This window comes from Rutidosis leptorrhynchoides, chromosome 6 (genome assembly GCF_046630445.1).
Source record: "Rutidosis leptorrhynchoides isolate AG116_Rl617_1_P2 chromosome 6, CSIRO_AGI_Rlap_v1, whole genome shotgun sequence".
Classification (NCBI taxonomy): domain Eukaryota; kingdom Viridiplantae; phylum Streptophyta; class Magnoliopsida; order Asterales; family Asteraceae; genus Rutidosis; species Rutidosis leptorrhynchoides.
In genome coordinates this window covers 410,604,881-410,749,059 of record NC_092338.1, presented here as the reverse complement: position 1 = coordinate 410,749,059, position 144,179 = coordinate 410,604,881, and the positions used below count along the sequence as shown (strand labels likewise).

Here is a 144,179-nt window from a genome sequence, read left to right as displayed (position 1 = left end):
CTTCAACTTCTCTTATTTTAAATAGTGTGCAGATTCTATTAAAGGTATGGAGATGTTCATTTGGATCTTCCTTCGACGCACCACTAAATTGGCATTGATTAGTCACCATATGTAGAATTTGTCCTTTGATTTCATAATCTGGCGCATTAATGTCTGGATGAGTAATTGCGTGACCTTGGCCAGTGCGTTTAGCTCTCATTCGGTCTTCCATACTTAAAGGTTCCAGATTCTCCATGATTGAATTTGTTGAATCTGAATCACTAGAGGATTCTGATTTAATGGTTCGTTCCTCAACAATCTCTGTTTGAATGATTGGTGGTTCCGGAGGAAAAATTAATGGTTCAGGATCTATGAATCGTCCCTGAATATTCTCCGGATTCTCAATTGTGAGGTTGGGTTCAAAAAATAGATTATCGGAAATTTGAATTGGAGTACTTGGTCGACTAGATGACGATTCTAAAGAAAAATCAACGGCGATAATATTAGCTAGATGTCTTGATCGAGTTACAGGTGGTGAACGTACAAAAGGTGGTGAACGTTTTGCTCGGTGCATTCACTGAATATCCTATTAGTTTTTAAAAGGAAAGAAAAATTATATAAGTTATCCAATTAATAGACTTTTATGATTTTGCCCACGTTTCGAATAGCCAAAAGATGCAGCAGAGGGGCAGGATTCGTTTGGTCTCAATATAATTGAGTAATGTTTGGCTCCAATAACCCGGTCCACGTACAAATCCAACTATTACTACGAACCAGAAAATTTTGATGTCTATCAATTTAACCACTTAAAATAAATTTTCGTAATTTTAAGAAGTTTTAGATAAGAAATAGAGAAAATTCTAAGTCCTAAAAACTAGAATGGCGAGAAATAAGAAAGAAAAAGAGCGCGTCGATACTAAAATTGGAGAAATAAGAAAGAAAAAGAACGACTTATAAAACTTTAAAACACTCGACTAACCCAACCTTATTATTATCACTAACTTAAAATTAAAATTGCAAATTGAGATTACTAATTGGAGTGATAATTGATACATATGTAAAAGGCGTCGAAAAATAAAAATAAGAAAGTAGCGCGTTGAAACTTAAAAAAGAACTAAAAACTAAGAATTAAAAGTTGCGTCTAAAAATATTAAAGCTTACAAGTAAAACTATATCTCAAATGGCAATATCTTAAAAAGGTACTAAAATTTAAAAATGGCGTCGCAAAATTCTAGAGTACCTAAATCTTAGTCTAAAGAAAAAGCACTTAAGGGATTTTACGGCAAAGCCTAAAAATCTAGAAGTGAAAATAAGCTACGGCAAAATACTAGAACTTACAACTAGCTACGAACAAATAAAAATACAAATATTACGATTAAATGATAAAAAGATACAAAAATAAAAATAAGCTAAAATTTGATAAAATTATTTTTTTTTATAAAAATATTATTTATTTATAAAAGTATTAATTTATATATATATATATATATATATATATATATTTAATAATGCTAATTAATATTTAAAATACAAATTAATTTAAAAACTAAAACTAAATATTAATATTAAATATAAACCTAATTAAGTTTTAATAATAATAATTAAATTATACTCCGTAATAAATGCCAAATTAGGGTTCTGCTCGTGTCAGGGTGGCTCCGCGAGTTGAAGTACACCTGACAACAAACTCCGCGAGTCGCGGGGTATGAAATTTCAGATTAGGTGGCTTCGTTTGACAGGTTTCGTTTTTAATATTTATATATATATATATATATATATATATATATATATATATATATATATATATATATATATATATATATATATATATATATATATATTTTATTTTTCTATTTTAATAATTATATAAAATATTTATATTAAATAAATAAAACTTATATTTAAAAACTAAAATAGAAATAAAAATACTATATAATTTTATAAATAAAAATCTTAAAAATAAATTTATATATATATTTTTTTCCGGTTTTTAATTTTTTATATTTTTTTAATATTTAAAAAGTATATATTTTACAAAAACTAATTAAAACTTAATAAAAAAAAATTTTTTATGTGTGTGGCGTTTCGCTTCGGCGTTCCCCGGCAGCGGCGCCAAAATACTTGATGTTATGCGAGGTGTATATGAAATAGCTTATATTTTACTAGGAAAAACTATTAAAATACGATACAATTTTACACAAGATATTTATTTATTTAAAGAATGGATATACCTAAACCTTGCTACAACACTTATAGGCAGTGTACCTAATCGTACAGTAGTGTAGTTTTTAGTAAGTCCGGTTCGTTTCACAGGGAATCTTTAAACAAAGCGTAACGCTATATTAGTTTTAATTTATAAAAATACAAATAAGTAATATTATTATTATAAAGGGGGGTTTTTACCGTTTAATGACCGGTTTGTCGATTTTGAAACTTTAGTCGCAGTTAAAACCTAATGTAAATATTAAAAATAAATATAACTTAATTTAAAGCGTAAAATAAATAACGATAATGAAATTGCGATAAATAAAAGTACGATAAAATAAACTTGCGATAATTAAAAAGTATGATAATTAAAAATGCAATTAAATACAATAACAATAAATAAAAGTGCGATAATTAAAAGTGCAATTAAATATAAAATAAAAGAAATTAAATATGTAATAAATAATTATGCTTATTTAAACTTCCGTAATCATGATGTTTGACGTGTTGATTTTAGTTTTATGCCCACGGGTTAATTGTCCTTTGTCCTGGATTATTTAATATGTCCGTCTGGTTTTTGTCCATAACAGTCCATCAGTCATAAATATAAAGTGCGAGTGTCCTCGTCAAATTATCCTTATACCCGAAGTTAAATATTCCAACTAATTGGGGACTTAAACTGTAACAAGGTTTTAATACTTTGTTTAATAATTACACCAGGTTATCGACTGCGTGTAACCCAAGGTTTTAATACTTTGTTATCAATTATGCCAAGTGTCCTTGTACATAATTTCACCCCTGTTTTAATAATTCTAGTGACTATTAATCCATTCCCGTGTCCGGTTAAATGAACTATTATTCGTACATATAAATACCCCGCCCATCGTGTCCGATCGAGTGTATATGGTTATTTATAGGGACGTCCAATTGTAAATCTTTATATTAAAATTAACAAACTATCATTTAGTTAAACAAATATAAAGCCCATTAATAGCCCATAGTCTAATTTCCACAAGTGTCGTTCTTTTGTCCAAACCCCAATTATGGTACAAAGCCCAATTACCCAAATTTAAATATTTTTAGCCCAACATCATGATTACTTCGGATTAAATAAGCATAATAATAACTTAGCTACGAGACATTAATGTAAAAAGGTTGAACATAACTTACAATGATTAAAAATAGCGTAGCGTTACACGGACAGAATTTCGACTTACACCCTTACAACATTCGCTAACATACCCTTATTATTGAAAATTAAAATTAAAATTATAATATAAATATATATATATATATATATATATATATATATATATATATATATATATATATATATATATATATATATATATATATACTACGTTGATGAATGAAGAAAAAGATGTCTTGAATTCAGAAAAATGCGTTGCCTTTTATAGGCCCACACTGAAATTTGGGGCTCCGCGAGTCGCGGCCCTTGTTGCCTTCGAACTCCGAGAGTCGCGGAGGTAATATTTACAGCTCACACATCTTTGGATCCTTTCTTGCCGACGGATTTTATAATATAAATATAATATAAATATATAATTTATATAATTAATTATATATTATATTATATTTATATATATAATTAATTTGCAACTTTCGCTCCGTTGCGTCGTGCGTTGCGAGTTGACTTTGATCCCGGTTCCGGATTTTCGAACGTCCTTGCGTACTATTTTATATCGTGTACTTTGTGTTTTGTAACTTGTACTCTTGTAATTTTGAGACGTTTCTTATCAATAATTGGAACCACTTTGATTGTACTTTGTACTTTTGAGCTTTTTGGTCGTTTGCGTCTTCAATTCGTCGAATCTGTCTTTTGTCTTCACCTTTTAATATTTAAACGAATATCACTAGTAAATAGAATAATTTTCAACTAAAATCTTGTCTTTCTTGAAGAATAATGCTATGAAATATGTGTTCATTTTTAGCATTATCAATAGAAAATCTAGTTCACTTTTGAATTCAGTTTGTATTGATTCTGTAAATGGTATGAGGAACGACCAATGTTGTAAAACCCGACCCAGTTCTCAGGAAGTTTTCGTAGCCCAACTCGATAGCTTGGTCAACTCACTCCATAACTTAGTAAATATATGCAATGTATGTGTTCGAAAATACATACATGTGTTGTAGCTCTATTTACACATTCATATGTATATATATATATATATATATATATATATATATATATATACACGTTGATTTCTAATATATATATATATATATATATGTATATATATGTATATATGTATATGTATGTGTATATATATATATATATATATATATATACGTTGATTTCTAATATATATATATGTATATATATATATATGTATGTATATATATATATATATATATATATATATATATATATATATAAGGGCAGGATCAATGGGGAAGTAACCAATCGAGGGGAAGCGGGGGGAAGCAAAATTTTTATTTTTTTTCGTTTTTTATGAATTTTTTTTTCCCGGCATCAAGATCACACGAAAATATGAACATTTAGAAGAGACACTTCGTGATGAATGTTATTATTTAGGCGGGAAAACGGTCGACAAAAATAACATTCAAGATAATATTGTTCGTGAAGAATATGAACGTTTTTTTTTCTTAATGTTTTGTGAAGTAAAATTTAGCCCGATTTAGAGTTTAGAGTTTAGGGTTTAGGGTTTAGGGTTTAGGGTTTGGTGTTTTGGGTTTATTCCATAAACCCAAAACACCAAACCCTAAACCCTAAACCCTAAACTCTAAACCGTTCGTGTTAAAAACTCAATCTAAATCCTAAATCTAAACCCTAAACCCTAAATTTCTAAACCCTAATATCTAAACCCTATAAACCCTAATATCTAAACCCTAATATCTAAACCTCAATAGCTAAAACCTCAAAATACGCTCGAAAAACACGATAATTGTTATATATTACTTCTTCGAGCGTTTTCCCGCCAAAATAAAAACATTTATCACAAAGTGTGTCTACTAAATGTTCATATTTTCATCTCATCTATAATGTTCGTGAACAAAGTTTCTTCAAAAAACGAAAAAAAAAAAGTTTTTGCTTCCCCCGCTTCCCCCCGATTGGTTACTTCCCTCTTGATCCTACCACTATATATATATATATATATATATATATATATATATTAGAAATCAACGTTAGTCAACATTCGAGAACTCCTACAATTGCCGAGTAGTCTCTAACCAAGTTCTCCCCCTTGTGAGGTCTAGAACTTTGGGAACAGGGCTCATGAAAACATAGTTAACAAGCAATATTGGTAGATGACACAATGGTTATGAACATATGATGTTCAAACTCCCGAGTTTATGAAGGTATGGCACAATAAGATAACAATGTCATTGAATATCTAATAAGCTTAAGAAAACGATGTTGACTAACATAGAACCTTATAAAATGGCATGGTAATGTTATTTCGTATTAAAGATTGTATATGATCTAGACGAGGTAAGTGAGATTCTATTTGAGGTTCCTCGTAGTTAAATCCACTATTGTGCTGACTAGGTTTAACCCTTTAAGTTATTTTTTTATTTATGTTAAATCAAGTCACCGTCGTGTAAGTGGTTGTAACAAGTGAACCCATTCTTGTTTTGGCTTCGAACATGACTCTTGATTTTGTTAAACATGCAAATTGTGAACCTTCTAAGTTAATAATTAATGCTAATCAAAATAGTTTTAAGCTTACTGCATTTAGATGTTTGACCAAGTTTGATTAGGTTGACTTTGACCAATTACATGTAGCTCTCCATAAACCTAGTACTCGGGGAGTATTTTCGAGTTCTACAACCATCGGTAATAGAAAATCTAGTTCACTTTTGAATTCAGTTTGTATTGATTCTGTAAATGGTATGAGGAACGACCAATGTTGTAAAACACAACCCAGTTCTCAGGAAGTTTTTGTAGCCCAACTCGATAGCTTGGTCAACTCACTCCATAACTTAGTAAATATATGCAATGTATGTGTTCGACAATACATACATGCGTTGTAGCTCTATTTACACATTCATATGTATGTATATATATATATATATATATATATATATATATATATATATATATATATATATATATATATATTAGAAATCAACGTTAGTCAACATTCGAGAACTCCTACAATTGCCGAGTAGTCTCTAACCAAGTTCTCCCCCTTGTGAGGTCTAGAACTTTGGGAAGAGGGCTCATGAAAACATAGTTAGCAAGCAATATTGGTAGATGACACAATGGTTATGAACATATGATGTTCAAACTCCCGAGTTTATGAAGGTATGGCACAATAAGATAACAATGTCATTGAATATCTAATAGTGTATTTGTCCTATACTAATTTGAATATCTTGTAGGGATGATCACATGGATGATAAGCTTAAGAAAACGATGTTGACTAACATAGAACCTTATAAAATGGCATGGTAATGTTATTTCGTATTAAAGATTGTATATGATCTAAACGAGGTAAGTAAGATTCTATTTGAGGTTCCTCGTAGTTAAATCCACTATTGTGCTGACTAGGTTTAACCTTTTAAGTTATTTTTTTATTTATGTTAATCAAGTCACCGTCGTGTAAGTGGTTGTAACAAGTAAACCCATTATTGTTTTGGCTTCGAACATGACTCTTGATTTTGTTAAACATGCAAATTGTGAACCTTCTAAGTTAATAATTAATGCTAATCAAAATAGTTTTAAGCTTACTGCATTTAGACGTTTGACCAAGTTTGATTAGGTTGACTTTGACCAATTACATGTAGCTCTCCATAAACCTAGTACTCGGGGAGTATTTCCGAGTTCTACAACCATCGGTCAAGTGGTTGTTATGGGCCCGTTTATAAGATATTTGTTGAAATATGATGTTATCTAAAACCGTACTATCTTAGAGCTTCATACTAGGGGCATTGGTCACCCAGAGTCTACATTCAATTTTCATTTCGGAATATAATGATTTAAACAAAAATTATAATCATGTTGGGATCTAGGGAAAAAATTATAGTTGCAAGCAATCTATCAATTGATTTAAGTTTATTTAATAATCCTTATCCAGTATCCAGTTGTATGCTTTCTAACTTCTCAAATTTCCAGTCAACCTATAATTACACTTTAAAAGCATAGAGCATCTACCTAAGTCGGTGTTTGTCTATAAGATAAATTACCGTAGTTTCTTTTGGCATGAGAACGTTCATATCTTGAAAACCTAACTAATGGTTGAAACTTTTGTTCAACCTCAATAAGTTGATTATTCTTGTTCTCACTTAGACATACTATTTCAACTAATTGTTAATACTAAGGGCATAGAAAAAATTATATACCTCTAGGTTACAATGAATACCAAAACAAAGTTTAATTACAGAAGTTCAAACAGTATTGCATGAAATGTATTTAAAATCATATGTAATACTATGTTTTAGACAAGTCACATATGCATTAACTATATGTAGTAGACCATTGCACAAAATAAAATGACTTACATTGACTGGAAAAGTGGTAAAATCAATATAAAAGTATCAACTTTACTCACCTTTTACCTTCGTTGCCGGAATCGTCCGAGAAAGGAGCAAATACTATGTTTTATAGGTCGGCTTGTGAGTTCTTGTTCTAGACATATGATCGAAGCTACCTTTAGTAAAATTGGTCCTTTGATTGAGCTAAAATTTTGGCCGACGAGGCGTTATGCCTTTGTTACGTTTTTCGATCACTCGTTTGCTTCCTCGGCAGTAGCAACCTTGAATGGCTCTTCGGTGTTCGGTCGTCCCATTTTTGTGGGTTGGCCGGTACGCCATGCTAATCGCTCCGGTTATGGCCAAAATAGTTCACTGATGTCTAAGCTTCGCTGCAGTTTAGTTCCGAATAGACAGGTTTTAGAGTTTCTTGATTTGAGCGTCCTGGTCGTGGACCATCTTCCTTTGTCTGATTTAAAGTTACAATCTTTTTTGGTTAAGCGTAAGATTTCGGTGAATCGAGTTTGCAAGTTTGGGCTATTTGCAAGTTACAATCTTTACTACCTCTCTCCTTTTATAACTTCATCCAGCTTCTCTCTCTTTTTTTAATCCTGCTTCTCACTACAAACCACCAACGAAACCCTAAATCTTCCGGCGCCGCCCTGCTTCCGGCATCTCGTCGGAGCACTCTTTTGTTGGATCGATTTAGGTCCACCACCATGTTCTGCATATAAGCTCAAGAGTTACCTAGTACTCTAAAACCAATTGGTGATAGAGGGAGGTTCCTCTAAGCTTATATACAAACATTTATTTCTTTCCCATTCCTATGTGGGACAAACTCTAACCGATTAGCTCCAACAACCACCCCCTTATCGGTTTGTTCATGCCCTCGTATCATATAACGTGGCTTTTTACCCCGGACCCGTTCATTTACATCTCGACTTTTCCCGGACACTCGACCTCTTCCCCTGGTCACGTCGAAAGTCACCCCAATTTGAACCGTCGTTGCCACAATGATTACACCCATGCCACCTATTCTGATACCACTTGTTGGATCGATTTAGGTCCACCACCATGTCCTGCATATAAGCTCAAGAGTTCCCTAGTACTCTAAAACCAATTGGTGATAGAGGGAGGTTCCCCCAAGCTTATATACAAACATTTATTTCTTTCACTTTCCGATGTGGGACACAATGAACCGATTAGCTCCAACAATCACTCCCTTAATCAGTTCATTCCATGCTACTCCCACAGACGTGTTCAATACCATCTCGACTCACCCGGACCCCCGATCTCTTCCCCAGTCACATCCACAGTCATCTCGGTTTGAACCTCCGCTACCATTCTGCATCGTCCACACATCTGGGCTATAACCAGGCTCTGATACCATTTGTAGGATCGTTTCAATACCATCTCGACTCACCCGGACCCCCGATCTCTTCCCCAGTCATTTCGGTTTGAACCTCCGCTACCATTCTGCATCGTCCACACATCTGGGCTATAACCAGGCTCTGATACCATTTGTAGGATCGTTTTCAGTCCACCAACATGTACAACATATAAGCTCATGAGTTCCACATTACTCTAAAACCAATTGGTGATAGAGGGAGGTTCCCCTAAGCTTATATAATACCACTTGTTGGATCGATTTAGGTGCACTACCATGTCCTGCATATAAGCTCAAGAGTTCCCTAGTACTCTAAAACCAATTGGTGATAGATGGAGGTTCCCCTAAGCTTATATACAAACATTTATTTCTTTCACTTTCCGATGTGGGACACAATGAACCGATTAGCTCCAACATCTTTTCTGTGTTATTTTAGCTCTTTTTCTTAGATCTACCGTTTCATAACTCCTTTTCCGACGATTCGTGGATTCCGGCCAACTTCTCCGTTCCGATTCCGGCGTAGGCGACTAATGCCGTGTACTTCTCACACGCATTATGTGTTGGTATCGTTATTGGGTAAGCTTTCTTGTTTCTTTTTCGTGAATCGTTGGTTTTTGAGTTTGGCCGCCGTTCTTACTCCTATCCGGCGACTTTTCTGTTCCCTTTTACTTCGTTGATAACATGAGACGATCTTTTTATGGAAATCTGTGTGACTAGTGTCATGATTGGGTCTGTTTTTTGATGGGTCGGTCTGTTGTGGTCCTCGTACATGTTTTTGCAGTATTCACAAATTAGTATATTTGTAAAAAATATTACTCCACAGTTTAGTACAGTATATGTTTATCAACAGAACGAGCTACTTTATTTTGAAACAAGTTAGATTATTTTTGCTTTTGAGACGTGTAGATCTTATTTTTATATTATTGATATACGTTATTTATGCTTATTTTAATTTTTTTTTATCTCATTTTAAAATTGTTAGGCAAAAACCGCGTCTCGACCCTAACCCGACCTGTTTGGATTCGTTAAGAAAATCTGCCCATTTGGGTTTGACCCAAACCTACCCGACCCGATTACCTCGTGGGCCATTTGGAAGTGAGTTTGAATTGGGCCATTGGGAAGTGAGTTTGAATTGGGCCATATGGGATTTTACGTCAAGTATAGTCGAAACATCAGTGGGCTGGGGATGGCTATATATTTATTTAATATCCCTTTTATTTAATGAAAAATGTTGCCCTAGTAGAAATAGAAATAAATAAATAACGGGTCGTCTCTCTCATTCAATATCCAAGCTCTACAAGCAAAGAAAATTATACATGTATTTTTTATTTATTCTTTCATTGGAATATTGTTGTTGAATATTTCATCTTGTTTACCGGATTTAGGGTTTGGTCATGAATACTCTAAATGGGTTTCTAGGTATTCAATTTTGGAGGGTTTGGTTTAAACAATTGATGTATATTTGTGCATTTATTTTGAAGTTAAATAGTCGTATACATCATACTTCTTATTCTTATTTATTTATTATTTTTTTAAAACATAATTTCCACCCAGCTGATGTTTGATTCATTGGTAATAGTTTCCCAGACAAAACGATGGAAAATAAGAAGGCAAACTTTCAGCGGATGTAGCTTCTTACCATCCCTCCTCTCGCCCCGGAGTCTCAATATTACGAAGATCTTCGAAGAAACAATCCGAAGCTGTTCAATTTGAAGGTGGTTAAACTGAATGAGAAAATAGAAAAAATGATAGCGAAACAACAGGAGCTTGTCAAAAAAACTCGAAAAACCTGTAACAACCACTCATAGTTTTCAATTCTTTGATTTTATGTTGTCTTTAATACTTACTGAATTAATTATATATTATATATTATTATTATTATTATCATAATAATTATATTTATATATTTGATTGATATTTGATTTTGGTTCAGTTCGAGATGCTATGTTAGAAAATGTCCCACCAAGGTTAACCTCACCCCACAGTTTCTAAAAGATAGAAGCAACTTGTCGTAAGTAAACTAAATCACTGTCGTATCGTTTTACACCATTTTTAACTAATATGAACCCACTTTCAGATATTTATAGGCTGGAAATACTAACGTTACATATGGTTTATTAACAGTATACGAATTTCTACCCATAGTCCCACCACCTGAACGAAAAATGGCGAAGGTCAATCAAGTCGAAAAATTTGTTGGAGATCCTAATTTTGCGGAGAAATTTTTGAAAGCTTTCATGGCTATACTTATAGTTGTTATTGATAGCTCTCTGTTTACTTATATTTCCTGGCATTTTCTAATACTTTCCGGGCTCGGGTCTCATTATTTGTGGTTCCTGTTAGTTGCTTGAAGCTCCACTAGTCTTTAGGGTTAAGTGTGAGTTTTTTAGTGTGTGTTTCAAGGTGTCCAACACTTTCTCTTTATCTTCTGAACAGGACGCCAGATTAATTCATATCTTCTTGTATCTTTAATTCCACGAGTTTAGGTACTAATTAAGGAGACATTTTTTTTTTTTTTTTTCGGCGAAAAAACAAGGAATTATATTAGAATCAAAGGGGAAATCATCAAAACAATGAATCCCCTTAAACATACAAAACAAAGCCGCTATACTTGAAGCCTTGGAAACAAAAGATTGGAAGCAACATTTGAGTGCATAATTGACCTAAAAAACTACACTGAACATACAATGCAAACAAATTGTGAATCAATCTCCAAGGTTGAGCTTCCCAAATGTGTTGTAAAAAAAGCAAATCGTTGATATGGAAGCTCACATAAATGTCTTGAATTTGAAAGAGCGAACCAATGAATTCCAACAAGAGAATACGTCTCTAAAAATGCATTGTTTATCGATAGCGAAAAGGACCAAAGTTACTGTGACGATGGTGCGCCAACAAGACATTAAAAGTAGCCATGACAAGTGAAAATCTTGTCTTAAAAATGAAGGATGTCTGAAACGAAAACTTAGCTGTGGGACTCCTCATACAGTTGCATCACTATTTGCATATATTTGTAGAAGACATACAACACTTTTTCCTCCTCCATGAGATGTGCTGCTTGAAAACTCCATCTACTGCTTGAAAACTCCATCTACTAAGCTTACAATTATTGCAATCCAATATCTATGTTTCCAACTTTTGATTAGAACGAAAAAATCGGTTCTCCATATGGACAAAAAACCGCCCGATCGACCTCTAGCTTCTTGTTGAACCGAATCAAATGCAAAATGCTTCCATATTTCATTTAAAATGGGCTTTGAAATAACTCAAACCATTGTTTTTTGAATCGCTAAAATTGAATTTTGGTGTGAATTGATTAATGTACCCGCCTTTCGACCTTTTGCTTTGTTCCCGAGGCCGCGGGTATTCCACGAAGCTAATCTCATGGCTTCGGAGACTCCTCGTCAACCATATCTTCCATGATATAGCTAAAATTTTGCATTTCCTCTTTGTAGGTTAGCTTTTTAGCCCCAAAATGCTTGCTATTGATCTTGCTCTTTTTGTGTGATGTTTCGTGACCAACTACATGATTAATCTCACTAGTAGTGTCGAAAGCTTGAGATAAATCGGGTGTATCCACAATCCAATTGAGATTAGTAGCACGAGTTGACTTCTTTTCTTCTAAGAAAGGTTCATTCACCTTGTTGTTTAATAAACAACTCTTTCTGACCCTTTCACATGAACTTCAACACTCTTCACCTATGCACTGCTCGTTTGTGGTATGATTATTTTGGACAGCCACTTTCTTGGCAAAGGATACATTTTTGTTGGGTGAAGGCTCGATGGCAGTTGACCCCTTATTGGACAAGGGGGTTTTTTGTACTTTGTTGTTTTTAGGTACAAAAAGATTCTTCTTAATATCTTCTGCAGCCTTGACTTTCTCTTTACTCAAAGCCAAATTAACCTTTTCCATTGAATAATGTAATTCTTTTGGTTCAATTGTAACAGGGTTAGTTATCTTTTTGGGTGTTTCGAAAATTGGGAAATGTGACCCAACGGTTGGATTTTTCAAACCTGAAATTGGTGGACCAGCAGGTGACGACGCCGGAGGAGTTTCCGGGATGACCTGTTCTGAATCCGGCGATTGAGATACCTCTTTACATTGATCTGTGTTCTGATCAACTGAGTTAATCAAGAAATCGTTGTGTTCTTTAATTAACTCTCCAGAGATGATTTCAATAGGCTCATCTTGTATAATTTCTTCAATCCATAACTTACAAGTTGTTTCATCAACCAAGCTTGCAGATACAAATTGACCAATTCGACCAGGATCGTTAGTTTCGATCAGAGCATACATGATTTCGGGGTTAACTAGATTGTGAGTGTTTTGATCGATATGAATGGATCTGCCTATGTTTTTTACAGCTTCGATTGTGCATTCAGGGGAGCAGCAATCGAAGGGAATACCCCTAATTCCCACTTTAACAATCCTTGAAAACCTATTTCTTCTTTGTTCCATTGGAATAACTTCCATGAATTCCAGAACGTTCAATGAAGGACCCAAATTCAACCGTTTGAAGCTTTCGATATCTTTACACTGGACAATATATGCACACGAGCCCCAAGACGAAATAGACTCAACAACTATCGACCTGCTCTTTAACCAATAAATTAACTTACTTGCTTTGATAGGATTTTTGTCTATGACCATAGCAGTGAGGTTTAAACGTGAACAGGTAGTTTGATTAGGAGAAATGTAAATAGGAAATTTGGAAATCCTATTTGTGTTAAGTTGAACAAAAGGGGGTGGAAGGATACTTGTGTTTAGCTCGTTATTGGCGAAACCCACATAGATATTTCGACCGCTAAGATATTTTCCGTTCAATTTGATTGATTCTGCCGCTTGGAATGAGTTCTCGAAACGAACAAAAGCAAAAGAACGATCCAATTTCCATGAGATTCCGATGATGGTGCCAAACTTTTGAAAAGAGTTATTGATGACAGTGGGATCAACGAGTTTAGAAAAATTACCAAGGAAGATGGTAGATTTTTTAGCATAATTAGGGATTGATTTCTTGGAATGTTTTGATTGATAGGGGACAGAATGATGTGTTGAATTGTTTGATAGGAATTGCGTTTGAGAAAGAAGGTTTGAAGGTGGAAGGGTGATTTGGGTGAGAGAAAAAGGAAGCCATTAAGGAGACATCTGTTCTGCAAATAGACACCTAAAATAATTGCACAAATTTAGGGTGTAAGACCTTAATTTTTGGTTAGTCTCAGATGTCTGGTTTTTAACTTTTTTAACGAATCTTGTAAACTATGGCACTTTTATAATTTCTATTACTAACTATTATTATTAAAAGTTATGGTTAAAATGATGGTGACACCATATGTGAAAACATGACTTTTACATGTTATTCACGCCACTCAAGTTTATCATTTGATATTTGTAGGTAAGTTATTCATATTTGAAAATGATTTTATAGCCCACCCAAGTTTATATGATATTCCATATCGAAGGATATTCATTTGAGTCCAAGTTTTATCTTGGGTTTGGGGGACTGATTTTCAGCCCTTGGATTAGTGGTGATCAATGGCTGAGATTGAATGGATCAAAATATATGTAATTTTGGGCGGAGGGGCAATTTCGTCATTTTACTGCAAAAATTTTGTACACACACTCCACCCATCTCGTGCATTCCTCACTATTGCACACACCATCTGTAACGTTTTTCTCTCTCTATCTCCATTCTAGGGTTTTCCATCTGGAACGAATTTCTTCATCGCCATCAATTATCTTAGGTTTCTTCGATTCGATCAACAATCAAACGTTTCATCTTCAATGGCGAAATCATCTGAATCTCCGGCTAAAACACATGCTTCGGGTAAAGCACAATCTTCGGTTTAAGCTCAAGGTCCGGCGAAATCACAAGCTCCGGCCAAAATACAACATCCGGCGAAAACAAAAGCTCCGGCTAAACTAAAAGCTCCGGCCAAAGCTCTAGGTAATTTTACTATGTTTTATTTCGCAATTAATCAAGTGTTTGTTCTATTTTCATTGTTTTCTTAATTTTTTTAGTTTTTTTTAGAGATATTGCTTCGTGATTTGTTTGTGTTTACTATTTTTTCAGCAATCAATCAACTGTTTATTGTATTTCATTTTTTTCATAAATTTTTAGGGTTTTTTAGAGATATAGTGATTCGTGTTTCTTTTTCAAATCACATGTGATTTGTTTGTGATTATCTTATGTGTGTTATTTTCCATTATATTTACATGTTTTACAGTTATTTCTCTGCATGCATTTTGTCCATTGTAATGTTAGTGATTAATGCCATCACTTTTGATTTATGCATTTACTAATTACTTGTGATTCTGCATTTACCAATCACTTGTGATTCTGCTTTGACAATCACTTGTGATTCTGCATTTACCAATCACTTGTGATTCTGCATTTACCAATCACTTGTGATTCTGTTTTGCCAATCACTTGTGATTCTGCTTTGCCAATCACTTGTGATTCGGCTTTGCCAATCACTTGTGATTCTGCATTACCAATCACTTTCCTGGTTTCAATCAAATGTGATTACAAATAGATGTTAACAATTGACCTCATCTGTTATTTATTTTGTTTACTGTTACTGATCTACTTTTGTAAAATGCTTTTTTTACAGGTAAGAGGAAAGAACATCCCTCTACCAATGAAGATAGTAAACCAAAACTGAAACGAAAAGGTGGTGTTGCTGTTGATAAATCTGAAAGTTCCAAGTTGCCTGCTCTCAGGCTTAGGACCACTCCTGCGCAATTTGCGAAGGTTATGTGCTCTTTGACCGTTGAGCAAAAAGAATGTGTTCGTAGACTTGGGTTTAGTTCTTTAATTGGCTTCAACATAAATGAGTTACCTGGTAACCTAGCTTACTATGTTGTTGATAACTTTGATGGTGATGCTATGGTTATACGAACGAGAAAAGGGGATATTAAAGTTGATGCTGAAGCAATCAAAGACGTCTTTGGAATTGAAGACGATGGTGTTGACATAGGCTCTTTGGAAATTAAGATTGATAGTGCTTTTGTTAAAAGATGGAAGGCTCAGTTTGAAGAAGGTATGAGCTACCGTTCATCAACACTTTGTAATTTGATTCTGAGCTCACCTGAAGTCGATAGCATTTTTGAGATGAATTTTATAATGTTATTCACGAACACGATGGTTACGTGTGAAAGAAACGGGATGTTGACCGATTATGTGTTGACAAGGCTGGCTGATGATGTTGCTATATCAAGCATCAACTGGTGTAGTTATCTTCTTAATTCATTGAAGTATAGCAAAAATTTTTGGAACAGAAACTTTCCCAAGAAGAGTTTCTACAATGGTGCTGCTACCTTTCTTTCTGTGAGTTGTCTTCTCCATTGTTTTTATGCTTGTTACATCTATTTTGACAATTTGGTTAATAACTTTAATTATTATTTTTTTTACTCTTTTTGTCTTAGCTGCTATATCTGGACAGGACCAAGTTTGATCTCTTTCCTGTTGTTCGTGGACGTCCAGTTTTTAAGAACTGGAAAGGTGCCATTACTGTTCGTGCAAACAAAGAGGCTTCACTTGGATCATTTGGTACTTTAGAACTTGCACCAAAGTATGATCCAGAAGCAGATGGAGAGGGCTTTTTAAAAATTGAAGATAACAATGATAATTTTGGTCTACTTGAGGTATTTTTTAAAGTCATTCATATGACTTGTGATTCTGCATGATTTTTTAAACTCATTCATACTTATTAATATCACTTGTGATTCTGCATGCCAATCACTTGTGATTCTGCATGCCAATCACTTGTGATTCTGCCAATCACTTGTGATTATGCATGTCAATCACTTGTGACTCTGCCAATCACTTGTGATTATGCATGCCAATCACTTGTGATTGAATTTACATAATCACTTGTGATTTTTCATACTTATTCCAACCTTTTTTCATATTATTTGCAGGAATATTTTCAGGTCATTGACGAGAAATTCAAAATGGTTGATGACTTGAAACAATTTCTGTTGAAGAAAATAACTGAAGGTTTATCAAAATTTCCAAATGAGAAGACTTTGATATCTTATCAAAGTAGATTGAAGCAAGTTTTTAGAATCAATGATGGTGATGTTGATGAGAAGCTTGAAAAGGAGTCTGAGGATGATGAGAAGAAGGCTGAGGATAAAGAGATTAAGGTTAAAAATGATTCGAAGATGGTTGAGTGCGAGGAGAAGGCTGCTAATGATGATGATGTTAATGATGATGATGATGATAATGATGATGTTAATGATGATGATGATGATAATGATGATAATGATGATGATGATAAAGAAAAGCATGATGATGATGATGAAGAAGAAGAAGAAGAAAAGACTGAGTCTGATGAAGATGATGAGGTTAGTGGTCATGAAACTGAGATTGAAGCGAATTCCAATGAAGAAGTTGTACGGCTTGATCAAGATGATGAGGGTAAGGGTAAGGGTCCCGAAGATGTTGTAAAAGAAGTTTGTGAAGGTGCCGATAATTCTGATGTAGATGTTGAAGAGCAAGCTTCTTTGACACAATGGTTTGATCTGAATGTTAACGAGGTTGTTGAATGTTGTGAAATTGTTTCTTTACTTGTTAATGCACCCACAACATTGGATAGTCTTCCAATGTTAGCTGTTCATAATACACCAACATTTAACAGTTTAACCCCTCCAACTTTTCATCTTTTATCTCAGAGGAGGTTAGTGAGGAGAAGAAGTATAAGAAAGGAAAAAAGAAACTGATTATGAGATCTACAAAAGTTGCTATGGTTTCTCCATATGTCAATAGGTTGACGGCAGTTTCGGACCTGTTGACTAACTCCGAACTAGCTTTGGCTATGGATTTGTTTTCAATGCAAAGAAACGCTTGGTGAGTTTTCTATACTTTTTTCTTAATCTAAATAGCACTTTACATCATTTGATTCACATGTGATTATATTAGTAAATCACAAGTGCTTATGTTTTGCAGTCACATGTTATTAATCAAACATAGAATGAGTATTTGACAAATAGTAATTATGTTTTATTGTATTTTTTTAGTGATCTTGTATTTGAAGTTAAAAATGCCGATTGGAATGTTCACCGTGTCACGATGGAATCACTTTGTCCTGATTTATATATTGAGGCTGGTGTGATTGATATTTGGAGTTTTATACTAAACCACGAGCGTAGGTATAGAGATCCAGCCAGCCGAACAAGGTTCTTCTTTCCAACGTCAATCATTGTAAGTTAACTTTTAAATTTTAGGTACATATATCATACTGTACAATCACTTGTGATTCAGCATGCCAATCACTTGTGATTCAGCATGTCAATCACTTGTGATTCAGCATGCTAATCACTTGTGATTCTACATGCCAATCATATTTATTGTTTGCATTTATTTTGTTAAAGTTTTTAATATATGTTCGTTTATTTTATACAGTGGACATACATGTATGACAACAGTTTGAAAAAAGAAGCTAAACTCAAGTCATTGCCAAAAATCAAGTGAAGTGTTATGTTGAAAAACAATATAAGATGTTTTTTCAAGAAAATGCGTCATCATTGTTTAAAGTGTTTCCCAACGATGTTTCTTTCCGCAAAACTGAGCTGGTATGTTATTTTACTTTACATTTTTGTTTATTTTTTCGGTAATATAATAATTAATTATATTTTTTATGCTGAAAATTAATTGTTTTATTTTAATTATTTTCTACAGGTGTTTTTTCCAATCTGCAGAAATGATCATTTCTTTGTCCTTGTGTTTGATTTGAAAGTTCCAAAGCTCTTCATACTTGACAATGCTAAACTAACGATGCACTTCATTGCAAAATATCTCAAAGTTTGCAACCTTGTGGTTAGTTTATCTTTTTTTTTAATTAACTTGTTTTGTATATTTAAACGTGTCATTAGACTATTCAATCACATGTGATTGAATGATACAATCACATGATACAATCACATGTGATTACAAACAATCATTAGCACATGTGATTTGAAAAGCTGATCTTTATTTTTCTGATTTGTTTTCTCAGCAATATTGCTTTGGTGAGCATCTTCAATCTCAAAATCATCCAAAGGCGAAGAAGATTCAAGAAATTCATCCAAGTAGAATCAAGATTCCATGGATTACGAGAGACAATGCTGTTGATTGTGGAGTTTTTGCCATGTCCCACATGGACAGATTTAAAGCCACACCCGAGACAGATTGGACTGAGGAATTGGCTTGTGAATCGTCGGTTCAAAATAATCAGCTCAGGAAGTTGAGGGTTCGGTATGCAGCAAAAATTTTAACACATCCTCTAAATTTGCATTCCAAGCAGATGATTATAAATGCAAATCGGTTCAACATTCTTCATTCAAAAGAAGAATATAGGAACGTTGTTTTGGCTGCAAAAAACTCAAGATATGAGCGGGTTGAGAGATCAAAGGAGTCCTTGCCAAAAATCAAGTGAAGTGTTATGTTGAAAAACAATATAAGATGTTATTTTTGTTGAACTTTTTATGTGTTAACAAATTTGTTATTTGGTACACAATATTTTTTAGCATATCTATGTTTTTGTTGAATGGTAAATCACATTGTATGGACTATGGTTTTTAATCACTTGTAATACTATGGTTTATGATTGACAATCACTTGTATCTTTAATCCTTTATTTATTCTTTACCAATCACTTGTGATTCTGCATTGTTAATCACCAATCACTTTTGATTCTGCATTGTTTAATCACTTGTGATTGTTAATCAATTGTGATTCAGTATTTGACAATCACTTGTGTTGTTAATCACTTGTGATTCTTCGTTACCAATCACTTGTATTGGTTTTTAATCACTTGTAATACTATGGTTTATGATTGACAATCACTTGTATCTTTAATCATTTATTTATTCTTTACCAATCACTTGTGATTCTGCATTGTTAATCACCAATCACTTGTGATTCTGTATTTGGCAATCACTTGTGTTGTTAATCACTTGTGATTCTTCGTTACCAATCACTTGTGATTCTGTATTTGGCAATCATTTGTGTTTTTAATCACTACCAATCACTTGTGATTCTGTATTTGGAAATCACTTGTGATTCTGCATTGTTAATCACTTGTGATTCTGTATTTGGCAATCATTTGTGTTTTTAATTACTACCAATCACTTGTGATTCTGTATTGTTAATCACTTGTGATTCTGTATTTGGCAATCATTTGTGTTTTTAATCACTACCAATCACTTGTGTTTTTAATTCACTTGTAATTCTGTATTTGGCAATCACTTGTGATTCTGCATTGTTAATCACTTGTGATTCTGTATTTGGCAATCATTTGTGTTTTTAATCACTACCAATCACTTGTGTTTTTAATTCACTTGTGATTCTTCATTGTTAATCACTTGTGATTCTGTATTTGGCAATCATTCGTGTTTTTAATCACTCATTATCAACCAATCACATGTGATTCTTCAATACCAATCACTTGTGATTCTGTATTTGGCAATCATTTATGAAGAATCACTTATTTTTAATCACTTATTCATTATCTACCAATCACTTGTGATTCTGCATTGTTAATCACCAATCACTTGTGATTCTGTATTTGGCAATCATTTGTGTTTTTCAATGTTAATCACCAATCACTTGTGTTTTTAATCACTTATTCATTATCTACCAATCACTTGTGATTCTTCATTGGCTTATCTAATCACATATGATTGAAACACCTCAAAATTGTATGAAAATAAAAACATAAAAAATGTAATTCAAGCATTTCATAGGAACATCAGAATTTCACAATTGTACGAAAGAGAATAAAAAAATAAAAAAATTGTTAAATAATTCAGTAGTAACTTCAGATTTCTGAAGTTTCTACTTGTTCTTTTGCTTTCTTTTTTTTGTCACAGGTCCTCTGATTGTGATCGTCACGTCCACATTTACCACAAGTAAACTTTCTCTTTTTGATTTCCTTTATTGCTTTCTCTTTTCCGCTCATTAGACGCTTATCATTTGCACATCCTTTGTAATTCCCAACAGGTGGGTTTTGTATTTCTATTGTACTAGGCTTTGAAACTCCGATCATGTTTCCAATTATATCATCTTTCTTCTTTGACGGTTTTGGCACTTGAGCTTCAACTTCTTTCTTCAACAATTTAAGTTTTTCAAGAATCACTTTTAGCATATTTTCATCACTGCCTACAAGTTCCACACAATCATAAACAACTGAGGTAATTTCATTAACAGAATCTTGTACAACTATGTTTTCATTGCCATATTTATTTCTCCTTGATCTTAACTCGGGTGGTATTATGTCCCTTCTCCAACGTCTCATTATGTATTTTTCAGGGATTTCTTCTATGTTCTTGTTCTTTAAAACCCAAAAACAGTGTCTACACAGAAGACCATATCGTAGATAGTGTCTACATGTACATACCATTGATCCGTCTTTGCTGTTATGAAGTACCTTCAAAAAAAAAATTATATTATCAATCACATGTGATTGATAAAAAAATTTTGATTGGATTGGCCAATCACAGGTGATTACATATATAAACAGACATGTAAATGTTTTTCTCAGGTTCTGATATAAGTGGCTACATTTTTATGTGATTATAAACATAAACATAGATGTAAATAAATTTTACCTTGTAATGGAAGAACTGCTTTTCTTCATTCGAACCCTATTTTGTCTTCTCTTTTTCCTCTTTAACAACATAGATTTCCGTTTCTTCCTCCTTGTCCATTTTATCCAATAAACAGCTATACAATGCTTCATAAATCTCTTTTTGAACGATTGCAAAAATAGCATGTGTGTAAACCTTTAATGCATGCTTTTCAATTTTCAGCTGAGTTAACAATTTTGGATTTTTCTTGATTGTCTGTGCATCCAAAGATTCTTGCTTTGACCTCTGTTTTAACATTGCAGATTCAAAGCCGTCCATAAAAGTTAACAGATTTGCTGCAGATCTTGTAAAGTTTGAAAAAAAAGCATTTTCACTCTCAGATCTTGAAGTAGTTCGCATCAAACCATACATTTCAGTGTCGATAAAATATGCTGGTATCCAAGTTGATCTAATATCAAACATATGTTTGAACCAACTATCATTTTTCAATGAGAAATCGTGCATCAACTTTTCCCATCTTTCTTCAAAAACATTTGGTTCGATATACATATTCCAAACAAGCTTATTAAGTCTATTCTTGAAGTCTTTTTCTACTTCATCTTCAATAGTAGGAATTGCTTCTTGAATCTGTAATTACATATCATTTTTTAATCATTCATATTAAGCAAATCATGTATCATTAAACATTTCAATCACATGTGATTAAATACATTTGTTGTTTGATAACAATATTCATACCTTTGATGGCACCTTTCGCATAATGTGCCACATGCATAGTCTATGTTTTGCCGTCTTAAAAACTGCTTTTATCGCTATTGCCATTGATTTGTCCTGATCTGTCACTATCATGTTTGGCTCTTTCCCGAATATCTTCATGAAACATGTAAGAAGCCATGTGTAACTCTCGGCTGTTTCATCCCTGATCAATCCCGCAGCAACAGTGACACACCTATGGTGGTTATCTATGCCAGTAAATGGTACAAATTTCATGTTGTACCTGTCATTAATCCAATTAACATGTCAATCACATGTGATTAGAAATTGTAATGAGCCGAATAACATGTCAATCACATGTGATCAGAAACTATAATGAGCCAAGAAAATATGTCAATCACAAGTGATTGTAAACTTTAATGATGCAGAAAACATGACAATCACAAGTAATTACAAACCCTGGTGAGCCAGAAAACATGTCAATCACATGTGATTAGAGAGTCTAGTGAGCCAGAAAACATACCTGTTCGTTCTATACGTTGCATCAAATGAGATTATGTCACTAAACTCCTTGTAGTTGCATTTTGCAACTTCATCGGCCCAGAAAATTGAATGTAGTTGACTTTTTTCAAGCTTGTACTCAAATGAAAAACCAGGAACATATTTCTTCCGTTCTTCCATTTTGTTAACGAGCATTTGAGAATCACTTGCATTGATAAAAACATTCAAATCTCGTCTCCAGTTTCTGAAATCAGTTACAGTCCCATGCACATTTTTCTCAGACCCTTTCATATTGCTATAAACTTCGTATGCTTTTGTTGGACCAATATTTGACACTGACGAATGGTATACAAACAACTGCTCTGCATACTTCATCTGTCTTTCCGCTTTACTTAAATGTCGGTACTCTTGGGGTAGCAACTCATGATTATGGTGTTCTTGAAAGTCGGACAGTATAAACGTATTGAAATGTCCCGTTCTTATTGATTAAAAACGTTCCATATTAATTGATTTCGTTGCGAGGTTTTGACCTCTATATGAGACGTTTTTCAAAGACTGCATTCATTTTTAAAACAAACCATAACCTTTATTTCATAGATAAAGGTTTTAAAAACCTTTACGTAGATTATCAAATAATGATAATCTAAAATATCCTGTTTACACACGACCATTACATAATGATTTACAATACAAATATGTTACAACAAAATAAGTTTCTTGAATGCAGTTTTTACACAATATCATACAAGCATAGACTCCAAATCTCGTCCTTATTTAAGTATGCGATAGCGGAAGCTCTTAATAATCACCTGAGAATAAACATGCTTAAAACGTCAACAAAAATGTTGGTGAGTTATAGGTTTAACCTATATATATCAAATCATAATAATAGACCACAAGATTTCATATTTCAATACACATCCCATACATAGAGATAAAAATCATTCATATGGTGAACACCTGGTAACCGACATTAACAAGATGCATATATAAGAATATCCCCATCATTCCGGGACACCCTTCGGATATGATATAAATTTCGAAGTACTAAAGCATCCGGTACTTTGGATGGGGCTTGTTGGGCCCGATAGATCTATCTTTAGGATTCGCGTCAATTAGGGTGTCTGTTCCCTAATTCTTAGATTACCAGACTTAATAAAAAGGGGCATATTCGATTTCGATAATTCAACCATAGAATGTAGTTTCACGTACTTGTGTCTATTTTGTAAATCATTTATAAAACCTGCATGTATTCTCATCCCAAAAATATTAGATTTTAAAAGTGGGACTATAACTCACTTTCACATATTTTTACTTCGTCGGGAAGTAAGACTTGGCCACTGTTGATTCACGAACCTATAACAATATATACACATATATTAAAGTATGTTCAAAATATATTTACAACACTTTTAATATATTTTGATGTTTTAAGTTTATTAAGTCAACTGCCCTCGTTAGTAACCTATAACTAGTTGTCCATAGTTAGATGTACATAAATAAATCGATAAATATTATCTTGAATCAATCCATGACCCAGTGTATACGTATCTCAGTATTGATCACAACTCAAACTATATATATTTTGGAATCAACCTCAACCCTGTATAGCTAACTCCAACATTCACATATAGAGTGTCTATGGTTGTTCCGAAATATATATAGATGTGTCGACATGATAGGTTGAAACATTGTATACGTGTCTATGGTATCTCAAGATTACATAATATACAATACAAGTTGATTAAGTTATGGTTGGAATAGATTTGTTACCAATTTTCACGTGGCTAAAATGAGAAAAATTATCCAATCTTGTTTTACCCATAACTTCTTCATTTTAAATCCGTTTTGAGTGAATCAAATTGCTATGGTTTCATATTGAACTCTATTTTATGAATCTAAACATAAAAGTATAGGTTTATAGTCGTAAAAATAAGTTACAAGTCGTTTTTGTAAAGGTAGTCATTTCAGTCGAAAGAACGACGTCTAGATGACCATTTTAGAAAACATACTTCCACTTTGAGTTTAACCATAATTTTTGGATATAGTTTCATGTTCATAATAAAAATCATTTTCTCAGAATTACAACTTTTAAATCAAAGTTTATCATAGTTTTTAATTAACTAACCCAAAACAGCCCGCGGTGTTACTACGACGGCGTAAATCCGGTTTTACGGTGTTTTTCGTGTTTCCAGGTTTTAAATCATTAAGTTAGCATATCATATAGATATAGAACATGTGTTTAGTTAATTTTAAAAGTCAAGTTAGAAGGATTAACTTTTGTTTGCGAACAAGTTTAGAATTAACTAAACTATGTTCTAGTGATTACGAGTTTAAACCTTCGAATAAGATAGTTATATATATATGAATCGAATGATGTTATGAACATCATTACTACCTTAAGTTCCTTGGATAAACCTACTGGAAAAGAGAAAAATGGATCTAGCTTCAACGGATCCTTGGATGGCTCGAAGTTCTTGAAGCAGAATCATGACACGAAAACAAGTTCAAGTAAGATCATCACTTGAAATAAGATTGTTATAGTTATAGAAATTGAACCAAAGTTTGAATATGATTATTACCTTGTATTAGAATGATAACCTACTGTAAGAAACAAAGATTTCTTGAGGTTGGATGATCACCTTACAAGATTGGAAGTGAGCTAGCAAACTTGAAAGTATTCTTGATTTTATGTAACTAGAACTTGTAGAATATATGAAGAACACTTAGAACTTGAAGATAGAACTTGAGAGAGATCAATTATATGAACAAAATTGAAGAATGAAAGTGTTTGTAGGTGTTTTTGGTCGTTGGTGTATGGATTAGATATAAAGGATATGTAATTTTGTTTTCATGTAAATAAGTCATGAATGATTACTCATATTTTTGTAATTTTATGAGATATTTCATGCTAGTTGCCAAATGATGGTTCCCACATGTGTTAGGTGACTCACATGGGCGGCTAAGAGCTGATCATTGGAGTGTATATACCAATAGTACATACATCTAAAAGCTGTGTATTGTACGAGTACGAATACGGTGCATACGAGTAGAATTGTTGATGAAACTGAACGAGGATGTAATTGTAAGCATTTTTGTTAAGTAGAAGTATTTTGATAAGTGTCTTGAAGTCTTTCAAAAGTGTATGAATACATATTAAAACACTACATGTATATACATTTTAACTGAGTCGTTAAGTCATCGTTAGTCGTTACATGTAAATGTTGTTTTGAAACCTTTAGGTTAACGATCTTGTTAAATGTTGTTAACCCAATGTTTATAATATCAAAAGAGATTTTAAATTATTATATTATCATGATATTATGATGTACGAATATCTCTTAATATGATATATATACATTAAATGTCGTTACAACGATAATCGTTACATATATGTCTCGTTTCAAAATCATTAAGTTAGTAGTCTTGTTTTTACATATGTAGTTCATTGTTAATACACTTAATGATATGTTTACTTATCATAACATCATGTTAACTATATATATAACCATATATATGTCATCATATAGTTTTTACAAGTTTTAACGTTCGTGAATCACCGGTCAACTTGGGTAGTCAATTGTCTATATGAAACCTATTTCAATTAATCAAGTCTTAACAAGTTTGATTGCTTAATATGTTGGAAACATTTAATCATGTAAATATCAATCTCAATTAATATATATAAACATGGAAAAGTTCGGGTCACTACAGTACCTACCCGTTAAATAAATTTCGTCCCGAAATTTTAAGCTGTTGAAGGTGTTGACGAATCTTCTGGAAAGAGATGCGGGTATTTCTTCTTCATCTGATCTTCACGCTCCCAGGTGAACTCGGGTCCTCTACGAGCATTCCATCGAACCTTAACAATTGGTATCTTGTTTTGCTTAAGTCTTTTAACCTCACGATCCATTATTTCGACGGGTTCTTCGATGAATTGAAGTTTTTCGTTGATTTGGATTTCATCTAACGGAATAGTGAGATCTTCTTTAGCAAAACATTTCTTCAAATTCGAGACGTGGAAAGTGTTATGTACAGCCGCGAGTTGTTGAGGTAACTCAAGTCGGTAAGCTACTGGTCCGACACGATCAATAATCTTGAATGGTCCAATATACCTTGGATTTAATTTCCCTCGTTTACCAAATCGAACAACGCCTTTCCAAGGTGCAACTTTAAGCATGACCATCTCTCCAATTTCAAATTCTATATCTTTTCTTTTAATGTCAGCGTAGCTCTTTTGTCGACTTTGGGCGGTTTTCAACCGTTGTTGAATTTGGATGATCTTCTCGGTAGTTTCTTGTATAATCTCCAGACCCGTAATCTGTCTATCCCCCACTTCACTCCAACAAATCGGAGACCTGCACTTTCTACCATAAAGTGCTTCAAACGGCGCCATCTCAATGCTTGAATGGTAGCTGTTGTTGTAGGAAAATTCTGCTAACGGTAGATGTCGATCCCAACTGTTTCCGAAATCAATAACACATGCTCGTAGCATGTCTTCAGGCGTTTGTATCGTCCTTTCGCTCTGCCCATCAGTTTGTGGATGATAGGCAGTACTCATGTCTAGACGAGTTCCTAATGCTTGCTGTAATGTCTGCCAGAATCTTGAAATAAATCTGCCATCCCTATCAGAGATAATAGAGATTGGTATTCCATGTCTGGAGATGACTTCCTTCAAATACAGTCGTGCTAACTTCTCCATCTTGTCATCTTCTCTTATTGGCAGGAAGTGTGCTGATTTGGTGAGACGATCAACTATTACCCAAATAGTATCAAAACCACTTGCAGTCCTTGGCAATTTAGTGATGAAATCCATGGTAATGTTTTCCCATTTCCATTCTGGGATTTCGGGTTGTTGAAGTAGACCTGATGGTTTCTGATGCTCAGCTTTGACCTTAGAACACGTCAGACATTCTCCTACGTATTTAGCAACATCAGCTTTCATACCCGGCCACCAAAAATGTTTCTTGAGATCCTTGTACATCTTCCCCGTTCCAGGATGTATTGAGTATCTGGTTTTATGAGCTTCTCTAAGTACCATTTCTCTCATATCTCCAAATTTTGGTACCCAAATCCTTTCAGCCCTATACCGGGTTCCGTCTTTCCGAATATTAAGATGCTTCTCCGATCCTTTGGGTATTTCATCCTTTAAATTTCCCTCTTTTAAAACTCCTTGTTGCGCCTCCTTTATTTGAGTAGTAAGGTTATTATGAATCATTATATTCATAGATTTTACTCGAATGGGTTCTCTGTCCTTCCTGCTCAAGGCATCGGCTACCATATTTGCCTTCCCCGGGTGGTAACGAATCTCAAAGTCGTAATCATTCAATAATTCAATCCACCTACGCTGCCTCATATTCAGTTGTTTCTGATTAAATATGTGTTGAAGACTTTTGTGGTCGGTATATATATAATACTTTTGACCCCATATAAGTAGTGCCTCCAAGTCTTTAATGCAAAAACAACCGCGCCTAATTCCAAATCATGCGTCGTATAATTTTGTTCGTGAATCTTCAATTGTCTAGACGCATAAGCAATCACCTTCGTTCATTGCATTAATACACAACCGAGACCTTGCTTTGATGCGTCACAATAAATCACAAAATCATCATTCCCTTCAGGCAATGACAATATAGGTGCCGTAGTTAGCTTTTTCTTCAATAACTGAAACGCTTTCTCTTGTTCATCCTTCCATTCAAATTTCTTCCCTTTATGCGTTAATGCAGTCAAGGGTTTTGCTATTCTGGAAAAGTCTTGGATGAAACTTCTGTAGTAACCAGCTAGTCCTAAAAACTGGCGTATGTGTTTCGGAGTTTTCGGGGTTTCCCACTTTTCAACAGTTTCTATCTTTGCCGGATCCACCTTAATACCTTCTTTGTTCACTATGTGACCGAGGAATTGAACTTCTTCCAACCAAAATGCACACTTTGAAAACTTAGCGTACAATTCTTCCTTCCTCAATACTTCTAACACCTTTCTCAAATGTTCACCGTGTTCTTGGTCATTCTTTGAGTAAATAAGTATGTCATCAATGAAAACAATGACAAACTTGTCAAGGTATGGTCCACACACTCGGTTCATAAGGTCCATGAACACAGCTGGTGCATTAGTTAAACCAAACGGCATGACCATAAACTCGTAATGACCGTAACGTGTTCTGAAAGCAGTCTTTGGAATATCATCTTCTTTCACCCGCATTTGATGATACCCGGAACGTAAGTCAATCTTTGAATAAACAGACGAGCCTTGTAGTTGATCAAATAAGTCGTCGATTCTCGGTAGTGGGTAGCGGTTCTTGATGGTAAGTTTGTTCAACTCTCGGTAGTCGATACACAACCTGAATGTACCATCTTTCTTCTTGACAAACAAAACAGGAGCTCCCCACGGTGATGTGTTTGGTCGAATGAAACCACGCTCTAAAAGTTCTTGTAATTGGCTTTGTAGTTCTTTCATCTCGCTGGGTGCGAGTCTGTAAGGAGCACAAGCTATTGGTGCAGCTCCTGGTACAAGATCTATTTGAAATTCAACGGATCGATGTGGGGGTAATCCCGGTAATTCTTTCGGAAATACATCGGGAAATTCTTTTGCAATGGGAACATCATTGATGCTCTTTTCTTCAGTTTGTACTTTCTCGACGTGTGCTAGAACAGCATAGCAACCTTTTCTTATTAGTTTTTGTGCCTTCAAATTACTAATAAGATGTAGCTTCGTGTTGCCCTTTTCTCCGTACACCATTAAGGGTTTTCCTTTTTCTCGTATAATGCGAATTGCATTTTTGTAACAGACGATCTCTGCTTTCACTTCTTTCAACCAGTCCATACCGATTATCACATCAAAACTCCCTAACTCTACTGGTATCAAATCAATCTTAAATGTTTCGCTAACCAGTTTAATTTCTCGATTCCGACATATATTATCTGCTGAAATTAATTTACCATTTGCTAATTCGAGTAAAAATTTACTATCCAAAGGCGTCAATGGACAACTTAATTTAGCACAAAAATCTCTACTCATATAGCTTCTATCCGCACCCGAATCAAATAAAACGTAAGCAGATTTATTGTCAATAAGAAACGTACCCGTAACAAGCTCCGGGTCTTCCTGTGCCTCTGCCGCATTAATATTGAAAACTCTTCCGCGGCCTTGTCCATTCGTGTTCTCCTGGTTCGGGCAATTTCTAATAATGTGGCCCGGTTTTCCACATTTATAACAAACTATATTGGCATAACTTGCTCCGACACTACTTGCTCCGCCATTACTCGTTCCGACACCATTTGTTCCTTTCGTTCTATTAACCCCTGGTCCGTAAACCTCACACTTCGCCGCGCTATGACCATTTCTTTTACACTTGTTGCAAAATTTGGTGCAGAACCCCGAGTGATACTTTTCACACCTTTGGCATAGCTGCTTCTGATTGTTGTTGTTGTTGCGGTTATTATTGTTGTTGGGATGATTGTTGTAGTTGTTGTTGCTGTTGTTGTTGTTGTTGTTGGGCCGTTTGTTGTAGTTGCGATTGATGTTGCGATTGTTGGGATAATTGTTGCGATTATTGTTGTAATTGCTGTTGTTGTTGTATTGGTGATTCTTATCACCGTTTTCCTCCCACTTTCTTTTGACTTGCTTCATATTGGCCTCTTCAGCAGTCTGTTCTTTAATTCTTTCTTCAATCTGGTTCACTAGTTTGTGAGCCATTCTACATGCCTGTTGTATAGAGGCGGGCTCGTGTGAACTTATATCTTCTTGGATTCTTTCCGGTAATCCTTTCACAAATGCGTCGATCTTCTCTTCCTCATCTTCGAATGCTCCCGGACACAATAGGCACAATTCTGTGAATCGTCTTTCGTACGTGGTAATATCAAATCCTTGGGTTCGTAACCCTCTAAGTTCTGTCTTGAGCTTATTGACCTCGGTTCTGGGACGGTACTTCTCGTTCATCAAGTGCTTGAATGCTGACCACAGTAGTGCGTACGCATCGTCTTGTCCCACTTGCTCTAGATAGGTATTCCACCATGTTAACGCAGAACCTGTGAAGGTATGCGTAGCGTACTTCACTTTGTCCTCTTCAGTACACTTACTTATGGCAAACACCGATTCGACCTTCTCGGTCCACCGTTTCAATCCGATCGGTCCTTCGGTTCCATCAAATTCCAAAGGTTTGCAGGCAGTGAATTCTTTGTAGGTGCATCCTACACGATTTCCTGTACTGCTAGATCCAAGGTTATTGTTGGTATGTAGCGCAGCCTGTACTGCGGCTATGTTTGAAGCTAGAAAAGTACGGAATTCCTCTTCATTCATATTCACGGTGTGTCGAGTAGTCGGTGCCATTTCCTTCAAAATAGTCAAATGGAACAAGTTAATCATACAGAATATTAAGAGTAGTTAATAGTATTTCGTAGCATAATATGAACTCATTTATAAAAGCTTTTTCTTCATATTAGCGTTTTATAAGTTTAAATTCGGGTAGTACCTACCCGTTAAGTTCATACTTAGTAGCTAATATACAATTCAACTACTACAATTCTATATGAAAAACTGATTATAATAATATTTCGCGTTCAAACTTTTATAGAATATTTTTACAAACTTACAATACCGCTTATTTTACATAAAGCATGAAATATAGCACACAATAACTTTGATACAAGATAGTTGTGAAGATAATTCTAGCTAGTACACAAGTCGTTCAGCAAAGGCAATAAAGACACGTAATTCATACGTCCAGAAACAAGTCATGCATTCTGGTTTTACTAGGACTACTTCCCATCCTTGGTCTTGTGGAACATAACCGTTATGGCCGTTGATAAGACAGCGTGTTGTAACGTCGTCAAAGGGACGAGGGTTACGTAATGTCCAATAGTCCCGTAACAATCTAAAAACCTCATTTCTTACCCCAATTACCGACTCCGTCACTTGTGGAAACATTTTGTTTAATAGTTGTAGCCCGATGTTCTTGTTCTCACTTTGGTGAGAAGCGAACATTACTAATCCGTAAGCATAACATGCTTCTTTATGTTGCATGTTAGCCGCTTTTTCTAAATCACGAAGTCCAATATTCGGATATATTGAGTCAAAATAATTTCTTAACCCGTTGCGTAAAATAGCATTTGGGTTCCCCGCAATATATGCGTCAAAGTAAACACATCGTAACTTATGGGTTTCCCAATGTGCTATCCCCCATCTTTCAAACGAAAGTCTCTTATAAACCAAGACATTCTTGGAACGTTCTTCGAATGTCTTACAAACTGATCTCGCCTTAAATTGTTGTGCCGAGGAATTCTGGCCGACTCTAGACAAGATTTCATCAATCATGTCTCCGGGTAGGTCTCTTAAAATATTGGGTTGTCTATCTATTTTGTGTTTTTAAACTGTAAAATAGACAAGAGTTAGATTTATAAAAAAATACTTATTAATACAAGCAATTTTTACATATATCATTAAGCATAAGAACACTATATTACATATATTACACCACACGAATACAACTATCTTATTCCGACTCGCTCGTTTCTTCTTCTTCGGTTTTGGTTCGTTTTGCCAAGTTTCTAGGGATATATGATGTTCCCCTAATACGAGCCGTCGTTGTCCACATTGGTTTAGAAAAACCTGGTGGTTTAGAGGTTCCCGGGTCATTGTTACAACTTAAGGACTTCGGGGGTTGACGATACATATAAAGTTCATCGGGGTTGGAATTAGATTTCTCTATTTTTATGCCCTTTCCCTTATTATTTTCTTTTGCCTTTTTAAATTCAGTTGGGGTAATTTCTATAACATCATTGGAATTCTCGTCGGAATCCGATTCATCGGAGAATTGGTAATCCTCCCAATATTTTGCTTCCTTGGCGGAAACACCATTGACCATAATTAACCTTGGTCGGTTGGTTGAGGATTCTCTTTTACTTAACCGTTTTATTATTTCCCCCACCGGTTCCGATTCTTCTTCCGGTTCCGATTCTTCTTCCGGTTCCGACTCTTCTTCCGGTTCCTCTTCGGGAACTTGTGAATCAGTCCACGAATCATTCCAATTTACATTTGACTCTTCATTATTATTAGGTGAGTCAATGGGACTTGTTCTAGAGGTAGACATCTATCACATAATATCAAACACGTTAAGAGATTAATATATCACATAATATTCATATGTTAAAAATATATAGTTTCCAACAAAAATGTTAAGCAATCATTTTTAAAGAAAACACGGTCGAAGTCCAGAATCACTAATGCATCCTAACAAACTCGATAAGACACACTAATGCAAATTTTCTGGTTCTCTAAGACCAACGCTCGGATACCAACTGAAATGTCCCGTTCTTATTGATTAAAAACGTTCCATATTAATTGATTTCGTTGCGAGGTTTTGACCTCTATATGAGACGTTTTTCAAAGACTGCATTCATTTTTAAAACAAACCATAACCTTTATTTCATAGATAAAGGTTTTAAAAAGCTTTACGTAGATTATCAAATAATGATAATCTAAAATATCCTGTTTACACACGACCATTACATAATGATTTACAATACAAATATGTTACAACAAAATAAGTTTCTTGAATGCAGTTTTTACACAATATCATACAAGCATAGACTCCAAATCTCGTCCTTATTTAAGTATGCGATAGCGGAAGCTCTTAATAATCACCTGAGAATAAACATGCTTAAAACGTCAACAAAAATGTTGGTGAGTTATAGGTTTAACCTATATATATCAAATCATAATAATAGACCACAAGATTTCATATTTCAATACACATCCCATACATAGAGATAAAAATCATTCATATGGTGAACACCTGGTAACCGACATCAATAAGATGCATATATAAGAATATCCCCATCATTCCGGGACACCCTTCGGATATGATATAAATTTCGAAGTACTAAAGCATCCGGCACTTTGGATGGGGCTTGTTGGGCCCGATAGATCTATCTTTAGGATTCGCGTCAATTAGGGTGTCTGTTCCCTAATTCTTAGATTACCAGACTTAATAAAAAGGGGCATATTCGATTTCGATAATTCAACCATAGAATGTAGTTTCACGTACTTGTGTCTATTTTGTAAATCATTTATAAAACCTGCATGTATTCTCATCCCAAAAATATTAGATTTTAAAAGTGGGACTATAACTCACTTTCACAGATTTTTACTTCGTCGGGAAGTAAGACTTGGCCACTGTTGATTCACGAACCTATAACAATATATACATATATATTAAAGTATGTTCAAAATATATTTACAACACTTTTAATATATTTTGATGTTTTAAGTTTATTAAGTCAGCTGTCCTCGTTAGTAACCTATAACTAGTTGTCCATAGTTAGATGTACAGAAATAAATCGATAAATATTATCTTGAATCAATCCACGACCCAGTGTATACGTATCTCAGTATTGATCACAACTCAAACTATATATATTTTGGAATCAACCTCAACCCTGTATAGCTAACTCCAACATTCACATATAGAGTGTCTATGGTTGTTCCGAAATATATATAGATGTGTCGACATGATAGGTCGAAACATTGTATACGTGTCTATGGTATCTCAAGATTACATAATATACAATACAAGTTGATTAAGTTATGGTTGGAATAGATGTGTTACCAATTTTCACGTGGCTAGAATGAGAAAAATTATCCAATCTTGTTTTACCCATAACTTCTTCATTTTAAATCCGTTTTGAGTGAATCAAATTGCTATGGTTTCATATTGAACTCTATTTTATGAATCTAAACAGAAAAGTATAGGTTTATAGTCGGAAAAATAAGTTACAAGTCGTTTTTGTAAAGGTAGTCATTTCAGTCGAAAGAACGACGTCTAGATGACCATTTTAGAAAACATACTTCCACTTTGAGTTTAACCATAATTTTTGAATATAGTTTCATGTTCATAATAAAAATCATTTTCTCAGAATTACAACTTTTAAATCAAAGTTTATCATAGTTTTTAATTAACTAACCCAAAACAGCCCGCGGTGTTACTACGACGGCGTAAATCCGATTTTACGGTGTTTTTCGTGTTTCCAGGTTTTAAATCATTAAGTTAGCATATCATATAGATATAGAACATGTGTTTAGTTAATTTTAAAAGTCAAGTTAGAAGGATTAACTTTTGTTTGCGAACAAGTTTAGAATTAACTAAACTATGTTCTAGTGATTACGAGTTTAAACCTTCGAATAAGATAGTTTTATATATATGAATCGAATGATGTTATGAACATCATTACTACCTTAAGTTCCTTGGATAAACCTACTGGAAAAGAGAAAAATGGATCTAGCTTCAACGGATCCTTGGATGGCTCGAAGTTCTTGAAGCAGAATCATGACACGAAAACAAGTTCAAGTAAGATCATCACTTGAAATAAGATTGTTATAGTTATAGAAATTGAACCAAAGTTTGAATATGATTATTACCTTGTATTAGAATGATAACCTACTGTAAGAAACAAAGATTTCTTGAGGTTGGATGATCACCTTACAAGATTGGAAGTGAGCTAGCAAACTTGAAAGTATTCTTGATTTTATGTAACTAGAACTTGTAGAATATATGAAGAACACTTAGAACTTGAAGATAGAACTTGAGAGAGATCAATTAGATGAACAAAATTGAAGAATGAAAGTGTTTGTAGGTGTTTTTGGTCGTTGGTGTATGGATTAGATATAAAGGATATGTAATTTTGTTTTCATGTAAATAAGTCATGAATGATTACTCATATTTTTGTAATTTTATGAGATATTTCATGCTAGTTGCCAAATGATGGTTCCCACATGTGTTAGGTGACTCACATGGGCTGCTAAGAGCTGATTATTGGAGTGTATATACCAATAGTACATACATCTAAAAGCTGTGTATTGTACGAGTACGAATACGGTGCATACGAGTAGAATTGTTGATGAAACTGAACGAGGATGTAATTGTAAGCATTTTTGTTAAGTAGAAGTATTTTGATAAGTGTCTTGAAGTCTTTCAAAAGTGTATGAATATATATTAAAACACTACATGTATATACATTTTAACTGAGTCGTTAAGTCATCGTTAGTCGTTACATGTAAATGTTGTTTTGAAACCTTTAGGTTAACGATCTTGTTAAATGTTGTTAACCCAATGTTTATAATATCAAAAGAGATTTTAAATTATTATATTATCATGATATTATGATGTACGAATATCTCTTAATATGATATATATATACATTAAATGTCGTTACAACGATAATCGTTACATATATGTCTCGTTTCAAAATCATTAAGTTAGTAGTCTTGTTTTTACATATGTAGTTCATTGTTAATACACTTAATGATATGTTTACTTATCATAATATCATGTTAACTATATATATAACCATATATATGTCATCATATAGTTTTTACAAGTTTTAACGTTCGTGAATCACCGGTCAACTTGGGTAGTCAATTGTCTATATGAAACCTATTTCAATTAATCAAGTCTTAACAAGTTTGATTGCTTAATATGTTGGAAACATTTAATCATGTAAATATCAATCTCAATTAATATATATAAACATGGAAAAGTTCGGGTCACTACACGTATTAGTTCCATACACCCAATCGAATTTAACCCTAGCCCTACATCCGGTGCATTCCATGTTGCTTTTCCTAATTGGCTTTTTACTACTTTGCAATGTGTCAAAGTTCACTTGCATTGGCACACCACCTCTATTGCACAAGTAATATTTCTGCTTCACCAACCCAGATTTTGTAGTCTTTTGAGTTGACTTTCGTATGTCAAAACATGCATGAAACGCGTATAACCTATACATTTTTTCACACTCTTCAAGTGTTCCATAATTTTTTCCAACAACTGGTAGTAAACTCTCATCAACGATTGGTGCATAATACAATGAACCACCTGGTGTTTCTTTTTTACGTGTTGTACCTACTATTGGTGTATCTATACCTGTCCAAAAAAAAATAGACAATCACATGTGATTTAAATGTTCACTAAATATAACTTAAAAAACTAACACATGATCAGTGACTAATATGTTACTTTCACTCATTCATATCTAATAAAGACAATCACATGTGATTTAACTGTTATTCACTCATTCATATGACAAATGACTAAAACAATCACAAGTGATTTTTAACAAGAAACAAGTGCATGAAAAGAGACACAGATATACATATCACATATAGTATTATCATAAAACAAAATCACATGTGATTAAATTAACATAATCACATGTGATTGAATAAATACAATCACAGTATAATCACAGGTATTAAATCACAGTAATGTATCATCGTAATACCCAATCACATGTGATCCAATACGAAAAAATTTACAATATGTTTTATTTCATCATACGTATAATCACAGGTATTAACATAAAACAAAATCACATGTGATTAAATAAAGATAATCACATGTGATTGAATATATACAATCACAGTATAATCACAGGTATTAAATCACAGTAATGTATCATCATAATACCCAATCACATGTGATCCAATACGAAAAAATTTACAATATGTTTTATTTCATCATACGTATAATCACAGGTATTAACATAAAACAAAATCACATGTGATTAAATAAAGATAATCACATGTGATTGAATATATACAATCACAGTATAATCACAGGTATTAAATCACAGTAATGTATCATCATAATACCCAATCACATGTGATCCAATACGAAAAAAAAACATACCTGTAGCGTTATCTATAATTTCTTCATCACTGATCCCGTATTCTACTTCAATTGGTTCGTTTTCTGGCTCCGTTGCTTCGTATTCTTCTTCCATTGATTAATTGATTGGACAATTTGATTCGCAGCAGTGAAACGATCATGCAACAAAATACATATCATTAAACTCAATCACATGTGATTGACTAACTTGAAATTTACAACAGTTCAGTTTCTGTCTTCATTCTATTTATGATTATCACTTTAACTGGAATTTACATGTGATTGACAAAGAAATTACTCAAATTCAAAGTAAATACTGTTTCATCCAAATTTAATCACATGTGATTAAAGAAGAAACAATACACATACCTTCAGCATTCTGGATTTTGATTTGTTCTTCGTTACTGATATCGATTTCTGGTTCCATTTTGCTTAAATTGAAGGTGAATATCAATTGATTTTGAGAAGAATTCGTATATCCTGCAATTTTTGAGTGATCGACTGCTTATACTAATCAACGTTAAATCCGTTAGAATCGTATGATCATAAATCGGAGCTATAACGGTGTTAACGAGGTTGAAGATGACCGATCGGTCGCCGGAGAAACGTTAATCGCCGATCGCCAGGAGCCTGTTAGGGTTTTGAGGGATTTGATCGATAGCCTTCGAGGTTTTGTCAAGTACGTAAGGGTGTAATTGGCAAAAGACGAAAATACCCTTCCAGTACAAATTGTTGGTTTAATCTGGTGCATTGATCAAAAAAGATCCAAAGGCTGAGATGTGTTCCTTGGTTCTCAACCTTTTACTTGTTTTCTTCTGATTACAACTCATTCCATATCTGTTAAAAACCTATCGAAAAATGTTAAATAACACAAATATCCATGTATTTTTTAGTTAGCATTATTTATAATATTGTACTCCGTTGTTTTCATATGCACCAGTATTTAGGTGGCCTATTAAATATATGTAGCATACAAACATAAAACGATAAATTTAGGTGACTTAAAAATATATTTTTGAATATGGGTAAGCCACAAACATATAATAATAAACGTGAGTGCCTTCCGATATATAATCCATAATTAAAATAGCTAAAACGAGTATTTAGCTTGACTAATTGTGCACTTAACTACCTAATTAAACATCTTCATTTTGTATATTACTAATAATCTAAATTAATAATCTGAATATTAAAAAGAGAATATTGCGATTTGGGGATGAATGAGAATACTCGACATGCAACTTGAAAATCTCGAGAGACGTTTTTGCAAATTTTTTAAAAGTATGTGCATCGCAAAAACTTTTATAGAAAGATAATATAATAAAATCTAGAAAGTTACAGATAAATATTCACGAAAGTTGTTTGTTTCATGTGTTTGGGTCTTCATCTTCTTTTTGATGAAGTATTTTTTGTTAATAAAAAGTTATAGTTTTTCTTGAAAATAGTTAATCAAATCTGATTGAATTGGGCCACATGGGCTTTTACGTCAAGTTTAGAAGTCGAGACATGGATGGGAGACATCGGTGGGACTGAACATCTACACTATCAAATAAACCAACGAGCAAGTCAAACACCCCTCGATCTAGACCAAACGAAAAAACGCAAGAACTTCACATCCCTTCCATTAAAGTTACGCAACTCCTCCCCGTGAATTTTTCAAAAATGCACATCCGCGATACGACAATTAGCGTACGGTACTGCACCTGATGCTTTTCATGAGTACTTACATATGGGTCAACAAACGTCATACGATTGTTTGAATAATTTTTGTAAAAGTGTATTTCATTTGTACGCTAATGAATAATTGAGAAAACCGACTCCACAAGACGTACAACGTCTTATAAATGCGCATGCTGAAATACACGGTTTTTCGGGCATGTTGGGTAGTCTAGATTGCATGCATTGGGCATGGAAAAACTGTCCATATAGATACAAAGGTCATTATACAAGAGGCGATCTCGGATACCCAATCATGTTAGAAGCGGTTGCATCGTATGACTTATGGATTTGGCACGCTTATTTTGAACCCGCCGTTTCAAACAATGACATCAATTTGCATAATCAATCCGATTTATTTAACGACCTACTTCAAGATAATGCATCTGCGTGTAATTTTTCGGTTAGTGGATGTAATTGCACTAAAGGTTATTATTTAACCGATGGGATATATCCTGAATGGGCGACTTTGGTTAAGTCTTTCAAAAGTCCACCTACCCCTGAATGTACAAAATTTAAAAGGTTCCAAGAAGCTGCCCGAAATGATATTGAACGGGCCTTCGGAGTGCTTCAAGGTCGTTGGTCAATAATTAAAAACCCTTCCCGACAATTCTATGTTGAAAGAATCCGAAGAATTATGCACACTTGTGTTATATTACACAACACGATCACCGAGGACAACAGAAGGGCAATGTGTGACCTTGAAGAAAACTATATGCCCGCTCGTCGTACAAGAAGATCAATTGAAGAAAGGGTTCAAGCGCACATTCGGGTTAATAAAGAGTTGCGAGATTCCACCATTCATCATCTTCTACGACAAAAGCTCATCGAACACATTTGGAATCTTCCTGCAAATTTCCGTGTTCGACACGTACCACAAGTTGGGCCTTCCGATACAACCGCCAATGATGACCAAGACGAAGATGAGGACAACGATGATGACTAGTTTAATAGTTTTTTTTTTATGTTTAAGTTTATGTAATTTTTAATTTATGTTCAAGTTTATGTCGTTTTCCTTTTGGAAAAAAAAATGTAACCGTATTAACCTTTGTTGTTTAATAAATGTGATGTTCAAAAACAATTTTTTATTTGTTATATAATAATAATAATAATAATAATAATAATAATAATAATCTCTCGCGCTCTCTCTCTCTCTCTATATATATATATATATATATATATATATATATATATATATATATATATATTATATATTTATATTATATATATTAAAGTAAACACACAATAGAGTGAAAAATCCCCTTAAAAATAAATCATAACCATCCAATATTTTAACCACCTCTGATCCTAGTCATCCATTTTAAATTAAGCCCTTAATCACGTGATTTACCCGGATTAGTATCTAAACAGACAAAAATAGCCCTCAACAAAAACATACGGGCGGGGTTTAGAATCAATTTTAGGGGTTCTATTAATCTCATTCTCATTCGTTCAACATCCCAAAATTCTCTCATCCATAAAAATCAATTCATTCGCTTCAATCATCTGAAAAACCCTAATCTACTCTCAAAATTCAGATCCATAACGTGGACCTAACGCTGCAGATGAAGTCTGATTTCGATCCAAACTAAACAACAATATTAATCGGATGTTGTTGTCGTAGATTAGGGTTCATGTTATTATATGAAGGTGTTGATACTGTCATCGTCTCTCCAGAGCAGGTAACGAATTAAGTGATTTTAATTTTTCAAGAGTAAATTCGTGTGATGTCATTTTGATTTTGGATTAATATGCATATTTTTCATCTGTATGCGCTTAATATGAATTAAGTGATTTTTGATTAGTAACGATGCTCTATTTGTTTGTCAATGCATATACTGAACACAACTTTGCACAACAAGTGTTCGTTAAAATGCTTGAATGAATATATAATGTTTCAAGTATGTCTGGACTAATATTGTATCATACTTGAATACTAAAGTGTAATGATTATCATGTTCAGTTCAACATTTCATTCCACACTAAGTTTAAGGACTAAACTGTTAATTTTATGGTCACACTAAGTTTATCAACATTGGTTTATTAGTTCTGTGATCTAATTAGTTATATCAATTGTTTGGTAAACCCCAATAGGTGGATCAAATTTAGGTTGACTTATCTTTGATTTTAGGCAACATATCTTTTTTATCGATATTTCAAGGAAGATTAGTTTGCAGGTTTCAACTATAGTTTGTAGGTATATAAATCATGTGTGATGACCATTTGGTGGATGTGTGAATAATTTTTTTTTTTTATCAGTATGTAAGAAACATTAGTTTGCAGGTTTTAATTAGTTTGTAGTTACTTGTAGGAAATATACGTATATCGTAGTAGTAAATATATGTATATCGTAGTCTGTATATTTTTGATTGATTTTCTATTATTCAGGTAAAAAAAACACCGTCAAGTGTTAAAAAATACTCCTTAAATATTAGTAACACTTGGATTCGGTACTGGATTCGGATACTATGGGTTTCAAATACTATTCTGTATGTAAATGGTTTCATTTATTTGTTTTAGTTTTTTTTTTTATTCTGATTATTATAGTTAAGCTTACTTTCTATTGGTTACTTCTTGAAGTTTGATACTTTTTAATTTAGGTGGTCATGAAAATTTGAAGATCACAAATATTAAATTTAATAACTAGGAATGAATATGGATTGATGTTGATGTTGTCAGGATTATTTCAAAAACGGAGATCGGTTTATCGCAAAAAAGTTTAATAGAATTGCCGATGAGTGCTGATGTTGTAGGTGGGTCAAGTGTTAGTTGACTAGGTGATATATTAGTCATTTGTTCTTCCTTGTGGTTTTGTATCTTTTTAGTTAGATTTTCGTTGTGTTGGTTTTGGTAGTATTGAAACATGTATGAAGTGTAACAGGAAAAAATATTGATCTTGGCCCATGATTCTTGGGTCATATATATTGGAGATGAAACTGCTGCAAAATTTTGTTGACTTTTTTAAATTAAAATGGATAGTTGAAGATTAGAAATGATGGGGGCAGGGGGTGATCAGATCATTGTTTGATGAGTTAGTTTGAAATAGTGTCTTATGTCGGTTAAAATGGTCTAATTGTAGTGCAGCTTTGAGGTTGGCTACTACAAGAGTCCGCATTGATAATTAGAGTCAAAGGGAGGTATAACCACAAAATTTTGACGTCATTTAGTCAAACTGTAATATTATGTGGTGGAACTTTCCTTGGACATTTCTTTGTAGGTTATGTATGCCTACTATATACAATACAAATGAAATCAACGATTGAGATATATTTGCAGGGGAATAAAATAAGAGCATCGATCGACAAACAAGGGATGACCTATATTGAAGACGCTTCAAAGAAGGTGAACAATTTGAGCTATCAAATTTTTGTGTAGGCCCACAAGATTACCCGGTCCGTTTGATTGAACACGATTTTAAGATCCACATATACGTATACCTAAGGTACGTAAAAGTGATGCTTTCCAGACCCAGAGAGATGTTTATAGGGTTGTCAACTATGAGGAAGTCCAATAATGAAGTTTATCGTCTAATGATATATTTGGTAAGACATGTTTATACCTTTTGGTCCATGCTATCTTGAATTTTTTACTCTATATCTTTATATGATAAGTATGAGTCAATCTCTTTCAATAATAGATTCTGAACAAGTCTAATAATTTTTAATGTTCAATCTAAACTCTTGTGGGTAATCTATGAGCATATATATTAATCTTAGTATCTTATACATCTTTGTTAGATATTGTTGAAAAGTTGGTTGAGATGAAACTGTTGTGTGTAATCTGTAACAAGGGTGTAGACACTTAATTTATTGAGCATATATAATTTATTATTTGTATCATACATATTATTTTTAAGAGCATGTGACATCTAATTTGCAGGTAGATGGATGTGCTCTAATGGACTCATACGCATTACGACAACAACTTCTGGCTATGAAAGGAACCTACTCTTCTTTGAACATCCAAAAGTATGTCAAATCTTTTATTGTCTTTAATGTTTGATAATTATAAATGACCTACATTTTCTTAATTTTGATATTTATTTGAAATGTATTGTGGGATAGATATGATATTATTATGGGTGAAGCACCATAAGTGAAATAGGTTGCAGAGGATGTATACAAGAATTTGATGTTAGTATTTGGATTTGACATTGTGATTGTAATAGATATGATAAAGAAGATGATCGTCAATGCTAAAGTATATGAAATAGGATGATGAATCGTCTTATTAAAGATGAATTTTAATGGTTGAGGTATTCAATTTCAGTAAGATAGTAATAAAATAAAAGAATTTTTCAACCTGAAAATTCGTTTTATGCATTAATCGAAGGGTGATAGCGTATTTAGTCATATGTGGCAGCAGACAAAACATAGAAGACGGAAGGTTTAAGTTTTTTGAAAGCGCTAATGTCTTGACTACAATCGGTAAGTATTTACGAAATTGCATAATGTATTTTTCATCTTTTGAATCATAAATTTGTGAATGTTATTGGGTTTTGATGTACGGATTTCTGAAGTGAATTGCATCGGTGCTTTTATGAAGTGTACAACGGTAATTTCTCTTCATTACAAGTTACTTTTGAATATGAACTGATGACTGAACTGATCTTAGGGGTGTTTGGATTAGTGTTTTGGAATTGTAATTAACAGCGGTAAGTGCTCTTCATTACAAGTTACTTTTGACGTGAACCTACAGGTGTACTCCACTACGATAGATTTAGCACTTCGGGGTCTGGTAGATGCCTCCCCTGTTCAGGTTAGACATCTTAAGAATTCGATTATTAAGTTCTACACCGTATGTCATGAAGAGTTATCGAATAAGTTGTATTAGTTTTGGCTTTGTTTTTGTCTTATGAAGGCCAATGCCGAATTTAGGATGGTACCGACTTCTAATGGCGCAGCTGACTTACAGACAAACACAAATATGAGGCAAGTTTCTGAATAACATATATTTAATTAATGACATATGTTCACTATTAACACATTTTAACCTAAAATCCACTAATTTCACATAGGTTGACTATCATTTGACATTTGTTGACTATTAAACTGGTGATGTTTGTAGCTTAAACTTTTGAGCAGTTTACAAGTCAAACTATGTCAAAAAAGTCATTATAGGTCTTACGAGTCAAATTGGGTCAATCCAAATTAAACTTGAAATCAAACCAACTCAATTTGGCTTAAACTATATTAGAAGTCAAACAGGGTCAAAAAATTTATACTATTAAACTTTTGATGTGCATCAAACATTGCACTATACATTTACACTATAGCACATGCTCTTAAAAAAGTGTCAAACAATTGGTAGATCAATTGTTACTGCTACTGCTACTGCTACAATACATTACACTATAAAGCACATGCTCTTTCAAAAATATTAATGAGTTTTTCGGTGATGAATCTATAGGTGGATACGGGTCTTAGCATGCTCTCACATTGATATTGATGCTATTTCATACAATGGAAAATAATATGGTGTAATCGGTGTATTTGCAAAAAGTGAAGCCATATATGTGCTAAAGAGGTAGTACCACTACATATGTTTACAGTTTTACGCAAATATGTTAAGGTAATTTGAAAACTACATAACTATATGCAAAGTGACTGTAAATAAAAGTAGCATGTATTAACTACGGGTCCAAAGGTACTTGATTTGTTAATAATATAAACTGCTGATTGATAACATGTATATAATTATTTATTAGTGTGTGTATAATAGCAACTTAGCAGATTAAAGGTATTATAATATAAAGGGCTAAACGGGTTGGGTAATGGGTCAACATGTTTGAGCCGCTTCATGTGCAGTTATAACCTTAGCTTAACCTTTTTAATCCATGAGAGTTTGAAATATCACCCAGTTTTGTCCACTTAAATATAAACGGGGTAAAACGGAAGCTTCTGATCATGGTAGATTAAATTCTCGTCAAATCATGTCATTGAAGGAGCTTAAGTAAGACCTTTGAAATATTCCTCGTGTCTCATTGTATTATCCCTTGTAGGATAAAATAACCTTACATCGATGATCTTATTTTGAAACAACAAAAGTCTTTTTTCGGCATAAATTTGATCCAGTTTAACAAATATCGGTCTACATAGAGGATAAGTAACCTTCTTCCTATGCTTCTCTGTTCTATTTGTCTGTATATTTTTGGGTCTCTATTCGCTTTAACCTTTTCCTTACGAAATAAGTATACCTTTCTTTTTACAGGTTTTAATTTATCCGATAACCTATCAAATTCAGAGGTTTACATAAAGTTTGCAAACGGGTCAGTTGGTAAAACGGGCCAATAGTCGTCTGTGAGTGATTCCAATGTTTACCCTGTCTTAAATCCCATTCTTATTGTTATTATTATATATACTAAATACTAATACTTATAAAGTTATGTCACCGTATTTCGTATATATATAACAAAGTTAGAGGATCAATTTACTTCTGAACACAACACCGAGTGCCCTTGGATCGTTGGACTCTCAAAGTAAACTCCATGTCTTGGTATGAAGTTTTTAATTATTTTAGCCCTTGATGGGATGTATTCATGTATATGTATGTATTTGTGTGTATTATGTATCTATATGTGTTTATACTTATTTGTATGTTTGGCTCATTGTATCCCCTTCTTGTGTAGTTGTATTTAAGCTCTAGGTGGGGATGAACATACATATAAAAGAATAATGAAATTGAAGGAGGGGATGAACGTAAGAAAAGAGGTCTGACTTAGCAGGTGGAATGATGTGTTTGGTGCCATCTAAAAAAGCTAGCTGTCTGATGAAGATCTTCAACTACAATTGTGTTTATTCCCTCAGAAAGCCCCTCGAATCAGAGAATGAGGGTATTTTGTGGCTGGAATCAGAGAATGAAGATTGAAAAGGTTAGAGAGAATAATAAAAAATAATTTTTGTACTTTGCAAATAAAAATCCACTTGGGTTGGGTGGGTGGTTTGGGTGTTTTATAATTTAGACCTTTTATGGGCAACCTTGCTTGGTGATATGCAGTTATGAAACCTGGAATTGGCGGATGTACATATTGGGACATGATTTGGGTTTTGGAGTTATAAGGGGAGATTGAGTAGGTTTTTTGATTGTTTTATCATAATTTAATTGTCAAGACAATTTGGTCTTTTTAAAAGTCAACGCTGTTAGTCTTCACAGGTTAAACTTGAGTCAAATGTGTCAATTTTATGATAACAATCACATAGGTTTGGAGATTTTGGTGAGAGTGCATGGTAATGGTGGTACTACTCTCTTATTCAAAGGAGTGATAAGGTTGGATAAATGTTAACTTTTGTTCCTTTGAAGATTTTGGTCCTTTTTTTTTTCAGGTATGATAGGTATGTTTATGGTAAAATTGTTCTTTGGTTTTATCGTAGAAGAGGGCCCTTCATATTTAAAGTACAGATGATGATCCATTTTCATAACCTAGACTGCCATATTTTCAATTTGAGCTTCTACCCATATCAGAGGTTGCTCCAATCTTTGTACTCTTGTGCTTATGTGTCTGAGTCAGTCCATAGTTATTTGTTACTATTCTATTGGTTCTACTTGATTAAAATGTTTCTGTTGGTGTGTTGCTGTGTTATGGAGCCTTTCCTGTTCATGTGATATTCTTATCAGAGGTGCATAAACTGTTTTTGGGTTAGATTTATTAATTATACTGTTACTGGTGTTATATTGGGTGATAAATACCACTATAATATTGATTATTAATTATGGTGTGTTGCGGTCTTATGGAGCCTTTACTGAATCTTTTTTTTTTGTGCTTTTTAAGACATTATTGATTATTCAACATCTGGAAAACCACCTTATTATTGTAACAAGTAGAATGTTTTAATAGTTTAGAGGAGCTAACACGCCATGTGTTACATCATATTTGAGCAGTCGAGTGGGTGTAATTACCAGCCCTTTCAGGTAACGGCGTCTTTAATTCATCTATCTATATGCTATATTATTTCCCTTTCAGTTTTACTTGATACATGTGCCTGGTACAATTCGATTCTTCTTGAAATTATGCTCGACAAACCGATGGGTTTCAGTCATGCAGGGCATAGTAAATGGTTTCAAAAGAAAAGCGATTGCATAAGAAAAATGGGGAAGAATGACATGATAACTCAAAAGTTTCTTCCTCTGTATTCTTTCTCCAACTGCCTCATTCTTTTTTAGTCTTGGTCACCTTCTTTAGAAATTTGTTAATAGACAGTGGTTCATCATCATCATGCTCTTATGTAATGGGTAAAGTTGTTATTATTTTTTTTTTTTTTAGTTTCTTTTTAATTTTTTTTAAAAAGCCATTGGTAATGGGCCAGAATTAATGGGTCAGTGTAATGGGTAAAGTTGTTATAAAGTTTCTTTTAAAGGCATTGGTAATGGGTCCGAATAAATGAGTCAGTGTAATGGGTAAAGCTGTTATAAAGTTTTTTTTTAAAGGCGTTGGTAATGGGTCAGATTTAATGGGTCAGTGTAATGGGTCAATGTGTTATAAAGTTTATAATTTTTTTTAAGGCATTGGTAATGGGTCAGAATTAATGGGTCAGTGTAATGGGTAAAGTTGTCAACAAGCTTGCAATTCAGCAATGACATGGTACTTGAACAAATAAAAAACATAATCATTACTCCCTAAATTGAGTATTCTTATTGAATTTTATGTTGGATATCTCCCTGTCATTACTCATTGTTTCTAACGCCACATGCCAGGATATAGGAGTATCGTTAGTACAAGTATTATAGACAATTTAATAAAAAAAACACTATGTTAAAAGCAATAACTGATATGAATCACTATGAATCACTGATATGTATTCTTCATATCTCAGCTACACATTTTAATATTTATCTTTATCAACCAACAATGTAGGCGTTGGATGCTCTACTGATCCTGTATTTATTGCATCGTCATCCGGTGTTTCATGTATTCAAGTGTTAAATTTGGACAAGTCCAACTGTAAATGCTGAAATGCTGAAATGCTGAAATGCTCTACTATTCAACATATAATTATTCTGACAATTCAACACAGATTAATCCCTAAAAAAATTCGGCGAATTCGCGGGTCTTCAACTAACATGTCAAAGGAAATTATCACTACTGAAACAATACTCATGCTACAATACTCAATAAACGTGGTCTGATTGTGCAACATTATCACTACTAACACGCAATACTCGTGCTACAATAAACATGGTCAGATTGTGCAACCACACGAGGCAAACGCCTCAAACAAACTTTTCTATTTGTTTTTATGTTGCATTTCGATAACTACATTTGCTTCTAGATTTTTTTTTATAATAAATATGTTTTTGGTTTTCATTATCAATGTTTTTTATATGTCTACAATAACTGTGTAAGTATTTTATATTATGTTCAACTTTTAAAGTTTTTTACAGACATATATGGTTGGTTTTTAAATTTAAGTACATACATTGGATACAGAACAACTAACATAACTACTTACACTAAATACAATAATCATAAACATTATTTCTTTACAAACACTCACATACCCCCGCGAATTCGCGGGGTCCTCCACTAATAATAATAATAATAATAATAATAATAATAATAATAATTTGAGAAAGTATGTCATGGTTGGCAATGGTGTGTTATGAGAGTGTTATGAGGGGAAATGCCCATGACGACGTCATGGTTGAGATTGGTCTTAGCCATAGTTTTTTTTTTTTTTTTTTTTTTTTTTTTTTTTTTTTTTTTTGACTTGGAACCGTCTTCTATTAATCACTTTTCTTTTATCTTAACACTCTTTAAAGTTTTTTTGTAGCTTCCTCGAAAAATCTAGAACACTTGCCTTCTAAAGAGACACCGGAATCGACACTTTGAAAATTCACCGTTGAAGAAGAAGGTTAGTCCTTGGTACCCACATTGTGCCGTAAAACAACATCTAAAATTCCATCATCGTCAGCTACTCTGGTTGATGACGATCAAAACCAACCAGACCGACTGGGCCTTCAGGCCCAAATTAGCTTCCAAAGGAGATTCAAGCCCAACATCCACATGACCCAAATCAGAAACCTTATGGATTTTTGATGAGTCAGATGGGCCAATCCTTAGGCCCAAGTCTTGCAACGCAAAAGTAATAGGGTTAAAATCCATCGTCCAGGCATACAACACGATCGTTAACCACCAGAGATCGCCGACTTTTAACGTGATTCTATCTTAGGCATTGCCCTAGTAGAAATATAAATAGAAATTATTAAAGAAAGAACGGGTCTTCTCTCTCATTCTACATCAAGCTCTGCAAGCAAAGGAAATTATACAGGTATTAATTTTTCTATGTATTCTTTCATTAGATTATTGTTGTTTAATATATCATCTTGTTTACCGGATTTAGGGTTTGGTCATGAATACTCTACATGTGTTTATAGGTATTCAATTTTGCAGGGTCTGGTTTGAACAATTGATGTATATCTGTGCATGTATTTTGTAGTTAAATAGTCGTATACATTATACTTTTTATTTATTTTTTATTTTGTTTTAAACATAATCTCCACCCAGATGTTTGATTCATTGGTAATAGTTTCCCACAGACAAAACGATGGAAAATGAGATGGATTTTGTTCGCTTACCGCGGATTCCCATCCCTCCTCTCAGCCCGGAGGTTCAATATAACTGAATGAGAAAGCGTCTAAAATGATAGTGAAACAACATGAGCTTGTACTAGAAACCCGATGTCCCGCCAAGGTTACCTTCACCCCACCGTTTCTATTAGATACATCACAACCAACTTGTCGTAAGTAAACTAAATCCTTGATCTTATGGTTTTACAACATTCTTAGCTAATATGAACCCACTTTCAGAAATTTATAGGCTGGAAATACTAACTCTACATATGGTTTATTATTAGATACTAAGTATGAAGCCATGTTATTTAAGAAAATAGCCAATGCAGACCAAGCTAAGACATTTTTCAAGGTTTTGAACCCCGCAACCGGTATGTTCTGCTGTTTTTTAGTTATATATGGTGTAACCGTTTGAATTTATTTATTTATTTATTTTATTGTAAAAAAATTATTTAATTATAAATTTGTCTCATTATATTATAAAAATAATTTTTGTGCTCATGATGGGATACTTGTTTTGTTTATTTTAAATAGGGAAGGTAGATGAAGCGTATACCGCATCTTTGATCAAGCGCTACCGTGAAGATCAAAGTGACTCAAGTGTAACTGCCATGGCAACAACTTCTGGTAAACTTTCAATCCAATCTTTTTACCTTGAGAATAGATATATGGTTTTTTTAATTACTCTTTTGTTACACATTTGGCTTATTATTATTTTTCAGATGACGAGCTAGGAACACCTGTGCTCAAGCGGCACCGTGGGGAAACCAGCGAATCAGATTTAATCTAGCCATCTTAATTATAAGAACATGTTAATTCTTTAATTTATTATTTATGTATCTACAAATATTATATTTATATGCTCCTTTACTTATAGATAACTAAATAAAATGTGTCAAATTATTCGAGCTAACTTCTTGCAGTCTCTTTTTAACAAAATAAAATGTGCACATTCTAACCATAATCTCCATAATCTCCTACTGTCAACTAACTCATGGATTTTCAAATAACGATGTAGCACAGATCGTTCTACCTCTTTGTTATTCGGCTTATGAATTCCTTTATCTCCTTAGTTGTTTTAACGAAATTTCCACGTAAAGTCATCAGCATCCTTAAACAGTATAGTATACGAATTTCTACCCATTGCCCCACCACCTACACGAAAAATGGCGAAGGTCGTCAATCAAGTCGAAAATTGTTAGAGATCCTAATTTTGCAGAGAAATTTTTGAAAGGTTTCATGGCTAACTTATAGTTGTAATTGATAGTTGTTGATAGTTCTCCGTCTTTACTTATATTTCCAGGCATTTTCTAATGCTTTCCGGGCTCGGGTGTCATTATTTGCGGTTCCTATTAGTTGCTTGAAGCTCCGCTAGTCTTTAGGGTTAAGTGTGTGTTTTTTTAGTGTGTACGTGTTTCAAGGTGTCCAACACTCTCTTTGGGCATGTTTGGCACGAAGCTATTTTTGGAGCTTTTAGCCTTTATGAATAAATCCCTATCTAATAAAAAGTTTCGAATGGTAAAAGAGCATAAAACTTTAGAGGTTGGAAAAAGCCCCTTCTTCTAAATGCTACTTCAACAAAACCCTATGACCATATTCATACGAAGTTATATTGCGATAGCATCGTCAATCTCAATTTCATATGATGCTCTGGTATCGTTTATGAGATACTTTTTGTTCACTAATCAATAAAAACAATTAAAGGGTTCTATGTTGCAAGCTTGATGTTTGAATAATTTTTTCGTTACAATCTATCTGTTTGAATAATGTTAGTAACACTTATCTTCTTTGTACTGTTTTCTTTTAATAACACAACACCTACATTTTTGTTATGGATCAAGTTAGTCATGTAAGATGCAACAACAATTAGTAACACATGCAATAGTTAGTAATAGCAAAATAATGTAATTGGTTTATAATGTGAATGGTTCAAAGATTCTGAATGAAGTTGCTTCTGAATAACTATAGCATGTATAGTATGTTTGATAATTATTTTAAATGAATAATATGAATGATGCAAAATTCCTTTATTAACCTTTGACATGAATAAAATTACGATATAGTTTTTAATGTAAGTGTTTATGATATAAATTAAAGAGAAGATTCTATAAAATTTTAGGTGTTTAATGGTTAAGAAATAATTCGAGCTCTGAATGGTTCAACACTGAACGTTGAACCATTCAGCGCCATCTTTAATTCAGAGGACAGAAACAGACGCATTGAATGCTAAATAGTTCAGCATTCAGTGCTTAACTATTCAATTAAGAGATAAACATACACACCCTAAATCAGAGTATTATTTACTCTTAGGGTGTGTTTGGCGCAGCAGCTTGTTGGAGTTTATAGTAGTATGAGCTTGTGACTTTTTAATAAACCTCAAATCATAAGTTTTGTTCCGTAGACAAAAAAGTACTCGTAGAGCTTATGAAAATTATAAGCTCCTAAAAAATAAGGTACTTATAGTAGCTTATTAAAAAATATAGAGCTTATGAACTATAAAATAAGCTACAGAAAGTTATCAAACACTTATAAAAAAAAATTAACTTCAGCTACCAACTTTAAAAATAAAATTCAACTTCAACTTTAACCCATAAATTCCAGCTTTAACTATAAACTTTAACTCTAACTAATTTTATCCAAACACACCATAACTATAAAATTTGGGTTTGGAACGGGAAATGATTACTTTTTATAGATCGAACATAATTTTATTGCATTTCCCAAAGTACCCTATACTTGTTCTACCTACACATTGTCTCTTTAGCTTCTTATACCATTAATCTGTAATATATACACATGTTTTGCTCAAAAAACAAACTCTGTTTGTAATAGAAAAAAATTAATTAACTTTGTACCAACTTAACTTATGTGTTTTGACCACCACCATTTATCCCTTGTTTGCAAACACCACCACCAATCCATCATTGCAACCTGTAAATGACATTGGATAAATTTAAGGAAGATCACAATCGGAGAGATTGCTTGACGTGCTTAACGTAATACACAATAGATTTACAGCATTTCACTTGTAAATCATTGTCCCTCTCGCTTGATTTGACTGAATACATACAAGACTTTATTTATTTAAGCGGTGAACGAATGGCCGTTACCGGAATCATCGTCGGAGTTGATAAATGCAGCTAGGAGAGAGCTCCTATTTCAGTACAGGAGACAAGAGCTCCGTAAAGACAAAGAAACCGACGCTGCGTTAATAGAAATTTACGATTTTAAGTTGGATCTTATGTTCCATTTTGATATCAGCGATAATGACGAAGATATCGACCATTCCAGTATAGTGGTTGTTTCGTCGACGGTGAGAACAGTGGGATTTTCATTTTTACTGAAAAGAAAATCATTCGAATGTTCTTAAATCACACACTTCATTCGTAAATTAACATAATCACATGGATTGTTTTTATTTTTTTATTTTTCAAAATAACGAATACTATTAAAATTAGAATATCTTCATCAATAAATGAAGAATTCTATAAACTGATACAGCTACCTGACGATTCGTAAATTAACATAATCACATGGATTGTATCAATGACCAAGAAGGATGAAATGAATGAATTGTGAATAGAAAGAAAATTAACAAATACTCTAATAATTTATATTAGATTAAATTAATTATAGTGATGTAAAGGGTAATTTGGGAAATGTCAGTTAAATGATTTGGATCTATAAAATTTGGGTTTGGAAATATCGGCGCCCATAACTAAATTTAATTACGGAGTATGTTTTTCTTCTGCATTTTATCTCATCATACATCACTGATGTGGTATTCAGTTTTGTTGGTGTTGTTGTCGTGTTTATTGAGTTTTGTTGCTGTTGTTGTCGTGTTTTTGGTGTAGTTGACCAAAATAAAACCCAATTATTGCTTAAAACCCAATTATTACATAATCACATGTAAAGGGTTTTTTTGAGTCTGTTTCGAGTCAGTTTGTTTTGTAAAGGGTTGCTATCTTTGCACCCCCTTTCCTTTTTTGTTAGCCTGTTTCGTCATGTTTTCGTGTTTTCGTGTTTGGGAGTTCCATGTCGGTGTAAGGTCCTCCCAAGGTTGTTTCTTCTCGTGGTGATATATATTTTTGCTTTTCAAAAAAAAAAAAGTCACTTCAAGGCTTCACCTACTACACAAGCACTGTCAACCAACTACCCTGCAACTCCATCTGCCTACAAACAATACCCTGACTTCACTTGAGATTCCAATTCCAATCTTAACACCACAAAGATGTCAACAAGTTCCAATTTTTATAAAAACCCTGGAGGAATCATCAAATGCAAAGGTAAATTTCATTATATTCTTTCTTGATTATTTGATTAGCATACAATATAAAATAAAATAAATATGATTTTTTGGGCAGCTGCTGTGGCATGGGGAGCAGGGGAACCAATGACAATAGAAGAAGTTGAATTGAGTCCACCACAACCTTCAGAAATTAGGATCAAAATTATATCTACTTGCCTTTGCCGTAGTGACGTCACTGCTTGGCTCTCTCAAGTAGGTTTTTTTTTTTTTTTTTTCTTTCCGTTCCTTTTACAACAACAACAACAACAACAATACACAATCCAACGAAAGTGGGGTATGGGGAGGTGAGTGTAGACAATCATTCCTCGTACCCTAGATTAGAAGGAAGTCACTACTCCACCCGCTGGTATAGAACCCGCGCCTAGATAAGGTCGTCCCTCCCTCTACTCTAGCGCAAAAGAGATTGCTTCCTAAAGGACCTCCGGCCCGAAAAGCTCATAAGAACGAAATAGAGAGGGCAAATGATACGTACCTGTACTAGTAATGAGCGCCTAGCAAGAAGCAACCATACACAGTAACCATAAAGGGGACACATATAGCAGTAATGCACAACAGTAGGGCAAAGAGCATGAATAAAATAGTGCACATAACCATTTAATTTCAGGTAGACATACAGACAAACAAAACATATGCATATTCAGAAGAAGTTTGTTGATTTTGAGTTAGTGTGTACGGAGTATAACAAAACTGATAATGTAAGATTACTTAAATGTCCCTAATTGTAAGCACCTGATCATTTTAATCTTCAGGTTGCATCCAATGATCCAAACACTTGCTTATGAGTAAACAAATGATTAATTTAAAACATTTGATTATAACTAGATTGTTAAACAATAAATGAAGTAGGTTGACACTCAAAACATATCTCATTTTATTTTCGTTGGCTTGAATTTTCAGTTGTAATAACCGAATTTTGAATTTGCAGGCACAACCTCATTTATTTCCCCGAATATTTGGCCACGAAGCATCAGGGTAAATAACAACACTTCTGTTTTCATAACAACATTAGACAAGAAAGAAATGCAAAAAGTAAATTAAAATTAAATTAGGAAGCAGTCCAATTATCGTTTTTTATATACAGGTGGCCGAAAGTTAACTGCTGAATTGTTGATATATGTAATGCTGATTGACATTCTAAAGTGAATTGTGCGCACCTTTTGAAATTCCTTCGTATTAATCATCTAAGATATGTATTCCTTTGCACTGTATAAAGTTAAAATGTAGAATCCTGTTCATAATACATGGTTCTGAACATATAAAACTCTATTTTATTTCGTTAATGACTAAAGTTGCCTTTATTATATTGTTTTAGTTCCCTTTTTGGGCCTGAGTGATCCAACTCGCTATGCGAGCTGACTAATCTCGAGGCGACATCTCGTTTTGCGAGTTACAATCTGCTAAATATCGGGTAATTTTGCAGGATTGTTGAGAGTGTGGGACCAGGAGTGACCGAGTTCGTTGAAGGTGACCATGTTCTCACTTTGTTTATTGGAGAATGCATGAGCTGCAAACACTGTGTCTCCGGTAAAAGCAATATTTGCCAACAATTAGGTTTGCAAAGGAACGGTGTAATGCATAGCGATCAAAAAACTCGTTTCTTTATCGAAGGAAAACCTGTTTATCACCATTGTGCTGTTTCTAGTTTCAGTGAATACACAGTTGTTCATACAGGGTGCGCTGTCAAAATCCGCAAAGATGCTCCTTTAGAAAAAGTTTGCTTATTTAGTTGTGGGGCTGCATCAGGCAATATTCTATTAATATCCTATTTAATTAATTAATACATACCTAATTTTTGCATTCTATTACTAATTTAGGCTGGAATCATTTTATAGGTTTTGGTGCTGCTTGGAATGTTGCTGATGTTTCTAAGGGATCGACGGTTGCAATTTTCGGTTTGGGAACTGTAGGGTTATCTGTAAGTGTGTGAACCTTGTTTCATAAACTTTATGCTGGTTACGTGTAAAGTATATCGATCATTATGCATACTATTTTGCATTGTTGTAAAACTGGCCGGTTTGGAGACTAGCCCGTCCTGACTCGCCCAAAAACGTCTTAAAAGTCGGTCAACGCTAAAAATTTGGTCAAAGTCGGGTTTGATTTGGCCGAGTCGGGTTTGAGTCGGTCAAAGTCAAAGTTAAGTCAAAAAATTTGTATATGTTAAAATTGGCTTTTGTGCCATGTATCTATGTTTGAATTATTTATATATTATGTTTGATATATTTGTTCGTAATATATACATGTTTAATCTATTTATTTCTAAAAGTCAACGTTGGTCAACACGCATGACTCGTCCCCGACTCACGACTTTTACAACCATGTTTTTTTGTCAATAAGGTTGCACAAGGTGCCAAGATCAGAGGAGCATCCAGAATAATTGGGGTAGATACAAATTCCGAAAAAGAAGAGAAAGGTACAACTCTATTTGTTATAGATAATGGGTGTGTTTGGCACATAGCTTCTTGGAGTTTATGAGAGCTTATTGGAGCTTGAGCTTATGATTTTAATAAGCTCCAAGTCATAAGCCTTGTTTGGTAGACATAAAAAGTGGAGCTTATGAAAATCATAAGCTCTTACAAAATAAGCTACTTCTAGTAGCTTATGGAAAAAAAAATAGAGCTTATGAACTGGAAAATAAGCTCCAGCTATTTTACCAAACACTTATAAAAAAAATAAACTCCAACTCCAGCTCTAGTCCATAAGCTCCAGCTCCAGCTATAAGCTCCAGCTATAAGCTCCAGTTCCAGCTAGTTTCATCCAAACACACTCAATAATAATATCAATGTAGTTTAATGAGCTTGATATCTATGATACACTTTAAAAATTTGATATCACGAGTATTATTTCGTGACTCGGTTCTTGATTTATGTTTCTTCCTCAGCAAAAGCTTTTGGAGTAACCGATTTCATCAACCCAGATGAGATTGAAGAGACAGTTCAACAAGTACTAGCTTCCGTTTGCAATCATTTAAACTATTTATGCTCAATAAAAACTATGTTGCAGTAGTTGATTGTTGATTTTGTTTTCAGGTTATAAAGCGAATGACTGATGGTGGGGCAGACTATTGTTTTGAATGTATTGGTGAAACTGACATGATAGCTACTGCGTTACAATCTTGCTGTGACGTAATGTTCTCGCTGTTGTAATCAAAATCTCATTAATATATATTTATAATAAATAATAATGTACTGATATGAGATACTTGTTATATGTAGGGCTGGGGTGTGACAGTTACACTCGGGGTTGCAAAGACGAAACCCGAAGTAACAGCTCATTACGGATTATTTCTTACTGGAAGAACACTAAAAGGATCTCTTTTTGGAGGATGGAAACCAAAGTCAGATCTCCCAGCCTTAATTGATATGTACTTAAAAGAGGTAAGATTATAGTGTATTAGTCGATAAACTACCTTTTAGTTGAAAGAAAACTCAAAAAAACTGCTAGTAAAATAAGTAAACGAACAATAAAGTAAGATCGACAACCTCACCACACACGTTAATCGAACAAAAACAACTATTCTTGGTCAACTATTCTAAAAGGTTGTACTTTTTATGTGGCAAAATGCCCCGCTCATTACCAACCGAGCTATAAAACACTATTTGTTTGTTAAGATGTTTTTGTCTGAATATCTGCGGACCATGTCTGTAAAGAATATGTGGTCTAAAGGCATGTGTGCTAAATAGTGAAGACCGTTTGTTTTTATGTATGCAAAATAATTCAATCCTGTCTGCAATACTTAGAAGCATATTTCTAAGATTGCGAATTTGCAGACAGAATAAAACATATTTTTATTTTATGTCTTAAAAAAACAATTAGTTTGCTGTAAAAACGTTTGCGGACACGCAGACATAAGACATAATAAGATCTGCAGATTGAAAAACAAACAATTGATCACTTTATCAAACCTAAAGCCATGTGCAATAATAACAAGCCCATTAAGTCATTTGGGACATTTACAAAATGTTCAAAGTAGGAAAGATTCTACACACACAGTGGCGGAAGGTTGTGTAACCCAAAGGGGTATCCGTCCCACCTGGATTTAACGGGGAAAAAAAATTATACACTAAAAAAAATTCAATATAAAATAAGGGTTTTTTTAGTGTTTACCACTGCTGACAATAAACAATTTATTAAATTTTTACATCCGCCCCATCTGTATCCGGGTTCAAGTTCTGATAATGTAACATTGGCTCATGTATGTACAGGAAATCAAGATTGATGACCTCATCACACACAATTTGCCGTTTAGCGATATAAATGAAGCATTCAGGTTAATGATCGAAGGGAAGTGTCTACGTTGCGTTATGCACATGCCTAAAGAATGATGCAAGTAGGTTCTTGGAGGATCACACTGTTATGACCATTTTCCAGAAACTTATGCTTCTTGTTGTGAATTGTTAAGATGCTCATTTTGTGTAATGAATAAGTATATTGAAGTTATATAACATATAAAATTTGTTTTAAACTATATAGGGTATACAGAGATCTAATCTAAGAGGAATGTATATGAATTTAGTCATTTACTCAAATTAAATTTCAACTATTACACTACCGTGAGTTAGGACAGTGATAACTTTACCCGAAAATATAGAGATTGTTCTTTGACAAGACTATGTGTATATGGAAAAACAACTTACGGTATTTATTAGTGTTATAAAACTTAGTTTTGCTCGGCCTGAAGGAAAAAAATAATAATTATAACAGCGGTATAAAACAAAAGCGACAAAGAAAAGCGTCATGTAGACCTCATGTTAACGTCATTAACAGTAAAATATAATAAAAAAACTCCAAGTTTTAGTATTAGTATATAGTTATAATAATGATGATAATGATAATAATAATATATTAGGTAATTATGTAATTATTTTTTAACAAGACTGTGTCTATATAGAAAAACAACTTATGGTATAAACTAGTTGTGGAGCCCTCGCTTCGCGCCGGGGGCTCCGTTTTGAGTGCGAGTTAATAAAAAAAGTGTTTCCTTTTGTGAATCTATTTTGTAAAAAAGAATTTTTTTCGACATCTAACAGTGAAGGGTTGTTCCTTTTGTGAAAGTTGCTTCTTTTAGCGTTAAAGTTAGTTGATCTATTTTGTAAAAAAAGTTATTTTTCGACATCTTTTGGTAGCATTGAAGGGTTGTTCCTTTTAAGAAAGTTGCTTCTTTTATCGTTGGAGACAAAAAAAAAATGTAGCACAGTAGTGGCCTATGTGGGTCCTACTGTTTGAGCGCAATGTAGAAACCGGTAAAGTGTGGTGGGTGTTTTTGGTGTTAGTGATGGGATATATAATAATTTATAATATAGGTATAAAGTAGGGGGTTCGATTTGTATTTTAATAAAAGTTAGGGGTTGGTTTGTAAAAAAATAAAAAATTGAATAGTACTATTTATAACAAGTAAGACAAATTGTGTCTATTAATTATATTGGTAATAAACGTTACAAAAGTTGGTTTCGCTAGGCCAACGGAAAAGTAATAATTATAACTCAGCTGTTTAAAACAAAAGGGAAAAAACGTCATGTAGACCTCATGTTGACATCATTCACAGTAAAAATGTAATCAAAAACTCCGACTAGTAGTATAATATATAGTTATAATAATGACGATAATAATAATAATAATAATAATAATAATTATATAGTTATAATAATGACGATAATAATAATAATAATAATAATAATAATAATAATAATAATAATAATAATAATAATAATAATAATAATATATTAGGTAATTAGGTAATTTTGTAATAATATATAATATATTAATAATAATAATAATAATATATAATATATTAGGTAATTAGGTAATATATAACGTATGTTTTTTCAATACGCAATACTCATGCTACAATAAACGTGGTCTGATTGTGCAACCACACGAGCCAAACGCCTCAAACAAACTTTTCTATTTGTTTTTATGTTGCATTTCAATGACTACATTTCTATCTAGATTTTTTATATAATAAATATGTTTTTGGTTTTCATTATCAATGTTTTTTATATGTCTACAATAACTGTTTAAGTATTTTATATTATGTTCAACTTTTAAAGTTATTTACATACATATATGGTTGGTTTTTTAAATTTTAAGTACATACATTGTAGACAGAACAACTAACATAACTACTTACATTAAATACAATAATCATAAACATTATTTCTTTACAAACACTCACATAGCCCCGCGAATTCGCGGGTCCTCCACTAGTTATTAATTATTACTCCGTATTAATAATTAATAATTAATAATTAATAATAAAAATAAAAATAAAGTATTATTAAGTAATCATATATAGGCATACCAAATCGCCGATTGACTTTTCATCCATTTTTTACATGAGCAATACAACGCTTACAAAGTAATTGTATAATGAAGTTTACAAATTAAATTGTTATACAAATTTTTTTCGCAATGTTATTTATTTCATTACTCAATTATTTTGTGTCACAACGAGGATAAAGAAACTCGAGCTTTGATGCGGGGTGATTTTGATTGGTTAACGGTTGGTTAATTGAACGTTAAAAGAAAATGGTTAACGTTTGGTTAATTGAATGTACAACAAATAAAACTATGAAAATGGAAGGTGAAAAAAGAAAGTGAAAATTGTAACGGCCCTACGGTTGGTTAATTGAAAATAAAAAACCAAAAAAACGATTAGCGGTTGATTAGTTGAACTTAATATACGAATGGAAAAAAAGTGAAAAAAAAAAGTAGTTAAAAAATTAATGATATAAAGGGGTTTCAAAAAATAAATAAATAAAAAGATTACAAAATTACTTTCGAAATTAAGGGTAATTACAAAACTACTACTATGAATAGTATGCTCATCTCATGGCTATTACTATGTATTAGATAATTAACTAGTTGTTGTACCCTCGCTTCGCGTCGGAAGTTCGGTTTTCATTGTATTTTATTGCGTTTAGTTTGTAAAATTATTTCGTGGCTAAAAAATGATGTCGTTGAAGCGCAACTCGAGTCGAACTAAAAGGTATAACCCGTGAAAGATTTAAATGTTATTTTAAATTAACAATACTAGAATTACTAATTAATATTAAATATTAATATATAAATATCTGAGTAATATATATATATATATAAAAGCTCGTTTAGACTCGCGAGCTTAAATGAGCTCGACATTCGTTTATCAAATGAGCCCTAACTTAGGCTCGAACTCGGGCTCGAGCTCGTTTAGGCTCGACTCGAATCGAGTTTTTAACGAGTCGAGCTCGAGTAACTCGGCTCATTTATAGCCCTAGGTATGATAGAAACATACAAATGAATGTAACAATTAACTCAGCATGATGAAGTCGAGAAGCAAAAAGTTAATTTGGACTTTTGGTTGGAAAAAAATAGACGATGAAAAAAAAATTAAATCAATTTCAAGAGTAATAAAGAAATATAGTTTTAAAAGTTGGGTCTGAAAAATTGTTGGTGAAAAAAAACAGTTCCTAGTCTCGTGACCTCTTAGTAACGGTACTGCGCACTAGACCACTCAGCTGGCAACTAATTTGTTAAATATATTAGATAACTTTGTATATATGTACTCCATTCCGAGCAGTTACAAAAGACAAAATGGATGGAAGAAATCTACCCCTGGATTTGGATTTTATTACAGATATACCCTAATGGTATATCTGTTCGAGCCCGGTTCGGGGCATTCTTTTCCGCTCTTGTGAGTGTTTAACTAGGGGTGGAGAAATGATTTCTTTTTATTCTAGGATAGGGGAAGGATTGTCTACATCCCACCTCCCCCATACCCTACTCATATGGGATTGGGTATTGTTGTTGTTGTTGTTGTTGTTGTATACCCTAATGGAATAGTGCTTTTTTTTGTCTTGTTGTGTTTTTCAAATGAATATATATATAATATGTCTATCTCCGCGTTTAGCTATGTAATTATCGACTTTTAAAAATTTAACGTAAAATCAACGCGTATGAAAAGTACCCCAAATATTTAGCGTTTTTTAAAAAGCGTATGTTTTGCGTATAGTTAGTGACATTGTTCCTAAAACTATTTCGAGTTTAACGATGGTGTCAGAAAAATTTAACTCGTTGCGAGCGAAAAGATATGACCCGTTGAATATTTGGGTGGAGTTTATTTAAGGTTTTTTATGAAAATGGTTATTTGACACTTTACTCCCCTAGTTGGGGGGTCGATTTGAATATTTGAAAAAAGTGTGGGGGCCTTTGTTGGTGTCATGAAATTTAATTAGAATTAAAAAATGTGAGATGATGAAAATAACCCTAGTTACTATTCACCATTTTTGTCTGTTAGATAATATAGAAATAAAGGAATGAAAAAAGAAAAAATTTGGAAAAAATAGTTTAAAAATTAATGGTAAAAAGGGGTTTCAAATCATAATAAATAAAAAAATTATCAAATTACTCTCGAAGTTGAGGGAAATTACAAAACTACCATTAGTATATATTAGACAATTTTTTTATGAGATTTCATTAAAAGCAGAAGTGCAGCAGAGGATACAGCTCAAAGACTTAAGAAAACACCCATGATCAACTACTCCTATGAAAGCACAAAACACATCATACAGAACACCTTTTATAGTTATTGGATCATACTACATGGGTCTTTTCTCCAATTTCCAAGTCTCCAATTGTCGTTTTGCCTCTGCTTGACAGCCATAAGTGCCATAAAAAATTGAAGATTTGAAATGATATTCTCTTTTAGTATCGAAATTCTTTGCTTCTGTGACCCGTACTTGTTGCGCCAATTCCATATCAACCATAATAGAATGTACCTTACGAGTAACACCCCAGCTTAACATGACCACAATATTGTCAGCTTTGCCCGCAGGCGCACGGATTTTTCTTGGTGACCACACACAAGAAGCACTTTCCTAGGAGTTCACCCATCCTGGTAGTGCTCTCGCCCGAGCACGCTTAACTACAACGTACTCGCACACCCGCTCTGCATGTGGTCTCAAAACGCGTTGTGTCATTTAAGCGTGGGTATTACCTTATAATCTCATGATCACTCATGTCCGTGGGCGATGTGGAATTTGCCTAGGGTGTTACATTCACCCCCCCTCAAGGACTCATCGTCCTCGATGAGGTTTGCCCCACCACCCCCAATGTAACATCCCGCCTTTTTCCGTTAAATTTATTTTTAACACCGTCTTTTTTTTTAAATAATACCTTTCGTTATTTAAATTCGTAGTTTCCGTTGACTAACGTTCATAATAATTCCGTCATTTAATTATAACATCACTCGTTTACTCGAGCGTTTTTAAAATATTCGTTTGGTTAATTCCCGCACCCGCTTTGAAACTTGAGGGACTAATCTTGGCACTTGGCCAAATTTTGGTAACTAGTCACCACCACCTCCCACCATCTCATCCATTCATTTCTCACTTCATCTTCTCCCTCTTTTTCTCTCTTCCATTTTAGAACTCAAACACCCATCTTTATAAAATCATCATCTAAATCCGGATCAAGAAGGAAACATCAAAACAAATTACATTTTCGTGATCCTCTCTTCATCCTCTACATTTTGGTACCAATTTCATCAAGTTTGGGTAACATTTCTAAAACTCTAGATTTTCTCTAAATTCGTGTTTTTATACTTGAAATGGTGTTAGTTAGTGTCTATGGCTCGTGTGTAACATGAATATATATTTTGTTTGCTCGATTTGTTGTTTTGAGTAACTAGTTTGAACATTTGAAATGGGTTTGCTTAATCTTGCATTTTGGAAGATTAAATGTTGTTTGATTGTTAAAGTTCATGTTTTAATTGTGTTACTAGTATCACTAGCTTCGTTTTGATGCGTAGGTTGATTAAGAAAACTTCAAACACATGATTATTGATTTTTGTGAATTTTGATTAGGGTTTGATAGACTTTGAAATGAACTTTTGATGCGTTGAATGCTTGTTAATGTTGTTAGTAAGTGTTTAGATGCAATGTATGCTTAATTACCTTCGAAACGGCATATCGTATGTGTAAATTGGATTCCCGAATCATAAAATACGTTTTACGAACTTGAAACTTTGAAAATAAACCTTTCTTGATCAATTGACGAGTTTTCGGTTATTGTAATTGATGTTTTTGCTTGTGAAAGGTAGTTAATTGTATTCCTTGTCAAAAGAGCTTTCCAATGATATAAGATGCGTATTCTAAGTGTTTACGGTTTGCGTTTTGTGCTAAATTGAATTTTGGATCAAGACTTGAACTTTTGAAACTGACCAGGTACCAGGCCACGCCTAATGTCGCGGCGCGACACCTCTGGCCGCGGCGCGGCAATAGCCGTGTTTGGGTTCTGACCTACTTTGTCAAATTTCGAAAAATGTTTGCTATGCTACGCACCTCTGATTCACATGTAACTTATTCTAACATGCTTATATATGAATAAGAACCTCAGAAAAATAGTTCGGGACCCGACCCGACCCCGTTGACTTTTTCGTTGACTTTGACCAAGTTTGACTTTTAGTCAAACTTAACAAAACACTTATACAATCGTTCTAATCTTATTTTATACTTGATTCTTGCATGAAACTTGACAACGTGATTCACATGCTATATAATCGAGTCGTAATGAGCCATAGGACTAATTGAACACATTTCGCCCGACCTTGTGTCGTAACCGGTTAATTGATACAACTTACTTGTTTAGGTCAAGGCTAAGCAACATTCATGCACACGTTTACTTTGTGAAGTACATTTATACTCGTGCACTCGAGGTAAGATCATAGTCCCATCTTTCAACAACTTTTATACTTTTAAATCATGGGATGAGAAACATATACGGTTTTATACTACATACTTTTACACTTTGAACACAAGTACGGAAACGAACATTCCACGTGCGGGTTTGAACAAAAAGCCTCAATTCAATTATCATTAGTTACACTTGCAGGGTGTAAACGAGAACTTATATTATGTGATCACATGGGCTTGACGAGCCTCATTCGGACGGTTCGCTACCGTTAGCGGATGAAATATATTTTCGGGTCTAGTGTATGTTCTAACACTACGCAAAGGGTGCAAAACAGTTAAGTTTGATAATTGGGTGCCCGGGATACAAATAACAACTTTTGGAATGCAAATGATTTTGATAATCATCTTATATTAAATCTTGTGGTTCAAATACAACGTTTACTAAAACACCTATGATTTCACCAACGTTTTTCGTTGACAGTTTTCTATATGTTTCTCAGGTTCATACATGGCTATTTGATACATGATTCCGCGTACACTCATACTTGCTTGGGGTCAAGCATACATACATGCATACGCTAGTGATAGCACCTTTAGATTCAAACATGTTGTTTACATACTTACGCTATTTATAGCAAACCGTGACTTTCAACTTATATTATGTCGCAAGTTATTTCATTTATACTTTGCAACTTCTGTAAACTTAAACTTGTTGTCGAACCGTTTGGTAAACTAAACTTTGTAAGTTTTGTACATTTCAAATGAATGCGACATAATTTTGGTCAAACGAGTCTCATATAGGGACTACGACCACGTAACGGGACCTAAGTTAGCGGCGCCGTCAATGACGATTTTGTCGGGTCGTCACAGATGGTATCAGAGCGTTGGTTGTAGGGAACTAGGATGTGCATTAGTGTGTCTGACAGAGTCGTTAGGACGCATTAGTGAATCTAGACTACAACCGGATAGTTAATCATTGCATCCTGACTTGCATTTGCTATAGATAGCACTTACTTGACTATTTGTGCATATATACTTGAATCTTTCTTAGGTGAACTCCATAATGGTACCAAACTTTCATCATACGAATCCTTATTCTGCCACTTCCTGGTAACACACGTAAATTCGAGATTCATGCGCGTAAGGATGACAACGACTTCATTGGTCACACTTGTCCGGGAACCCTGTCTCCCAGATTATGATTCGCCACCGTTTCAACTTACTATCGGTGTCACACCGGTGTTTGATGATGTAGCGTGAGGGTACGAAATAGTATTATTTTTACTAGGAAATACTACAAAATATGACACAAGTTTTATTAATTTACGGATGGGATATACCTAAACCTTGCTACAACACTATAGGCAGTGTACCTAATCGTAGAGTAGTGTAGTTTTTAGTAAGTCCGGTTCGTTCCACAGGGAGCTAGTGATTACGTACTATATTTTTATAAAACTATATTTATATAAATATATATATATAAGTAGTAATATTATTATAAAAGGGGGGTTTTTACCGTTTAATGACCGGTTTGTCGATTTTATATTTTTAAGCGTAAAGATAAATGACAATAATTAAAGTGCGTAAAATAAATAAATGACGATAAATAAAATAACAGTAAATAAAATTGCGAGTAATAAAATGACAGTAAATAAAGATACGATGAGAAATATAATAAAAGAATTATGCTTATTTAAACTTCCGTAATCATGATGTTTGACGTGTTGATTTTAATTTATTACCATGGGTTAATTGTCCTTTGTCCTGGTTTATTTGATACGTCTATCTGGTTTTTGTCCATAATAGTCCATCGGTCATAAATATAAAGTGCGAGTATCCTCGTCAAATTACCCTTATACCCGAAGTCAAATATTCCAACTAATTAAGGATTTAAACTGTGACGCAGTTATCACTTCTGTCAACAATTACACCAGTTATCACTGTATGTAATCTACCCCTGTTTTGATTAGATATGAATATTAATTTACCCACTTGATCAGTTTGAATAATCAATTACCCAACCCGAATAATTAATTAAATGATTATAATAGATTCCATATGAACGTCACTAAATAGGACAACCATAATCATTATTAATTATTAGGATAATTAATTTGAAGATAGGTTCGACAGACTCCAATGAGTTGTCACTCAATTAGACAATACCCCCCATCTATTAATAGTCAATAGTCCAATTTCCACAAGTGTCGTTCTTTTGTTCAAACCCCAATTATGGTACAAAGCCCAATTACCCAATTTTAGTAATTAGCCCAACATCATGATTACTTCATTTTAAATAAGCATAATAACGACTTAGCTACGAGACATTAATGTAAAAAGGTTGAACATAACTTACAATGATTAAAAATAGCGTAGCGTTACACGGACAGAATTTCGACTTACACACTCAAACGATCTCTATCATAAATCTTATTATTATCATAATTTAAAATTAAAATTAAGATTATTGTTATATCTGATTACATTAACATTATGATAGAGAATTATAAATATAGATATTGATATTTGATATAGAAAAATAAGAAAAAAAATAGAAAGAAAAAAAGATCGAAAATATATCCTCCTCTTCAATTCATCGTAAATCATCGTTTTATAGCGAATTTAGAATTTGAAATTTTCATTTACGACCCCTGAACTATGCTCAATTAACAACTTTTTATTATTTAATATTATTCTTATTATGATTTATTTAAATATTATATTTTATTCTTGTGCATAGTTGACTCGTAATTTTTACACCGTTGCGTCGAGCGTTGAGAGTTGGTTCATGTCCTGGTTCCGGATTTTCGAACGTCCTTTCGTACAATTTTATATCGTGTACTTTGCGTTTTGTAACTTGTACTCTTGTCATTTTTAGACGTTCTTCATCAATAAATTGAACCTTTTGAATTGTATCTTGTACATTTGAGCTTTTTGGACGTTTTGGTCTTTCAAATCTTCGTTTTTGTCTTTAAATCTTCATTTTCGAGCGATTTGCGTCTTTCGTCTTCGCACTTATTTATTTAACTATTACAACTAAAAATAAGGAAATTACATTTAAAAACTTTACATATTGGAACGATATTGCTACTAAATATATGTTCATTTGGAACACTATCAAATATCCCCACACTTGAGCGTTGCTTGTCCTCAAGCAATACAGAACTTGAAATAAAAACATACATGAATCACTTTTTTATTCATCACACTTTGTACATCAGTGATTTTGATATAGCGGTATAAACAATGACAGTAATGATGGTTAAAGGTGGGTGTGTCATCCACAGTTGCCTCGGGTTTAGGTCAACGACACTTGCAATCAAATAGCCGATTTACTTTCGGTTTCCAAAGCAAAGTGCACATTTGAAAGGTGGTTTACAGTCCCACATGACTATTAAAATGTAGATCCTTAAAGGAAATTGGATCTTTATGAAAACATTTGATCTTTTGAAAATTCAAGCTAGATTTTACCCTAGACAAGTTTTCTGATTTGATCCACCATTGGTGTTGCAAAATATATTTGTGGATCAATATTTTGGCTAAAAACATTTAGGTTCGTGTAATCCACTGCTATCCCGGTATCGGAAAGCACACATCCAGTTTACTTGTTCCGTATATTACCTTTCGGCAAACTACCGTCCGGTTGTAAAGGAAAGCGATGAACAAGAAACTGTTAAGGCAATGTCTAATGACATGCTTTTGGTTATGGTCTTTTAACGTGTCGGATGCTAGAACTATCCTTGGTAGGAGCGATAGTAAAGATCATCCTATAATTTTTCGGTCTGGCACAAGGTCCTGTCTCTGACCATGCTATGCAACCACCGTTCTTACGGTTGACACCCGATTTGGTTCAGGTGACCTAATGAATTCCAGGTGAATTCCTAGGATTTTACGTTCAATGGTAATGAACGCATTGAAAATGGATTTTCAGAAAACAAATCGGTTTGCAATTTTGATCAAAATATTTTCTCGTTCAAGCTCGAGTTTAGATATCATTGAATTTCATGAGTTTGAATTCTCAATCTTTAAGGTCAATCTCTAGGATTGAGTAATATCAGTCTTAAAAGCTGATTTTTAATCTTTAAGGAGATTATCCTTTCTGGGGATCTGATTCATTAGTCTTATCAAGCTAATTTGCACGGTGCCCCCCCATTATACGAGATAAATCCTTCTCATGGTTAGGATAAATCTGACCACTTGGCAACCCTGTTTGATGCTGAGGTCCGTGGATTTCCTGCTGATTTTAGAGATGACTTTTCTAGATTTTTCGTCAACCTACAGCTGGTCTGGACGACAACTTCATGACTTAAATCAAGAAGCGCGTGTCTTTTTCGGAAGACTTTACTTCCTTCAAATGATGGAATTGATTCATCGTGTAGATCCATCTTTCTTTCAAATGTATTACAGTAAACCGGGTAAAACTGATTAGTATCGTCCAAAGCAAAAGTACCTGCAATAATCTTGTACAAAAATATGTGATATTTGTTTTAAATTGAATAACTTGGTACATTCTTCCCACACTTAGTTTCTTTCTTTGCCTTTTTATTTTCTTTTATTTCATTTTAAATGAATTCAAGCATTTTAGGGTGTTTCTCAATTTATGTCCTTTCCGAGGTAACGATAATTTCGGTATTATCACCTAGTTTTCACCGTTCATAAATATGTATAAACATGATTTTAAATTCATTTAGTTGAAAATTTTTCAAATTTTCACAAAATTTGGCAAATAAACTAAGTGCAAACCCGAGAGAATTTATAACCCTTCCCCACACTTGAGATCATGCAATGCCCTCATTTGCATGAAATCAGACTATAATTATAAATTCATGAGGGTGATTAGTGTAGAAAAGTGATTAAAAATACCGAGTTTGTAAGCATATTATTTTACATCACATTTGATATTTTGCGTCTTGTCGTCAAAATTAGAAGCTTTTGCTGAACTTAATGACATTCTTTGAAAGTGCATTGTTTTACTCTGTTTTGTACATAAGATAAAATACAAACATATATATATGTATATATATTTTTGAAGTTTGGTTTATAACCCCACTTTTCAAAAATTTATAAAGTATAATATTTTTGGCATACTTTAAATCAATAAAATTAAAAATAATGATAACAAAATTTGTCGCCCCGCCCTCGGGTAAAGTAATTTCGGCTCTATGACCTAGTCTTCATCTTACGACGAATTTTATAAATCATTTTTTTTTTTTTTTTTTTTTTTTTTTTTTTTCAACTTAATGAAATAAAGTAAATTTTGTTTTTAAATATCACACAAAACTTAAAAGCATATTAATTTCATATAAAACCTAAAAAAAAAAACAAAAATTCAGAATGGGGGGAGAAAACTAGTTCTTTAGTGTCTGCTAGCGGAAAAGACCAATCGGATTCCATTCTCGGAACTACACGAGAACAGAACAACTAACTCTAGATAACATTTTCTTAGAACATTTGAATCTCCCCACACTTAGGTAGCTGTGGTGTCGAAATTGTGATTAACTTCATCGTCAATTTCTTTTGGTCCATAATCAACTTGCCTATCTGTGACTTTTTCTTTAAGCCATTGGTCGGATTCCTGTGTAATATCCACAATTTCAACTAGCTTCGCCTTTTCTTTAGGCGACAAATTGGATACTAACCGGTTACATAACTTGAAGTTCCCCTTACTTTTAGCATCGCGAATCCGTTTAATAAGTTTCTTCATTGAACTATTAATAACGGGATCATTTAATTTCGTATCAACAACGGGGTTCTTTGTTATCAGGTCATCATTAGGTGTTACTTCATTTTCCCCACACTTAGGCGTTTCATTATTGCTAAGCACTACCGTTGGAGTTGGTAAAACCACATGGTTATTACCAATCGTTTTTACTGGTTCAACGGTTTTGGCTGGTGGAGATTTAGACTTTCGAATCATAAAGGTGATCGATTTGTCACCACTTTTAAGTGTCATTCTTCCATTTCCTACATCAAATAACGCTCTGGTGGACGCTAAGAATGGTCGACCTAAAATTAGAGGAATGTTTGGGTCTTCTTCTATGTCTATGACAATGAATTCGACTAGAAACGTTAAATTGCCTACTTGAATGGGTAGGTTGTCAGCAATTCCAACTGGGTGCTTAATGGTTTGATCAAAGAGTCGAACACTCATATCCGTTGGAGTTAACTCACCTACACCTAATCTCTTATATAAGGAAAGAGGCATAACACTTACACTCGCACCTAAATCTGCTAGTGCATCATACATCACACAATCACTAAGTAGACAAGGAACAATAAATTCACCCGGATCACCTACCCTAGGTGGAGGTTTTGGTGGAACTGTCTTCACCGGGTTTATATTTACGGCTTTTGTTTCTTGCACTTTCTTATTCTTTTTCTTCTTCTTCTTTCCAGAGGTATCACAATCTTTATTACCTATCACTTGCTCATACTCAACTCCTTTTCTTGGAAACGGGATGGGTGGTTTGTATGGTGCCACCACTGGCTTTACATACTCGGGTGGTGGTGGTGTAACTTTTTCATTGTTACTCACATCTAAAACCTTCCCATCTTCTGGAGCTGGTTTTTCAGAATTCGTTGAAACCATGTTAACATTCTCATTCCGAGGATTTACTTCAGTATCACTCGGTAGCTTTCCTTGTTCTCTTTCACTTATTAATCTAACAACAGTACCTACTTGTTTTTCTAGATTCAAAATGGAAGCTTGTTGAGTTCTAAGTGACTGATCAAACCTCTCGTTCGTTTGGGTTTGAGATGTAATGAATTGTGTTTGAGATTCAATCAGCTTTGCCATCATTTCTTCTAGATTTGGCTTTTTCTCTTCGGTTTGTTGTTGTGGTTTATATAAGCCAGGTCTTTGTTGATTGAAAGTGTTGTTTTGAGTTGGTTGGTTATTCGGACCTTGTTGGTTATACCAGTTATTTTCGGGTCCTTTTGGATTGTAAAGAATGTTTTGATTTCGATTTAAGTTTAGCCTTGGCGGTTGATAATTATTTTGATAATTATTTCCCGGCCTTTGGTTCATATAGGAAACATTCTCTCGTTGTTCCATCGTTGGTTCAATGTGACAATCTTTCAATAAGTGTGGTCCACCGCATTGCTCACAACTGATTCGTATTGCGTGAATATCTTTATTCATCTTTTCCATTCGTCTTTCGAAAGCATCTATTTTTGCGGAAACGGAATCAAAGTCAGGGCTAGAATCGGCTCTAGCCGCTTTAGATGATCGAAAGATATCTTTTTCTTGATGCCACTCATGAGAGTGGGAGGCTGTATTATCAATAATTTTGTAAGCTTCAGTTGCGGTTTTCTTCATAATGGAACCACCAGCTGTTATGTCGATGTCTTTTCGTGTGGCGATGTCTACGCCTTTATAGAAGATTTGTACTATTTGAAAAGTATCTAATCCGTGTTGAGGACATCCTCTCAACATCCTTCCGAATCTTGTCCACGCCTCATATAATGTTTCATTTGGATTTTGCGCGAACGTAACAATTTCTCCTTGAAGTCTCACGGCTTTGGATGCCGGAAAGAATTGTTTAAGAAATTTTTCAATTAAAACATCCCATGTGTCAATCGCCCCTTCAGGTAACGATTCTAACCAATCTTTGGCTTCTCCCTTTAAAGTCCAGGGAAACAACATGAGATAGATCTGCTCATCTTCCACTTCTCGGATTTTGAATAGTGTACAAATTCTTTTAAACGTACGAAGGTGTTCGTTAGGATCTTCATTCTGCGCACCACTGAATTGGCATTGGTTAGTTACCATGTGTAGAATTTGTCCTTTGATTTCATAATCTGGCGCATTAACTTCTGGCTTAATAATGGCGTGACCTTGGCCAGTGCGCTTAGCTCTCATTCGTTCTTCCATACTTAGAGGTTCTAGATTTTCCATGATTGGAAGTGTTGTATCTGAATCACTAGAGGTTTCTGATTTAATGGTTTCTTCCTCAACAATCTCTGTTTGAATGATTGGTGGTTCCGGAGGAATAATTAATGGATCAGGGTCTCGGAATTGTCCCTGAGTATTCTCCGGATTCTCAATTGTGATATTGGTTTCAAAAACTGGATTATCGGAAATTTGAGTTGAAGTACTCGGTCGACTTGATGACGAGTCTAAAGAAAAATCAACGGCAGCTATATTTGTTAAACGATGTCTTGATCGAGTTACAGGTGGTGAACGTACAAAAGGTGGTGAACGTCTTGCTCGGTGCATTCACTGAATATCCTATTAGTTTTAAAAAGGAAAGAAAAATTATAATAAGTTATCCAACCAATAGACTTTTCTGATTTTGCCCACGTTTCGAATAGCCAAAAGATGCAGCAGAGGGGCAGGATTCGTTTGGTCTCAATATAATTGAGGACTGTTTGGCTCCAATAACCCGGTCCACGTACAAATCCAACTATTACTACGAACCAGAAAATTTTGATGTCTATCAATTTAACCACTTAAAATAAATTTTCGTAATTTTAAGAAATTTAGAGAAGAAGTAGAAAAAAATTCTAAGTCCTAAAAACTAGAATGGCGAGAAATAAGAAAGAAATAGATTGCGCGTCGAAAAATGTCGAAAAATAAAAGGTCGAAAAATAGGCGTCGAAAAATAAAAATAAGAAAGTAGTGCGAAATACGGCGTCGTAAAATTCTAAAGCACCTAAAACTTAGTCTAAGGAATAAGCACTTAAGGGATTTTACGGCAAAGCCTAAAAATTCTAGAAGTAAAAATAACTATGGCAAAACTAAACTTAATACTAAAAGTTGCGACTATAGTCTAAAAATCTAAAGGTAATAAAACTAAAAAAAACATTTTTTTTTATAGACAAAATTTTAAAAATATATATATTATTTTTTTTTTAATAATTTTTTTTTTTTTTTTTTTTTTACGTTTTTGTTTTTTTTTTACGTTTTTTTTTTTTTTTTTACGTTTTTTTTTTTTTTTTTTTTTTTTTTTTTTTTTTTCGTTTTTTTTTTTTAAAATTTTTTTAAAAAAAAACGATTTTTTTTTTTACAAATTTTTTTTTTAAAAAACGATTTTTTTTTTTCTTTTAAAAAAAACGATTTTTTTTTTTTTTTTTTTTTTTTTACACAAATTTTTTTTTTTTTTTTTTTTTTTAAAAAACGATTTTTTTTTTTTTTTTTTAAAAACGATTTTTTTTTTTATAAATTAATAATTTTTTTATAATTATAATTTTTTTTTTTAAACTTTTTTTTTTTTTTTAATTCATTTACTATTCATGAATAGTAAATGAAAATAAATTAATTAATTTACTATTTACATGAAAGCGACATGATAGCAATTATTAATTATAAGTTACATAATATACCCCTGAAGTATTTAATAAATACGACTTTTGTTTTTAAAATTTACGTAAACTTTTATTCTTAAATATTTTTATATTATTATATTCTATTTCAATATTATTATATTATTATATTCTATTTCAATATTATTATATTATTATATTTTATTTCAATATTATTATAATTAAAAATATAGCGTTTTAGCGTTCCCCGGCAGCGGCGCCAAAAACTTGATGATGTAGCGTGAGGGTACGAAATAGTATTATTTTTACTAGGAAATACTACAAAATATGACACAAGTTTTATTAATTTACGGATGGGATATACCTAAACCTTGCTACAACACTATAGGCAGTGTACCTAATCGTAGAGTAGTGTAGTTTTTAGTAAGTCCGGTTCGTTCCACAGGGAGCTAGTGATTACGTACTATATTTTTATAAAACTATATTTATATAAATATATATATATAAGTAGTAATATTATTATAAAAGGGGGGTTTTTACCGTTTAATGACCGGTTTGTCGATTTTATATTTTTAAGCGTAAAGATAAATGACAATAATTAAAGTGCGTAAAAAAAATAAATGACGATAAATAAAATAACAGTAAATAAAATTGCGAGTAATAAAATGACAGTAAATAAAGATACGATGAGAAATATAATAAAAGAATTATGCTTATTTAAACTTCCGTAATCATGATGTTTGACGTGTTGATTTTAATTTATTACCATGGGTTAATTGTCCTTTGTCCTGGTTTATTTGATACGTCTATCTGGTTTTTGTCCATAATAGTCCATCGGTCATAAATATAAAGTGCGAGTATCCTCGTCAAATTACCCTTATACCCGAAGTCAAATATTCCAACTAATTAAGGATTTAAACTGTGACGCAGTTATCACTTCTGTCAACAATTACACCAGTTATCACTGTATGTAATCTACCCCTGTTTTGATTAGATATGAATATTAATTTACCCACTTGATCAGTTTGAATAATCAATTACCCAACCCGAATAATTAATTAAATGATTATAATAGATTCCATATGAACGTCACTAAATAGGACAACCATAATCATTATTAATTATTAGGATAATTAATTTGAAGATAGGTTCGACAGACTCCAATGAGTTGTCACTCAATTAGACAATACCCCCCATCTATTAATAGTCAATAGTCCAATTTCCACAAGTGTCGTTCTTTTGTTCAAACCCCAATTATGGTACAAAGCCCAATTACCCAATTTTAGTAATTAGCCCAACATCATGATTACTTCATTTTAAATAAGCATAATAACGACTTAGCTACGAGACATTAATGTAAAAAGGTTGAACATAACTTACAATGATTAAAAATAGCGTAGCGTTACACGGACAGAATTTCGACTTACACACTCAAACGATCTCTATCATAAATCTTATTATTATCATAATTTAAAATTAAAATTAAGATTATTGTTATATCTGATTACATTAACATTATGATAGAGAATTATAAATATAGATATTGATATTTGATATAGAAAAATAAGAAAAAAAATAGAAAGAAAAAAAGATCGAAAATATATCCTCCTCTTCAATTCATCGTAAATCATCGTTTTATAGCGAATTTAGAATTTGAAATTTTCATTTACGACCCCTGAACTATGCTCAATTAACAACTTTTTATTATTTAATATTATTCTTATTATGATTTATTTAAATATTATATTTTATTCTTGTGCATAGTTGACTCGTAATTTTTACACCGTTGCGTCGAGCGTTGAGAGTTGGTTCATGTCCTGGTTCCGGATTTTCGAACGTCCTTTCGTACAATTTTATATCGTGTACTTTGCGTTTTGTAACTTGTACTCTTGTCATTTTTAGACGTTCTTCATCAATAAATTGAACCTTTTGAATTGTATCTTGTACATTTGAGCTTTTTGGACGTTTTGGTCTTTCAAATCTTCGTTTTTGTCTTTAAATCTTCATTTTCGAGCGATTTGCGTCTTTCGTCTTCGCACTTATTTATTTAACTATTACAACTAAAAATAAGGAAATTACATTTAAAAACTTTACATATTGGAACGATATTGCTACTAAATATATGTTCATTTGGAACACTATCAGTGTTCCTTACTATCTACCACTTCTTGTTACTACCATCACTACTCTAGGTGAGTATCGTCATCGCTAATTATCACTACGGTTGCGTACTTTTTGTTATCATGATTCGTTACTCTTTTCGTGCCTAAGGGCATTATCGCTTGACTTGAACCGCAATGACGTGAACAATCATTTATACACTTCCCTCGGAGAACGCTTCTTTATAGTTGCACTAATTCTTTCGATTCAATACGAGTCACGTTAGAGACGTCGTTACACTTTGTTTATTTTAAACTTCACGATTACACAAACTTGAATCTATAGAGTGATGTGGGAATGGAGGTATGAGTTAGCGTAATATAACGACACTCGATCAACGTGGTTATATTACGGTAAGTCATACCAAAGTTCTAATGACACATGATGGTGGTTGGACTCGATCAACCTAATCACCACCATGTGCCATGTACATGACTTTATTTTTCTTGTTTGAACATCCGACAACTCCGAGAATACTGATAACAACCATACCCGGGACACATCGTCGATTATTATCAAACCATACTTATGCTTCCGAATGAATGAAAAATTCCTTCGACTTCAACCATATGCTATACGTGTATACTATCTCGTTTTCGCACAATTTTATCGACGAACTACAAAATGCTTGGTATGCTCACATCGAGGGGGAAACCTCTCTCGCTTTACACTCGCACTTTCGTATAAGGAAATCTTTATTCTAAATTCTCAATGGAGGGAGAGACTCCTCACGTTATACTAGTATTCGCCTCGAGGGTGAATAGTCCTAACGAACGTTTTTAGAAACCGATAAATCTTCCGCGGCGCAAAATTCTTGAGAAACAGAAACTTGTTCCAACAAACGTTTTCAAGTCCTAACAAACTTTTTCAAATATACCTTAAAGAAATGTACCTCGTTTCGGATCGAGATTCTCATTTCACTTCTAGATTTCAGAGTGCCTTACAAAAAGCTTCGGGACCACGTTTAAACATGAGTACCGCGTATCATCCACAAACCGACGGACCAAGCAAACACATGATTCAAACCTTGAAAACCATAATACGAGTTTGCGTTATCAACTTCAAATTTACTTGAGAAAAGTTTTTGCCTTTAACCAAATTCTCTTACAACGATGGTTATCATTCAAGTCTTAACGTCACACCTTTTGAAATCTTATATGACCGGAAACGTCATTCTCCTTTTGTAGAACCAAGTAAATGATAATCAAGTCACCGAACCTGGACTCATTCATGGAGTAACCGTTAAAATCGTTCCAATCCGAGAAAGGCTCGAGACGGCCCGTAGTCGCCAAAGGAGCTATGCCAATGTTAGACGTAAACCTTTCGAATTCCATGTGGGAAACCGCAGGTGTAATCCGTTTCAGGAAATGTAGATAGCTAAATCTGCGATATTTTTAGTCCTTTTAAAATCCTGGGGCGTTTTGGACCCGTTACTAGCCGTTTAGATTTTTCAACTCATTCGAGTCTCCGTTCATCCTAAATTCTACGTATCAAACTTAAAGGCGTGTCTTGCGAAACAAGAACTTGTTATCCTCTTCGATGAACTTACTATCAACGATAAACTCCACCTCATAGGAGGACCGATTGAAACTATAAATCGTGAAACCAAACTTTAAGCCAACGTAAAAACCCCGACTGTCAAAGTTCGTTGAAATGCCCAAGGAAGTACCTTCACTTATTCGTAGAATTGGCAACACAAGATCTCGAGGAAGAAACAACGACTACTACTTCCAACTAAATTTCGGGACGAAATTTCTTTTAAGGTGTAGGTAATGTAACATCCCGCCTTTTTCCGTTAAATTTATTTTTAACACCGTCTTTTTTTTTAAATAATACCTTTCGTTATTTAAATTCGTAGTTTCCGTTGACTAACGTTCATAATAATTCCGTCATTTAATTATAACATCACTCGTTTACTCGAGCGTTTTTAAAATATTCGTTTGGTTAATTCCCGCACCCGCTTTGAAACTTGAGGGACTAATCTTGGCACTTGGCCAAATTTTGGTAACTAGTCACCACCACCTCCCACCATCTCATCCATTCATTTCTCACTTCATCTTCTCCCTCTTTTTCTCTCTTCCATTTTAGAACTCAAACACCCATCTTTATAAAATCATCATCTAAATCCGGATCAAGAAGGAAACATCAAAACAAATTACATTTTCGTGATCCTCTCTTCATCCTCTACATTTTGGTACCAATTTCATCAAGTTTGGGTAACATTTCTAAAACTCTAGATTTTCTCTAAATTCGTGTTTTTATACTTGAAATGGTGTTAGTTAGTGTCTATGGCTCGTGTGTAACATGAATATATATTTTGTTTGCTCGATTTGTTGTTTTGAGTAACTAGTTTGAACATTTGAAATGGGTTTGCTTAATCTTGCATTTTGGAAGATTAAATGTTGTTTGATTGTTAAAGTTCATGTTTTAATTGTGTTACTAGTATCACTAGCTTCGTTTTGATGCGTAGGTTGATTAAGAAAACTTCAAACACATGATTATTGATTTTTGTGAATTTTGGTTAGGGTTTGATAGACTTTGAAATGAACTTTTGATGCGTTGAATGCTTGTTAATGTTGTTAGTAAGTGTTTAGATGCAATGTATGCTTAATTACCTTCGAAACGGCATATCGTATGTGTAAATTGGATTCCCGAATCATAAAATACGTTTTACGAACTTGAAACTTTGAAAATAAACCTTTCTTGATCAATTGACGAGTTTTCGGTTATTGTAATTGATGTTTTTGCTTGTGAAAGGTAGTTAATTGTATTCCTTGTCAAAAGAGCTTTCCACTGATATAAGATGCGTATTCTAAGTGTTTACGGTTTGCGTTTTGTGCTAAATTGAATTTTGGATCAAGACTTGAACTTTTGAAACTGACCAGGTACCAGGCCACGCCTAATGTCGCGGCGCGACACCTCTGGCCGCGGCGCGGCAATAGCCGTGTTTGGGTTCTGACCTACTTTGTCAAATTTCGAAAAATGTTTGCTATGCTACGCACCTCTGATTCACATGTAACTTATTCTAACATGCTTATATATGAATAAGAACCTCAGAAAAATAGTTCGGGACCCGACCCGACCCCGTTGACTTTTTCGTTGACTTTGACCAAGTTTGACTTTTAGTCAAACTTAACAAAACACTTATACAATCGTTCTAATCTTATTTTATACTTGATTCTTGCATGAAACTTGACAACGTGATTCACATACTATATAATCGAGTCGTAATGAGCCATAGGACTAATTGAACACATTTCGCCTGACCTTGTGTCGTAACCGGTTAATTGATACAACTTACTTGTTTAGGTCAAGGCTAAGCAACATTCATGCACACGTTTACTTTGTGAAGTACATTTATACTCGTGCACTCGAGGTGAGATCATAGTCCCATCTTTCAACAACTTTTATACTTTTAAATCATGGGATGAGAAACATATACGGTTTTATACTACATACTTTTACACTTTGAACACAAGTACGGAAACGAACATTCCACGTGCGGGTTTGAACAAAAAGCCTCAATTCAATTATCATTAGTTACACTTGCAGGGTGTAAACGAGAACTTATATTATGTGATCACATGGGCTTGACGAGCCTCATTCGGACGGTTCGCTACCGTTAGCGGATGAAATATATTTTCGGGTCTAGTGTATGTTCTAACACTACGCAAAGGGTGCAAAACAGTTAAGTTTGATAATTGGGTGCCCGGGATACAAATAACAACTTTTGGAATGCAAATGATTTTGATAATCATCTTATATTAAATCTTGTGGTTCAAATACAACGTTTACTAAAACACCTATGATTTCACCAACGTTTTTCGTTGACAGTTTTCTATATGTTTCTCAGGTTCATACATGGCTATTTGATACATGATTCCGCGTACACTCATACTTGCTTGGGGTCAAGCATACATACATGCATACGCTAGTGATAGCACCTTTAGATTCAAACATGTTGTTTACATACTTACGCTATTTATAGCAAACCGTGACTTTCAACTTATATTATGTCGCAAGTTATTTCATTTATACTTTGCAACTTCTGTAAACTTAAACTTGTTGTCGAACCGTTTGGTAAACTAAACTTTGTAAGTTTTGTACATTTCAAATGAATGCGACATAATTTTGGTCAAACGAGTCTCATATAGGGACTACGACCACGTAACGGGACCTAAGTTAGCGGCGCCGTCAATGACGATTTTGTCGGGTCGTCACACCCAACGGCACATGAGTGGCTCTGATACCATTCAGTAACACCCCAGCTTAACATGACCACAATATTGTCCGCTTTGCCCGCAGGCGCACGAATTTTTCTTGGCGACCACACACGAGAAGCACTTTCCCAGGAGGTCACCCATCCTGGTAGTGCTCTCGCCCGAGCACGCTTAACTACACCGTACTCGCACACCCGCTCTGCATGTGGTCCCAAAACGCGTTGTGTCATTTAAGAGTGGGTATTACCTTATAATCCCATGATCGCTCATGTCCGTGGGCGATGTGGGATTTGCCTAGGGTGTTACATTATGACACGCACAAATCGAGAAATGGTCCAAATTTTAAAATGTAACACCCTAGGCAAATCCCACATCCCCCACGGACATGAGTGATCATGGGATTATAAGGTAATACTCACGCTTAAATGACACAACGCGTTTTGGGACCACAGGCAGAGCAGATGTGTGAGTACGCTGCAGTTAAGCGTGCTCGGGCGAGAGCACTACCAGGATGAGTGACCTCCTGGGAAAGTGCTTCTCGTGTGTGGTCCCCAAGAAAAAGCCGTGGGCCTGCTGGCAAAGCGGACAATATTGTGGTCATGTTAAGCTGGGGTGTTACAGAATGGTATCAGAGCCACTCATGTTATGTTGGGGGTGGTGGGACAAACCTCATCGATGACGATGAGTCCCTGAGGGGGGTGAATGTAACACCCTAGGCAAATCCCACATCGCCCACGGACATGAGTGATCATGAGATTATAAGGTAATACTCACGCTTAAATGACACAACGCGTTTTGGGACCACAGGCAGAGCAGATGTGTGAGTACGCTGCAGTTAAGCGTGCTCGGGCGAGAGCACTACCAGGATGGGTGACCTCCTGGGAAAGTACTTTTCGTGTGTGGTCGCCAAGAAAAAGCCGTGCGCCTGCGGGCAAAGCGGACAATATTGTGGTCATGTTAAGCTGGGGTGTTACATTACGGCGAGACAAGCATGGTCTAGATTACTTGATACTGGCTCATAGCTCGCCAAACTAATGGAGTTAGTAACACCTGCGGGTACCGAACTAGGAACGTTGCACCACGAAATAAGATTTCGCCATAGAGGGGTGATAAATCTGCACGAAGAGAATAGATGGTCAGAAGACTCCGTGTTTGATTCACAAAATGGGAAAGTTGTCGATTTTATATTGACTCCTCTTTTTTTCCAAATTACACATCGTAGCGATTCTATCCATGGCTAAACACCAAACAAAAATATTAACTTTAATAAGAATGCTACGGAGCCATATGGTAGAGCTCAAATCATGGTTAGGACCTAAAACCTTATTGTCAATCATTGATGTGAGGTACATCACTAAAAATTGCCCAAATGACCTTAAACACCAAGACTAGCCATCCTTTGAGCTCGATAAAGTCGGAGCAGTAGAAAAAAATTTCGTCAGGTGCAAAAGCTCATCCGTTGCTCAATCTCAAAAATGTTGTTCCTGTTCTAGTTCCAGTTCCAGTTTCCTAGTAGACCAAGGTCACCGTTTGATGTTCCACTTTTCTAATGAATTGTATAATTTCTATTATTCTATGAAGAAATTTACAATTATATTGTTATACCGATTTATGAATTCGCCCTTTTTTTACTTTTCATTTTTTTAGTTCGCATTGAAAACTTCTATAGCGACAATAACACTGGATCCCCACTAGCGAGTAAAACCCTGAGTGACGAGCCACCAAAGTGACGAGACCCGTAACTGGGTGAATTGCGCACATTGACGCCCTCTCCGGTCAAGGCTCAAGAGCCAATTTTTAATTCAATTTTGAGTGTTACTAAGATTCGAACCTAAATCTTCTGCTTCATAAGGAACTCAAGGGACATTAAGCTAAGCCCAATGGTTTTCTTTTCATTTTTTCATTTGTGTCACAATGAGTTGCATAATTTTATTGTTCTACTTATATATACTAAAATATAAACAAACCACGCTAGCTTGCCTGAGTGGCCACCGACTTGTCCAATGAAGCACACCACACGGGTTCAATTCATGGCTATGTCAAATTGTTCATAAAGGAAGTGTGACTAGAGGGTGCGCATAATGCGCAATTCACCCGGTATTAGGTCTCTCGCCCCGGGAAGGGGGGGGGGGGGGGTAAAGGAGAGAGGGGTTTTACTTGGCTCAAGCTTGCAAGATTAGTTATTAAGGGATGAATCGATTGAGATTTTTGAAGGAGTAATCGGCAATTCGGAAGGGATTAATTGAATTGTACTTAATATATATATATATATATATATATATATATATATATATATATATATATATATATATATATTTTTTTTTTTAATTTTAAAAATTATATGTGTAAATATAGATGAAAACCAAAAACATAAACTTTAAAATAACTCACTAAATTGTTCATTTTGTTAAAAAAACTCTAAAGTTATAGTTTAAATTAATGTTAAAATGTTTACCAATTTTGACTTTAACCAACTTTGATTATCAAATTTGTTTTTCACCTATTAATCGACGCTAACTGATTAACAGGGATGTCTCAATAATTTCGAGGCCCTAGACGAAAATAAAAATGAGCCCTCATACACGTTATTTTTTTAATATATATACAAAGATAACACATAAATTTATCTATTTTTTCACATACAATGTATTTAACTATTTAAAATTACAATAATACATTAATTGAGGAGTTTCAATTTTATTTATTTGAATATTTTAAGAAAAGTATATACATATAAGAAATTTCGGGCCCTTCAGTATTTTTGGGCCCTAGGCGGTTGCCTATCTTGCCTATGTCCAAAGACGCCTTTGCCGATTAATTAAACAGATTTTTTTTATCAGAACGAATTATTTTTAAAAATTAGTAATCATAAATTAATCGGGGAGTAATCTAGTTTTTTTACATGACTAAAAGTCATATTTTTAAATTTGTGGCTCTATTTATAAAGTCAACGACAAGTCTCGATTAATTAGCGACTTGACTGTCGCGTATAACTTAAATTGAACTTAAGGCAGGTTTAAAACTCATGGAATTTGATTTTACTATATTCATGGCCTCTTACACTTTTTTTTGTATTTGTTTTTTTAACCTACTTATTGGCGCGATGTCGATTTGGGAGCAATCTCTATATCCATAGAACATTAGAGGGATGATTTTGTTTACTCTTGGGGTGTTTTACGAAAAAATGACTTTTCTTTATTTTAAGATAAGGAAAAATTGTCTGTATGTGGTCATTTTTGTTTCTTTTTTTCTCTTTTCTTTTTCTTTTTCTTTATTCTTTTTTCTTTCCTTTTTTCTTTTTTCTTTTAGTGTGGCATTTCTCTATTTGTCTTGAGCCCGCCACAGCTGTATTAGGTACTCTCATTTATTTATATTTAGTGTTTTTTTTTTTTTTTTTTTTTTTTTTTTTTTTTTTTTATATGCTGGCTTGTTACGTTGGTTTCTGTATGTATGTTTGTATGCGTTTGTGGGTCTATTATTATATGGTTGTATGTATGCTCGTGGGTACGTTTCAGGTTTTCATGTTTTTTGTTTGGTTACGTACGTTTTCTTGTATGTTTGTATGTATGCTTGTATGTATGTATGTATGTATGTATGTATGTATGTATGTATGTATGTATGTATGTTTGTATGTATGTTTGCTGGTCTGTGTTTCTAGGTTTGTATGTCTTATTCTGTTTAGGGTTGCTTGTTTGCGGTCATATATGTTTTTTGTTTTTTAGTTGTAGCATCTCTCGTTTTGTCCGGAGCTTCGCCCTACTGTCTAAGGTACGTCTTCTTTTTCCCTTATATATATATATATATATATATATATATATATATATATATATATATACTCTTACTATAATATATATATATATATATATATATATATATATATATATATATACTCTTACTATTAGTTTTTTTTCCCTCTCATACACGGTTCTATTAAGCGAGGCTTAGCAAGCGTCGATTGATTGACGATTTGGCTACCGCTTAGAGCCTAAATTGAACTCCAGGCACGATGTAAAACCCACGAAAATTTGATTCTACCATTTTCATGGCGTCTCTGTTTATTTTATTTTATTTTATTTTTTATTTTCTTATTTATTATTACTATTTTTTATATATTTATCTATTTATTTCATGTTTTTTTTTTCTATTTATTTAATTTATTTTTTAGTTTTTTTTCTCATTTTTTTTATGGCCGGAGGTCCCCTCGAAAGCAATCTCTTTACCCGTCGAATAGAGAGAGTGAGGACTTTCTCCGCTCTTGTGAGTGTTTAACTCGTGGTGGAGAAATGATTTCTCTTTATTCTAGGATAGAGTAAGGATTGTCTACATCCCACCTCCCCATAACCCATTCATATGGAATTGGGTATTGTTGTTGTTGTTGTGAAAAATTGTTTGTATCTTACTTCTCTCATATCTCACTTTTGTGAGATTGAGTTTTGTTATTGCTGTAAAAGTCATATTTCTACGGCAGTAAAAGTCATATTTCTACGGCAGTAAAAGTCATATTTATGTTTGTTAAAAGGCGAATGTCATGTACAAAAACCACATGGTCCTGATGTCATGAATCATCATCATCATAAAATATTAAAATATGATTAATTATTAATTTTAATTAAACCATTATATAATATAAAGTAGTAACATATACGAGTCCAACTTTTTCCGATTCAAAGATCAAGTCAAAACACACACACAACTCCATTTACATGCTCGTAATTAAGGAGTTCAATCAACACGCATAGAAAGAATCAGCTCGAAAGCTCCTTACTTTCTATTTGGGTATTTATTGAAAATAAAATAAACTGTAAGCCTTCAAATCCCTTTATTAGTTTCAAGTTTCAGTTTTTGATGTGAGTTTATTATTATTCGTTTCAATTTGATGCGATTTTATACTTTTTACTCGTAATTTGATTTAAAGTTTCGATTTTTATGTGATTTATATTTATTCTCGAAGTGAAAGCCTGTTGATATAAGGCGTAAAAATATAGAATGGTTATGATTATTGACTACATATAGCAAAATGATATATTGATACAGTTTATGAAAAAATTCATCATTTTTTGTATACAACAGTGATACAATTAGGGGTTTTTGGATACATATCTAAAGTGTTTTTAAAGTCTTAAATTCAATAACTCCTATTGGTTAGTTTAAAAAAAATAACTCCTATTGGTTAGTTTAAAATTTAACCAAATTTGTATCCCCTTTACCTGTAATAACCAAATCTTTCAGACCAGTTGGTTATGGAGATGAGGGTATTTTGAAATACACCCGGGTTTGATCAAATGTGTATAACTAGATAAGAAGTCGATATTCGAAAGTAGTAATTGAGATTGAGATAAATGTTGAATTAGCTTAACTATCCCTAGCCTTGCTCTATGGCTGTATTTGTTAAGTAGCCATAGTCCCTTTGAAGTTAGATGTGTAAGAATCCTGCAAGAGGTCGTATATAATAGGGACGAGCAAAAATCCCGAAAGTACGGTATTGGAAATCAGTACCAATAGGGATTCGGCTTCGGTTTCGGTTCTTGATTTTGGGTAAATTCGTTTTCGGTACAATCGGGATCGGTACCGGTTCGGTACGGGGAAACTGTTTTTTTTCCCCCAACATAGAGAGAGATATTAGACCCCTTGTATCGGTTTGAAAATGGGGCGTGGCCAAGGTGATGTGGCAAGCAAGCAACACCAATTTTGGAGTATTGGGGCATTGTTTGGGGCTTGAGTGGCCCTGCAACGGAGATGGTAACAGGCGTTGCTTGTTTCTTTATTTTTTTTTTTTTATTTAAAAATATTATTTTATACCCCTTTTTAATACTTAACCCAATTATATTTTAACACATCATCACAATACTCCCAACCCACACCAAAAACTCACACCACCACTACTCCACAAAAACAACCCACACGTCCTAGTCATCAAAAAGCAACCCACGCCCCCAACCCACGCCCCCAACCACTACAAGTGGTCTTAGTTACACTTGAAGAGCCTATCAGTCATAACATACTCAGGAGCAACATAACTATAGCCTATAGGTATCATAACCAAAGTTAATTCATACAGTTGAACACAAACACAAAATGCTTTTAATATCTATTACATGCTTCTGAACGACCTCACCTTTCTAACGTCTTTGATCAACTCTACTGATAATAAAGTGATGTAGCAAAATTGACGTCGAATAAGATATTACTCCATAGTAATTAAGTTGTAAAATAAGATGACTTATTACGTTGATATACATATTGTTTAAACTTTATTTTATAATAAAACATAACACTGACAGTCATTGTAGTAATTAAACGAAATGGGATTTCGTTAATCTCTTTGATGTAAAAGAAAAGCATCAAAATATTCAAACGACAAAATTTTGAAAACTTAAGAACACCAGAATACCAACCAAGCTAACTGCAAGCAAACTTAGCCTTAGTTTTTGTTAATCTTTCTGCAAATCAATACGTCCAAACATCTCATTATATCAAATTAAGATGTACATACCCGTATTAAATTTGGTTTCATTCGGTTCTATACCGAAAATACCGGTACCGTTTCGGTATTCGGTTCTTGAATTTAGGCAATTTCGGTTTCGGTACGATTCGGTATGGTATTCGTACCGATCTTATCCCTAGTATATGATTTATTGTTTGATAGTTAATGATGAGTGGTATGCATAAATATTAAATATCATTGAAGAATTGCTTAGGTGGCATGTTGTCATTTGTCGCTTTGGTTATTTTACTATAATTTAAGCATGGTTTTGGTTTCAATAATTTAAGCCGCAAAAATCATGTCTTTGCAAAGTTATATGGAATATTCGTAAAATTTATGATATTGCTATTGATATACAGCAACACCAGGCACATCTGTACCGTTCGTCTTAATTGATAATCGATGATGGCAGCTGCTAGTTCAAGGACTGATACTTCTACTGATGGTGAAACCGATGATAAACTAATGGGGGTAATAATAATTCAACCACTTGAAACTTTTCATTGGGTCATTATATTCTAATACATATGACATTTTGGAAGCTTAAATTCATAATTTGTGATTCTGATGCAGTTCAATAGTGGTAATTCACTCGGGCTTGTGGTTTCTGATGCCAGTGATAAGTCGCGGGACCAAAAGGTTTTTGTTTGTCTCTGTGTTTCGCTACTTTCACATGTTAACATTGTTAAAAGTTTCTATATATGTTTATGCAATCTCTCGTAAGTATGTGTTGTGTATACACAACACGTTTATTTATGAATGGTTCCATTGGGTTATGTTTGATCTCTAACACGTACACTTAATGCAGACTTCAGTAGAAAGTCACAAAACGTGCAAATTTAATGCATAAAACATCCCGGGTTACCTTTGTTTATAAATTAGGTTAATGTTGAAATTATACAGTATCTTACAATCATATTTGAAACACTACTAATGTATAAAGAATGTAATACTTTGGTAAATGGGTCAACCCAACTGTACCAAAGATTACTTATTATGACACGTTTACCTGCTTCACCCGTTCCACCTTTTCTATTGGGCATGATTACATTAAACATGATTCAAGTCTAGTCAAGTGCAACTGTTATTTGGGACCCGATATCTAAACTTTTGTACCTATTACCATCCACTGATTGTTTGTTGAACTGTAATGAATGAATCTTCAGACACTTCGTAGGCTTGCTCAAAACCGTGAAGCTGCAAGAAAAAGTCGGTTGCGGAAGAAAGTAAGCTTTCTTTTGTTTAACTTTTTGCCCAATCTCATCTTTTATCTATGTCTTCGTTTTATATTTTGGCTTATATTAGGTTGGTTGTGTTGTATTGACTGTAACTACTCACTTAAATATCTTAAGATTGACAATTGCAGCTCACCTGGCAGTATATTAGTTATGCATTCAGTACTTGCCTTATTCCCTTTATAATTACCGGTTGACCTGCTAGTAACTATACTTTGCTCTGTAACTTATTTATAATCTTCTTGGGAAAAGTGGTTTACAAAGAAATCAAACATGTCTTGTCTGAACTAGGTGTCCATTTAAATGTTATATAGTTTTCCATTAGGAGACATAGTAGACATTTTTTAATTTAAAAGTTATACATTATACTATATTTTTGACTGTTATGTATGTATTTTGGGTGGGTTTGTAGGCGTATGTTCAACAGCTTGAAAGTAGCAGAATGAAGTTGAGCCAACTTGAGCAAGAGCTTCAGCGAGCTAGGCAGCAGGTTTGGTTTAGTCCATACTTTCAATTTCAATGAATGGCTTGAACCATATATCACTTTTCTTGACATTATTTTTCTCCTTTGTCGAAAGGGTGTCTTCATTTCAAGTTCAGGAGAACAGTCTCAATCAACAAGCGGAAATGGTATTACTATCTTTTCATTTTCAGACTTATATCTTAAATTAACTAATCCAAATATATAATATCAAAAGAATGACTGTATCAAGTAAGAAGTCTCGATTAAGATGTTTATGAAAATGATTTACTTATTGGGTCAACAATTACTATTACTACTATATGTTATATATATAAAAAATTACCAACCATGATGCATGCAGGAGCATCGTCTTTTCATGTTGAATACGCACGATGGCTAGATGAGCAAAACAGGCGAATTAGTGAGCTAAGAGAAGCTGTTAGCGCACATGCGGGTGATGGTGAACTTCGTATTATTGTCGATGGCTGCATGGCACATTATGAAGAAATTTTCAGAATAAAAAGTGATGCTGCAAAAGCCGATGTGTTCCACATTTTATCGGGCATGTGGAAAACACCTGCAGAACGGTGTTTTCTTTGGTTAGGTGGATTCCGTTCTTCAGAACTCCTTAAGGTGCGTGTAATCATATATAATTCGTTAACTAATATTGTAGAAGTGTGTTTGACTTTTTGGTTTGTACTTGTGTATATAAATACATGTTTTATATTTTGTTGTACATGTATTTGCAGCTACTTATAACTCTGTTGGAGCCTTTAACGGAGCAGCAGTTGATGGCCATCAATAACTTGCAGCAGACATCACAACAGGCAGAGGACGCCTAACTGAAATGTCCCGTTCTTATTGATTAAAAACGTTCCATATTAATTGATTTCGTTGCGAGGTTTTGACCTCTATATGAGACGTTTTTCAAAGACTGCATTCATTTTTAAAACAAACCATAACCTTTATTTCATAAATAAAGGTTTAAAAAGCTTTACGTAGATTATCAAATAATGATAATCTAAAATATCATGTTTACACACGACCATTACATAATGGTTTACAATACAAATATGTTACATCGAAATCAGTTTCTTGAATGCAGTTTTTACACAATATCATACAAACATGGACTCCAAATCTTGTCCTTATTTTAGTATGCAACAGCGGAAGCTCTTAATATTCACCTGAGAATAAACATGCTTTAAACGTCAACAAAAATGTTGGTGAGTTATAGGTTTAACCTATATATATCAAATCGTAACAATAGACCACAAGATTTCATATTTCAATACACATCCCATACATAGAGATAAAAATCATTTATATGGTGAACACCTGGTAACCGACATTAACAAGATGCATATATAAGAATATCCCCATCATTCCGGGACACCCTTCGGATATGATATAAATTTCGAAGTACTAAAGCATCCGGTACTTTGGATGGGGTTTGTTAGGCCCAATAGATCTATCTTTAGGATTCGCGTCAATTAGGGTGTCTGTTCCCTAATTCTTAGATTACCAGACTTAATAAAAAGGGGCATATTCGATTTCGATCATTCAACCATATAATGTAGTTTCGATTACTTGTGTCTATTTCGTAAAACATTTATAAAAGCGCATGCATTCTCAGTCCCAAAAATATATATTGCAAAAGCATTTAAAAAGGGAGTAATGAAACTCACGCATATAAATATTGTAAAACAGTTAATAAAGCATTTGCATGTATTCTCAGCCCAAAAACGTAAAGAGTAAAAGGGTGCAAATGAATTGCCAATGGGGCTTTGCCTCATTGGTCACCATGTTAACATGGTGTTCGAGGAGACCAGGGTTCGAGTCTCGGGGGGGGGGGGGATTTTCGTGAATTAACTTCGTGAGCTAACCACTAACATTGCCTTTCAAAAAAAAAACAAGGAATGGATGCATTGCAACAGTCGTTAGCCGAGACGTTAGCTGGTTCACTTGCGCCCTCGGGTTCATCAGGCAATGTTGCAAACTACATGGGTCAAATGGCTATGGCTATGGGTAAACTAGGAACACTCGAGGGCTTCATTCGACAGGTACTATTTACTACGTCTAAGTCATGCGCTCTCTCTCACGCACGCACGCATACCGCAACCAGAGGTGGCAATTTAACCCATTTTATATAGATGTGGGTCATTTGGATTGTATGCAACTGTTAACAAGTTAAGTGGGTCAAATTTAGTGGATGGCATATATGTACCATGCATTTGTTGTCCCAAAAGACCAGATTCCACAGTTGGAGATGGCAATTTTGAGCCGTCTACTTAAGAATGGGTTGGTCCACTAGGGTTATGTTATATCTCTAACGGGTCAAATGGGTTAAAATTTGTATGTCAAAAAGTAACCAGATCAAATGGGTCAAACAGGGACCCACATTGTATTACGTAGTATAATACATATAACGTCCAGTATCACCTCATTTAAATGAAATACATATTTTTGCTAAATCAAATAATATTTGTAATCATGATTTGACCATTAATTATCTATGAAAATTTGAAAAAATAAATAAATAAAATGCATATGAAACAATGGCATCTGAATGGGTCATGAAATGATTTGGTGGGTGGTTGCAGGCAGACAACTTGAGACAACAAACCTTGCAACAAATGCATCGGATCTTAACTACACGCCAATCAGCTCGAGCACTTATAGCCGTCAATGACTATTTCTCTCGTCTTCGAGCTCTTAGTTCATTATGGCTTGCACGTCCTCGTGACTCGTGAGTGCTAATGTCTACACCCTCATCATGGGTCATGGCAGAGTTTTATAGTTTTTTGCTTTTTGTTGTCATTTAGTCATAGCAGAGTTTTATAGTTATCGAGTGTTGTAAGCTTAGTATTTAAACATGTTCTTGCAGCTTTAGTCATGAAATGACTATTGTTTGTTATATGGCATTGTAACAATTGTAGGATCTCATTAAACATGCATTTGTACATTTAGGTAAATTGTAATTAACTAAGGCCGAGTGCTTGATAGACTTGGATCTTGTTGTTGGGTAACATCTGTTGGAGTTAGAGCTTGTAAAATGGGCGGGTTGGTATGGGTCAAAGCAGGGTTGTAGTAAATTGGCGATTTTAATATAGGTTGAGTAAATCTGGAAGAATTCATTTTGCCAAAAAATGTTACTCTTATAATGAATTAGCGAAATCTGAAACATTCGTTTTGTCAAAAATTGTTGCTCTTATATTGTTGTAAACTTGGATGATTGTATGTATACATGTTTCGAATAAAAGAAACCTAAAGCAACCAGCAATCGGTCTTTTGTACGGCCTCGTTATGAATCATTCGAGACGGTCTGGGATAGAAGAAAGTAGGTATTTCATGTTGTGGTAGGGAACGAGTACTTTGAGAGGGTCACCTTAGAAAAAGTTTTTTTTTTTTTTTTCCCCCCTTTACAATAAGACTAGTGATCGTATGCAATTTTGTCTGTGTTTGAATGAGAGATGTAAAATGTAAATTATAGGATGATAATTGCTTGGAAATTTGATAGATAGTGAAATGGGAAGGTGTTAATACAATGACAATTGAATATTTAACTTCTCTTTACACCATATTTATTTGTATACTATGAAAAAAAAGAAATAGAGAGAGTGAGGGTGAGTTTCATTTTTATGAATGATTAAGCAGTAAATGATTCATAATTTGAATGTTTCAAAAATTCAGAATGATATTGCTTAAAAATGACAATAACCTGTTTGATAATCATTTTGAACGAATAATGTGAATAATGTAAAATTACCTTATTAACATTTAACATGAATAAAAACTACAATATACTTGTTTAATAAGTGTTCTTGATATAATTGAAAAAAAAAATTACATTATATTTAGGTGTTTAATGGTTAAGAGAGAATTCAGCTCTGAATGGTTCAATACTCAATGGTGAATCGTTCAACACTATCTGTCATTCAGAGATAAAAAACGAACGCGATGAATGTTAAATGATCAACATTCAGTGCTAAATCATTCAATTAAGAGGTAAACAAACGCACCCTGAGCGAGAGGGAAAAGAAATGATATGTACTCAATTTGAGTGAAAAGAAATGAAGAAAAATTACATTAAATTATATGTGTTATAATTCAGTAGGCTTATAACTACCTTTAGTGGTCTGATTTTTTGGCTATAGAATACTAGTTAAAGAAAGGAATATGAAATATGTATATTATATCAAGAAGTATGTGTGTGAATGAATTATCTCTGCACCACACACACATATATACTACATAATTTTTACTGTACAATATTTGAATATTAATATATATATATATATATATATAGCATCCATATTTGACTACAAAATTGTCTATACATTGCATGTAACTTTCGTAGCACTCCCCTTTGGATAGAAATTTTGTTTTGGAGATCAACTATAAGTTACTGCCTCGTTAAAAACCTTTGCTAAAGAAAACCCAGTGGGAAAAAACTTTAGCTAAGGAAAAAAGAGTGCAGTATAGAGTTGTCTCCCCCTCAAGTAGACATCGTTGATCTTTTACATCTTTTGAACATGTCTCATTCCAATATTGTGAACGTGTGTTCTGAAAATAGCAGTTGGGAGTGCTTAGGTGAAAAGATCAGCAGAGTTTTTGCTGGATTGAACATATCTCATTTCAATCTGGTTATTCTTAATGAGATCTTGAGTGTATGAGAAGAATCTAGGAGGTATGTGTTTTGTTCGGTTACTTTTGATATACCCTTCTTTCATATGTGCTATGCAAGCTGCATTATCTTCATAGATAGTTGTTAGACTTTTATCGCGTTCTAGTCCACAAGAATCAGTAATGAGTTGTGTCATTGTTCTCAACCAAAAACATTCCCGAGTAGCTTCATGTAATGCAATCACTTCGACATAATTTGATGATGTTGCAACAAGTGTTTGTTTTTTAGAACGCCATGATATTGCAGTACCTCCATTTAGGAATACATATCCATTTTAAGATTTAGCTTTATGTGGATCAGATAAGTAACCTGCATCTGCATAACCAACCAAATCTTGTTTTGATTTGTTAGAATAAAATAATCCTAAATCATTAGTTCCTCGAAGGTATCGAAAAATGTGTTTGATCCCATTCCAATGTCTTTTGGTAGGAGCTGAGCTGAATCTTGCCAACAAATTAACTGCAAAAGAAATGTCAGGTCTTGTACAATTTGTAAGATACATAAGAGCTCCAATTGCACTAAGATATGGTACTTCTGGTCCCAGGATATCTTCATGATCTTCACAGGGACGAAATGGATTAGTGTCAACATTAAGTGATCTAACAACCATAGGAGTACTTAATGGTTTTGCCTTGTCCATATTGAAACGTTTTAAAATCTTTTCCGTATAAGTTGTTTGATGTACAAGTAAACCATTAGGCATATGCTCAATCTGCAAACCAAGGCAATACTTGGTTTTTCTGAGATCTTTCATTTCAAATTCTTTCTTTAGAAGTCGAATGGCTTCATGGATCTCTTTATTTGTACCTATGATGTTAAGATCATCAACATAAACGGCTATGATCACATATCCAAATGTTGTTTTCTTAATGAATACACATGGGCAAATAAGATTATTGGTATACCCTTTGCTTATCAAGTAATCACTTAATCGTTTATACCACATGCGACCCGATTGTTTCAACCCATATAAAGACCTCTGTAACTTGATTGATTGAGTACATTTCTTTGGGTTTTGCATTGGTTGCTTCAGATACCTTAAATCCTTCAGATACCTTAAATCCTCCAGGTATCTTCATATATATATCACTATCAAGTGATCCATATAGATAAGTAGTTACAACATTCATGAGATGCATTTCTAAATTTTTAGAAACTGTCAGGCTGATTAAGTATCTAAAAGTAATTGCATCCATAACAGGAGAATAAGTTTCCTCATAATCAATTCCTGGTCTTTGAGAAAAATCTTGAGCTACAAGTCTAGCTTTATACCTTGTAACTTCATTTTTCTCATTTCTTTTTTGCACAAAAACCCATCTATATCCCACAAGTTTAACATCTTTAGGTGTGAGAACGATAGATTCGAAAACTTTTCTTTTATTGAGCGATTCAAATTCAGCTCGTATTGCTCCTTTCCAATGATCCCAATCATGTCTATTTTGACATTCCATGACAGATTTTGGTTCTGGATCATCATCATCATTCATGATGTCATATGCAACATTATATGAAAACATCTCATCAAGATTTTTCATTTCATTTCGGTTCCATAATATTTTTGAATGTGCATAATTAATTGAAAATTCCGTATTGACATCATCAATCTCCTCTGCAGAAGGAGTATTGATTTGTGGTTCTTCTTGAACACTTTCTTTTACCTCATTATCAGCTGATTTTCTTTTTCGAGAATTTTTATCTTTGGAACCAATTGGTCTCCCACGTTTCTGGCGTGACAAAGACTCAAGAGTGACATTATTGCCAGCTTTTGGAATTTCAATTCGAGCTGGAGCATTTGCTGCTGGTATATATGATTTAGTCACTCTTTTTGTATCTGTAAATGCATCCGGCAATTTATTCGCAAGTTCTTGCATAAGCATTATTTTTTGAACTTCGGTCTCGTATTCTTTTGTGCGAGGATCAAGATACATTAATTGAGGTTCACACCATGAAACATCATTTTCTTTATTTTTTATTTCTTCCCCTAATATAGGGAACAATGTTTCATTAAAGTGACAATCAGCAAAACGTGCTGTAAAAACATCACCCGTCATGGGTTCAATATATCTTATGATTGAAGATGTTTCATATCCAACATATATTCCCATCCTTCTTTGAGGACCCATTTTAGTGCGTTGTGGTGGTGCGATAGGAACATAAACCGCACAACCAAATGTTCTAAGATGGGAAATATTTGGTTGATAGCCAAAAGCAAGTTGCAAGGGAGAACATGTATGACTTGCACTTGGTCTAATGCGAATTAATGATGCAACATGTAAAATTGCATGACCCCATACAGATACTGGGAGTTTTGTTCTCATTATCAATGGTCTAGCTATTAACTGCAATTGTTTAATTAGTGATTCGGCTAAACTATTTTGTGTATGCACATGAGCAACAGGATGTTCAACAACAATCCCAATAGACATGCAAAAATCATTAAATGCTTGAGATGTAAACTCACCAGCATTATCCAATCTCACCATTTTAATAGTATAATCAGGGAAATGTGCTCTCAATTTAATAATTTGAGCAAGAAATTTTGCAAATGCCATGTTTCTACTTGATAATAGACAAACATGAGACCATCTACTAGATACGTCTATTAGGATCATGAAATATCTAAATGGTCCACATGGTGGATGAATTGGTCCACATATATCACCTTGAATTCTTTCAAAAAATATTGGTGATTCTTTTTCAACCTTAAGAGGTGATGGTCTTATTATCAATTTTCCAAGTGAGCATGATGTACATGGGATAATTGCATCATGAGGGATCTTTTGATCCGTCAATGGATGTCCATGTGTATTTTAAATTATTCTTTTCATCATTGTTGATCCTGGGTAGCCTAATCTTTCATGCCACAGATTGATCATTACAGGATCACATGCCTTTTCATTAACTACCATGTGTGTTTCTGGTACATTTATATATGTATAATGTAAACCAGAACTAAGTCTTGGTAGTTTTTCAATCACACGCTTCTTGTCAGTGATTCTTAAATATTTATCATTTTTTGTAGTCACTGACTGATAATCATATTCATTTTGGTATATGTCAGAGAAGCTTAACAAATTTCTCTTTGACATGGGAGAAAATAAGGCATTTTTTATCAGAAAATTTGTACCATTTGGTAACATGAATTTTGCCTTTCCCATTCCTTTTATTAAATCCGCAGGACCTGATATAGTATGTACCGTTCCTTCTGTTGCTTTAAAATCAGTGAAATATTTTTTAGATTTGAGTATAGTGCCTGTGGTACCACTGTCTGCAATACAAAGATCCCCACCATTTGACTGATTTTGCACTCCAGTAGTGTACATCATGAACTTCAAAATATGAGAAATAAATAATGAGTACATAATTCATCAATATATTACATTCAGAAATATGTTATAAACGAAAGTACATAATAAGAAAACATATAGTAAAGTAGATATGGTATAGATCGTAAATCTACATCCATTTATTTGATATGGACATATAATAGGAAATTTATTCATTAAAGTAGTCACTTGTTGGCTCAGTGATTTTTATATCAAGGTCATCCACAAGTTTTACCTCTTTTCCTTTTCCTTTTAGGGATTCCTAATATTGATTAACAGAATATTGATTTGTTCGACAGTTTTTAGACCAATGACCAATTTTACCACATCGATAACAAGAATCTTCAATATTCTTTGAAGAGCTTCCTTCAACATTATGATTTGTGGGATTGTATGGTGGTTGAAATTTATAAGTTTGTGGATTATTATTTCTTTGTCCACGACCACGACCACCGTAACCATTACGACCACGACCACGACCACGACCATTACCATAAGGGTGATTTCGAACATAGTTATGATTTTTATTATTGTTATGGTAATTTCCATGATGATGGTTTTGGCCAATATGACCACGACCTCGCCCACGTCCTCGTCCAGGTGCATTTCTTTTTTTTATTATTATTATTGTTAACTTGATTAGTGACTTGTGCTTGCTTAGATAAACCTTGATTATACGGAGCACTTCGTGCTGATAACGTGTTATAATTCAGTAGGCTTATAACTACCTTTAGTAGTCTGATTTTTTGGCTATAGAATACTAATTAAAGAAAGGAATGTGAAATATGTATATTATATCAAGAATTATGTATGTGAATGAATTATCTCTGCACCACACACACATATATATACTACATAATTTTCACTGTACAATATTTGAATATTAATATATATAGCATCCATATTTGACTATAAAATTGTCTATACATTGCATGTAACTTTCGTAACAATATGTTCGTTTTTTTCTCGTTTCATTTAAAAAACGAATTTCGTTTTATCTTTTTTACGCTTATTTTTATTGTTCTCTAATAATGAAGCATATTTTAAGTTTGTCTAGGTGAAGGGGTTTTGAGCAATTTTTAAATATTTTTAACCATCAATTTACACACTTTATAAACTTACCATGACTATGACTAGATATAGTAGACAGCTTTAACTTAAAAGAAAGATAGTTCGAGCTGAAATTAAGGATACTTAATATTATATGGACTAATGCTAATGGTTTTTTTGTTTGTTTTCGAGATCAAATTCGATATGACCATTTTTTTTAGGTTAATGTAGCATGTGATGTCATGTTTCTTATTTTTTTTGGTGATCAATAAACTAATTTTGTCTGATTCTTGTTTCTTTGGCTCTTATCTTTTCAATTGTGATGGTTGAGCTTTATTAGAATTGCCATTTCGGAAAAAATAAGAAAACATGAACAATGTGATATTAACACCTAGATCACTCAAATGTATTCGTCTTGAATTCAAATAATATTGCAAGAAGATTGAAATTGATGTTACCTAGTACCCTGAGACAAGACACATCTCGTGTGACATAGTACCTTCATTGACCACCAATTACAATTTAACACGTTGAAGATAGTTCATCAATCAGAATGTAACACGTCACATTAAAAAATGTATTCAAGTAATACAACCAGAAGAATGAAATTGATGTTACCTAGTAACCTAAGACGAGACAAGGCACATGTCGTCTCACATAGTACCTTCATTGCGTTTCTTCGTTGCTTAGTCGGGACACATTCATCGATTTCTATTAATTCTTCCTAGGCTTGCAAAGTGACTTACCTCTTATGGCCGTTCTTGCTGTCTTAAGTCGTCCTCTTTTCTTTAGAAGCTATTAATTGATTTCGTGTCTGCCCTAAGGCTAAGAGAAGAACTACATGTTCCACTAGTCGAATAGAAGCCTACCCACCTATCAGCCTACCTTGTTCATATCGAGCCGGATATGAGAGACGCTCTTTAAAGTTAATAGAAGCAATTCCTTTTAGTTGATTGAAAACGTTGTAAATCAATTCAAATAGATAAAGGAGTTCTGAACCATCAACAAGCCCTTTCCTCGCCCTTTCTAATGTCCTAGGTGAAGGCAGTACATGTGAAAGCCCAACAGATCCCATTTTTTATCGCTCCACATAGCTCACGACCCGGCACGAAGAAATCTCTTAGATGGGCGGATGCGAATCTGGATCTATCAACGGAACAATTCCGTTCCAGTCGTAGTCTCAATCCCATATTCAATGAAAGTCTCCGCCGTGTCTGACCCCTCAATCTTTCTATCTGGAGTGAGTCATGGGGCTAAGCCTTTAATCTTGATAAAAGAAATAGTTTTCACACCCTCTAAGTATCCATAAATGGAATCGATTTGAGTGAATTACTTACCGCAGTCAAAGTCAATAGGAAAAGTCAGATCTCCCTGAATTATTAGCGGGGGAGGCAGCCTCTTGCTGGCCCTGGTCGTCAGTGTTAAAGACATCGTAAAAGCTACTGATTTTAAGTAGCGATCCATGGCAGTTTATTACACATCGCAATCACAAGTGGCAACTATCCCAATTAATGCCTCATTAAGCGAGACGTCAATACTAAATTGAGCTTCTACCACAGTACCACTAATGCACTTGCATATAAAGTATAAACTAAATAACTAATAGTTCTAGGGGTAATGACACCCGAAGGTGGTACGTATCCTACAATAGCTGTCACAATCATCAATAGTAAGATTACAACTCCGAGAAACCATCAATTACTATTTAACACGTTAAAGTTCAGACATAGTTCGTCAATCAGAATGTAACACGTCACACTAAAAAACTAGCTCAAAGTACTTTAATTTAATTATTAAACATAGCCCTAACCCTTAGGCCTAAGGGCTATAAACATAATCACTACGATGATTTTATATTCTTAAATTGAAATATTTAACAAATGATGATTTTAATTAATCTACGAGTACGAGTATCTTGTATTAAATTTTTTTTTTTTTACGAAAGTGAGGTTTCATGGAAAATGAGATAAATAGATTTAAAAGGGCAAGTGTATAATTATTTAGGGGATGATTCTCACACACACTTTTTTGATCCTCACACACATACATAGTATTATTAGAAAAGTAAAAAGTTAAAATAGGTGTGTGAGGATAAAAAACTGTGTGTGACATTCCCTTTTATTTAACATCTATAACGCATGATTTCCAAATTTTGAAACCCTAACAACTACTATATCTCTGGCGATTTATCAACCATCCGCTTTCCAGAATCAATTGCATCTGCTTTCAATCCATCGTAATATATATCAATCAGGTTTGAGAAAAATTAATCTTAATTATCCCTATCGTTTCATACGGAGTGATATATTATATTATACCGTATTTGCTATGTGCCTATGCCAAATGATATATGATTTGTAGTTTTGCACAAGTTTAATTTTTATTTTTTTTGTATAAAACTGTGAAATATTTTGGATTTTGCTGTATATCATAGAAATTAACTCCTTATTAAGATGAAAAAAGCAATAAAAACCCAAATACTTTTATGGAGCATTTTTTATGTTAGTTTTGTGTGATTTATCAGTACAATAACGACAGACTTGTTCTCAGGATAATCGTAATTACGAATTTACTTATTTCTTTTATAATATTTACTGACTTTAGTGTCAATTTATGAATAGCATTGTGAAGGTGTATAGACTTTAAGTAAACTTTCGGTGGTTAAAAACTAAATTAAGCATTTAATTTTAGTAATTGTGCATTTATTTCCGGAAGCAGTCTCTCTATTCTCGGGTCGGGTTGGGTAGAGGGAGGGGTGACTGTGTAATGTTTGTTACAGAAACCTTTATACCATGTTTTTCCTTCGTTCTAATATTTCAGTACCCTGATCACACTTGGAATTTGTTTAATTTTCTTTGAACCAAGAGGTTTTATACTGTGCTATCATGAAGTTTGATATGTGGTGGTTGTTTGATCATGTGCCCCATTCTCTAGCAGTTGGTGCCAGTTATGGATGCTACAAACACCAATAGGGAAGAATCAAGGATTCGTATTACGGTAATTAACCTTTTTCCTTCGATGAGAAGATTTGGGGATGGTTGGGGTTACCTGTAAAGTAATTTGCTATAATAGCCTTAGTTTATGATTTTTTTTAAATCATCACATGATTTTCTACACATCTTCAAGTTGTAACTTTGAGATACGTTACAACTACAGTGGCAAAAAGTACATGATTGTAATTAGAAACCAACTTTTAAAACCCAAAATGGATCTACATACTATAGGGTAGACAAAATGGATCTACTTTTAAGACCCAATCAAGAAAAACAATGGATAACTGCCAGAAATGTAATTGAAAGCAAAAATTAAAGTACATGATTGTAGGATATGTATAAATGCTCTATGTCAATTTGAATTTTAGTCTGCAGGTAAATGTGTTTAGTCTGTAGGTGACTAATATTTGCGGTCACTTACTTTCTTTGATCTAATATCCCCATTTTCTTTAAAGTAATTTATGCTTCATACTATCTGCGGATACTTTATCCGTTTCTGCCTGTTTTGTGTTTCTTTGCTAGGCAAATAGCAATGTCATGAGGAATGGCCAGATAAGTCCACCCATGTTTCCATCAGTACCAGCATTAAATGGAGCTGCATCATATCTTGCTGAGACAACTTCATATCTGACTAGCTGTTTCCCTATTCCGTCTGGTCAGCTTTCTAACTGTTTTTAAAACACGTTTGGTGTTGATCTGTTTCTAACTGTATGCAGACAAGAGAAGTCTCCCATGTGTAGATATCTGTTAAAATTAAAGCTTTTTTAACAGAAGCTATTCTGTCAATTAATATTCCACTGAATATTTATCTTTTTGGTCCATGAATTAGCTGGTTTTGAATGGTGGGCCTGGTGGGTCCAGAAACTTTTTTTTTTTATGGTCTGAAGCTTTTGAAAGAGTATCAATTAAGATGCTAGGTTCCATTTCTCATAGGTGTTTTATAACAATTGCTTTCACCCCAATACCTTTTAGTTCATTAATTTGATCATGGCATTTTATATTCTTCTTTGAGCAGACGATGCATCTGAAAGCTCTGTTGTGCAGAACGACGTGACAAGGAAAGAACATACAGAACCTTTGCTAAGTAGTAATGCGCCACCTGTTCGTGATGAAATAACAAGGCATTTAGAAGAAGATCGGTCTCAAAGTAATAGTGCACTCGTGCAATCTGATCAGACCAGTCCAAGTGGGATCTCCATGTTTCAAGGGTAATGGTAACCTATGTTCTATTATATTAAACTGAATGTCTTTTATGTTCACTTGTAGTTATGTTCTTTTTGGGGTTTTGAAACTATGTAACTTACATGAAGTTGTCTTTTAGGCTTATTGAGCGTGTTCGGAAGACCGTTCATGGGTCATCTGATGACATTGGATGGCTACAACGTGCTCCGGATATGCCTTCTACTGAGGATGGCACGGAACGATTTAATAATATCCTTGACAATATCAGGTAATTTGGTACCTAAAATCAATCCTTACGTTTGTTTATAAAATATTGATTGTGTTCCTTTTTCCTGTATCAGACACGGTGTACACGTGTTGCCGAACTCAATGGTTTATCTCTTGGTTCCAGGTAATTTTCTCATTTCTGAAATTTTACTTGTATTGATGATGCTATCACACATATGATAGGCATGCAAATCACCTATCTCTTTAGTTGTTATGGTTCAGATCGCCCATTTAGGTTCTATTAAGTATTTGAATCTTTTTCTTTATATTGGATTCTACGTTTTGCATAATGGTTGGCATGCAGGTCTTTTTAGCAATCATGGACCACTTTATTTTACATCTACAAAAGCAACCTTCTCAAAAATGGGATTAACATGTCACATTGCAAAGATTCATAGTGAGGTATTATTAATTATTATATTCGTGAATATCTTTTCAACTTTTTTGCACCATGGGTGATCTTGAAGTTTATCATAACCTCATAAATTTTAGGCATCAGTTGAAAAGAATGCGAGAGAAATAAAAGAGTATATTGAAGAGGTTTATTGGGGATCCAAGAAGCGTGTTCTGCTTTTGGGCCATAGTAAAGGGGGAGTCGATGCAGCTGCTGCTTTATCAATGTATTGGCCCGAATTGAGAGATAAAGTTGCGGGCCTGGCTTTAGCACAGAGCCCATATGGTGGCAGCCCCATAGCTTCTGATATTATGAGAGAAGGCCAGATTGGGGACTATTTTAATGTTCGAAAACTGATGGAAATCTTGATCACTAAAGTGATAAAGGTAAAAAAAAAATCGGGTCTCCTTTTTTATCGCTTAATATTTCTGAATTCTGATGCCGTCTACAATTGCGTGTTCACATTTTCTAGTTGCTAGTATCAAAATTTTCTACAGGACCCTTGAAATCATCCATAAAACCACCACCATTTTTCTTTTTATTTTTTATAAATGTTATGTGGTTGCATCTTACTTTTCTTTTGTCCTATAGAAATGACATTTTCAAATATTTGGAAGCTTTTAAGTTACTATTTACTTGTCCATTTGCCTATTGTCATTTTCACAAAATGCATAATTATGTCAACTTGGGTTCTCACAATTCATTTACCTTTTAGTGAATTTGGTTACAACCCATATCATATTAATAAAAAAAAGTTTCTTTTTTGGTTTTTACTTATAGATATCTGGGTGGGTTAAATGGGTTGGCCAGTGTGACACAAAACAGGTCTGGCTCTAATGACGTGGAACAATTTTTTGCTAAAAAGATTTATATAGTGTGTGTCTAATATTATATTATTCAATATCAATCTAATGTAATGATTTCTAATCAAGTTTGACCCGTTCAATCAATTTGACCCATTTACTTTTCAGTTAATATCTTATGTTGTTGTTTGGCCCATAGATTTGAACATAACTAAGACATTGTACTGTTGTTTTTAAGGGTGACCTGCAATCACTTGAAGATTTAACTTACGAAAAGCGAAGGGAATTCTTGAAGAAACATCACTTGCCTAAGGAACTACCTGTAGTTTCCTTTCATACAGAAGCCACCATTTCTCCAACGGTTTTAGCGACACTTTCGCGTGTCGCGCATGCCGAGCTTCCAACGTTTTCACCTTTATCCGAAAATTCAACAGCAACTGTACTACCTGTTGTGGTCCCACTTGGTGCTACATTGGCAGCCTGTGCTCAGTTGCTACAAACCAGATACGGTGAGAAGAGTGACGGGCTCGTGACGTGTCGGGATGCAGAGGTCCCGGGTTCGGTTGTAGTGCACCCTAAGCGAAAGTTGGACCATGCTTGGATGGTTTACTCTTCAATAAACGATGACCCGTTAGAGCCGGATGCGTCTCAGGTGTGTGAGGCTTTGTTGACTTTGGTCATGGAAGTTGGACTCAGGAAGAAGCATTATCTTAGTGTTAAAGAGGAATGAGGCCAGATTTGTTAACTTTGTATACGTTTAGTTGTACTGATTTTATGATGATGTATGAATACGTGATGTTAAGTTTTTTGTTGGAAACATTGTAAATTGACCCGAATCATGTAAATATGTATCTCGAATTATTAGTTTATTCTTTATTCAAAGACCTAAAAGTTGTTTTGAGGCGTGAATGTGAATAAGGTAAAGTTTGTTCTTAGAAACTAGAGTGCTCATATGTTTCTGAATGTGAATGTGAATAAGGTAAAGTTTGTTCTTAGAAACTAGAGTGCTCATATGTTTCTTCAGTCTTTATGGAAAGTATCACATGGCGCTAAATCAATCGTTAAATTATTGTAAGCATGTCATGATCGTAACCGGCCAACATGTCGTAACCGGCCAACATGTCCTACCCTACCTAATAGTGATGTGTTACGTAATACAAGTATTCTTTTACTGTAGTTTATTTTACTCAAAATAAACTAATACATACCACATCCAGCATGCAATTGTTTGACCTGGTGCCAATCACAGGGTTAGGTCCAATTGAATAACACTAGAGTACCATGACAAAAATCATCATCATAGTAATGATGAAAGGATGAGATGGAAGGCATCGATCAAGAAGAGATAATGAAGCTTATGATTTAAATGGCAAACAAAGCATTCTTATATTCACAACACAACCTTATTTCAATATATAGAAATATCAACCTCTAAAGGGTGAAACAATAAAATAAAATTGCAGACATGTTACCAGCAGCATAAAAGGCAATATCTTGGATAGTATACATTTAAATCAAAACCAAAAGTGACATAAAACAAGTATAACATCACGTGTTAATCAAGGTAAGAACAAAGTAACACGTGCGGCTTATATTGAAGCAATTCTTAAATACTCGACACTCAAATACTTAACATTCAAAATTTGACCTTCATCACCACCTCAAAACTCTTGAAACAACAATCTCAACGTATGTTGGAAAGAATGTCCCTCTTTGATCTTAGAGGCTTCCATATTTCCTGTAGGTAAAATTAAAAATTAGACATTGTTTGGTAAAATTCTTAACTCTACTGATTATGAACTTGAAGTAAAGCCTAAATAAATGGTAATACTCGATTCAAGTACATATAATAACTAGGTAGCCGACTTACACCTATGCCGAATAGGTGACAATTTTGACCCGTATACTCACTAATGGATCCATTGGAACAGTGATTTCATCTCGAACAGGTCAAATAAAGGATACTGATAAATGGTTGTAAAATTCAATTCAAGTACATATAAATAACCAAGTAGCCGACTTGCACCTATCTATAGATGACAATTATGACCCATTTACTCACGAATGGATCCATTTGAACTGCAATTTCATCTCGAACGGGTCAAATAAAGTATGAACAAGAACTGTAACATGAAAGTAACAGTTTGTTATTCAGATTCTTTCCTGAATAACATAGCTACTGTAACTACTTTAAATTTGTTTGTCAGGAAGATAACAGTTTGTTATTAAGAATCTTCAAAGAACTACAACTAAGTTACTGTATTCAGTATAGCCCATGCCCAATCAGACAATTTAATCACAATGAAATAACTTTCATAAAAGATTATAATAATCAAATTTTATAAAACATTCCAAAGATAAAATACATAAAAACATACCGCATCAATCGTCAACTTCGGCTCTGATTTCCTTCAGTAGCTCCTCCTTATAATCCTCAAAGCTATCAGGGTACACATCAACACTTCCCTTATCCACAATCCATAATGCACTCTTCTCTTCATCATCACAAACACGTGATATCAGCCTCGAGTCATGACTAACAAGAACAACGCCACCAGTAAACTCATCTAAAGCATCAGCAAGTGCATCAATACTCTGCATATCCAAATGATTAGTTGGCTCATCCAGTAGTAAAATATGTGGCCTAGACATTGAAATCGAAGTGAAAACAACACGCGCTTTTTGCCCTCCAGATAGTTTAGCAATCGGTGTCAAATGATTATGGCTGGGAAGCCCAAATTTCCCAAGTTTAGCCCGAACCGCTTCTTGCTTACTAAAACCCTCTTGGTCTGGATGAAGACGTAAAAGATACTGAACCGGTGTTTCACCCATGGTCAACAAGTCAACAAAATGTTGTGAATATCTTCCAATTCTCAACTTTTGGCTCCTTCTTACTTCACCCTGGGTTGGGTTCAAGTCTCCAGCTAAAAGGTTCAGTAACGTAGATTTTCCAGCGCCATTGGGCCCCACAATGGCAACACGTGTACCCATATCAATTCCTACATCTACTTTAGATAACCTGAAATCCTCTCGTTCTGGATAACTAAAACTCACGTCAAGCAGCTGTAACAATGGTGGTGTCAATTCAGTAGGCTCGGGAAAATGAAACTCAACCGTATAATCTCTCCATTTTTGTGGGGCCTCGGGTACCTCCTCATCTTCATCAATTTTCCCTTTCGACTTTTTCTTGGCTTCTTTAACAGCAAATTTCGCCTTTTCTTTAACCTTTTCTTGTTGTTTCTGGTTCCCAGCCCTCTTTGCAGCTTTCACCTGCTTATCATACGTTTCAAACTTCTTATTCATTTCTTTACGCCGTTGCTCATACCCACTTTCAAAATCATCAAAATTTCCTCGATACAAATGAAGCTTCAAATCATGAAGATGAATTATTTCATTGCAGACACTATTCAAAAAGTCTCGATCATGTGACACAACAACAAGAGTTTTCTTCCATCTGATTAAGTATTCTTCTAACCATAAAACAGCTCTAAGATCAAGATGATTGGTCGGTTCATCAAGTAATAACAGAGTCGGTTGAATAAAAAGGGCTCGAGCCAATGATATTCTCATCCTCCAACCACCACTAAACGATCGTGTAGCACGATCTTGCATAGCTTTAGTAAACCCTAAACCAGCAAGAATCTTGGAAGCTTGTGCTTCAGCAGCATCTGAACCCATTAAGTTCAATTTTTCATACAATTCAGTAAGTTTCTCTGCATTATCAGCACCATCATCAACTTGATCACCATTTTCGCCCACTGTTTCAGAAACTTCTTGCAATGCTGCAACCTCTTTTCTTAACTTAACAAGTTCCTCATTTGCTGACACAACAGCTTCTATTGCTGACCTGTCATCACCAATTATTTCTTGTTCCACCAAAAGAACATCAATGTTTTTAGGAACAGGAATTTTCCTCCAAGCAAGAAGCTTTAACAATGTAGACTTCCCCATCCCATTAGGTCCCACCAAACCATACCTTTTACCATGAGAGATCTTCACCGATGCATTCTTCAACAACTCTTTCCCACGTGCTGAAACTGAAAAATTTTCAACTGTGATATCTTTCACATTTGCATCAGCATCATCTTGACCCTCTAGTACTGAAGCCCGACTACCGATCACAACCGTAAATGCATCATGGTCATCTTTCAAAGCCTCCTGCTTTGCAAGCTCAATCGCTTGGGCAACCATCATGTCCTTTTTTTCTCGTTTCTTTATATCCTTATCAGTTATAGCTATTTCAAGATTCTTATCGCTAGCCCTCTCTTTCCTACTTGGCTTTTTAACTCCTGTTTGGTTTTCACCCTCTTCAGACATATACTCTATGTCATCCTCATCATCTGAAGGAGGAAGATCAATATCCGCATAAGACTGTATTTTCGGAGCTGCTTTTGGCTTAGGGTTACGACTTGAGGAAGTTGCGACCTTCTTTGTCTTATCCGGTTTTTGGTCCATACTGGCTAGCAGGGCTGAGACCGATTGCTTCTCTTTCTTTCCGTCTTTAGTAGTTTGTTTGCTCTTTTCAACGCCCTCGTCTGTTTTCTTCTTTCCCATTGGAATTATCAACTTTTAGAAACCTGTATATTATCGTTATCATAAACAAAATTAATAAGAAACAAACCAAAACCATGATTAATAAACCAATTTCAACTATATCAAGATGACACAAATCATTCACACAATCTTATCGGCCAGTCTCACATAACAACAACAATAACTAGAACATAAACTTTGGTAAATAGACATAAATCGACAAAAAAGCAGTAACATTCATATTACTAGACCTTATGCGAAATACCATAACTTGAAACTAAAGCAGTAGCAAGAATACATTTAAACAACATAATTAAAGAAGAACATACCAACTTAATATTCAAATTCACAACAAGTTCTCAATTATCAATTATCAATATATATTAAAATAAATCGAATTCAAGATTAATTCTTTTATTCAACAATTTCAAAACCATTAAGTTACATGAATGATAGGCCAACCTAAGAGGCAGATACAATTATTCAACAATTACAATATCCAATAACATATCATAATTTATTACTTAAAAAAATTAGCATCTTTAATGATTTATGTTGGAGATGATATTAGCATCAAACTTCAATCTGATTTTTTCCTCAAAAGAGTAAAGGTAGGACCGAATAACGAATAAACCCTAAAATACGTGCAAGAACATGGTAATCTCGATAAGTCTGAGTGCGGTGAGAACAGATTATCGATGACTGAAATTAAGTGACAAATATGAAGATAGAATTAAGGAGTACCTGAATTGATTGATCTATGAAGATTCGACGACAAATTGAAGGTTGAGGTGAATCTAGGGTTTTGTTTGCTAATTACGGGGCATATATCTTAAAACAGTAGTTTGTACCATCACCGACCTCTATGTTTATTTTCCATCGTTCACTATTTAGCGGGTACGGGTAGATCGGGTTCGGTTATGAGTGTGTTCGGGTCGGACACTTAGATTATCTATATTTTATTGTTTTGAGTCATATATAACGAAAAAATATTTATATATTTGGTCATATGCTCATATATAACGAAAAATAGTCAGTTATCAGTTATCACCACTTAGATGACAAAAATTTTATCATATCATATGCTTGTATAAGTCAAAAGTTCAAACGAGAACCACAAAAAGAGCGAGAACTGCGAGAACTTTTAATTTATAAAGATTTTCACATGTGAGTAGATCGAATCACCCTTAAATGTTAATGGAGAGTAAGAATGAACATAAAATAGATTGAAAAAACTTACATTTTACGTATATAATCAAATATATAGTTTCTCGTTCACATGTGCATATTTATTTGTGAACATGTAAACATATTCAGATAATTAACAATTTAACATGTAATTTGTGGTAATGAATATATATTTGTTAATGATATGAACATTAATTAACATTTGCATGTAATTTGTTGCATCTAAATACATAAAAACAACGAAATTAAAAAGTTCTCGCAGTTCTCGCTTTTTTTTAGTTCTTGTTTGAACCTGCCCCGCTCGTATAATAGGCAATGATTAAATAAAAAATCTATATACAATATAGTGGACTAACCATGTTAAAAAGGAGAATTAATAAATGACCAAGTGATGTGATATACACACGTAAGTATTTAACAGACCATTGTAATTGACATTGACATGAAAACTCGTGATGTGCAACTTATAGAAATCGAGAGATGATCAATATAATTTTAAACATGAGTTAAACTAGTGATTACACTCATGTGCAAGTCTCACATGAGTTAAACTTGTTCACCAAACCCAAAACCCGCCTTCATCACTTATAAACACGAATTTTGGTGTTAACCTTCCATTAACAACTAATGGGATTTCATTATGAACTCACAATCAAAAACCCCTAAATATGAACATGAATCACTAGAACGAAATTCGGATAGGAGGCTTACCACTAGTATCAAATCGTAGCTAAGAACGAGGAGAACGACGTTTGTTCTTGCTCCAAAGATTAAATCCCACTTCTTCCCTTCCAAATCACACTTTGAATCAATTGGGGTTTTGAAGGAAATGAGAGAAAATGGAGAAGAAAAAGGAAAAGAAAATAAGAAAATGAAATAAATGGACCAGATTTGGGGATATAATCAGTCTCATACGCAAAAAGACCAAAATGCCCTCACTTTCCCTTTAAAATTGCAAAAATCCGGAACCAGCTCACCTGAACCATCGCGCCGCGACCACCCTGGTCCGCGTCGCGACTAACTACGTGGTCTGGTGTCTTGTTTGCATGCCGTCTGATCTTGCTTCGAGTGCAATACCGCGCCGCGATCCCACTAGGCCGCGACCTAGTGTGGATTTTGTCCATTTTTCGCTTACTAACTCCCTTCCAATCGTACACGCTTTGTTCTCTTCATTCACGCAACATACATACACTTTAGAACACGTATAACCTCCCTTCGATCATCCTCGAACCCTCTATATACATGCATGCAACGTACATGCATAAACATACATATATACTCATATCGTTTACATTCTTGAACGCTTTCATTATCTCTCCATGCATATATACGTACATATTCTCATGCACTCTTATGCACGTACATATACACATATATATATTCTCATGTACATGCATATGTATATATATTCTCTTGCATGCATTCACGTACTTCACAACTTCATGTCACAATTCGAATAATATCTCGTTAAACCCATCGTACGCTATTTATGTATATATAACACGTACATACATCTACATATATATCCGTTATACGTCGCATGTGCTCTACATATATATATCGTATGAATAAACGGGTCTTACAACTCTCCCCCACTTATTTTGATCACGTCCTCGTGATCCTCATCATTTAACCGACCGGACCCACACTCTATAGTCCTCCGACACACATCCAAACTCGATGACCACAACGACTTCCATTAACCCGAACGTCTCACCACACGCTAATAACCATTGGCGTGCATTACCGCAACAAACGGTATCTCGTACACTCAACATCTAATGCCCACTTAGGAAAAATACGGAAAACACCATTATATTCCTTCAAATTCTCCCGGCTACAAATCGCAACAAGCTACATTCACAACTATATCACCCAACGTGGTCTACTAAGTCCACTACGCCGTGAACCAAGTCTTGCATTAATCCAAATCGAGAAGGACTTATGCCGCGTCAAGTCTCCGTACTTCAACGACTCGTAAACCAGCAATTCAAGAAGGTTCTCTTAATCAAGAATCAACTTCCCCCGTCTGCACCACCGGGTCATTCCTTCAACGAAGAAATCTCGGTATCGCCAACTAATCACACTAGGGACACAAACTTTCCCATAAATTGATCCACACACGATCATCAGTTTCTGGATTAATCAAGGAAGACAATAATACACCACAAGTTAGACAAAACATCAACACTCGACACAGGGTTTCTCTCCTAAACCCTACAACACAGCCACGCAAGACAATTTCCTAGTACTAGCATGGAAACTATTCGTATACAAGAATCCCATCAACAGCAAATCATCATCACTACAATTTCGCAATTCGACACACGACCCATAAAATGTTCACCGACGCCGGGTGAATTCCTACCTAGACCGTCCATTAAGGATGACCTCTACATTTCAATGCAACCAACGGGTCGCATTACTAGGGAACACACTCTAGTAAACAAACAATAACCGCGTGTCTCTATGTGAGAGAATCAGAACCGGCACTCCCCGCCTCACAATCATCCATAAAGTGGAATAATCCACTGACAATTTCCACGATCACGATTCCCGACAGGGAAAATACAGTATCCACCACAATGTCGAACTCGTACCCACTCAACAGTACTATCCAAGTCTCACACCAACCCAAGTTTATATCACGAGAGCACCTGCAATGACAGTTACATTCTCTCACGTCCGATGATCTCAAACTTCACACTTGGTCTCATACCGCACTTGGTATTGCACGACCACCTTACACAAGAAGACTTACGCTTCACTTGACCTAACACCACCGGAGATTCCTCGGGCGGCAGTAAAAACTCCCCCACTTAGGATTCAGCTCCACATTCTCACCGTCAAGACGATAACATCCCGCGGGATTGTCGTTCCATGACACACATGACCATTCTCATCGTTGGTCATACACACCAAATCACCGCAGATTCACCTTAGGCTCTCAGAGCAGTCATACACAATCACTTAATATGTCGTACATGCGACAACCCCGCACCTTCATACCCCAAATCACAACTAATAACCCGTTATCATTTGCAAAGCGAACTCCACCAAAGTCCCACGTACGCCTCTAAGCATAGGCATATGCCACTTCGCTTAATCAATCATGCATCTTAGTCGAGATCACCCAACCTTCCACGCAACGAACCTTTATCAACAATTGCTCACTCTCATGGAGAAGAGTGACCAATCCGACACAATAATTACATCGACCGCAATATCAACGTGTGACGACCCAAAAATTTCCGACCAAATTTAAACTTAATCTTCATATAATTCCGACTTGATAAGCAATGAATTTTAATAAATCTTGAACCTCTGAAGAGTTTTACACAAGCTTTTGGTCACCCTTTTATTCCGACGATTCACGAACGTCATAACTTGATTTAATTATTTAATTGTTTAATTATTGTGTATATATATGGATTATTATATATTTAACTTGAAAATATGATAATTAAATATCTCATTAAGTATATTAACAAAGTATTATATATATATTTTCATACTACTAATTTAAAGAGTTTTCAAAAAATATATATATTACTATTTAAACGACGTAATTAACTTATGTTAAAATGTATTTACATATAATGTATTACGAGTGTAAATACATCCTTACAAGTATTGAATAAACTTTATAATATATCAATACATATAAAGGATAGCTATACTCATATTTCCGTTCAATTTCCTCAAAGAATTCTACTCGCATTCATACGGTATTTTTACCAGTATTATATACAGCTTCTAGAAGTATTTACTATTGGTATATACCAATAGAAATCTGCAATTATTTGTGTAATATGTCATCCATGACCTAATCAATTTAATATGTCATGCATGACTTAATACAATTTAACTTATCTTAGATATTTTCACTAAAAGCCAAAATTATAAGCTTATAAATAAGGACCATTTTAACTCATTTTTACTCCACATTTTCTTAAACTAAAAACACACACTTGAATGCTCTCATATCATACTTTAATCTCAACAACTTTCCTCTTTATAATCAAGGTAAAATACTTCTCAAAATCCTTGTTCAATTCCTTGTATAATTGCTATCTTATTATACTTATAAAACTTGTAAAAACTAGAACTTGTTTTGGTGAACACCAAGCTTGTTTGAAAAACTAATCTAATCTTTCTAACTTAACTCTAATAACACTTATTTATATGTATTATGATGTTATATTAAGTTAATATAAGAACTTATAACTTGTACATATGAAGAACACCTTGAAACTTAACATATATCCTTTAATCTCCATTCGGTAAAAAGCGGGCTGTTTTGGGTTGGGAATTAAAAACCTATCTTAGACTTTGAGTTCGAGGCTAAGACTTTGAAAATATGTTAATATATGTAAATAAGACTTCCAGTATTTTTTCATGATTTTAGACAAAGTGGAAGTATTTTATCAAAAATCATATATTGTGTGGATGCCGGGATTTTTCCAAATCTGTCCACCGACACAAAAAGAGGGTAAAGCTCTACAAATTACTACTTGGGATGAACTTTTCTAATTGGTTTTGTAAAATTTACTTCTTAATAAATCCATAGCAATTTGATTCACTTTAAACGGAGTTGTAATGAATATTTAGCGAGCAAAACAAAATCTGCTAAAATTAACGTTGTATGGACGAAATTTATATTATAAAAACTATATTAACCATATCCTTGTTAACTTTTCTTATATCCTATATATATTTGGACATGTTATTAGTAGTATAACAAAAATATTATAATCTTGGTTAATTCTGTGATTGTATATATGTATAATAATATTCTTGGTACGTCCTAACACAATAAGTATACAATACGTTTTGATAAATCCTAAGACAATACGTACACAATACATCTTAGTTAATTCTAAGACAATATGTATACAATACGTCTCTGGGTTGATGCAAAGATAATACGTATACAATACGTCGTGGGGTAATTCTAAGATTATATATATATATATATATATATATATATATATATATATATATATATATATATATATATATATATATATATATATATAAATATATATATATATATATACCGATTATTGGACTGTTGGACTTTTCGGACTACTAACAAAGGACTACTAACAATGGACTGCTAACATAAAATGTTAAAAATTATTATATAAGTATTCTATGAACTTGCTTTATTTTATTTATATGTCGTATTATCATCTGAATCGTTATTATTGTTATAGGTTCGTGAATCCAAGGACGACGGTCATATTTTTAATAAGTTGAAAACTTATTATTAATATACTTTTACTACTGTGAGTATATAGTCCCATTTTTAAACTCTAAAAATATTTTGGGATGAGAATACATGCATTTTATGTTTTACGCCATGGACACAAGTACTTAAAATATATTCTACGTTGAGTTGTACCACTTTGCATATCTTCCCTAATAGCTTGATAACTAATATTTACATGTTGTAAGAACATGTATACGCGAATCCTATTGATAGATCTATCGGGTTTGACAACCCCAATCGGGCTAGTCACACTATTATCGTAAACGGTTGCATAGTACTTCATTTTTACTACACTTGGTACAGTGTAGGGAGATTTCATAATAAAGGGAATATGCCACATTAATGGTTAAGTATGGTTACCGAAGTGCTCAACAACTTATAGAATACTTTTATACACTTGCGAGTGTACATATATTTATAACTATGAAATCTTATGGTCTATATTTATATCGATGATAAACCTATATATCTCACCAACCTTTGTGTTGACTGTTTACGCATGTTTATTCTCAGGTCCTTAAGAAAGTCTTCCGCTGTTGCATTATCTGAGCAAGTTGTGCATGGAGTCTCATACTTTTATTTAAATAAAGTGTTGCATTCAATAAAACATTTGTCATGTATTATATTCGACTGTTACGTCACGTGTGTAGTATTTGGAAACCGATGTATTTTGGGGATTATTTCTTAAATAATCGCCCACTTGTTTAAAACATGCATTATGTATAATAATGATGTGTTTTTTATGAAACGAATGCAATATTTTATAAAACGTATCATATAGAGGTCAAATACCTCGCTATGGGACCAATGAGAACGTACTACGTTTATAGTAATATGGATGGGTCATTTCAGTTGGTATCAGAGCGGTGGTCTTAGAGAACCAGGTCTTGCATTAGTGTGTCTAACTGATAGTTGTTAGGATGCATTAGTGAGTCTGGACTTCGACCTTATCTGCATATTAAAAGTTTTGCTTATCATTCTTGTCGGAAATTACCTGTTTATCATCTTAAGTCTAGATGCGTCTTACTGCAATTATTGTATAAGTAGTGTATAGACACATATTCATATCTTATCATATCTATCACGGTAGACTTTGCCTGACATCTTCCGTAAATTCCTTTGTAACTTATGGGATTTTGGTATTAAATATACATATGTAAATTATGTATTAAGAATATCAATCTAAGTCCTAAATCTTTTTCATATCAACAATCATTCCTCTGAACGTGTAAGGCGGATTCTTCACAAAGCTCGAGTTCATCGAATTCTAAAAGCTATTCCGATATGGAATTTCATTTAAGCTCCGAGAGCAGTCTAACCGTAATGAACCAACCAATTAGTCATCACCTCTTCTGGATGAATTGGGGGTGGGTTCGTGGACGAATTAATCAATTTAGACAATAAGAAGGCGATCTGTTTCATGAATCTAATTCGCCTCTCGGTGGAAAACATGAGGCACTTACCGGCGAACCCGTTCGTAACACCGTTTTCTCTCTCCTTTCCAGGATATGCCGCAACGAGTATAATATTACTAATATTATTGAGGCTATCTGACCTTTACTCCGTATCTTGCATGGTGAATTATTTAGTAAAAAAAATAAAAATTATTGTCATGAAAAGCAAAACTTCATTAGCAAGTGCATCCTACATCATTCCATTCCCTTTATAAAGCTCTTGACCTCTCTTTTTATTCAAGAAACTTTAAACATCTTCTTTCGCAATACAAAACAAAACAAATTCTCATCATCTATACTCACATCAAACCAATACCAGCACCAGCAGCAGCAGTACCAACAACATCACAAGCCTCAACATCGCAAGCCGCATTACGAGCATCAACATCATACGCACCGCAGGCACTGAGGGATACCAACAATAATGAGTGATGAAGTATTAATTCATTATTTCATTTACGTTGAAGAAATATTCCGCGGCAATTATGTAATCTCTAAAGTTTTAGGGATTATTCATTTCTAGTTCCAACCGTAAACCAAATGAGATTAATATAATATTAACTCATTAAATCCATATTACATCTAAAGAAAATATACATACATATATTTTCATAAAGACTGTAATAAAAATTCTTTTGTACAAAATATTACCTGTGAAATTTTATTTTAACGGGTAGGTAATACCCGAGAAATACTTAAGTTCACATTAATATGTTACACTGTACATTTTCAATGATGTTTCGACAATCGTTAATAATACTCTCTCCTTTCATAGCAATATACATCATTTCACAAAATTCAAGACAACCATTTTCCATACCAATTCAAATACATATTCTGATTTTGACAGATCAAAATCCAAGTCAAGATTTAAGAAGTGCCATCAATCTTAAATTCCTACATCCTTCAAAATCATACTTTAAATTCAAACTATACTAGAACATCACTTTCATTCACAGAACTCATAAAGATATTCGTATCATTCAAGATTCACGACGAATTCATTATACGGATATTGACGATGACAACCTGCGTCTAAACCCTTCAAAATTCTTGAAAACATCTCAACTAAGGAACAATCAAGAGAATGAACCAATCACACGATACATACGAAGAATATATGCATATAGATATGCATTCGGAGGACACTTGAACCTAAGCAAAGGTTCAACACATATCCGTGTCAGATCCTTTAGAATTATTATTACCCAAAATAACTTTACAATCCCTTTTCAAAATAGCGAATTTTATCACAGCTCCAAAAAGACAACTTCGATTTTTCATCCGGAGTAGCCTTATTATAACCTTGATATATACGTTGTCTTTTCGCCATCGTTACTGGGGAACCTTTTATATTCCACCACATTAGTAGTAAGCTTATCAGCAACTTTATTGCTCTTTGACTTAAATCTCTCTGAAAGATCACTATAAAATCTTGTCATGTACCCATCTACATCTTGTAACAATAATTGTCATACCAAACCCCAGGAAGCATCAATAATTATTCTTGAATCTCACATCATTTCTGCATATACATATAGCATTATTTACTGGAATTATAATTCTGAAATTCGGAATAGCACTTCAGCCTACGAATCAGTACTATGAAGTTTTGAAAAAGCTGAATGAAGCAGCAGAAACTGTAGACAACCGTAACAGTCAAAAGTTGATGATAAAGAATATTGTGTTAGCAAAGCACGGAAAAAGAGAAGGTTTGAAACTGGAAAACGGATTGAGCAAAACCAGAAGGAGGCTGTGGACAAATCACAAGGACGAAATCTACCAGAAGGAGGCTGGAGAAGGTTTGAAACTTGCGAGTGTACATATATTTATAACTATGAAATCTTGTGGTCTATATTTATATCGATGATAAACCTATATATCACACCAACCTTTGGGTTGATTGTTTACGCATGTTTAACCTCAGGTCCTTAAGAAAGTCTTCCGCTGTTGCATTATCTGAGCAAGTTGTGCATGGAGTCTCATACTTTTATTTAAATAAAGTGTTGCATTCAATAAAACCTTTGTCATGTATTATATTCGACTGTTACATCACGTGTGTAATATTTGGAAACCGATGTATTTTGGGGATTATTTCTTAAATAATCGCTCACTTGTTTAAAACATGCATTATGTATAATAATGATGTGCTTTTTATGAAACGAATGCAATATTTTCTAAAACGTATCATATAGAGGTCAAATACCTCGCTATGGGACCAATGAAAACGTACTGCGTTTATAGTAATATGGACGGGTCATTTCACAACGCTTCATCATAACCTTCGACCTAATCGACCATTAAGTCCATCACCGACTCACCGGTCATCCTTACCCGTCCATCACTTAAGAGCAACAAAATTCGCTCATCCGTCACTTCATAAGAAGTATTTACCGCAATGCTCTTAAACTTCGACTTTCGCAATCGTCGAATTACTATCACCCGTCGATCACTTTTGTAATCTCCGCTGCTTCTAAGGGTATCTCACGGTCACCCTAAGCACAAAGTGATCACACCATCACCGGAGTTGAACATCACACTAGCAGGTATAACGGGGCACCTGACGCAGTGTCATGCAGACTCCCACCGCATTCTACTGAGATTTAGAAACTCGACCTTTGGGTTCCATACACCTGATGTCACCCATTTCTCCACAATAATGACCCGAAGTCATTCCTACCCGACAAACCTTATGGTTTATTGTCTTATCGAAAGTTCCTAGCGATCACACGCTACCCACAATTTCCACAAGGCCAAAATAATATATCCTAACGAAACCTTTCATCCAACACTAAGGAGATGCTTAGAAACACCAAGTCTTACATCCTTCCACACCTCGATAAAAATACTACTACAAAGGATATTCCATTAGGAACGTTACCCCATAATCCACAATTCACTAACACAATCATCATTATACGAGTCCCACTCCCATGAGTTTAACGACCTGAAGATTCCTCGATTCGCCAATTCCAAGGCGACTCGCAACAAGAATCCTAACACGATTCTCTAACCACACACTCTACCGAGTGTAACTCAAAACTACAATCATTAAACTTGTCACATTCCACTACAGAATTCAAGTCTTCGTCGCACACACCCACACCATTATGGGTTATCCTAGTTACGATGGGTAACCACAACCAATGACAATCTCAATAGTGCACCCACTACTTAGGGTGACTACACACGCTCCGAACTCGTGAGTTCGCTCATTCACCTTAGTTAACCGAAACCACCACACCAATTTCTGACTCACAACGAATCTGATGTAACAACAAGCACAACACCCGAGACCACTATATCCTAGGAACCAAATAAAGATTCCTAACTCGTCCCGATTCTACCCCAACCATGCCACGTTTCCTCCGCTCGGTACTCGTCATGTCATGCTTGGTGTCAAGATACACGGTTGTAATAATGGTGATCTATCACTATTACAATTGCGTACCTTACCATTTTTGCATGGTCACGCAAAGTAGTTTACCCGGACTGACGCGACATTCACACAAAATAACACGCGATAACTCCTAGTACCCGAATGAACAAAGTCCTTACCGTGAGCTTGATCACTCAAACCACCAAACATGCGTATCTCTCCAATAGATTCGTCTCTAGGACACCGCACCAATAGATACCTGTATATATACACCAATATACAATATAATATTAAACGTACACAAGTACACCACAACAACACGTCAACCTACAACCTAGGTGACTATTACTAAAACAACGTCCAAGTTCGCCTACTTACATTAGGCACTAGCTATCTAATGCACTAATTTACACGCGAAATAAGGCCCCACACAATCCCACATTGGACAAACACAAGTCCTAGTTAGTCAGCTACTCTAAGGTACTAACAATTCTCAATCTGACCCGTATTCCTACAAGTCCCACAAATAATGCATAACCGCCAATAAGTCTAAGACTAGGCACCTATTCCAAGGCCACCTAATTCCCTTAGACTATGCTCTGATACCACTTGTAACGACCCCAAATCAGTTTACCAAAAAGGAGCACACTTTTTTTATTTATTTATTTTATTTTAGGTCCCAATATCCCGTTAATAACACATAATATTTTCAACTCTGTTTTAACCGAAAACATAATATCATAACGTTTCGTTTAACAACTTAATATAACCCTTGGTACACAAATGACACATCACAAAATCATTTGTAACAATGACCCAATTACACAAAACAAGGGTTAATACTCAATAACCCAACCCAATACCAAGAGCATAATCCCGGGGACTACCAAATCCCCGATCCGCGTCCAAATCTCTGAAAGCTACTCCATCGAGCCCAAGCACTCCTACACATCTAGTCTAACGACTAGCTAGCCTTACAATCACAATACCTGTAAAAAGGTAAACAACGAGAGGGGTAAGCTAACGCTTAGTGATTGCAATAAGTATACACATGCATATATAATATACTTACTTGCAACCACCTTGTAACGACTCGACTTTTTTGACTTATATTTTTGTGCTTTATACTTTCACGAATCTGTGTATATGTGCATACTGAGCTAGTTTATGCTCTGGGATCTTTATTCATGATTAATTACCTTCGTTAATGTCTTAAAACGTGCTATTAAGTGTTTAATCACTTAACTTGATCCTCGAATACTTTTAACGACTGTTAGTGTCACTTGACGTTTAAAGCGAGCTACGTACTTGGTACACGTTTAACTTTTGTCATAATTGGAATATTATGACTACGTAATACTAATTGTTATTTTCTAATGGCAAATTACTTGGCTTATTGGTTGCTTAATTATGCTTAGAATTTTACTAATGCACACTAGTTAGTCTTAATGGACTTTCTACCTTATTGGACTTAAGCTCACCCTACTTTAGTTATTGGACCTTTAAATTAGCCCAACTTTAATAAGTTTATGACCCATTAAAATATGAGACAAATACCCATTAATAAGAGCCAACATATAGCATTTTTGTTAACCATTACTACACATGTTGCATGGGATTCCAACAATAAGCACCACCTTTAGACCACCACCATACAAAAAGCAAAAAGGTGTCCCCTTGTCCCCCCATTTGGCCACCGATTTTGGAGACCACCACCACCACCACACTATAAATACCAAGCTTATTCCATCCATTTCACACTTGATTTCATTCTCATTTTACACACACTTGCTCTCTAACTTTCTCTCTAGTCTTTCTCACACTAAAAATGGTAAGTTTTAAATTTTCTTCTTCTTCTCTTCATCATCACGACATCATCATCATCTTAAGATCAATCTTTTTAGCTTTTTGATCTTGTTATATCTTGTAGATTCAAACTTTGATTTGAATCCTTCAAGAACATGAAAGATTCAATCTTTCTAGCTTTGAATCTTCATTACTTTGTTGGATCTAAGTTTTCTAGCTTATAATCTCTTTATTTTGTTAAAAAGATCAAAACTTGTGTTTATGATCTTCATGAAACTTGAAGATCTAGCCTTTTGCTTTAAGGATCTTCAAGAACATTAAAGATCCAAGCTTTCTAGCTTAGGGTTTCATTATTTTATTTAAGATCTTAGATTTCTAGCTTATGATCTCATTACTTTCACTAGATCTTAGCTTTCTAACTTATGGTTTCATTACTTTCACTAGATCTTAGCTTTCTGGCTTATGGTCTCATTAATCTTGTAAAGATCCAAGCTTTTTAGCTCAGGGTTTCTTAATACTTGAGATCTAAGTTATTATTGTAGATCTCACTTACTTAGAACCTTTTTATGATTTTTTTTGTAATAAAAATCAAGTCTTCATCATCTCATATGATGAAGATGCATAAACTTGTGTCAAAAGGACAAAGGTTGAAGCTTTATTTTGTTTATGCAATAAAGAGACAACCTCGATGTTCAAAACTTGTAGAATGTTAGCTTTTACTCTTAGTTGTGTGTTGATGGTTGAAACTTGGTCAAAGTGATGCTAAAACATCAAAGATTTGTACACTTGAAGCTTATACGCATCAAGGATGAGAACCGTGATGAGCAACAAGCACCAAGAAACCCACCAGAGCACTTGTTTGCTATTTTTTGGGGTATGATCAGACTCCTGGGACTTCTGAAAATTTTATTTTCAGATATTTCAGTTCGAGTAGATGACTTTTCGTTCAAGACTCGCCTAAATCCGATATACGGTTTAGGATTTATAGCCTTCCGAAAATCACTACACCTTTGTAACGACGTGCTGAAAATTCTGACCTACTCGCGCTTGAACCGTCGCCACGGTCAAAAAACATCGAGTTAGGATCTAAAAATTTGAAAGCAGTACAAGGACTCACGTACGGAGCCTTGGCCACTGACCACGCATCTTTTCGGTTTGTATAGAGGTCGTAGCAGCTGTCCGAAGTCAGCTTTTGTTTCGATCTCTATTCTTGTTGAAAACTTACTTTATCTTTTACGAATGATGATGATGATGATAATGATGATGATGATAATGATGATGATGATACTTAAGACTTAATTTATTCACTTTTAAACTTTTGGGGACAATTCACTGACTTAGTAACCATTGACTTAGGTTGAGGACCTTTTGGATCGACCAACTTACTTGTTTGGACCGACTTTGTAGTGACCCGAAATTTTCCATGTTTATATATATTAAATGAAATTGTTATTTACATGATTAAGTGTTTCCAACATGTTAAGTAATCAAACTTGTTAAGACTTGATTAATTGAAATAGGTTTCATATAGATAATTGACCACCCAAGTTGACCGGTGATTCACGATAGTTAAAACTTGTAAAAACTATATGATGACATATATATGATTATATATATAGTTAACATGATATTATGATAAGTAAGTATCTCATTAGGTATTTTAACAATGAGTTATATACATAAAATTGAGTTTATTGAATTAAGAAACTCAAAACGATATATATAACGATTATCGTTATAACAACGTCTTACTAAATACATATGAATCATATTAAGATATTGATACACTATGTTTAATCATGATAAATGATAAGTAAACATGTCATTAAGTGTATTAACAATGAACTACATATGTAAAAACAAGACTACTAACTTAATGATTTCGAAACGAGACATATATGTAACGATTATCGTTGTAACAATATTTAACTGTATATATATATCATACTAAGATATATTAATATATCATAATATCATGATAATATAATAATTTAACATCTCTTTAGATATAATAAACAATGGGTTAACAACATTTAACAAGATCGTTAACCTAAAAGTTTCAAAACAACATTTACATGTAACGACTAATGATGACTTAACGACTCAGTTAAAATGTATATACATGTAGTGTTTTAATATGTATTCATACACTTTTGAAAGACTTCAAGACACTTATCAAAATACATCTACTTAAAAAAATGCTTACAATTACATCCCCATTCAGTTTCATCAACAATTCTACTCGTATGCACCCGTATTCGTACTCGTACAATACACAGCTTTTAGATGTATGTACTATTGGTATATACACTCCAATGATCAGCTCTTAGCAGCCCATGTGAGTCACCTAACACATGTGGGAACCATCATTTGGCAACTAGCATGAAATATCTCATAAAATTACAAAAATATTAGTAATCATTCATGACTTATTTACATGTAAACAAAATTACACATCCTTTATATCTAATCCATATACCAATGACCAAAAACACCTACAAATACTTTCATTCTTCAATTTTCTTCATCTAATTGATCTCTCTCAAGTTCTATCTTCAAGTTCTAAGTGTTCTTCATAAATTCTATAAGTTCTAGTTTCATAAAATCAAGAATACTTTCAAGTTTGCTAGCTTACTTCCAATCTTGTAAAGTGATCATCCAACCTCAAGAAATCTTTCTTATTTACAGTAAGATATCTTTCTAATACAAGGTAATACTCATATTCAAACTTTGATTCAATTTATATAACTATAACAATCTTATTTCGAGTGGAAATCTTACTTGAACTTGTTTTCGTGTCATGATTCTGCTTCAAGAACTTTCAAGCCATCCAAGGATCCTTTGAAGCTAGATATATTTTTCTCATTTCTAGTAGGTTTATCCACAAAATCTGAGGTAGTAATGATGTTCATAACATCAATCGATTCATATATATAAAACTACCTTATTCGAAGGTTTAAACTTGAAATCACTAGAACATAGTTAAGTTAATTCTAAACTTGTTCACAAATAAAAGTTAATCCTTCTAACTTGACTTTTAAAATCAACTAAACACATGTTCTATATCTATATGATATACTAACTTAATGATTTAAAACCTGAAAACACGAAAAACACCGTAAAATCGGACATACGCCGTCGTAGTAACACCGCAGGCTGTTTTGGGTTTGATAATTAAAAAATATGATAAACTTTGATTTAAAAGTTGTTCTTCTGGGAAAATTATTTTTCTTATGAACGTGAAACTATATCCAAAAATCATGGTTAAACTCAAAGTGGAAGTATGTTTTTCAAAATGGTCATCAAGACGTCGTTCTTTCGACTGAAATGACTACCTCTTACAAAAATGACTTGTAACTTATATTTACGACTATAAACCTATACTTTTTCTGCTTAGATTCATAAAATAGAGTTCAATATGAAACCATAGCAATTTGATTCACTCAAAACGGATTTAAAACGAAGAAGTTATGGGTAAAACAAGATTGGATATTTTTTTGATTGTTGTAGCTACGGAAAATACTGTAACAATTCTATACAAATCATATCCTAGCTAACTTATATTGTATTATACATGTATTCTATTATATTATGTAATCTTGGGATACCATAGACACGTATGCAAATGTTTGAGATATCATATCGACCCATGTATATATATTATTTGGAACAACCATAGACACTCTATATGCAGTAATGTTTGAGTTAGCTATACATGGTTGAGGTTGATTCCAAAAATATATATACTTTGAGTTGTGATCTAGCCTAAGACGTGTATACACTGGGTCGTGGATTGATTCAAGATAATATATATCAATTTATTTCTGTACATCTAACTATGGACAACTAGTTGTAGGTTACTAACGAGGACAGCTGACTTAATAAACTTAAAACATCAAAATGTATTAAAAATGTTGTAAATATATTTTGAACATACTTTGATATATATATATATATATGTATATATTTGTTATAGGTTCGTGAATCGACCAGTGGCCAAGTCTTACTCCCGACGAAGTAAAAATCTGTGAAAGCGAGTTATAGTCCCACTTTTACAATCTAATATTTTTTTTGGGATGAGAATACATGCAGCTTTATAAATATTTTACAAAATAGACACAAGTACGCAAAACTACATTCTATGGTTGGATTATTAAACCGAATATCGCCCTTCAAGTCTGGTAACCTAAGAATTAGGGAAATGGCCCTTAATTGATGCGAATCCTAAAGATAGATCTATTGGGCTTAACAACCCCCATTCAGGTTATGGATGGTTTAGTACTTCGAGATTATTATACAGACGAGAGGTCCTGTTTTAGGGATATTCTATGCATTAAGTTAACGTCGATTACTAGGTGTTCAACATATGAATGATTTTTATCTCTGTGCAGTTTGCGAAATGCCTGATATGAGATGTGTTATAAAAATGAAATCTTGTGGTCTATTATTATGATTTGATAATATATAAGTTAAATCTATAACTCACCAACATTTTTGTTGACGTTTTAAGCATGTTTATTCTCAGGTGATTATTAAGAGCTTCCGTTGTTGCATACTAAAATAAGGACAATATTTGGAGTCCATGCTTGTATGATATTATGTAAAAACTGCATTCAAGAAACTTACTTTTGATGTAATATATTCTTATTGTAAATCATTATGTAATGGTCGTGTATAAACGGTATATTTTAGATTATCATTATTTGATAATCTATGTAATACTTTTTAAACCTTTATAGATAAAATAAAGGTTATGGTTGTTTTAAAAATGAATGCAGTCTTTGAAAAATGTCTCATATAGAGGTCAAAACCTCGCGACGAAATCAATTAATATGGAACGTTTATAATCAATATGAACGGGACATTTCAGTTGGTACCCGAGCGTTGGTCTTAGAGAACCAGAAATTTGCATTAGTGTGTCTTATCGAGTTTGTTAGGATACATTAGTGAGTCTGAACTTCGACCGTGTTTTCTTTAAAAACGATTGCTTAACACTTTTGTTGGAAACTATATATTATTAACATGTAAATATTATGTGATATATTAACCTCTTAATGTGTTTAATATTATGTGATAGATGTCTACCACTAGTACAAATCCCATCGACTCACCTAATAATAATGAAGAGTCGAATATACTTTGGGAAGATTCACAAATTCCCGAAGAGGAACCGGAAGAGGAGGAACCGGAAGAGGAGGAACCGGAAGAAGAAGAGGTTTCAGAGGAAGAAATATTGATACCTATAGTAAATCGATTAAATAAAAGAAAATTCTCAACCAACGGACCAAAGTTAATAATGGTCAATGGTTTTCCGCCGAGGAAGCAAAATATTGGGAAGATTACCAATTTTTTGATGAATCGGATCCCGATGAGGATTCCGATGATGTTATAGAAATTACCTTGACCCAATTTAATAAAGCGAAAGAAAATAATAAGGGAAAAGGTATAAAAATAGAGAAACCCGATTCCAACCCCGATGAACTTTATATGTATCTGCAACATCCGTATTTCCTAAAATGTAACAATGACCCGGGAACCTCTAAACCACCAGTTTTTCTAAACCATTGTGGAAAACGATGGCTCATATTAGAGGAACACCATATATTCCTATAAAATTAGGAAAACGAACCAAGTCCGAAGAAGAAGAAACCAGTGATTCAAATTAGAGGGTTGTAATCATGTTGTGTATTATATGTATTGTAGTGTGCTTGTACTTTTATGTTCTATGTAAAAATTGCTTGTATTGTTTGTTAATTATCTTTTACGAGTCTAATCCTTGTCTATTTTACAGTATAAAAACAAAATGGGCGTTAAGGGTAGACAACCGAATATTTTAGAAGATCTACCAGAGGATATGATTGAGGAAATCTTGTCTAGAGTCGGTCAGAATTCATCAGCACAATTAATTATGGCAAAATTAACTTGTCAAACATTTGAAAGACTTTTCAGAAATGCCTTAGTTTATAAAAGGCTTTCATTTGAAAGATGTGGTATATCACATTGGGGACAGCGCAAGTTACGCCGTGTTTTCTTTAAAGCGTTAAATGCGGGGAACCCAAATGCAATTTTTTGCTACGGGTTGAGAACCTATTTTGACTCAACATATCCCAACCTAGGACTTCGTGAGTTAGAAAGAGCTTCTAACATGCAACATAAAGAAGCATGTTATGCTTACGGGTTAGTGATGTTCGCTTCTCACCAAAGTGAGAAAAAGAACATCGGATTACGACTGTTAAATAAAACATTCCCATAAGTGATGGATTCAGTAGTTGGGGTGAGAAACAAGGTTTTTAGATTATTACGGGGCTGTTGGGCATTACGAAAACCTCGTCCTTTTGACGACGTTACAACATGCTGCCTAGCTAACGGTCATAACGGTTATTTTCCACAAGACCAAGGATGGGAAGTAGTCCTAGTAAAACCAGAATGCATGACTTGTTTCTGGACTTATGAATTACGTGTTTTTATTGCCTTTGCTGAACAACTTGCATATTAACTAGGATTGTTGTCACAACTATTTTGTATCAAAGTGATTGTGTGCTATACTTCATGCTATATGTATAATAGCGATATTGTAAGTTTGTAAATTTTTGTATAAAAGTTTGAATGCGAAATATTATTATAATCAGTTTTTCATATAGAATTGTAGTAGTTGAATGGTATATTAGCTACTAAGTATGAACTTAACGGGTAGGTACTACCCGAATTAAAACTATAAAACGCTAATATGAAGAAAAAGCTTTTATAAATGAGTTCATATTATGCTACGAAATACTATTGACTACTCTTAATATTCTATATGATTAACTTAATTCTTTTGGGCTATTTTTGAAGGAAATGGCACCGATGACTCGTCAGAATTTGAACATGAGCGAGGAAGACTTCCGTGTTTTCCTTGCAGCAAACATAGCCGCAGTACAGGCTGCAATGCAAAACAACAACAATAACTCTGAATCTAGCAATGCAAATAACGCCACAAGAAATCGTGTAGGATGCTCCTACAAAGAATTGGATTCCTGCAAACCTTTGGAATTTGATGGAACCGAAGGACCAATTGGATTGAAACGGTGGACCGAGAAAGTTGAATCGGTGTTTGCCATAAGTAAGTGTACTGAAGAGGATAAAGTTAAGTACGCTACGCATACCTTCACAGGTACTGCGTTAACGTGGTGGAACACCTATCTTGAACAGGTAGGACAAAATGCTGCTTACGCACTACCGTGGTCGGCATTCAAGCAATTGATGAACGAGCAGTACCGTCCTAGAAATGAAGTCAATAAGCTCAAGGTAGAGCTTAGAGAGTTACGAACACAAGGGTTCGACATTACCACGTATGAACGACGATTCACGGAGTTGTGCCTATTGTGTCCGGGAGCGTTCGAAGATGAAAAAGAGAAGATCTACGCATTCGTAAAAGGGTTACCAGTAAGGATTCAAGAAGATGTGAGTTCACACGAGCCCGCTTCCATACAAAAGGCAAGTCGAATGGCTCATTAACTCATAAATCAGATTGAGGGAAGAATTAAAGAGCAGGCGGCCGAAGAAGCCAACACGAAACAACTCAAGAGGAAGTGGGAGGAAAACGGTGACAAGAGTCACCAGTACAACAACAATAACAATTACAAACACAATCGCAACAACTATCCCAGCAACCGCAACAACAATCGCAAAAATAACCACAATCCTAACAATAACTACAACAAACATCCCAACAACAACAACAACAACTACAACAACCGTTTCAACAACAATAACAATCCCAATAACAACCTCAATAACAACAACGCCAACAAAAACCAAAAACAGCCATGTCATAGGTGTGAAGAAAATCATCAGGGGTTTTGCACGACATTTTGCAACAGGTGTAAAAGAAATGGTCATAGCGCGACAAAGTGTGAGGTCTACGGACCAAAGTTTAACAGAACTAAAGGAACAAATAGTATCGGAACAAGTAATGCCGGAACGAATAGTGTCGGAGCAAGTAATACCAACGCTGTTTGTTATAAATGTGGAAAACCAGGCCACATTATTAGAAATTACCCGAATCAGGGGAATACTAATGGGCAGGGCCGTGGAAGAGTTTTCAATATTAATGCGGCAGAAGCACAGGAAGACCCGGAGCTTGTTACGGGTACGTTTCTTGTTGGCGATAAATCTGCTTATGTTTTATTTGATTCGGGTGCGGATAGAAGCTATATGAGTAGAGAATTTTGTGCTAAATTAAGTTTCCCATTGACGCCTTGGGATAATAAATTTTTACTCGAATTAGCAAATGGTAAATTAATTTCAGCAGATAATATATGTCGGGATAGAGAAATTAAACTGGGTGATGAAACGTTTAAGATTGATTTAATACCAGTCGAGTTAGAGAGTTTTGATGTAATAATTGGCATGGACTGGTTGAAGAAGATAAGAGCAGAGGTCGTTTGTTACAAACATGCGATTCGCATTATGCGTGAAAAAGGAAAACCTTTAATGGTGTACGGAGAAAAGAACAACGCGAAGTTAAATCTTATTAGTAATTTGAAGGCGCAAAAACTAATAAGAAAAGGTTGTTACGTCATTCTAGCACACATCGAGGAAGTTAAATCGGAAGAAAAGAACATCAGTGATGTTCCCGTCGCAAAAGAATTTTCCGATGTATTTCCGAAAGAATTACCGGGATTACCCCCACATCGATCCATTGAATTTCAGATAGACCTTTTACCAGGAGCTGCACCAATAGTTCGTGCTCCATACAGACTCGCACCCAATGAAATGAAAGAATTACAAAGTCAGTTACAGGAACTTTTAGAGCGTAGTTTCATTCGACCAAGCACATCACCGTGGGGAGCTCCTGTTTTGTTTGTCAAGAAGAAGGATGGCACATTTAGGTTAAGTATCAACTACCGAGAGTTAAACAAACTTACCATCAAGAATCGCTACCCACTACCGAGAATCGACAACTTATTTGATCAACTACAAGGCTCGTCGGTTTATTCGAAGATTGATTTACGTTCTGGGTATCATCAAATGTGGGTGAAGGAGGATGATATTCCAAAGACTGCTTTTAGGATGCGTTACGGTCATTACGAGTTTATGGTTATGCCGTTTGGGTTGACTAACGCACCAGCTGTGTTCATGGACCTCATGAACCGAGTGTGTGGACCATACCTTGACAAGTTTGTCATTGTTTTCATCGATGACATACTTATTTACTCGAAGAATGATCAAGAGCGCGAAGAACATTTGAGAAAATTACTAGAGTTGCTGAGGAAAGAAAAATTGTACGCTAAGTTTTCAAAGTGTACATTTTGGTTGAAAGAAGTTCAATTCCTCGGTCACATAGTGAACAAAGAAGGTATTCAGGTGGATCCAGCAAAGATTGAAACTGTTAAAAAGTGGGAAACCCCAAAAACTCCGAAGCATATACGCCAATTTTTAGGACTAGCTGGTTACTACAGAAGGTTCATCCAAGATTTTTCCAGAATAGCAAAACCCTTGACTGCATTAACGCATAAAGGGAGGAAATTTAAATGGAAGGATGAACAAGAAAAGGCGTTTCAATTATTAAAGAAAAAGTTAACTACAGCACCTATATTGTCATTACCTGAAGGGAATGATGATTTTGTGATATATCGTGACACCTCAAAGCAAGGTCTCGGTTGTGTATTAATGCAACGAACGAAGGTAATTGCTTATGCGTCTAGACAATTGAAGATTCACGAGCAGAATTATACGACGCATGATTTGGAATTAGGCGCGGTTGTTTTTGCATTAAAGACTTGGAGGTACTACTTATATGGGGTTAAAAGTATTATATATACCGACCACAAAAGTCTTCAACACATATTTAACCAGAAACAACTGAACATGAGACAGCGCAGGTGGATTGAATTGTTGAATGATTACGACTTTGAGATTCGTTACCACCCGGGGAAGGAAAATGTGGTAGCCGACGCCTTGAGCAGAAAGGACAGAGAATCCATTCGAGTAAAAGCTATGAATATAATGATTCAAAATAACCTTACTACTCAAATAAAGAAGGTGCAACAAGGAGTTTTAAAAGAGGGAAATTTAAAGGATGAAATACCCAAAGGATCGGAGAAGCATCTTGATATTCGAGAAGACGGAACCCGGTATAGGGCTGAAAGAATTTGGGTACCAAAATTTGGAGAGATGAGAGAAATGGTACTTAGAGAAGCTCATAAAACCAGATACTCAATACACCCTGGAACTAGGAAGATGTACAAGGATCTTAAGAAACATTTTTGGTGGTCGGGTATGAAAACCGATGTTGCTAAATACGTAGGAGAATGTTTGACGTGTTCTAAGATCAAAGCGGAGCATCAGAAACCATCAGGTCTACTTCAACAACCCGAAATCCCGGAATGGAAATGGAAAAACATTACCATGGATTTCATCACTAAATTGCCAAGGACTGCAAGTGGTTTTGATACTATTTGGGTAATAGTTGATCGTCTCACCAAATCAGCACACTTCCTGCCAATAAGAGAAGTTGATAAGATGGAGAAGTTAGCACGACTGTATTTGAAGGAAGTCGTCTCCAGACATGGAATACCAATCTCTATTATCTCTGATAGGGATGGCAGATTTATTTCAAGATTCTGGCAGACATTACAACAAGCATTAGGAACTCGTCTAGACATGAGTACTACCTATCATCCACAAACTGATGGGCAGAGCGAAAGGACGATATAAACGCTTGAAGACATGCTACAAGCATGTGTTATTGATTTCGGAAACAGTTGGGATCGACATCTACCGTTAGCAGAATTTTCCTACAACAACAGCTACCATTCAAGCATTGAGATGGCGCCATTTGAAGCACTTTATGGTAGAAAGTGCAGGTCTTCGATTTATTGGAGTGAAGTGGGGGATAGACAGATTACGGGTCCGGAGATAATACAAGAAACTACCGAGAAGATCATCCAAATTCAACAACGGTTGAAAACCGCCCAAAGTCGACAAAAGAGCTACGCCGACATTAAAAGAAAAGATATAGAATTTGAAATTGGAGAGATGGTCATGCTTAAGGTTGCACCTTGGAAAGGCGTTGTTCGATTTGGTAAACGAGGAAAATTAAATCCAAGGTATATAGGACCATTCAAGATTATTGATCGTGTCGGACCAGTAGCTTACTGACTTGAATTACCACAACAACTCGCGGCTGTACATAACACTTTCCACGTCTCAAATTTGAAGAAATGTTTTGCTAAAGATGATAATGCTAAAAACGAACATATATTTCATAGCATTATCCCTCAAGAAAGACAAGCTTTTAGTTGCAATTGTTCTATTTACAAGTGATATTCGTTTAAATAATAAAAGGTGAAGACAAAACACAGATTCGACGAATTAAAGACGCAAACGACCAAAAAGCTCAAAAGTACAAAGTACAATCAAAGTGGTTCAAATTATTGATGAGAAACGTCTAAAAGTTACAAGAGTACAAGCCGCAAAACGCAAAATACAAGATATTAAATTGTACGCAAGGACATTCGAAAATCTGGAACCGGGACCAGAGTCAACTCTCAACGCTCAACGCAACGGACTAAAAATTACAAGTCAACTATGCACATGAATATAATATAATATATAATTAATTCTTAAAATTATATATTTATTATATTATTTAATAAAACCGTCGGCAAATAAAAAAAACAAAAGCATGTGAGCTGTAAAAGAAGGCCATGCGATCGCATGGCCTGGAAGTGTAAAAACCATGCAGTCGCATGGTGAACAGTATCAGCTCAGGTCCTATAAAGTTCGCGTGTTTTGGCCGAATTTCATACACCTTTTTCTCTCTATCTCTCACAGATATATATATATATATATATATATATATATATATATATATATATATATATATATATATTATAATTTTAATTTTAATTTTAATTTTAATTTAATAATAATAAGGGTATGTTATCGAATATTGTAAGTATGTAAGTCGAAATTCCGTCCGTGTAACGCTACGCTATTATTGTAAGTTATGTTCAACCTTTTTAAATTAATGTCTCGTAGCTAAGTTATTATTATGCTTATTTAAGCCGAAGTAATCGTGATTTTGGGCTAAAATATTAAAGACGGGGTAATTGGACTTTGTACCATAATTGGTGTTTGGACAAAAGAACGACACTTGTGGAAATTAGACTATGGGCTATTAATGGGCTTTATATTTGTTTAATTGAATGATAGTTCATTAATTTAATATAAAGATTTACAATTGGACGTACCTATAAATAACCATATACACTCGATCAGACACGATGGACGGGATATTTATAAGTACTAATAATCGTTCATTTAACCGAACACGGGAATGGATTAATAGTCAATGGACTTATTAAAACAAGGGTGAATTATATACAAGGAAAATTGGTGTAATTATAGTTTAAGTCCCCAATTAGTTGGAATATTTGACTTCGGATATAAGGATAATTTGACGAGAACACTCGCACTTTATATTTATGACTGATGGACTGTTATGGACAAAAACCAGATGGACATATCAAATAATCCAGGACATAGGACAATTAACCCATGATAATAAACTAAAATCAACAAATCAAACATCATGATTACGGATGTTTAAATAAGCATAATTCCTTTATTTCATATTTCATCGCACTTTTATTTACTGTCATTTTATTTAATTGCACTTTTAATTATCGTACTTTTTAATTATCGCAATTTTATTTATTGTCATTTTATTTATCGCATTTTAATTTATCGCACTTTAATTATTGTCATTTACTTTACGTTTTAAATTAAGTTATATTTATTTTTAATATTTTACATTAGGTTTTAACTGCGACTAAAGTTTTAAAATCGACAAACCGGTCATTAAACGGTAAAAACCCCCATTTATAATAATAATACTACTTATATATATTTATATATTTACAAATATAGTTTTAAAAATATAGCGTTAAACTTGGCTAGTTCCCTGTGGACGAACCGGACTTACTAAAAACTACACTACTGTTTGATTAGGTACACTGCCTATAAGTGTTGTAGCAAGGTTTAGGTATATCCACTCTATAAATAAATAAATAACTTGAGTAAAATTGTAGCGTATTTAATAGTATTTTCTAATAAAAATATAACTATTTTGTATACACCTCTACGCACATCAAAAGAAGATCTCACTATTCCGTTAGACGAAATTCAAATCAACAAAAAACTTCAATTAGTCGAAGAACCCGTCGAAATAATGGATCGTGAGGTTAAAAGACTTAAGCAAAACAAGATACCAATTGTGAAAGTTCGATGGAATGCTCGTAGAGGACCCAAGTTCACCTGGGAATGAGAAGATCAGATGAAGAAGAAATACCCGCACTTATTTTCAGAAGATACGACAACACCTCCAACTGCTTAAAATTTCGGGACGAAATTTATTTAACGGGTAGGTACTGTAGTGACCCGAACTTTTCCATGTTTATATATATTAAATGAAATTGTTATTTACATGATTAAGTGTTTCCAACATGTTAAGCAATCAAACTTGTTAAGACTTGATTAATTGAAATAGGTTTCATATAGATAATTGACCACCCAAGTTGACCGGTGATTCACGATAGTTAAAACTTGTAAAAACTATATGATGACATATATATGATTATATATATAGTTAACATGATATTATGATAAGTAAGTATCTCATCAGGTATTTTAACAATGAGTTATATACATAAAATTGAGTTTATTGAATTAAGAAACTCGAAACGATATATATAACGATTATCGTTATAACAACGTCTTACTAAATACATATGAATCATATTAAGATATTGATACACTATGTTTAACCATGATAAATGATAAGTAAACATGTCATTAAGTGTATTAACAATGAACTACATATGTAAAAACAAGACTACTAACTTAATGATTTCGAAACGAGACATATATGTAACGATTATCGTTGTAACAACATTTAACTGTATATATATCATACTAAGATATATTAATATATCATAATATCATGATAATGTAATAATTTAACATCTCTTTAGATATAATAAACAATGGGTTAACAATATTTAATAAGATCGTTAACCTAAAGGTTTCAAAACAACATTTACATGTAACGACTAACGATGACTTAATGACTCAGTTAAAATGTATATACATGTAGTATTTTAATATGTATTCATAAACTTTTGAAAGACTTCAAGACACTTATCAAAATACTTCTACTTAAAAAAAATGTTTACAATTACATTCTCGTTCAGTTTCATCAACAATTCTACTCGTATGCACCCGTATTCGTACTCGTACAATACACAGCTTTTAGATGTATGTACTATTAGTATATACACTCTAATTATCAGCTCTTATCAGCCTATGTGAGTCACCTAACACATGTGGGAACCATCATTTAGCAACTAGCATTAAATATCTCATAAAATTACAAAAATATTAGTAATCATTCATGACTTATTTACATGTAAACAAAATTACACATCCTTTATATCTAATCAATATACCAATGACCAAAAACACATACAAACACTTTCATTCTTCAATTTTCTTTATCTAATTGATCTCTCTCAAGTTCTATCTTCAAGTTCTAAGTGTTCTTCATAAATTCTATAAGTTCTAGTTTCATAAAATCAAGAATACTTCCAAGTTTGCTAGCTTACTTCCAATCTTGTAAAGTGATCATCCAACCTCAAGAAATCTTTATAATTTACAGTAAGATATCTTTCTAATACAAGGTAATACTCATATTCAAACTTTGATTCAATTTCTATAACTATAACAATCTTATTTTGAGTGGAAATCTTACTTGAACTTGTTTTCGTGTCATGATTCTGCTTCAAGAACTTTCAAGCCATCCAAGGATCCTTTGAAGCTAGATCTATTTTTCTCATTTCCAGTAGGTTTATCCACAAAACTTGAGGTAGTAATGATATTCATAACATCATTCGATTCATATATATAAAACTACCTTATTCGAAGGTTTAAACTTGAAATCACTAGTACATAGTTTAGTTAATTCTAAACTTGTTCGCAAACAAAAGTTAATCCTTCTAACTTGACTTTTAAAATCAACTAAACACATGTTCTATATCTATGTGATATGCTAACTTAATGATTTAAAACCTGGAAACACGAAAAACACCGTAAAATCGGACATACGCCGTCGTAGTAACACCGCGGGCTGTTTTGGGTTTGATAATTAAAAACTATGATAAACTTTAATTTAAAAGTTGTTATTCTGGGAAAATTATTTTTCGTATGAACATGAAACTATATCCAAAAATCATGGTTAAACTCAAAGTGGAAGTATGTTTTTCAAAATGGTCATCAAGACATCGTTCTTTCGACTGAAATGACTACCTCTTACAAAAACGACTTGTAACTTATATTTCCGACTATAAACCTATACTTTTTCTGTTTAGATTCATAAAATAGAGTTTAATATGAAACCATAGCAATTTGAGTCACTCAAAACGGATTTAAAACGAAGAAGTTATGGGTAAAACATGATTGGATATTTTTTGATTGTTGTAGCTACGGGAAATATTGTAACAATTCTATACAAATCATATACTAGCTAACTTATATTGTATTATACATGTATTCTATTATATTATGTAATCTTGGGATACCATATACACGTATGCAAATCTTTAGACATATCATATCGACCCATGTATATATATTATTTGGAACAACCATAGACACTCTATATGCAGTAATGTTTGAGTTAGCTAAGCATGGTTGAGGTTGATTCCAAAAATATATATACTTTGAGTTGTGATCTAGCCTGAGACGTGTATACACTGGGTCGTGGATTGATTCAAGAAAATATATATCAATTTATTTCTGTACATCTAACTATGGACAACTAGTTGTAGGTTACTAACGAGGACAGCTGACTTAATAAACTTAAAACATCAAAATGTATTAAAAATGTTGTAAATATATTTTGAACATACTTTGATATATATATATATATATATATATATATATATATATATATATATATATATATATATATATATATATATATATATATATATATATATATATATATATATATATATATATATATATATATATTTGTTATAGGTTTGTGAATCGACCAGTGGCCAAGTCTTACTCCCGACGAAGTAAAAATCTGTGAAAGTGAGTTATAGTCCCACTTTTACAATCTAATATTTTTTTTGGGATGAGAATACATGCAGCTTTATAAATATTTTACAAAATAGACACAAGTACGCAAAACTACATTCTATGGTTGGATTATTAAACCGAGTATCGCCTTTCAAGTCTGGTAACCTAAGAATTAGGGAAATGGCCCTTAATTGACGCGAATCCTAAAGATAGGTCTATTGGGCTTAACAACCCCCATTCAGGTTATGGATGGTTTAGTACTTCGAGATTAATATACAGACGAGAGGTTCTGTTTTGGGGATATTCTATGCATTAAGTTAACGTCGGTTACCAGGTGTTCAACATATGAATGCTTTTTATCTTTATGCAGTTTGCGAAATGCCTGATATGAGATGTGTTATAAAAATGAAATCTTGTGGTCTATTATTAAGATTTGATAATATATAGGTTAAACCTATAACTCACCAACATTTTTGTTGACGTTTTAAGCATGTTTATTCTCAGGTGATTATTAAGAGCTTCCGCTGTTGCATACTAAAATAAGGACAAGATTTGGAGTCCATGCTTGTATGATATTATGTAAAAACTGCATTCAAGAAACTTATTTTTGATGTAATATATTCTTATTGTAAACCATTATGTAATGGTCGTGTGTAAACGGTATATTTTAGATTATCATTATTTGATAATCTACGTAATGCTTTTTAAACCTTTATAGATAAAATAAAGGTTATGGTTGTTTTAAAAATGAATGCAGTCTTTGAAAAACGTCTCATATAGAGGTCAAAACCTCGCGACAAAATCAATTAATATGGAACGTTTATAATCAATATGAACGGGACATTTCAGACTTACTACTTGCATACATTTTCGGACCGATTTTACCGCACATTCACTGTGAGTTATAGCTTCCCTTTTTACTTTACTATTTTTGGGACTGAGAATACATGCACTTTTTGTAACATCCCGCCTTTTTCCATTTACCTTCCGTTTAATTATTTTAAAGTCCGTTATTTAATTATAACATCTCCCATTATTATGCGTTTTAAAAATAATTCGTTTGGTTAAATCACGCACCCGCTTTTAAACTCGAGAGACTAACCTTGCCATTTGACCAAAGTTGTAACTAGTGGTTGACTAGTCAACCACCTCCCTCCCCACCATTCATTCCCTTTTCTTTTTCTTTTCCATTTTTCTCTCAATTTTTACTTCCAAACTTTCATCATTTTCATCTTCATCACTAATTCATCATCTAAATTCAAATCAAGAAGCTAACATCATAACAAATTTTACTTTTGGAATCCTCTCATCATCCTCTATACATAGATACCAATTTCATAACTTGGGGTCAAGACTAGCATTCGTTCTTGCACACGTTTACTTGTGAAGTACATTTACATTCGTGCACTCAAGGAGAGATCATAGTCCCACTTTTACTCTTGTAAACTTACATTTGGGATGAGAAAACATAAACGTTTCATTTTACAAAGTAAACACAAGTACAGAAACAAACATTCTACGTACGAGTTAGAACAAAAATCCTCAATTCGATTATCATTAGTTACACTTGCCGGGTGTAAGCGAGAACTTATGTTGTATGACCATATGGGTTTGACAAACCCTCATTCGGACGGCTCGCTACCGTTATTTGAATGAAATATATTTTCGAAACAGTGTTGGTTCTAACACTATGTGTATGGGGTTCGTGAAAAGTTAAGCCTTGATAATTGGGTGCCCGTGATAACAATTTTTAGAATGGTTTACTATTATTTCAACATTATAAATCTTGTGGTTCATTTGTACTTACTCACTTACTTACTTAAACCTATAATTTTACCAACGTTTTCGTTGACAGATTTCTATGTTTTTCTCAGGTCCTTGAACAATAGGTGTTACATGCTTCTGCTCACTATTTTTGATATTTGCTTGGATGTCGAGTTTACATGCATACATGGAGCATCTTTTGACTTACTTTTAAATCGTGTCGCATATGTTTCATTTGTACGTTAAACGTTGTAATGTAACTAGTCGTTGAACTACTTTTGTAAACTTGAAACATCTTTACATTTGAAATGAATGCGATATATTTTGGTCAAACGTCATTTTAAAGACTTATGACCACGTAACGGGACCTAAGTAGACGGCGCCGTCAATGACGATTTTGTCTGGTCACTACTGTGACGATCGCTCCAAATCCATATGGACGAATACGTCATTCATCGATTTCATTGCGAAGTATTTGACCTCTATATGATACGTTTTGTAAACATTGCATTCTTTTGAAAAGGCTCACCATAAATGAATATTTAAATCAAAGGTTTTCGATATCTGATGATTTCTACATATAGACAATCACCGTAAATAATAGTTTACAATAGTACTTCCGTTGACAATGCAGTCAAAATAAGATACATGGTGATGATTTGGTGAATGCAACGTTTCCTTGAAAAATATGCCATGTAAGACTCCATGCACATAGCTTGTCTAACAGATAAGCAAACAGCAGAAGACTTCTAGGGAACCTGAGAATAAACATGCTAACAAGTGTCAACACAAAGGTTGGTGAGTTCATAATTTTAATGTTTTGCATAATCTGTACATAAAGGTGGATCACAAGATTTCAGCTGTTTCATCCAGAAACATTTATCAAAATATTCTACAAGATTGAGCACCCTGGTAACTAAGCTTTAACGTTATAATAAGTACCCCTGTTTTAACATACATGCAACCAACATATACAATACACGCAAACCAACGTGTACTAAACTCAAATAGCATACGTCTGTTTTATAGTTCAGGCTAGGGTTTCTATACCTGGAACAGACGGGGATGTCAAGCCCTATGGATCCATATACAACTACTCGCACCCACCAGTTCTTATAACTGGCAGTTACTAGTTACCAAAGCTAAGGGATTTTTGGTTCAAACTCGGTGTAGAATTTAGTATGTACTTGTATCCATTGCGTTTAAATTAAAGTGTATGTATTCTCAGCCCAAAAATATATATTGCAAAAGCAATTAAAAAGGGAGCAAATGAAACTCACCTTAGCAGCATATAAAGTCGTTCACCAAAATGTGACCGAAACTCGGATTACCAAATAATCGTAGATCTCAACCTAGAGAACATATGTTGGTCAATAAATGTCTATCAAGCTAGGTCAGGTCATAGTGTATCACAATCCTAATGATCGAGATCGACATACAAAAGTTATCCAAAGTCATTTCAAAAAGTCAATTTTGACAATAGTTCAACAAAACGAGACGTACCTTATATAAGGATTCATTTACTCGGTTGGTAATATTCAAAAATTCAATTTATCAATCTTACAAATAAGTTGTTTAAATATTAATTGCAGATTCAAAAGCAATTCTAATTAACGTCAATCATAATTCAGTTGATCATATCTTTTGATTCGTTCATCGAAATTACGCGATTTCTAAATGAAAAGTTATTGATTTTTCGCCAGCTTTCCAAAAACATGTATATCATATACCTTTTACTAGTAATATATGTATTTAATTCGTGATTCATTATAAACTGTTTAATGACGAAATTTAGCATACAAGCATGCATAAATATATATACTCGAGCACTAGACTTGGATACACAATTAATATAAAAAAGATAAAATATGAATGCTCATGTATCAATATCGTGATTCAATATTGCAGGGAAGTACGTAGACGCAACAGAGATGATAAACACTAGGTTTGACTTGCCAATAATACCCACGTACATTACCCATAACCTCCATAGCTATAACCCATAATTTTCTTAGCTCTATCCCGCTTGAAAACCCATTTTGAAAGTGACACGCTCATGACTTCGTCGTAGTATTTTATGTATAATAATACTACTAATAATAATACTAATAATAATAATAATAATATTAATCTTAATAATAATAATAATAATAATAATAATAATAATAATAATAATAATAATAATAATAATAATAATAATTAAATAAATAAATACAGAGTAAGATGGATGATATATGTATGTGTGCAATTCAGTGAATGAGCTCGACTTTTATAGGCCTTTCCTGAAATTTTGCCTCATGCAATCACATGGTTTCGAAGGCCTTTGCCCATGCGATCGCATGGCCTCTCTTTACAGCTCACATTATTTTGTTGTTTTGCTTGTCGACGGATTTAAATATAATATATATAATATATTTAATTTATATAATTAATTATATATTATATTATATTCACGTGCATAGTTGACTTGTAATTTTTGGTCCGTTGACTCGTACGTTGTCACTCGACTTATGTCCCGGTTCCGGTTTCTCGAATGCATTTTCGTACACTTAGAAAACTAGTACTTTTCGTTACGCGACGTGTACCTTTATCAAAAATTAAACTTAATCATTGATAAACCATGTCACTCGAAGTGTAGCTTCAATCAATTAAGTGTTTTGGTTATTTGCTTCTATAACTCATCGTCTCGTAGTATATACATATACATATACATATATACATTTTCATTTTAAAATAGTGTTTTACTGTAGCAAAGGTACTGCAGCAAAGTTTTTTTTACTGTAGCAATAGTGATTTTCGAAAACACTGTAGCTTTTCGGGTACTGTAGCAAATTAGTGTTTTACTGGTTCATCTTAAACATTTTAGTTAACTTATCTAAATATCAATTGAATGTTACTATCGTTTACTAAATAACTTGAAATCATATATATATATATATATACACACACACACACACACATATACATACATATACATACATATATATATATATATATATATATATATATATATATATATATATATATATATATATATATATATATGCACATTAAGTTATATATATATTGTTCGTGAATCTTAGAAAACAGTCAAAGAATAATTGATTACATGAATATAGTTCCAAAACTTGAGACTCATCATTACAGACTTTGCTTATCGTGTCGAAAACATTAAATCATTTTAAAGATAAAGTTTAAATTTGGTCAGAAATTTCCGGGTCGTCACAGCTACACTTTTTATGTTTTACATACTAGACACTAGTACTTAAAATTTATATATGTGTGGGTGACATAACGGCACAAAGATTCCCCTTAGCTCGGTAATGTTTAGTCATTGGTTTATGAACCGGTGAACGCGAATCTTAGATATGGATCCATAGGATTTGACATCCCTACTCGGGCTAGTCGCGCTAACATTCAATGGGTGTTTAATACTTCGTAAACAAACGCACTCGCCAAGTGTACTTTTAGGGGGTAATATTACGTTAAGTTAGTTACCGGGTGCCCACGGATAAGCATATACTTTATCATACTGATTCGAAATGCTGATTTGAAGCACTGAAATCTCGTGGTCTACATTACATTACCGATTACAAACAAACTATAGCTCATCAACATTCGTGTTGACATTTTAAGCATGTATTTCTCAGGTGCTTAGACGTTGTTGCTTCCGCTGTTAGACTCGTTGTTAGACTCGCTGTTAGACTTGCTGTTATAGTCTTGGTGTTATAGACTTGTTGTTACAGACTCGCTGTGTTAGACTTCCGCTGCATTGTTTAGAGATGTCTCAATCATGGAACTTTTATTTTGCATTCGCAACTTATGTTATTTTTAAACAATGGCTTTGTAATGACCTTTGTGTCATGTACTTATGTTAATGCTTTCTATTCGTAGAAGCACGTTATCTTTGTAAAACATTTGACGTTGGTAAAGACGTCACCTTTTCATGAATGCAAAACTTGTTTTAAAACAACATGTAGTATTGTACCGTGTAATGGACCTGTTGTTGATGATCCGTACACGCTGATTTTGTACGGGGCATCACACACCTACTCACATACCACAAACTTGCTAGCAATATAATATTAGCATACGAACTCCAAGTATAAAGCTAATAACCTCCATTACCGCAACTAGCATAAATAATAGCATATACTCTAAAATATAATATGCTACACTACAACACATACACAAACTATATGGTTAACCATACGTGCGTCATGGTGCTACCGGCTCCGTGGTTCACACCATACGAAATGCTATGACGCTACCTACTCCTTGGTTCACGCCACTACGCATTTGAGTCATACTCTTTTATAGTGCTACCGGCTCCATGGTTCACACGTCGGTGTTACCGGCTCCGTGGTTCACACCTCATTATATAGTGCTACCGGCTCCATGGTTCACACCTCATTATATAGTGCTACTGGCTCCATGGTTCACACTTTGATGTCACCGGCTCCGTGGTTTACATCACAACTCGAGTCATACTCTTGTCGAGGCGATATCGGCTCCGTAGTTCACACCTCAACACTCATGCTATAGTGCTACCGGCTCCGTGGTTCGCACTACAACACACGTACCATGATGCCACCGGCTCCGTGGTTCGCATCATATCACACTCGCACATACTATGGCACTTCCGGCTCCGTGGATCATGCCATAACATACAAATAAATATACTATATATATACATGCATAAATATCCCACTCACCTTAACGCCTCGATGAAGTGCAATCCAAATCCCGCAACTCGCCAATAGAACGTACCTATTCCGTTTATCACATAATCATCAATACAACCTCATTTGGACTCTCGACCCGCTCAAATGAACAACAAGTGCAAAATACACCCTTTTGCACTTTTAACGCTACCCGAAGGTCCAAAACTAACGAGACTAGTTCCCGCGTTCCCGAAATACCCAAAGACACCACATATAGCCATTAAACACCCACTAGCCCGCATATTCGCCCAAAACCCATTTTGACCCTTAACAAAGTCAAATTCTCACATTTGCTAGTTTTGACTCCAAAACGCCATTAACTCAATTTTGTACTTAATTAACTCATTTTAAGTTTACACACCTCACACAATCGATAATCGGTCCATTATCCCCAACAAACCCTAGTTTTGACTCTATTCGAAATTAGTCAATTAAATGAGCACAAAAGGCTTCCATCACTTCAATAATCACTAAATACCAGTGATTACACTCATTTGCAAGTCTCACATGAGTTAAACTTGTTCATCAAACCCAAAACCCGCCTTCATCACTTATAAACCCGAATCTTGGTGTTAACCTTCCATTAACAACTAATGGGGTTTCATTATGAACTCACAATCAAAAACCCCTAAATATGAACATGAATCACTAGAACGAAATTCGGATAGG

The 144,179-nt window shown here is 34.0% G+C and overlaps 4 protein-coding genes, 1 long non-coding RNA gene and 1 pseudogene across 14 annotated transcripts; 4 read left to right on the top strand and 2 right to left on the bottom strand.

Moving 5' to 3' along the window:
* Window positions 1-20,827: 20,827 nt before the first annotated feature.
* On the bottom strand, window positions 20,828-23,249 carry LOC139855104 (protein FAR1-RELATED SEQUENCE 5-like). The gene is made up of 6 exons (XM_071844352.1): window positions 22,834-23,249; window positions 22,335-22,593; window positions 21,687-22,223; window positions 21,528-21,566; window positions 21,407-21,436; window positions 20,828-21,340 (listed from the first exon to the last, which is right to left on the bottom strand). The coding sequence occupies exons 1-6, from the start codon at window positions 23,184-23,186 to the stop codon at window positions 20,828-20,830; spliced, it is 1,731 nt and encodes a 576-aa protein (XP_071700453.1). The 5' UTR covers window positions 23,187-23,249.
* Window positions 23,250-40,623: 17,374 nt separating this feature from the next.
* Window positions 40,624-114,911, top strand: LOC139851938 (uncharacterized). 10 transcript variants are annotated; one of them, XR_011760823.1, is made up of 7 exons: window positions 40,624-40,868; window positions 42,463-42,728; window positions 43,070-43,154; window positions 43,251-43,944; window positions 44,047-44,117; window positions 44,596-44,712; window positions 45,815-46,840. It is a non-coding gene; the product is annotated as an uncharacterized lncRNA (long non-coding RNA). The 10 variants fall into 10 exon arrangements; XR_011760824.1 differs by having other exon boundaries at window positions 43,066-43,154; XR_011760817.1 differs by adding an exon at window positions 41,575-41,675 and having other exon boundaries at window positions 43,070-43,944.
* LOC139852247 (alcohol dehydrogenase-like 6) lies at window positions 53,885-58,551 on the top strand. The gene is made up of 10 exons (XM_071841485.1): window positions 53,885-54,038; window positions 54,117-54,253; window positions 54,987-55,033; window positions 55,482-55,804; window positions 55,894-55,976; window positions 56,396-56,471; window positions 56,940-57,001; window positions 57,088-57,183; window positions 57,274-57,435; window positions 58,264-58,551. The coding sequence occupies exons 1-10, from the start codon at window positions 53,984-53,986 to the stop codon at window positions 58,381-58,383; spliced, it is 1,161 nt and encodes a 386-aa protein (XP_071697586.1). The 5' UTR covers window positions 53,885-53,983; the 3' UTR covers window positions 58,384-58,551.
* On the top strand, window positions 85,028-91,563 carry LOC139852706 (transcription factor TGA2.2-like; annotated as a pseudogene).
* On the top strand, window positions 100,531-104,154 carry LOC139852945 (uncharacterized). The gene is made up of 8 exons (XM_071842296.1): window positions 100,531-100,614; window positions 101,133-101,265; window positions 101,626-101,818; window positions 101,932-102,060; window positions 102,134-102,183; window positions 102,364-102,461; window positions 102,552-102,839; window positions 103,495-104,154. The coding sequence occupies exons 1-8, from the start codon at window positions 100,567-100,569 to the stop codon at window positions 103,984-103,986; spliced, it is 1,431 nt and encodes a 476-aa protein (XP_071698397.1). The 5' UTR covers window positions 100,531-100,566; the 3' UTR covers window positions 103,987-104,154.
* LOC139851489 (ABC transporter F family member 4) lies at window positions 104,698-108,646 on the bottom strand. Its single transcript, XM_071840555.1, has 3 exons — window positions 108,534-108,646; window positions 105,635-107,833; window positions 104,698-104,994 (listed from the first exon to the last, which is right to left on the bottom strand). The coding sequence occupies exon 2, from the start codon at window positions 107,808-107,810 to the stop codon at window positions 105,639-105,641; it is 2,172 nt and encodes a 723-aa protein (XP_071696656.1). The 5' UTR covers window positions 107,811-107,833; window positions 108,534-108,646; the 3' UTR covers window positions 104,698-104,994; window positions 105,635-105,638.
* Window positions 114,912-144,179: the final 29,268 nt, after the last annotated feature.

Bases quoted from the DNA above. Each gene is read 5' to 3' on its own strand.
- LOC139855104 (XM_071844352.1), bottom strand. From the start codon at position 23,186: ATGAAGTATGCAGAGCAGTTGTTTGTATACCATTCGTCAGTGTCAAAT. The intron at 22,594-22,833 runs GTATGTTTTCTG...GATTAATGACAG, and splicing joins GCAACGTATAGAACGAACAG to GTACAACATGAAATTTGTAC. The intron at 21,437-21,527 runs GTTTATATATGT...TTTTTTTTGAAG, and splicing joins AGAAAAACATTTACATGTCT to GTACTTCATAACAGCAAAGA.
- LOC139852247 (XM_071841485.1), top strand. From the start codon at position 53,984: ATGTCAACAAGTTCCAATTTTTATAAAAACCCTGGAGGAATCATCAAA. The intron at 55,977-56,395 runs GTAAGTGTGTGA...TTTGTCAATAAG, and splicing joins TGGGAACTGTAGGGTTATCT to GTTGCACAAGGTGCCAAGAT. The intron at 57,436-58,263 runs GTAAGATTATAG...ATGTATGTACAG, and splicing joins TTGATATGTACTTAAAAGAG to GAAATCAAGATTGATGACCT.
- LOC139852945 (XM_071842296.1), top strand. From the start codon at position 100,567: ATGGATGCTACAAACACCAATAGGGAAGAATCAAGGATTCGTATTACG. The intron at 100,615-101,132 runs GTAATTAACCTT...TTTCTTTGCTAG, and splicing joins AATCAAGGATTCGTATTACG to GCAAATAGCAATGTCATGAG. The intron at 102,061-102,133 runs GTAATTTGGTAC...TTCCTGTATCAG, and splicing joins AATATCCTTGACAATATCAG to ACACGGTGTACACGTGTTGC.
- LOC139851489 (XM_071840555.1), bottom strand. From the start codon at position 107,810: ATGGGAAAGAAGAAAACAGACGAGGGCGTTGAAAAGAGCAAACAAACT.